At 40.1% G+C, this 144179-nt stretch overlaps 5 protein-coding genes across 6 annotated transcripts in view; 1 reads left to right on the top strand and 4 right to left on the bottom strand.

Annotated features, from left to right (window-relative positions):
- The window catches only part of eIF3b (eukaryotic translation initiation factor 3 subunit b), a 19230-nt gene extending 17531 nt beyond the window's left edge, over positions 1-1699 (bottom strand). The window contains exon 1 of the mRNA XM_045744227.2: positions 1526-1699. Within this exon, the coding sequence (XP_045600183.1) occupies positions 1526-1640 (115 nt within the window). The 5' untranslated portion in view covers positions 1641-1699. The remainder of the gene's footprint in view (positions 1-1525) is intronic.
- A 2828-nt stretch (positions 1700-4527) lies between these two features.
- LOC123759327 (tetraspanin-33) lies at positions 4528-27215 on the bottom strand. 2 transcript variants are annotated; one of them, XM_045744225.2, is made up of 8 exons: positions 26989-27168; positions 24860-25066; positions 23137-23310; positions 21899-22033; positions 21099-21143; positions 19863-19979; positions 18606-18667; positions 4528-4791 (listed from the first exon to the last, which is right to left on the bottom strand). In XM_045744225.2, the coding sequence occupies exons 1-8, from the start codon at positions 27064-27066 to the stop codon at positions 4719-4721; spliced, it is 891 nt and encodes a 296-aa protein (XP_045600181.1). In that variant the 5' UTR covers positions 27067-27168; the 3' UTR covers positions 4528-4718. The 2 variants fall into 2 exon arrangements, with proteins under 2 accessions (XP_045600181.1, XP_045600182.1); XM_045744226.2 differs by lacking the exon at positions 4528-4791 and having other exon boundaries at positions 17632-18667; positions 26989-27215.
- A 2522-nt stretch (positions 27216-29737) lies between these two features.
- Positions 29738-30118, bottom strand: LOC138370499 (glutamate-rich protein 6B-like). The gene has a single exon (XM_069334874.1). The coding sequence runs from the start codon at positions 30116-30118 to the stop codon at positions 29738-29740; it is 381 nt and encodes a 126-aa protein (XP_069190975.1).
- Positions 30119-35817: 5699 nt separating this feature from the next.
- On the top strand, positions 35818-93895 carry l(2)k09022 (HEAT repeat containing 1 homolog l(2)k09022). Its single transcript, XM_045744223.2, has 35 exons — positions 35818-36076; positions 37525-37686; positions 39779-39995; positions 41235-41478; positions 41870-41953; positions 42866-43027; positions 43767-43969; positions 47015-47134; positions 49397-49571; positions 52187-52309; positions 52610-53278; positions 53926-54114; positions 54641-54763; positions 55039-55140; positions 56638-56894; positions 59165-59318; positions 61285-61554; positions 62119-62354; positions 63920-64155; positions 64926-65047; positions 65724-65852; positions 66213-66375; positions 67460-67642; positions 67985-68145; positions 70815-70941; positions 73239-73422; positions 77392-77588; positions 79762-79937; positions 81417-81605; positions 82945-83103; positions 84967-85130; positions 87675-87798; positions 89171-89320; positions 91213-91374; positions 93572-93895. Exons 2-35 carry the CDS (start codon positions 37545-37547, stop codon positions 93776-93778), a joined length of 6303 nt encoding a protein of 2100 aa, XP_045600179.2. The 5' UTR covers positions 35818-36076; positions 37525-37544; the 3' UTR covers positions 93779-93895.
- A 44820-nt stretch (positions 93896-138715) lies between these two features.
- On the bottom strand, positions 138716-139252 carry LOC138370498 (uncharacterized). The gene has a single exon (XM_069334873.1). The coding sequence runs from the start codon at positions 139250-139252 to the stop codon at positions 138716-138718; it is 537 nt and encodes a 178-aa protein (XP_069190974.1).
- Between the last annotated feature and the right edge of the window lie 4927 nt (positions 139253-144179).

Genomic DNA, 144179 nt, shown 5'->3' with positions numbered 1-144179 from the left:
ATCTTATTCACTTTAATACTTTTAGCCAACACACCTAAAATACACTTGGTTGATAAATGTTCAGTTACCAGGGTGGCCAGTGGTCTACCATAAGGTTAATGATGGAAGCAGGACATTCACTATGTGGCACAGTGGTAGAGCACTCGCCCAGTGTTTCACGAGCACTTCGGCCTGGGTTTGTATCCTGGCCGGGGAAAATTGACTGGGCGCCAATCCTTAACTGTAGCCTCTGTTCACCCAGCAGTGAATGCGTACCTGGTTGTTAAACTATTTGGCATATCATATTCTGGAAAAAATTAGGACTATAGAAATGTCTTGTATATATAAATAAATAAACAAATTTAAAAAGATGGCCATGCATAATCTGTGATATGGTCTATAATGTTGGGTTGGGTAAAGTTAGGTACATTTTAAAATTCATTAGGAAACCATACCATCTTGGCTACGACGACTTTTCTGCCTATTCTGTACCCATAGTTCCAATTAAATATATTTTTGAGGCTGAATACTTGGTTTTCACCCAAGGGCTACCCACCTTTTTAGAGACAATGGGGGACAGGAAGCTAGCAGCTAGTCATAGGTCCTCCCTCATATTTCTTCAACACAGTTTTACCATTATGTACTGTATGATTCCAATTTTAGGCATATCTGATTGCAGTAGGCATAGGATACTATAGCTGAGAACTAATGAAGTGCTTTAAAATAAATAAAGATTTTTTAAATAACTTTTTCAAGAATATCGTTCTGATAAATGTAAACAATATATTTTGAAAAAAAAAAATTTCAAGTGATTTTGTTAAAAAATATAGTACCATATGGAGAAGCCTGTTCTTTTGTCAACTAAGGTAAGGTAATTACGAGGAAAAAACACTAAGCCAGTATGACTACATACTGTACGTATATAGAAGTAATATACACAAAATACTTGATGCCAAAAAGAGAGGCAAGGAATGCACTAAGCAAGTATGACTATAGAGCCAAAAATGATTACGATTACATGCTGACTTTTTCAAGTCTTTGAAATGGATCTCCAGTTTCAACAGATTGTGTCTTGCATGATTCAATCTGTTAATGTGTATTTATATTGAATCATTTCATCGAGACTTGACCTACATATAGCACACAACAATGCCATGTGGCACTGCATTACTTGGACATGCAAGTTCTGGGTAAGTAAGGTTATCCATCATCGTGAAACCACCACAAAAGCGTGATTTGCGACAACTGTGGCGTAACCCCATGATATTTGGGACAAATCTGATCTCTTATTGATTAGGATGTGTGTACTGCCTGAAGGAATTGTGACCGATATACTCTGCGCTTATCGTGGAGCAATAACACGGTCCCGTATATAGGCCAGTCTTTTATTAGTTACCTTTAAGCCTGAATACATTCCCTTACAGCCCAACGAGGAGACTACGTCATAAAACCCCGTGTCCAGCTGTCATGGGCAGTGTACCGGTAGGCGGCCCTATGCCTCTTCCCTCCTGCTTGCACTCCTCCCTAGTTACCCCACAACACCAACCTTCCTCCGTAATGTCTTCCACGAAGTCTTCAGGATCGCTGAAGTCCGGCTCCTCCTCTTCAGCACCTCCATCGTCTTCGTTGTCGAGCATCTTGGATTTGTTTTTCTTGGCCATCTCGGCGGTGACCTCGCGTGGTGGCGGACAGGGACGAGTCGCTCTCCAGTTCCAACACTCTCTCGCCTCCCCCGTCCATACATCTTTACATTTATCTATACACTCAATATTAGCCCTATAAGTCGTAGTTGTATGTTCATTCAGTTTTATATTCGTTATAATATTTACGATTATTATTTGTGGCTATAAACTTGGCTCCTATTTGAAATATTTGAGTTTTATTGACATATTTTGTTATAAAAGATGTTTGATTGAAAACTGAAAGCATGAGAGCAATATGTGGAGCCGCCAAAACACAGCAGATAGTTATAATAATTTAATTTATGCCATATTTTCGTGACAGCCAAGTAATATTGCACGCAGGTTTATGGATTAAAATACACGTGAATAAGTTACCTTATATATTGTTTAATAAATACTGTATATGGAAGAAGTGCAATCGTATATTTGCTGTAGCAGATATTTAATGCGAAGTATCTGAAGTTAAGGTATTTAAAATATTTGAACGTAATAATTAAAATCTTTTCAAGACGTATCTATCCATGTATGTATTTAAAGGTAATATAGCTAATTTTTGTGTTCACAAACCTTTCACCTGTGGAGGTGGTGAGGCTGCAAGAAGCTTGAGGTATGATCTGGTGTTACTTCAGACAGCGTAACGTATCTTGTATCTCCACATTTTTTTTTTATTAACAAGCTTAGGTGTGCACAGCAATGTGCTGCTACCCTATTCTATATGAAAGATTACACAGTGTAGATAAAAAAAATATTTATAAGTTCATCTAATATTCCCACCTCATAGGATGGTTGCACTGAATCATGGAAACATTATATTATAATTACTCTTACCAGTTTCTACAAGACTCCTCTCAAACAATATATATTTTTTTAACAAGCTCAAGTACACAGAAATGTGATGCTATCCCCATTCTGTTTGAAGGACCACACTGTAGATAGAAAACCAGCTATAAGCTCATCCAACATCTCCACCTCACAAGACGGCCAGTCATACATGGAATTAGGAGAGAACATGAAATGTAAAGCTGATCTATTAGCTTCCACTAACAAAATCTAGGTACAGCGCAAGAATATCTTCCAATATTCCTGAGTGTATGAAGTAATTACAGAGCTCAAAGTACCTCATACTATTTCGTCCACCACTTCGCACAATACCCATTTTCCAACTCGTATACATCTCCCGAGATGATATAATTCATTTTCCAAACGTAAAAAGTGTGTGTGAAAAATGAAATCAGAATGGACTTGAGCGCTTTCGAATCTCCCACTGGTAAACACTCCAATTGTAAACTATGTGAACAAGAGCTATGCCATACTCTCCATCACTATATCTGTGACTGCCCTGTTATCAATGATTTCAGATGAAATGGTACGAGGTACTTTGAACTACTTTATACACTCACGAATATTGGAAGATATTCTTGTGTTTTACCCAGATTTTGCTACTCAGGAAAGGTCAGATGTAACACGAACAAGGACCAATAGTTTACCTGAATTTACCTTAGGGTCATTAACACTAGTGGCCTCGAAGAGGCTCGGAAGCTGACGGCTTTTCAAAGGCACGAAAGCAATCATTCCTCTATAGTACGAAAGTTGACAGTTCTGGAATTATTTTTGTCGCCCGGTGTTGTACTTTCTCCAGAGCAGCTATATTTTCTTCAGAAGATGAGGTCTCCAAGCTTGGATAAAATAATCTAAGTGGGGAGCACCAGAGAATTATACAGTTAAATCACCACAACAGTCATCGTGGAACAATAACACGGTCCCGCATATAGCCCATTAACCTTAAAGCCTACCTACCTTGGCTACCTTGAGGTGCTTCCGGGGCTTAGTGTCCCCGCGGCCCGGTCGTCGACCAGGCCTCCTGGTTGCTGGACTGATCAACCAGGCTGTTAGACGCGGCTGCTCGCAGCCTGACGTATGAGTCACAGCCTGGTTGATCAGGTAAGTCACAGCCTGGTTGATCAGGTAAGTCACAGCCTGGTTGATCAGCCTGAAGACATTCCCATATTCTTTATGTGAATAAACAGAAGAGACACCCCTGAAGTCTGTTAATGGCTGTCTGTGGTGAACAGAGGCCTTCACACTCGAGAATTTAAGAGAAATTGTTCAAAACCATTTTCAAACTCCTAACTAATTATTTATTATTAATGATTAATATTATTTATTATTATTTGAATAACACTGAAAATACATAAATTTAAAGGATGGGCTATAATCAAATTAACCAATTTCATCGCCTCATCCTGCATGGGCTTCTATTGTCCATACTGCCATTCTGTATTTATGCAGTAATAAGAGACTCATGGTTGCTTGAATATTTGCAGTCCTCTAAAGGCTACATTCATCATGCAGGCGCTCCATTAGTATGCTACTGACTCCTACATACTTTTGAGTGCATCTTTGGCCACTCAATCTCATTTGAATTGTGAAACTAGTCAAAGCATAAACAACCTCACGTTAATATATAGTACAGTGTACAACGAGAGCAGCAGGTGCCGCCTTCAACGTCCCGGAACACCAGTGTCCGGGAGGGACGTCCCGGAACACCAGTGTCCGGGAGGGACGTCCCGGAACACCAGTGTCTGGGAGAGACGTCCCGGAACACCAGTGTCTGGGAGAGACGTCCCGGAACACCAGTGTCTGGGAGGGACGTCTGGGAACACCAGTGTCCGGGAAGGACGTCCCGGAACACCAGTGTCCGGGAGAGACGTCCCGGAACACCTGTGTCCGGGAGGGACGTCCCAGAACGTGTCCGGGAGGGGGAGCAAAAAACATTACAGTGGCTTCAAATGATTTCTGAAATTCTGACAGCAAGATATAGTATATCAATAATATTTATATGTAGTAGGTAAGGTATAAAACACTATTGGCTTATTAGAAAAAATATAATAAGTATACATATGAATTGCAAAGATTTTATATATGCTTACTATATGGTGATTACAGTATACAATAGTGGAAAATTACATGTCTTAAAATGTTCAGTAATCATCTTGTTAATTGGATTAGGAGGAAATCCAGGGAGGACTTGGTTTTGTAAAGGCAAAATATGACTCTTCACTGGTAATAGATAGACGCTTTATTCATGAGGCACTGATGAGTCCCAAGTTGTTCTCCAGAAGTTCTATACCTGAAATGAAGAAATGGGATAAATTTCTCCTGAATTTCCATTGTCACACAAGTGTCAACCTTACCCTTACCTTGCGATGATTTCGGGGCTCAACGTTCCTGCGGCCCGGTCCTTGACCAGGTCTGGAGTAGAAGTACTCCAGTACTTTCATCGACCTGGCCTCCTGCTCTAAGCTAAATAACAGAAAAATTACAGCAGATTATTCGTATTTTTACCTACACAGTACTGCATTTAGAAGAACATCATAACAGTATTAAGTGTAAGCAGTTTACACGAAAAATTAACCAGTTTTGCTGTTAACACAAGAAATAATAAAATACTTATGTCTGGCCCAGTTTTCTAACCCACACATCTCAAAATAAAAGAACAATTGGGGGCAGCATTTTAATTTATGTTATTCCTGTTCTAAAAGATGCTGACACACAGGCAGCGTTTGATATTTGCAATCCACCGACCCAGGTTCGATTCTTGGCCCAGGTGGAAGCAAATAAACAATTTCTGTAACCTGATGCCACTATTCACTCAACAGTAAAACGGTACATGGCAGATAATCAGCTGTTGTGGGCTGTATTCTGGGGACGTCAGTGTACGTGTGTAGGTAGGTGGATGGAGGGTGGTATGAGCGTGTAATTACCTAAGTATAGTTACAGGTTGAGCTCTATTTGTAGCCGCCATCTTTCAAGTACTCTCTCAGGAGTGCGCAGGGAGGGGGGGAGAGAGGAGTGAAGGTGGGGGGGAGGGGAGAGGAAGTGTGAGGGTGGGGGAATGAGGAGCGGGAGAGAGAGAGAAGGGAGGAAATTTAAATTTATCATTTAGTATTTTTAATAAATTTACCATTTTAACTTATCATTTATAATAATTTATTTAACAGTCCCCGTGGTGCAGTGGTAAAGCACTCGCCCAGCGCTTCACAAGTGCTTTGGCCTGAGTTCGTATTCTGGCCGGGGAGGATTGACTGGGTACCAATCCTTAACTGTAGCCTCTGTTCACCCAGCAGTGAATGCGTACCTGGTTGTTAAGCGATATGGCAGGTCATATTCCGGGAAAAAAATAGGATTAAGGACCTGCTCGAAACACTACATTTTACAAGAATGTAAGAACTCTTGAATATAAAACAAAAACAAAAAACAAAAATGATGGTGGGGGGGAGGGGAGAGGTAGTGAGGGAGGGAGAGAGAGGGGAGGAGTGATGAGATGGAGGGTGTAAAATATATATAGTATACTGTATATGACTGAGAAAAATAGGTTAGAAATCAATATATAAGACATCCGATGGTTGAAATGCGAGCATATGGAAAAAATATTAGAAAGGTCACTTTTTGCAAACAGAGGAAGACGGTTGAAATATGATGAGAGGGCGATGAATGTCAAAACCGTCAGTAGTTTCAATGCGTTATGTGACAGTAATGAGAAGACTGGGCACCACATCCTATAACTACACTTGGGTAATTTCACTCCTAGTGAGTAAATGGAATGACCTAAGGGAGCAGGTTGTAGAGGCAAACTTCATTCATAACTTTAAAAGCAGGTATGATGGGGAAATAGGCCAGAAGTCATTGCATTTCATTAGACAACCAACGGCTAGAAAAGTGGGGTTCAAGAGCTAGAGCTCGATCTTGCAGGCATAAATAGATGAGTACAAATAGGTAAGTACACACACATATAATGCTAAGAGATCTCTCACATCAATCAAGGTGATTTCTAGATAGAATCTGGCAGGAAAAATATAGTTTATTCATTTAAATGTTCTTTTTATTTGTATATTTTCTATGACTTGGACAAAATAAGTGTATGGAGCAACATTTGACAAATGGAATTTAATGTGAATAAATGCCACATTATAGAATGTTAAATAGGAGAAAACAGACCACATAACCTACAAATTATGTGGAAAAGACTTAAAAGAACCCTTAACAAAGAATCTAGGGGTAGTTCAGGATAATAAGACTGCCATCAGAAGAAAAACATAAAGGACATTGTGCAAGGAGCACATGCTGCACTTTCCAACTTCAGAATCATTTTAATTACATGAATGGTGAAATACTAAGGAAACTGTTCATGACTTGTGAAACCAAAATTGAAATATGCAGCAGTTGTATGGTTGTATGGTATGGACCTGACAGCTGAGTGGACAGCGCTTGGGATTCGTAGTCCTGAGGTTCCAGGTTCAATCCCCGGTGGAGGCGGAAACAAATGGGCAGAGTTTCTTTCACCCTGATGCTCCTGTTCACTTAGCAGTCAATAGGTACCTGGGAGTTAGCTGCTACGGGCTGCTTCCTGGGGGGTGGGTAACAAAAATGAGGCCTGGTCGAGGACCAGGCTACAGGGACGCCAAGCCTCAAAATCATCTCATCTCAAGATACCCATATCTCAAGAAGCACATATATAAATTGGAAAAAGTGCAAAGGCACGCTACAAAGTGGCTTTCAGAACTGAAAAACAAGAGTTATGAAGAGAAACTAGAGGTGTTAAATATGCTAATGCTACAAAATAGAAGAGAGGAGACATGATCACCACTTACAAAATAATTATGGGAATTGACCAAATTGACAAAGAGGAATTCCTGAAACTAGTAACCTCAAGAACAAGAGGTCATAGGCTAAAGAAACAAATGTGCCAACAAATATTAAAAAGTTTTCTTTTGCAAGCATAGTAGACGGTTGGAACATGTTAGGTGAGAAAGTTGTGGAGACCAAAACTATCATAAGTTTCAAATCATCATATGACAAAGAGTGCTGAAATGACGGTACACCATGAGCAGAGATCTCATCCTGTAACTACACTTAGGTAATTACACATGTGTGTAATTATATACAGGTATATATATTTATGAAGAGGAAACAAATATCAATAGTATGCTTTCATTAACCAAAGCAAGCAGATAAGACAAAATTAACAAATCTATGCCCCATCATATCATTAACAAGACACAGGCAAGAGTACAATGGCAACTCTCAAAAACAGTAATGCCATTAAACTTTAACATCTCTTTAATCTTATTCTGAAACCCTTCTGCAATATTTTTCAACAAATATATAAATAATATTATCATCATATTTAATGTACTGTAAAATCAAGTAGCAGCCATTTTTTGTACAATTACCAGTTCCAGTAAATCCCTCAGCAGTCAATGATTGTGTGTAATCCACCTCATACTGCATCAGTCATGCAATCTTATAATAATCATTATTATTAATGATAATCATAATAATAATAATAAATGATAATATTAATAAAATCTGCATTTTTAAGGCAACAGTAATCAAATAAGTGGTCATACATGCAAAATACTGCAGAACACTGGATCTAGAATCTACTGTGTGGTCTGGTATGGAGAATGGTATTAGAAATGCAGAGTATAACACTGAATCACTTGGGTTTAAAACAATACAGTACTGTAAAGATGAATTTATGAATAGTTTATTTTTGTGATACGTGATTCTATTTGCTACTGTAGCAAATGGTTGAAAAAAAATTAATAAAAAATACACAAAATTAATTACCAATTAATTATGAATCCTCCATGCTTAAATCCAGGAACTGAACTATTTTGTAATTTTTAGGCACCCACAAAAGCTACTTCCAGCAAACTATCAATGGTGGGTTTTATGGAATGCTTAAACGAGCATCAACTTTTCTTAATCAAAATTTTTGCTGTCATAAAGATGTTTCTTAGGCTGGTGTTTCCACATTCATGTTAATTATATATACTGTACTCTGAATAGAAATTATACTACTGACTGAATACTATCTTGGGATAATTCCAGCTGATTTGATTTAAAATACTGTACAGTACAAGATTCATAAAAATACTGAACTCAGTATAAATTACAGTACAGGATTTGCACAGAAAAATTACATACAGCCAACTGATCTAGTTATAATTAGATTTATCCAGCTATGTTAAATGGATGTTGCAGTTCTGCCTTTCTTCCTCCATGGGTTAGTGGGACTTACTATTACCATACTAGTACTCCTGCTGTGTCTTTGAAATCGTGCAATTTAAATAGATCCGTGCTCATCTCAGTTCAGGTCTGCTTCCTGGTTTTGGTACAAGATATCAATATCCTCCTAAATAGCAGACAATCTCCTAAATAATATGAATACAATGCTAGTCTTTTTTATTCTATCATATAAATTAACCAGTTGCAGGTACAAGTAGAGTGGTATACTGATAAAACAGCAATTACAATATATTTATTAATTCATATAATGTGACAATTAAGTGCACTAAATATTTGTTTTCAACATTTTGTTCAAACTATATCATGGAATTACAAAAATGTGCAACAAGCACACAAACTGAATGTACTGTATACAGTACAGTATTTCCTTCATGGTAACTTTAAAAAATATATATTGCCCACTACTGCAGTGGCTTTATAGTTATGCCATCTAAGTAGCAGCAAAGTCTTACCTATTTACGTACTTACCCACTAACATTTCCCTTCTAATTATATAGTGTGGGGGTAATAAATTGTATTAAATGTGGTTATAATACTGTAGAGTACTAGTCATAATGTATAAAACTAATTACAGTACTGCTACAATAACCCCAAATCTTGCAAATTATAATTCTACAAAAATACATTTCCATTTACTTTCAGAAAATAAAAACTTTCTGGCATAAGTTGAGGCATCATAGCAACTGAATTTCCTTTAATTTACACACCTGTATTGAAATTACAGAACATGAAATACAGAAATTTATAATTTGTATTACAGCTGTTGTAGTTAAGAGTTCCGACTTCAAAGACGATATCTTTATATTTCTTTTTCAGGTCTGAAAAGATTACAATGGAAGGGGAATAGGGCTATATCCATTAAATGATGATGCACCAAAAAATTGATTCTTGTGAGAACTTTCGAGTGGATAGCCAAGAGAGAGAAAATCCCCCCCTCTAATTATGTAAATATTACTTTCTAGCACATTCCAAACTTTCATTATTCTCCGTGCATCTGAAACATTATCATCACGTGATCTATATCATGATCTATTTCACTACTAAATAAATTTTCATGTCTTATATAGCAGCACTTAAATACTTACAGGTAATATTAAAATAACCTAATAAATTGGGATAAAATAGCAAACAAATTTTTAGATATAATATTCAAAATTTTCAGTGGCAATTATTTTTTTTTTAATCCAAGAATTGTCAGGCCATCTTTTTGGAGACCCATGGCAGCATTAATACCACACAAAATAGTATCCAACATATTGGTCAAGGTAATACATTTATGCTTTTTATAATTAAAAAGGCAAATCAATCTTAAAAAAAAAATATATATACTGTATATTTTTGTCATAGACCAGGAAAACATTCAAATGATTTAAATTTTACTTATTAGCATGCCTTCTCATTTTACTAGAAGCCTTTGCTGCCAGTGCAGATCACATTATAATGGGACCTATAATACTGCACCATGATTCAGTTTCATGACTAAACCTCTGATGCTGTATCTTAAGTTTAAAACAAAAATGTGCACAAAGATACGAGAGCTGAAAGATACACAAAGATGACTCCCGAAGGATTAGAACTTCCTCCCTTAATGTTTGACATTTTAGCATCTTCTGGCATCTAAATAGTTAAGTTCAATGCATTCTCAAGCATGGAAATAATAAAAAGGCAAATTATAAACTCATAAACCAGAATTCCCTAAGAACAATAATTTCTACCCATCTTCTGGAAATGATAATACAGTACTTATAGTAACTAATTGGTTCAAAGTACCAGTATGGAATATTGGACTATGAATAATTTCACTTTTTGTACTTTTGATTTAATACAGAAAATATAGCTAAAAAATCAAACTTAAAACATTTCTAGGCCTAGAATAGCACATATATGAACTACATTAGGCCTAAGATAGCATTCTAAGCATAGGATTATTAGAGGTTAGGTCCTATATTTATGTTAGTTAAAAAAAAAAAAAAAAAATCCCCATTTGACCAAATTCAATAATACAAAAGTCAACTTTTTGGTGGTCCATCACTACACATTGTACTGTCAACCAAAGAGTCATTTACTAGAAGCACTATCATTTTAGGAGGATGGACTGAATAATTTTAATACATCAAGTAAATTTAGGTACAGGTATAACCTAAATAACAGACAAGTTAGATACAATTACAATAATCATGTTTCTAGGTAAAGTATAATGAAAATAAAATGATATCACATATAATGTCTACCCAATTACGACTTCTAGGCATACAATCATGTAACAACACTAACTCGAGTTACTACAAAAGCACCTCATGTTTAACAAATAAATGGCTGAATTTATTTAGTATTTTTACAGACCAACCACAATCATATTAATGAATTGAATTTGATGCTGCATTATAATCAAACATGCTCCTCTAGATAAAAGATAAATAAAACTAGAAAAATAATGTATTCTTTTAGTACACTTGAGCCCAATGCAATACTGTACCTTGTAAAGCTTACATATACTGTACCTCATAGACAGCCTTGACGACATGAAAATACAGACAAATAAATACTGTATCAAAATACAGAACTGCACTGCATTTAAAGACACTGCAGGTATAAAAGTACTGTATGCATAAAATAAATAATTACAGCACTACATATTGTCTCCTAATTTTTTACTACACATTTTAATAGTGTACTATAACTTCTAATTAAACATAGATGGAGAAGGGGCTTGCACTTTTGTATTTAAATACTTCTAAGTATTTACTCGGAACATGTAAATCTTTTTCATATGAAACAAATTTTTTCCGAGCATTAGCCTTCACACTTTGCAAGCTAAGAATTTTTATTTTAATAACATACGTACTCTCACTTTTCTGGGGTGGCCCACTCAGTGGCTCCCCAGAGCTTTATGTACTAGTACCCCCTGGGTCATTTTCAACACCCTGTATCTGGGACCATCTCATATCCTACAAGGAACTGGTATTAGAATCCTGCCCCCCCCCCCTCAAAGAAGCAGTAGAGCAGAGTCATTAGACTACACACTGAGGAAACCCAGCCTAAATGACTACAAAGGACTCTCAAACTCAATATGGACTGAGAAATGTTTGGGCCAAACAAAGTACCTGTAAGACCAAATATCACCTTAATGTTTCAACTTCTCTCCAATAGATGGTCTGTGCTAGTGGTCCTCTGTGGCCACAACTGTCACTCTTACTTGGTGTCCTTTCCAACATACATTGGCTCATAAGACCTGCATTTTGCAGCTAAGTGACTGGATTTTCTACATGTTTTTGGTTTATTGTAGGGCTTCATGTCTGTTAATGCAGTTTATGAGCATACTGTATATGCTAGTCTTGTGTATCATGTTTTTAAAGCCTGCTTCAGCTGTGGTTTCAGGATTACCTTCCCTGGTATGCTTTTTAGCAAAAATCATTTGACACAGTTCCTCCCCAAGATGGACTATTCACGAGTTTTTCCATATCTCAGATGGCACTATGGGATTTGGTTTCCACCCTTTTGGAATAGAAGGGTGACAGAAATAGTGTAGTATTGTGCTAGAGGCTCTACTCAACAGGTGCGAGCTTCTGGTTACGTTGTGCTTAGTGAGTGGCATCTAATGTCATGCATATTTGCTGATGTGGGTTTGCAGCCTGTAATGTTTGCACAAGCATTTGGTTATGAACTCAGTGGGGAGGGTCAGGGAGATTTCCAGTCCTGTGCATTGTTCTGGGTTAACTTACTCCACTAGTTTAAAAGCTAATTTGTGTGTCATGCAACATTACCTGGGATGATCATGGTGGGAAGGGGGCTTGTTCTAATATTGTTGTTATGGTGGTGACCCACGGCAGTAGTCATTGATTAGGAACTGGGTGTTTGCTGGCTAATTTGTCTGCTCCTCTGCTTGACTACTGCACATGACAACAGGGTTAGTGTGTAATTATAATTCTGTGCTTTGAGGAATGTCATTATCAAAGAAGGTACAATGCCAGGAAGACTGTGAAGCACTATCTCTGCTGAAAGATACAGTATTCAAAAGGTACTAAGTATCACTCAAGATGACAATACAAGAACAAAAGAATGCATGGCAAATGATATCAAAGCTAGTGGATTCAGTAAGGATTTTAATGAGAAATGACTCCTTGGGGACATTAGGAGCAACAGTCAAACATCCTCAAAATTGGGACAATCGACAAAAGAGGCTCCATGCCCGAATTTTCAACACCTATTGCAGAGGCGTGGAGAACGGATGTATTCCTGAATGGAGCACCTGGCACCAGCAAAAACAACTGAGGACAGAAGGGTTCAATTATCAAAGGGTTAACTTTGATGACCTTAAGGGAATAATGATGATGACTGTGAGGGTGCCGAGTGAATGTATCAACCTTGAGTATAGGACAACCCTGAGACTCGAGGATATTCTTGATATCATCATGGCAATCCTTGAGTTTTCAGTCCCGTCCCAACATGAGGTGGAAGAAAGACTGTGCCAACATTGGTATTCGATAAGATATTCTTCGAGACCCTAACTGAGGCCTCACCAATGCAAGATCAGCCAGCTACTCAGAGGCGGCCTCGACAATGTGGGTACTAGTCTGAGTGGGAGTATTTTGAACACAAACTTGTGTGTGCACAAGTCAACAGAGCAGATATGGTCATCATGAGATATCAAAGTATTTGGGCCATGTAGCAGGGGTCAAACAAGTCCTGAAATGTAGTTGCTGCAGGAAACATGCATAGCTAGCGGAATGTATGTTGCCTCAGACCTGGAAGGAGAGAGCAAAATGTGCCATTGTAACCATCAAGGTTTGAGTCACTTGGGAGATGTGGCAGACACCACCAGGGACTTTTAACCTTGGGATTGACCTTGCCAATGGAAAAGTCTGCAGAAGGGAGATGATCTGAAGGAGTGATAAAAAAAGCCTGGGTCCACCGTAGCCAGAGCTATGGAGCCTGATCTTTCAAGACATTCTAACTTGGGGGGACTGGTCACCCATCTTGAGTCTGAGAAGGGGAAATATGGTCAAAATAAAACATACAAATAGCAGAGAAAGGCTTCACTGCCCAGAATCCCTACCCACTATGGTGTTCAACATAGGTAAGCAACCTCTGAGGTAACTAACAGTATACAGTATGAGGATCACTCTTTAAGGACCGAATGGTATCCTCGGGGACCAATAGAAACACCAACCTCACAATGCCCACTTGACCCGATGTCTAACTAGATGGGCTAACTAAACAAGCCAATTAGTTCGGGTAGGCCTCACCGAACCTCCCATTTCACCCCCGTCCCCATACCATTTTAGAGAATTGCCCAACCCCCAGAGGTGGCAGCTGTTGGGTAGGCCCAATTGCCAGATGAATGCATAGGTCTCTATGCACAGCTAACATACGGGGGTGTATTTCACTCGTGCACTGCTACTGCAGGCAGGAGAGAGGAGCAGGAGCCACCTCCTCCTACCAAAGGGTGGCACTCAACAACCCACCCTAATCACATCAAGGCACCATCCACTAAGAGGGGGTGTGCTTTGAGGAGTATTTTTTTTATTTTGTTTTTTTGCTGACTTTTGCTTTGTATATCTTGGCACTGTGTTTAGTGGCCAACAATGCTGTTCCTCAAGTGGCTTAAGTTCATTTTTGGAAGCTGCCATCTTTTGTTTTTTCTATGAATGGCTCTGCTCGTTTTCAATGAAGATCTTTGGTCTTTGTGACTTGTTTGGTGGCTGCTGATCATGGCTTCTGAATGTGACTCAAGCTTCTTGTAAAATAGCTCCTCCATTTCACCCTTGGTTTCTGCTTCCCTGTTCCTTCACTCATTTTCTATGATTTTTTCAATGGCTTTCTTTTATCAGCTTCTTGACCTCCATGTGTTTGCTGTACTGGTGGAATCATTTAACTACTTCACCAGCCACCATTTTTTTAATGTCAGCCAGAAACATCTTCTTGCTACACCTCGTCCTCTGTGCAACTACTGTATTTGGCTTTGGGGAGGATAATGCATCCAAGTCTTCCTCTACATCTCAGTTGGTCCACCACCCAGGGTGTTGACATTCACAGGCAAATTCCCCTTTTGTTTTAATTATACAGAACATGTTTCTAATTTCACTTTTCTCTGTCATTTGATGTGCAGTGGATTTCTCATTAGAGGCACCACAGAGCACAAGATCCATGTATAATGACTATACGACAAAGTTTCTTTTCTGGGGCCCCCTCAGTGACTCATTTTCCTGCCATTTTCTCTGCTTTGCTGTGGTTTCTCGGGGCTATTTCAGGCCCCAGTATAAAGTGACAAGATGATACTTTATTTTTGAGGGGGACAGTCAAGTTTTTGCTAGGTATTTTTGTGACCTCTTTTCAGCCATTAGTGTGTGGAGTGTTATGACTTCCTTAGCTTTCCTGCCTCTTTGAGGATGGGGAGGGGAGAGAGGAATTTAGTATCCGTTCCTGGTAGGCTGAAGGCATGACAAAACGTATGAGAGGGACTGGTGTAGCCTACAAGAACCCCTTTTATAAACCTTACAAAACTTAAAGGTGCATAAAGTATTAATACTTACCATTTTCTATTCAGCAATGTGTTTCAGTCATATAGGTATGTAATACTAAATATAGTATTTGAATGTTCAGAGAGATTCAGATACAACTCTTGGATAATTACTGCCTTAATAAATTAAATGTTCCATTATATAAGGATATACTGTACAGCCAAACATCAATTACTTACAGGAAACCTTAAAGTCAAATAACCCGACATTTTGAAGGAGAATCGGTTACTTTACTTGAAGTCAACCTGAGATAAATCCTGTAATGATCACACCTGGAGATATATATATAATAAATCCTCTCCAACTCTCACTGTACTTGTACATCACTTAAAGACGCGCGCACGCACACACGCACACACACACACACACACACACACACACACACACACACACACACACACACACACACACACACACACACACGCGAGTGAATTTTATAACATCCTGAGACACGACAGAAAAAAGGATGAGTAGAATACAGCCAACATTGCCCACAAAAAATCCTTTGGCACTATGCCACATAAAAGCCCGATTCCCAAACTTGAAAAGAAGGCTGGAGTAAATTGGAAAAATTGGACTGGGTTAGATATATCATCCAAAAACAAGAAACAGGGCTTTAATGAAACTGTCAGGCAGGAAGAAAATGGCCAACAAAGTACTACAGTTTGATACTCCCACCATTACTATTCTTAATGAATGTAAATGACCTCCAGGAGGAGGTAGAATCTTACATGATAATGTTTGCTGATGATGCAAAACTAATAAATAGTATGCAAAACTGATTAAAAGGGTAAACATTCTGAAGACTGTATGATACTGCTAGACAGGCTGCATGTATGGATGGACAAATAGTTTTTGATCCCAACAAATGTAGTGAAGCATGGGAGAAGAGGCAAGGATGACCATACAGTATATAGGTGTGGCAGTTGCAAGAAATTAAAAATGGAGCACCACCTGGGATTGGACAGAAAACCAACCTTAACACTAGACACACACACACACAGAATAACATAAGCAGCAAATACAAAACTGAGAAATATAAGGGTTCGATCTAAGGATATTAAAGAAGGAAATTACAAAAACGGTAATAAGATCACAATGGATGAGATACCAAGGGTAATAAACACAGCAGAAAGTTTTACCTCCAAGTGAAAGACAACAGAGTGAGGGGGGGGCACAGGTGGAATTTTGAAACAATTTTGAAACAAATGAGCCAGAGACATAAGAAATACTCATCTTCATCAAGGCCAATAATCAAGTGGAATGAACTTTAAGCAGAAATGATGGAGGCAAGTCATTCACAGCTTCAAGAACAAATATGAGAGAGTAGCCAAACATCAGGAGGTATGAATGCACCAGGTACATTAACCGAGGCTAGGCTATAGCTTGATCTCCCTCCACCCCGACACAACTACACTTGGTAAGAACACACAACACACAGCTGACATAGATTTCATTAAAGTATGTGATACTTTATAAATCACATTATCTGAAAATGTACAAGTTAAAAGATGAATACTTATGTATAAAAATATAAATTTTCATACAAATCTGTATAAATTCTTTAGAGCTAAATATAGTATGTGCCATTAACCATCTATGTACTTCTAAACGCTATGATTTTATTACTTGGTTCCTTCAAATTCATTTATTTTTTCATTTACCATCAACATTAGAGTAAAGAGCTGAACAACTTATTTTAATACAGTATCCAAATATTTAATAAGTATTTGTGTATTTTAGTACTAATTGTATTTATACAATATATTCAATCATATCTTTGGAAAATATAAACTACTTTTATTACAAAAATAAATGATTTGAAAGTATCTAATGACTTATGCTCCTTATCACCATATAGCACATTATATTATACAAATATCTGGACTCTACATTTAAATAACATTTTTTAAAATATAAAATTCACTAATGCCTGAAATAGGAAAACAGATCTGCAGCACAAACTGAGAGATGTGATTACATATGCACACCACTTCAGAACAAATATTAATGCATATCACATCTAATTGATAATTTACACCAAGACAAAATAAATTTTATTATATATATATATATATATATATATATATATATATATATATATATATATATTATGCATAATCAAGGCATGTTATGTTATGCATGGCCACATCATTTGATCAAAGAACCAAAAAAGCTTCAAACTACATAATTAAAAATAGTTTTGGCTGTGTGTGTGTACAGTGGCATAAATCATGATTCCAACCAAACATAGCAATTTTGGTACTTCCTTTGACCAGTTATTATATGAAAATGTAGCTTACTACATTTAATGAATCTGTTAAAGCTATAAGGGAAAAAGGTACTTCACGACAAAATGTGCATTTATGTATTTCATCTCTCTGAATCTTCATTAATACAAAAAAATTAAAATTTATCAGATCTACTACAAACTTGAAGTCAGAGGAAGTAAGTCTTCTACAAATACCACACTGGACAACAATATAAACAGGTTTTGCACCCATGATCAGATACAAAACTTTTACTAAACAGTACAATTATTACAAAGATGCATAGTAAGGAGCCATATTAGACATATCTTACATATAGACATGCCCCAAATAACTATTCATGTAAAAAAAAAATTACTCAAGTCTCAAGGGGTATTTGTGTGCCTATGAAAAAAATAAAATCAATAGAAAAATACCCAACTTGAAATCTGTATGTCCTGAAGTACAGTGGTCTATATTCTTGAATCACAATCAGGGATCCAGGGTTTGACCCACAACTGGGACAGAAATGGTTGGGCACATTTCCTTTCACCTGATGCCTTTGTTCATCTAGTAGTAAATAGATACCTGGGAGTTAGGCAACTATTGTGGGTTGTGTCCTGGGAAAAATCAGTGGATCAACCTAGTGGGGAAATTGATACAAGCCTGAATGCATGCTTCCTGTCCTTAACAATGGGATTTATGAAGTATTGTGTTGCTAAACTATCAAGTGGAGATAAGTTATATATACTCTATAGTGACTGGAAGGTTAACCAAAGTTATCTTCCATATAATGGTTTAGTTATACTGTACATACATTCCCAGCAGTATTTACTATGTAATAAATTATTTTCCATTCAGTTATATTTGGTATACAAAAAAGCTATTTATTATTTTGTGCTATGACAAGCTTCCACAATGTTTATCACCGATACGTAAGAATATTTGGGCCACATCAACTGCAAGACAAACGTGTCAACTGTAAGAGCAGGCAGTGATACTACAGCTATTATGGGACAGTTTGTACTCTAAAAGCTAGCAGAATTAAAGCAAATTCCTTAGCTTAACACTGTTAATACCATCTAGAGCGCTGCAAGGAGATTTGGTCCATCAAGGATCGAGCTTGGTGAGTCACGTACATCTGAAATATAAAAATGACACGTAATCATACTATAAAACAATGTCAACATTTTTTAATTGTACATGTACATTACAGGATTTTATATTTTACCATGCATCACATTATTAAACAAATGCAAGAACCAAAAATTACCTTGCTGTTTAAATTAATTTTAATTCTTATCTACATCCATCTACAATACTGTGCATGACTTATATCATTACAGTACTTTTGTTAGAGCACATCTTAAAACAAAATAGCCATTTGCCTCAAGTGCTGCACACAATATGAACTTTACAAAAGTAACAACTGTTTATTATAAATTTTCAAACCTCACACACATCTGCTGAATCTGTTTTGCAAAAAATTAAATAAATTACTAATTTTTATGTCCAAGCTTTATGACAGATTTTTATGACAAGAGTGAATACAGTATATATTTTTTGTACATTTTGTATCTACTGGCTATACCTCAATGCTTTTAACTCAAATAACTTCAACCAGCACCTGCGCTAGGCTAGCTGTGTCTTAAATTCGATAATATATTCTTAAAAATCTGTCAAGTACAGTGCATTTGTTCAGACAATGAAGAAATTTTTGCACAAGTTCAGAGGAGACTAAATCAGGAAACGAAAGCAGCTGATGCAATGAAAACTCTGGTCTGGAAATACAAGATTAGAAGAGATGTGGCAAGAGGGATGCATGAAAGAGTGAGTGTGCCTACCCTAATGTATGGTTGCTAAATGCTGGTACAGTGTGAATAGGAGAAATAAGAGTTATGTCGGTAGAAATGAACCATCTAATATTCATTGTGTGTTAGGAAGATGGTTCATTATGTTATGAAATGTCATTGAAAGACATAAAGTGCACAAGTTAATAAATTGTAAAATTGAGGAAAGTGTACAGGTAATTAGATCATAATTAATGTATGATAAGAGTGGTAAGAAGTATTTCATTGAATTAAAAAGAAGGGACAGACAAAAAAAGGAAAAATTTGAAAATACAGCGTGTGTGTGTGTGTGTACCGAGTTTTAACAGTGCACAAGTAAAGAATATGGTTAGATAGAATCAGTTTCTGAAAGGAAATGAATGTTTAACAAATTTAATGACAAATCAGAGGAAGCCCTTTACATCTGAGCTGCTGAGCCCTGAGCCATAATACAGTAATGTTAAAACTATTGATAAACTACAACAAAATCTATTGCTGACACCATACCTGAAACAATGTAATACCAAATATGACTCCTGCTGCCCAGTAGAGGTTAGACTCCAGGAACTGAATTATGGATGTCACACAACTTCCCGTGTGGATTATTTCAGACGCTTCATGAGGCTGAAACACATTAATATTCACATTAAAAAAAATAAAAACACAAAAAGATAATACAAAAGACTACAGATACTTAACACTAGCTTAACTCAAATGTACTACAGAGTAGTCCTGCTTGAATAAAACCCAGTCCACCAGAATTCAGATGTAAAGGAAAGATTCTAATTAGGTTGTAAACTGATTGTGATTAGTTGCACCAACAAATAATAATAGCCTTCCAGTGCAGCAAGATCATGTATTTGTTGGACCCGAATGCCGTGCCAAAAACAAATGCAGTAATATTTATTGTCTTAAGTTTTATTTGCAAATACAGTACATAATTCTAGCATCAAAATACAGTATATGCTAAAGCATGTTCAATCATTTGCACTAAAAGAAAAAAAATCCTGGGCTTAAAATAGAAATACACCATACCTAGCCAAGTACAGATGAAACAAAAGTATTTCTTTTTTTGGGGGGGAGTGGAACAGGCTAAGAATAAGTTATTACGTTACAGTGAGTCTGCAATGCACACGCACCTTATCATTATGTAGCCATAAAGGGAAACGCTAAGGTTCTTGGCTGTAAATCACAATAATATACTGTACTGCCATGACTAACGTAGACACTGGTGGGAACCTGAGAGGTGTTAGAAATTGCACTGTGACCAGAGGTACACATTCAAGACTAGAAGTGTGTGGAAAATGGCATAACTAATATAGTACATCTATGTACTGTAGTCGTATTCTTCATGCTGAATGGCAATGAGGAACCAAAAATACAACAATTACTTAATGCCTCTGTGAATGTTTTATCTCCCAGATCACAGGGATGCACTATTTAAAAGAAAAAAACCAACTTGATAAGGTTAAAAGGAAAAGTTCAAGCAGAAAATTTATCACAATGGCTAATTATACAAGAATATTCATATTTTTAGTAAGTCTCAGGTAAATCTACTTTTCCCAAGATTTTATTCTTTTAAAGCTTCCAATTTACATATTATGAGCAGAACATTTGATAATCATTCCAAAGCATCAAAAGGCACATGTGAATTTCTCTCTCAAATCAGTACAGTATATACAATAGAAATAAATAAACAATAAACTAAACACCAAAAAAAATAACTAAAATCATTTGACTAACCTTTTTGGACTGCATGCCATACCCACACATGATGTCCATATGAGTCTGCAAAGAAAAATACACTGTACACTCAACAGACGAGTCATGGACAAAACAAGCCAGTTATAATATACTGTACAAAACTAATTACAGTACTGTACATATTGGAATAATTTGCAATTTCAGTCAAGTAATACATACACGAAACTAAGACTTCTAGCTAACAAACTCACACCACCACTTCATCACAGTATATGTTATTTATTGTATATCAAAAACTACAAAAAATTAACAATAAATTTCATGTTCAGAACAACAGTATAAAATACTGTTCACAAGTGATATAATTCAGCAAATAAATGCAACAGGCAACAAAATATATCACATTTGTAATAGTGTTCTTTACTTTGATTTCTTTATGTATCTAGGACATCCCTGCTTTCCAATGGAGCTGTTTTGCACATTTTACCATGCCTCCAGGTAGAGCAATCTCAACATATAAATTTGTAAAGTCTTTCCAGTATTTTCTAGTTGCAAATTATCATGTAACTTACTCACCTGTACTTCAGGGAATACAATTTTATGGATCTGAAGTGTGTTCAGTAATTATACTTTATGATTTGGGCACTTAATGATCTTTGCAAATATTCCAGGGCAGCTAATTTGCCAACAATTAATGGAGCAGCTAATATAGAGCTGTATCATTCAAATTATTAACTTTGGTTTCAGAAGTTAACTTTTCCCATTCATTTTAATTTAGGTCAATAATTAACAAATACTGTTAAAGCCCTTTAAAAAGAATAATGTTCCATTACAATTACCATGTTCTTATTTTTGATGCAGCAGGAGGGAGGAACACCACACTTCTCAGCACTTGGGCTGCTCTCTGAACAGTTAAAATATTCATTGGAATTCCAATCTAGGTAGCCATCTGCTGTGATGCCACAGCACTGAAACTGAAATAATATCTCAAATTAGAATTATTTCAAATGTTAGTAAATTCTCTCTATATACAGTATGCTTATTTTATCTGATCCCCTTGTACAGCACTGTAAGCATAATTTCAGATTGGCTCTCTTTAAGATAGGCCTGCACACTATAAACAAAATTAGAATTCCATAAATGCAAAAGAGGGTCATGCACAAGATTCAGTATACAGTTACAGTAATGATATCACCTTCATCGATGTTTGTTTCATTCATTTACCCCTCATAATCAGGCAATAGTTTGCTTAGTCATTTACTCGGAAATGAAGAATACACTACCTTGGTTGGCTGCCAAGGGGGTGTATTCTGTCATTTAGTTTGATGCAAACCATTAAGCAAACTATGCTATGTATCAGTAGCCAACTAGCACTAAATTACACTCTGCCAACTTCCAGAACACGACAGAACATACAACATACTGTCCCAGACATCATGCAAAAAGGAATATGACAAGATACAATGGACCTATAAGCGAGGTGCTTCACCTTCACCTCATCATTGGGAATATATCATGCAGCAAAGAACTTTGTAATCATTTAAACTCTGCCTCTGATAATGTTAACAAGAGTTAACGAAATGTATCTCTTACTATCAGGCCAAATAAAACTAAAAATAAACTTTGGAGTTAATTTTTCAACTTTCTTCTTAAGTAAAGAAAAAGCACAGAAAAAAGAGAAGAGTCATGCTAGAATCATTGATCTAATCCTTTCGGTCACATTCTATAATACTGTACTTGTAATAATTAATATCTCTCAAGTCTCCATTCCAGAGAATACATTTTTAATATTTTCAGACAGTCCCAGTAATTGAGTTGGACTAAATTGAAAATTACTGAACCTCAAAGGTGACATATCTGTGGCTGTTGGCCCTTACAATTAGTGCTTACAATCATTTGAAAAGTTTTGTTTCTCGATAGAGCTCTTAAGTCAATAAGGGCCTGGTGTAATAAGACCAGGGTGGAAGGCTCAGGGGAAGAACTAGGAAGGCCTTACTTAAAAATACCATTTATAAAAGAAAATCAATATGCCTTAGAATCAAGATTAACACTTTTTAGTAAATGTTCTGTACTGTACCTCTTTTTGAAGAAAATCCACAAAGTTCTGTGTGTTTTGACTTTCTCTGTAGTCTTTTATTAGGCGCTTGGACAAGACACTTTCAATAATTTCCCGAGACTTCCATGGGAAAATAATGCAGGCAATGGCAAACAACAGTTCAGCAATGAGGAAGATGGTCAGGCACCAGAAGTACTTAAAAAGAAAAAAAAAGTTTAATATAGTATGCAAAAATGGTAAGAAAATAAATTACTATACAGTAACATTAACAAAATAAATTCAATACATATGCACACACACACATTTAAAATTGAGGATGACAGGGAAATGCTTTAAATTACAGATACCTTTATTTCATTAAAAAATGTTCCTGCCTAAACACAGAAAAACCCATCAGAAGAATATGGATATACAGTGGAACATTGGTTTACTAATGACCTGGATTACGAGTTATTTAGTACTACGAAGTCAATTTCCTCTTAAAATTTGACTTGGTGTACGAAGTTTGCCTTGGAATACAAGTCGTCTGTTGATACTTGTGTGGGTCGAGCACGTGGTTATGCTGGGTGCAGGGTGAGGCACGCTCAGTTTACCAGTAGCCCGCATAATGATGACTGCGCTTGAATTCTTTGTGAAGAACGGATTGTTTTCGGCTTTTTTTGGTTTCTGAACATAAATATTCTTATTATGTATCATGCCATGGGTCCCAAGATTGTCAGTGGTAAAGTTCATCCTAAGAAAATAGTTGAGAGTAGAAGTAGCAGAGGATGTCTCTTCATCATTAAGAAAATGTGTGCAGTATGGGAAGAACTACAAAGTTTTGCTGAGAAAACTCACTCAGATAAAGCTCTAGCAGGCCGTTGCTAACCTTTTTAATGACAATGTGATGTCTCACTACAGACAAGTCTTAAAAGATAAGGGAAAAACAAGTGTCTACAGTATAGACAGATTCTTAATAAGACAAGCAAACAGTGAGCCACAACCAGGTCCTAGTGGTATGCCTGCTAAACGTAGGAGAGAGTGTACCCCAAAAATGGCATCACTGCCTAATGTTATAATGGAAGGGGATTTCCCTTCCTAACACTAACACCTCTCCTCATCCTCCCCTCCTCACCGTCTTCTATATGCCAAAAAAAAAGTTCTCAATAAAGGTAAGGTAAAGTAAAAAATATGATTAGTATTCTATATAAAATGTATTTTTAAGTTAATATTTTTGGATGTGTGGAATGGATTAATTAAATTTACATTATTTCTTAAGGAAAATTTTTTTGGTTTTCGAATTCTTGGTGTATGAACCGTCTCTTGAAATGGATTAAATTCGTAAACCTAGGTGCCACTGTATAAACATCTAGAGAGAAACAACCCATTAATAAATAAACTAATTAGTTGCAAACATTAAGAAAAAATCTTACAAAATCTGGGTAGGCAAAATGGATTAATTAAAAGTAATTTTTTTTTTTACAAAAATTCCCACAAAAATCCTAATTTGAAAATAACAAAAGAAAAATAAATGGTTGTTTAAAAGCAAATGTTCTTTAAAAAAAAATAAAGAAAAAATACCTGCACTGTACCTTTATAATGCTTTAAAAAAGAAAAATCATTGCCATTCTGTCGGAACTAAATTCCGTAGGCATGTTCAAGGGTAAATTAAACTGATTACAGTACAATAAAAAAGGATTCCTCTTTGCTATATTATTAAAACATTATATATACTGTACAATGCTTCAACTTTCTCCATACTCACAAGTTTCAATAAACAGAGATTTTCTCGGAGAGCTCCAACACAGCCAGCAAACGACACTATGAAGATAATACTGCCAAGTGCCACCATAACTCCAGAGAGATCAGTTATGACAATGTATGCAACTTGCACTGACTTAAGTCCATGCAAATCTTGAGCAGTGAACACTACGCCATAGAGACCAATAGCTATGATAAGCATTCCAAATAACTGCAAAAAATAAAAAAAATATAAACAGTAGAGTGATAGTTTAATAAATCAAATCATTAATGCATCAATTAATTTTTCCTATTTCGAACATTTTTAAATATTCTTATGCCTCTCAAAAGAAGGTTTCTGTATTGAATCATACTGTATACTGTACACTATAGTACATATTTGTCAATTTAATCATTTATGGAAAGGTAGAGTGGGCGTAAAGAAAAAAAAACCAGGCAGTACATTCTTGCAAAACCAATAATGCAAACAGCATATCAGGGGACGTTTTAAAGCTAACAAATTAGTTGAGGTATACATTGGAAATTTGCAGTGATACGTAAGTTACGATGATAGTTACAAGGTGAACATTCCTGAAGTATAAAAGCTAGTGACCAATTTTACTCTACATAAAGAAATAGCAGTACAGTACTGTAATTTGAAAGTTAAAAATTGTGAGTTTTAAAACAAAACATTTAAAACTACAGTAGACTTATGGCTCTACACTTGAATTATATACTCTCCACTCATGCAGTAACAACTCTCACCCTGTTTCATTTAACTCGATAACTCTGTTTTACACTTCGTGGGTTGTCAGTACAAAGACTAACTTTTAAATTATAAATTCTTTTAGATATATACACTTTAACAGGTTTAGGAAACAAAAAATACACTGCATAAAGTCAGTTGTGTTTACAACAGAACTGATGAGAATTGAGTCTTTTTCTGGTCAATTGAACTCTGATGCTCCCTAAGGGTAAGATCACTAAAGGCTTCCATAAATATTTTTGAGTCAATATTAAATTGTGCTTGCACAAGAGAGATTTTTTAAATACTGAATCCCTATCAGACCACACTGGTAATAGGTAGTAACAGGAGAAAAGGTAAATCCAGCCCCAAGGGACTATTGCAAGTTTAAGTAAACAATCAAAAGTCTTCTAAAGCTTACAATACCTGTACTTGAAATCAAAAAAGATTCCCAAGTTCAGAAGCACTTTTGCAAATCACCAGTTACCCAGTTGCCTGCTGTTCCCCACTACCACCAGATGGCAGCACACTCAATATTTGGTTATTAAATTCCTGGTTCTCATCAATAGAAACTTTGGTTTCACTGTGCAGTAGACTCGTACTGTGCAGCAGAGGTGTACTAATGTATTGATATCAATAATATCAGCCGATTTTTATTAATGACTAAATCTGTAACTTTTTAGCCTGATATTATTTTAATACAGGTGGGTACAGAAGATGATTTGTGACTCGTGTTAGAAGGCTTACAACTGCCTCTCACAGCGCTTCCAGTTCTCACTGGGATGGATGCACATGGAGGCAACACCTTCAAGCTCAACAAGCCACAATGTAGACACAAGAGCAGCAGATTACCCACAAGGTAATAAACCCACGGAACTGCCTACCAGTCGATTGTCAGTTAAGAGGCGGGACCAAAGAGCCAAAGCTCAAGTTATGCTTGTGGAGGCAAGCATAACTAGGTGAGTACCACTAGAAGTCAAGACAATAATCGACCTCCAAATTCAGCTGGAAAAAATCCTCAGGTACAGTAGATATCTGTTACTACTAGGCATTAGGTGAAAGGAATTCAGGTTTGCACTCCTCTGCTTTCTTCAAATTCATCCAGGTTGTCATCTAATAACACTTTTCTTATTTCTATTTGATAGCCCATGTTTATGTTGACCAGTGTTGTTGTTTACTGTAAGCTTGTCAAGGGCATCAACTTCACCAAGGTGTACCGTAGTTGTGTATGGGGGAACCTTTATTAGATATACATGCACATCTGTCAGTATTCAGAGATAAGAGCGTTACAGCTTGAATGCACGCTATTTAGCAGTGGTAATGACGAAAGAAATTTAAGAGATAATTAAGGAGCAATGTCACTTTCCTGGAATTCACACACACCCATAGTGTATTAAACAACCACTCACCCAGAATATGAAGTTAAAGAAGAACAAAGTCCATTTAATACACGGACTTATATACGAGTAGTCCCTCCTCCTGGCCATAATTTCCAGTTACAACCCTCAGACAGCACAGACTATACAAAACACAGAGAACAGGAAGCGTCACTTTCCCTCTGTGTCATACAACAAGACTTCCCAGCCCCTGACCGCCCCCAGCGATCACCACACCACCTCAAACGCTCCCGGCGAACTCTTTAACTAGCGAACTCTCCCAGCTAATTTGTAGCAAACACCTGTGTTTGCTACACTTAGTCTGAGGTAAAAATAATTATGGACCTGCATTCTCGGTTTGTTTGAATACTAATTAAGGTCCCTCTATATTATACACGATAGGTGTCATATTAATTCATGCTATGTAATATTCTTGTGTCATATAGAATGTGTGAAGAATTTGATTTAATATTTTCGGATTTTTTTGTACCGTTAAAGCCACTTTTTTACTAATTTTAGCCTTTTATTAGCGTTTTTGATATCGTGCTAATTTTAGGCACATCTATTAGTCTTCCCTAAGAAAAACCCTTACTCACTAGTCTTATACCAACTAGGAAAATGGGGAAAAAAATACATAGTGCTATCATAGTCGTCAGCAAATGTTTACTGCTGTATCACAACTCATAGATGAATTGGTACAATTCTGCTGAACCTTTACCTTTACCTGAATAAACATCTTATCTTATCTTAATAATAATAATAATAATAATAATATAAATAATAATAATAATAATAATAATAATTTTATTCAAGTCAAACTACATACATACAAAATGAGTTACAAACAGTTGTATTTCTAATAATAATAATAATATTACTCAAATTAAAAGTATTCGATAAAAGTACACACGAAGTCGATAAAGTAACAACTATATTTGGAGACCTTCCAAGTAATTTTGACGAATCAAAGGATACATTCGCTCTGAATGATACAGAAAAGACAAACTTTCTGACGTAGGGGAAAGCGTTGGTGTTTGCTGTCATAACACACAGTAGGTGCTGCAGGATGTGAGAGTAACTCAAACCATGCAGTCACTTAGAATTGAACTTTTTGATAATGAATGAAGCCCCGTGAATCCATCAGTTCTATTTTGCGTATAATTTCGCCAATAATAGTGGTAAGACAGTGATTTAACCTGATATATGAATGGGTGTATATACAATGAAATGCTACAGTATGTATACAATGAAATGCTACAGTATGCCAATATCTGTCAGCACTTATAATCATGGTCGGGCATGGGTGTCATGAACCACCAACTGGTAGCTCGAGTATTGATTCATTCTTAGGCAACATAGACATCAAGAATCCTGTCAACTTCTCTGCCCATCACTGTCAGGAGCGTCACTGAGCCCTGTGATGACAGAATAGATTTGTTACGTGTAGCGAGTATAAGGATTACTCGCTACAGATTTAATGTTGCCAACAGCAGCGTCTATGATCACCCCCATGCTCATCCTGTGAGCGGTATCCACCACTATCACTGTCCCGGTGGGCAACCCGCATGGCACCGGAAGGTAGGCTGAGCTTTGCCGGTGAACACACAACCCATTGTCAAACACTTTAACTTACAATGTTTATACTTAATAATAAGACTACGCAAAAAAATATGCATGACGCCGGTACTGTTATCACGTACTCTAGGTGTTTTGGTTTTATAACGCCAATAATGTCTTCAGGGTGGGAAAGTGATAGCTATTATGCAGGCGATGAGTCACAATAACGTGGCTAAAGTAAGTTAACCAGACCACACACTAGAAGGTGAAGGGACGACGACGTTTCGGTCCATCCTGAACCATTCTCAAGTCGATAGCTATTAATTATTGTGTATTTCATTCGCATCTTGAGAGCTGTAGTTTACTTGAATTTACCTGAGGGCCACTATCTTTCTAGTGGCCTCGATGAGGACAGGAAGCCGGCGGCTTGTCAAAGGTTCCTCATTTGTCCTGATGATTTTATCAAGCTGGATCTTAAAATTCAGCAATATTTTGTCATATAAGGATTTGGCGTAGGTAGGCGGTTCCATAAGCTCTAGGGTGAAAAAGCAACTCCTGTTTTCTGTCCTATTGTGCATCCCATACTCATCTTGTGAACGGTGGTTTGTTGTGCATCTCTTATCATCCTGTTAACATTAATTTATTTTGTACCACATACTCATCCTGTGACTGGTGGTTTTCTGTGCCCCTTAAACTCATCCTCGCGGTAGTTTACTGTGGACCCCCACACCTATCCTGCGAGGTATACTTTATTGTGCCCTCCATACTCATTCTGTGAGCGGTAGTGACGTTATTGTGCCCTCCATACTCATCCTGTGAGCGGTAGTGACGTTATTGTGCCCTCCATACTCATCCTGTGAGCGGTAGTGTAGTTATTGTGCCCTCCATACTCATCCTGTGAGCGGTAGTGTAGTTATTGTGCCCTCCATACTCATCCTGTGAGCGGTAGTGTAGTTATTGTGCCCTCCATACTCATCCTGTGAGCGGTAGTGTAGTTATTGTGCCCTCCATACTCATCCTGTGAGCGGTAGTGTAGTTATTGTGCCCTCCATACTCATCCTGTGAGCGGTAGTGACGTTATTGTGCCCTCCATACTCATCCTGTGAGCGGTAGTGTAGTTATTGTGCCCTCCATACTCATCCTGTGAGCGGTAGCTATTGTGCCACCCCATACTCATCATGTGAGCGGGTAACTGTTGTGCACCCCATGCTCATCATGTGAGCTGTTAGCTATTGTTTATCCCATACTCATCCTGTGAGCGGTAGCTATTGTGCATCATATACTCATCCTGTGAGCGGTAGCTATTGTGTATCATATACTCATCCTGTGAGCGGTAGCTATTGTGCATCATATACTCATCCTGTGAGCGGTAGCTATTGTGTATCATATACTCATCCTGTGAGCGGTAGCTATTGTGCATCATATACTCATCCTGTGAGCGGTAGCTATTGTGCATCATATACTCATCCTGTGAGCGGTAGCTATTGTGCATCATATACTCATCCTGTGAGCGGTAGCTATTGTGCATCATATACTCATCCTGTGAGCGGTAGCTATTGTGCATCATATACTCATCCTGTGAGCAGTAGCTATTGTGCCACCCCATACTCATCATATGAACGGTTAGCTATTGTTTATCCCATACTCATCCTTTGAGGCGTAGCTATTGTGCACACCATACTAATTGTATGGCCGATCGACATACAGTATCTGCTTTGGAGAAACTTCAACACCAGGAAACAAAAATCATTCCTGAACTAAGTCGACTTAGTTCACTTTTAGGGTTAACAAGTTTGTGCGTATGACCCACAAGCACTCAGATGGAAGGGCAGAGTGGTCCTACACCTTACACCCCAATTTCAGATACACAGTAAATATTATTATAACTAGCATTATGATGTGCAACGATACGCGTGGGGCAGGTAGAGAAAGTCTGAACCGTTATTTACAAGTCACGACGTGGTCTTGTGGTCCACGGCGGTTCAGGGACACATTTCCTCACCGCTATTGTTCAGTGAAGATGCAACATATGGGAACATGTGATACTTAAATATTATACCGATATTTGTATTATAAAGTATGTGTAAAATGCATAGAGGACGAAATTATTGATTAAAGGAATTGGTGGTGCCGTTGCTATTGGTTAAGTTAGTAATTTATTATGCATCCTATCCCCATTCCGAGGGCGGTGGTGAAAAGGGTTACCGGGGCATAAACTCCACAGTTCAATTAGCTAAGCAAATAATAATAATAATAATTTATTGTGGGGGGAGGAGGACAGGCAGCCACAGTGTAAGAGTAACAATCTTGTGAAGCTAGGTTCAAATTCAAGTATGTTTATTGAGACAAGGAAAATCTCAAAGGGATAGAGTAACTTACGCTATTTTACTATTAATATTTCATTCAAAATGATATGCTACTAGAAATTTTAGCCAAATATCCCCAGTTTGCTAACTGTAGGTAGTAACTTAGTAATTGTAACCTATCCACCGCTGCCCACTGGATGGGGGGCGGTGTGCAGGACAAACATATCAATTGTAACACTAGCTCTCCACATATGCCTACTTGTGTAAAGGAGGAAATAGACACTGCTTCTCAAGCGGTGAAGTTTCTGTGGGAAGAAAACGTATTACGGTGAGTTGTGTCTAACCGCCCAAGTTGTGCGCGCATCAAGCGGGGTACTTAAGAGCGCGCCCCCGGACTCGGCGACCTCTTGTCCGCCTCCTCGGCTGATATACTACAAAACGCCCACCCTCCTCTCAGGATCCCCTGCATCCCCTGTTTTACTTTCCAAGGGAAGACGCTAAAGCAGTTTGCTGGGGACATTTGTTCCATCTTGCAACGAATTTGTGTTACCTTTGGCAGTGCTCCGACGGAACCCCCAAAGTGATAAGCCAAGAATACCAAGAATTGTAATTAGTGTAAATTCAAATAATGCAACTTTCAATTACTAATTAGAGATGTAACTATTAACTGTAATTGAATTAATACATTATCATTATAACAGCTATCCATTAATATTATTTCTGTATAATAATTTATGGTTATTCACTAATCATTATTAGTCACCATAATTAATTATCCACTTTAATTATCTATTTTATTCGTTATAATTAGCTATTATGCTTCTTCATTTAAGGATTATCAATTAAAATTAATAATTTATTTTTATAATTATTATTACTAATTAATTATTTGTATTAATAATTGATTATTATTATTATTATTATAAAAATAAAATAAGTCCCCCACTCTGTGCGCGTTTTCTTCCAACCGCAGAAAATGTATATGTTTATCTCTCAGAATATTTGGTAATATGTTTATTGTTTGTGATGTGTGTCTATGTATGTATTAACACGATGTACTGAACGGGGTGAGAATAGCTTGAGCTACCTCATCCCTTTGTGTGTATTTTACATCAATAAACTTATTTCAGTTTCAATTGTTGATGTGACGACTTATACTGAATTTTGTAACTAGCTCATCAAGATTGTAACTTGCTTAGCTAAATGAATTGTGGGGTTCAGTACCTGAGCCCATTATGTGCCTCTGTAATTTACGGGCTCACCATAGCCCGTGCTACATGGACACTTCGTTCAAGTAGCTAAATCTGAAACAACAACAACAACAACAGCCTCTGTAACCGTTTCCACTACCGCCCACAAGATGGGTATGGGGTGCATAATAAATGAACTAAACTAACTTCCCCTCTACTTCAAGTCCCTCAAGGGGCGCACAAATTCAGTGAGTACAAATCCTAGATATGTTAATCCTGCACCTCACCTCCCCCCCCCTCCACATACACACATCTAGTGGGCAGCGGTGGAAAGGTTACAATCACCCAGTTACTACCTGTAGTTGGCAAACTGGGGCTATTTGGCTAAAATTGCTGGTAGCAGATAAGTTTGAATGGAATATTTACACATTTATTTCATTTCTTCAACATACATTGAAGAATTGTCTCTGAATTCACGTTTCTTTTCCTTCACATAATGACGGAGGGTGTGCGAATAATTTAGTTGACACAGTTTACATTTGGTCAGGTCTACATCAGCAGGTAATGAACATTCTCAGAGATACTTACAGCCAAGTTTAAGCCGAGCAGTAGAACCAAGAACTTGAACATCTGGGAGACTGCTGATTTTATTGGATGAGCCATTGATGTGCTGCTCTTCTTGTATGATAGTATGATGATAGATGGAATTACTGGTGTCGACTTCACTTTGTCTCAGGTCTATAAGGTTTTGTTGAAGCTCTTGGTGTATTATTGCTCTCAGACTGCTTATAGGCAATCCAAGATTATAATCAACTCCATTCCTTTGAAGATAGATTCTTGGCAAACCTCATCAGCTTTATCATGTATTCGGAGGCCAACATGAGATGGAAACAGCATGAAATGGACTCTGTTACCAGCATTAATAATTTTGTTGTATTTGTGTCTAGCTTCAGATACGAACATGATACAGTTATGTATGAAAGAGTTGAGCGCAATTATGGATGGTAAAGAGTAACTTACAATTAATATATCAAGTTTGGAAACACATTTCAGTGCATGAAGTAACATAATAGTTTAGTCTGAAGGGTAGAGGCCCAGATGTTTATTTGAACTCCCCACTCAAAATATAGTGCTTTTTTACTATTATTAAAAACTCATGGAACGGCTTACCCGCCGACGCGGTAAACGCCAAAACTGACGAATTTTAAAATCCATCTTGAAGAAATCACCAGGACAAATGTTGAGCAAGCCGTCGGCTTCCTGTCCTCGTCGAGGCCACTAACACTCGAGTGTTAGTGGCCTTCATGTAAATTCAGGTAAATATAGGCATAGAACTTCTTTTGAGCCCTGCTGCAACGTAGTAGTGATTCGCTCAAATTTTAGCAAATTTAATAAAAAGATCCACATAGAATGTTTTTGTCTTACATTTATCCTTATAAGATTGGTTAATTTTTATCAATGTAAATAAAGCACTAGTGTAGACGGGTTTTAGCTTTTTAAGTTTAGTTCATTTATTATGCGCCCCATACCCATTTTGTGGGCGGTAGTGGAAAGGGTTACAGAGGCACATTAATGGGCTCAGGGTACCTAACCAAAAAGTACCTAACTTTATCTTCTTAGTTTCCTACACTGAGCTTTAAATTTGCTCTGTACCTAGTGTTACCCAATCTCCTAATTTTTATGTAATATCAAACAACCTTATCATTGTGTTCATTGCTGTCTTCTTCTATGTGCTAGCCATATGCTGTATTGTGACTACCAATTTTTGTCAACTACCATTCAAGCTGTCATTGCAACCAATCTTATATTGTTTCTGCTGTATTGTGCCTACCAATTTTTTGTCAACTACCATTCAAGCTGTCATTGCAATCAATCTCAGCTACCTATGTGCTTTAATATACTGTACCTACAATTTTCTCTCATCTTTTTTTAATTTCATGTAATCTGTTATCATTTTTTTGTCTATAATTTTTGCAAGTATTTACCTCCTTAAAATTTTCTTAGATTAAGGACCTGCCCGAAACGCTGCGCGTGCTAGTGGCTTTACAAGATTGTAATTACCATATTTGTATCCTCACATTCCTTATGTACATTCTTGTATATGCATAAATAAATAAATAAATAAATGTAAACAAACCCCCCCCCCCCGGCCGCCACAGTGCAGTGTTGCCAGATTGGGCTACAAGTAGCGAATTGGGCTAATTTTGAGAGCCCCTGCACTCCCAAATATTTAATTTCGCTTTTTGGGCTAATTGAAAGGCAAGTTGTGCTAATTTGGGCTATTAATGTTAAGAAACTCAATGATAATTATTTATGCTTCTATAATGTAATGTGCACAAATCCCATTCACATCGCTTCTTACTCTTGTGATAAATATGTTGCAAGGCAACTATTTTCAATGTACTCTGATCCCGCCAATAAGATATAATTTCACATTTCTCAAACCAATTCTAAATGATTTTGAAAGGATGAATTTACTTTATCAAAAAAATGAAGCAGATCAGTGTAGCGTTCACACTGACTTAGAAAACTTCACTCTTGGAATGCTCAGAAGAATCGTTCATCCTCATCATGCAAAGCTTGATATTAATTTGGACTACAATTCCATATATCTGCGCCTGGAGAAAGTGGACTTTGGTGGCCACTAACAGACAAAACAATTTTATAACCCATGAAAAGTTTCAAAATATTCAAGAAAGATGCTATAATTATTTTAGTGAAAGCTTGCAAAAGAGCTTCTTTCTCGTATTCCTAGTAATGCTGAAACTTTCAAAAAAGTGAAAAATCTGTCACCAATCATATGCCTTAGCCACACACGGCCACCATTTTCAGAACTTCCATTGATACCAGCTGACCAATCTAAGCTTAATGAAATTGAAAGTCAGTGGCGCCCAGCTACTGTTAACCATTGACTGGTCCAACATTTGTGAGGGACATCTTCCAACATCTGGATCGTCATTTTGGACCAAGGCAATAACTGCCAAGAACATTGCTGGCGATCCCATACTGATTGACCTCGCTGAGTTTGCACTGAAAATATGCAGCCTACCAATCAGTAATGCCCTGGGTGAACGGACATTTTTAAGAGTAACATCTGTGAAAATTAAACCGAGAAATCGAATGGGACGAGCTTTCGACATCAATCTTGAGAAACAAAACATATTTTGAAGAAAAGGGAACTTGGTGCTCATCATTTAAACCCCCTCATGTCAATGCTTAAATATGAGTCTGCAATATACTAGAACGAGGTTGTGGATGCAGACGAAGATCTTGATAATCTTCAACTTTGAAGACGTGGAAGGCCTCCACACCCATTATGCATCATACAGCAAATATTTATTTATTTATATTGATTTTATTTATATATATATACAAGAAGGTACATTGGGTTTATGAGAGTACATAGAATTGATATTTTTACATTCTTGTAAAGCCACTAACACGCATAGCGTTTCGGGCAGGTCCTTAATCTAACAGATAATTTTAAGTAGGTAATTTCTGGCAAAATTGAGAAATGTTAACAGGTAAAATGTTAATATTGGTAAGCTATCCTATTATCACATTTTTGCAGAGATAATATTAATATAATCATTAAAATCGTGTAGTATACTCTATGTATTAAAATATATTAGTTTGAAAATCGTATCAATCACTAATAAAAAAATTGGGCTACTCTTATAACAAATTTGCTACTTTTAGACAGTCAGCTCGCTACTTTAAGCACTTAGGATCTGGCAACTCTGATATTGTGTAGTGTTTACGCCGTTCTCACTAAACCCGGATTATGTTCATCACATCACTGAACCTCATTTAATAACTATATCCGGTTAAGTAGAGGATTTTATCTGTTAATAGCTTTATATTGTGGTTTTAAGTTATATATTTTGAGCAATTATATATATACGGAACATATATTTTGTGTCCGAAATAGTAAAAGTATGTGTGTGTGATCCGTGGTGTGTGACAAGTGTGTAGTGTCCGCCGCACGTGTCGCCTGTGTGAGCCTGATGGTCTCTACTCTGGTGAAGTAGAGTAGTCTGGGACCATTGGGACTTACTGATGAGCAAGGTGGGTTATCACTGAAATATTATTACATTCAATTCTTTTTAGATATTTCGCCCGAAAGGCGTTAAACTTATTACGGTGAGGTGTTGAGTACCTCAGCCCTTAGTGTGTGGCTGCACCGCACACATAAATAAATGTTTATTCAGGTAAAAATACACACATACAAGATGAGTTACAAACAGATTGTTAGATTTCTAGATAGAGACCATTTGGTCCGGGAGACATCTCCCGTCACGCAGGGTGCAGTCGCGCCTCCACAGATCTCCAGTATCAGCTCTTGATACTAGTAATGGCTCAAAAGGGCCACCACTTACGGGCTATTTATGCCCGTGCCACCTTTTGGGTGGCTTAATCTTTATCAATCAATCAATCTAGATAGAGCTAGTATATACTATACCTACAGCCACTAATACGCACAGCATTCTGGGCAAGATTGTGATGTGTCTTATCAGTATTTGCTTAATTTATTTTTGTATTATATTATTGAATTGGAAATCCTAGGGCTAAACGTTTCTTTTATCACCTTGTTATTTAGGTACTGTATCTGAAGCCTCTGTACACCTAACATTCTGAGTAGATAGGCAGCCAGGAGTTAGGCAGGTGTTGGTGGGGGTTGCATCCTGGGGTGGGTTGCTACTTATACCTAGGGTGGGGGGAGGAAGTCCTCGATCCAAGCCTAATTACAGACGTCCTGTCCGCAGTGACAAATTGTGGGGCTACCGTCTTGGTACATTCTTATTTAGCAAACGAAAGTTAATTACTTGTAACATTTATATACTCTACTTATGTGGCACAACTTGAGTGATATTGTATTGTTCTGTACTTGGTCACCAAAATGTTCGGTAGTAGCTCCTAATGCTGAGTGTTCATGTTTTCATGAGTGAGATACAGTACACCTATACAGTACTCAAGTTTTTGTGTGTTTGCACTGCAGCTATATTTTAATGCCTTATCACATGTCCTTCATTTTTTGGATGTGGTTTGCATATACTGTACAGTACTGTACTGTGCTCTCTCCATAATTCAGACGTCAGTGAGATGGAGTCTTCTAAAACATGAACTGATTTTGTTACTGAATCACTTTTAAAAATAAAATTTTGGGAGTTCATATCCTGGTTTTGAAGTGGCCACAGTGAAATCCATATACTGTAGTAATGTAGTAATCCATATAGAAATTCATAGCAGATTTGTTTTGTTTTCTATTAACTAAAACCGCCTGCTAGCACTGATTTTTTTGTGTAAAGAACTTGGCTTAATAAATGTCAGAAAATGCATGTATGCTTGGTGTTGGATGTACTCGTGTTTATTGTTTGGAATCCTAACTATAATCAATAAAAATTGTACCTGTTTAAATTTTCATTAATTGCAATGAGCCTTGTAATGTAAATACTGTACTGTATTTTGAAGCTTCCCATTGACAATGATATAATTACTGTTCTATATTTCTTTAGGGAAAGCATCATACACAACAATGACAACCTCACTAGAAGCACAATTAAAGAAGTTAGCAGCTCCACAAACAACTCTCTTGGATGAAAAAAGGTTACGAAGATCTATTCTCTTTGATCCATCGGAAGCTGCTAAATATGGCCGGGATATTTATTATGATATTGGTAAGTTGAGTGAAGTTCCGTGCAGGTACTACAGTATTTATTAGGTATCCCAGTAAGGATACCTTATAGTTTCCAAAGGATAATTTATCACTGCAAGGTATTATTTTAAATAATTCCTGTAGTGATATATTACAATTTTGTAAAGTTAAGTTTTGTTTTAAAATTTGAGGTCTGCATGATATCTGGAGAACTGCTTATTGTATCAACTTAAAACTTTCAAGACATGTATGGTGGTGCATAGAAAATTCTTATTGTTATTGGGCTATGTATCCCACTGATTGTAGAAACATTTTAATAATTGGTGGGGGGATGACTGGGAAAGGAGGAAGAAAGGATTGTAGAAAGTGTAATAGTGGACAAATACAGGATTGAACCTAGGCAGTTGTATAAATTTATTAGGAGTAAATTGCATGTGAAAAATCAAAATCCAAACATTAGGAGTGGGGTAACAGTCATGATGATATTGGAGGAATTGCGAAATATGAACTAAACAGTTTCAAAGTTTGTTTTGTACAAGGCTATGAGTTCATGGCATTAGACACACCAGAGACTGTAAATACTGTAATACCATGAAATAATTTTCTTTCCTTTTTTTTTCTCAGGGTCAGAACTTACCTAACCTTAATCTACCTAACATTAACCTATCCTTAACCCAACATTAACCTATCCTTAGCCTGTCCTTAGCCTCATCTGAGCCTAACCTTTACCTAACCATAATCTAACCATAACCTATCCATAACCTTAACATTACCTCAATGTAACTCATATCTGGCTTCAAAATATTACTTCCCCCAAAATACCGTCTAATAGCATTATGTAGCACAGTGGTGGATATCAATACATTTAGTATATAAAGAATGAAGGTGTATTAACTAATTTTTTATTCTAGTTAAAATTTTTGACATACTTTGCTAGTCTCATGCCTTGTATGTATTATGTGCTTATGGCAGCAGGATTTAAATTTGATAATTTCCATATTATATGTTTCCTAACTTTATTTAACAATATCTTCCCCAAAAATAATGAATAATCAGCAGTCTATTTCAAAATGTGATTAATGCAATTTAATGATAATACATGGGCCCTTTAATTATTTATTTATGTATACAAGTGTTCTTACATTCTTGTAAAGCCACTAGCACTCATAGCGTTTCAGGCACGTCCTTATCCTAATTTTCCCCAGAATACGACCCGCCAAATCGTTTAATAACTAGGGTTATGTTATTGATATGCATGCCCAACTAGCTGGCACAAGTCTGCCTTGGTGTTCATTCATGCTTCAACTGTTTATATTAATAAACAAATGGAAAGATTTTAAAATCTTTCCATTTGGGAATTACTATACAAGAAGGGGTGTCTGTTTATCTGTGTGGTTGTGGTTGGTGGCTATACACTCGGGACTAACCTCACCAATCTTTGCATGGGTACCTGTGGTTGAAGAGGGGGGGGGGGGTCAGAGTGGAGGGGTCAGCCTCATGCCCCCCCCTTTAATGCCATCTTACAATCTTGCTAAATACCATCCTCAGATTAATTCAGCTTATTACTTTCTGCATGATCAAGTATTGGGAACTTCTAGAATCTATACAGTAGATTAATGGGGTACTCGGTGGTGTCTGGGTAGTGAAGGTTGTGTGTAGTGAAAATGGTTACAATGATGAGGGAAGACAAGGGAGGATGTGTGTGTGTGTGGATATGGGGAGGGTGTACAATGTACATGTGGGGGTGAGAAACATTAAGGGTGTGTTTGAGGTGGAGATGGGGAGAGTGTACAGAGTACATAGGGGGAGAGAGGGGGTGGGATGTTTTTAGGGATATGAGGGGAGGGTATGTGTGGGGAGAGATGGGTTGGGTGTGAAGATATTTGCAGTGAGAAAGATATAGTAAAGTGTCATTGATGATGGTTGTGTGTAATAAAGATGGTTGTGGAGGTAGCATATAGTGCAGATGAGGCTTAAGTCACTTGAACAGTGACATATACCTCGAGCTAGTACTGTATGTATTATTGATTTGTAATTGGTTTAAATTTGTACATGCATTTGTATGTGTGGTGTTGATATAATTCACACAAATCATGTTTTAATATAATTTACAGGTAGGAGTGGCTTTGAAGATCTGGTTGAGATTAACAGTGACTTCCGGGAGTTTCAAAACTCTTTGTTTGGTAAGACAAGCAAGGATATGCAACGTGCAGTGGAGGACAAGTCTGCCAACAAATTGCTCGACAGATCAATTGAAAAGTTTCTTCTTCTGTTGTCTCCATACTTGGAGAAACAGTCTGCTCTGAAGGCACTTGAATGGCTGGTTTACAGGCAAGTTCACTGGATTAAGTTTTTTACAGTAAATTTATAAATTTTCTAAATTTATTGTTCACCCTTCTGGAGAATTTAAAAAGCCAGTAATTTTGATCTTCCTGATCTATTGCTCTTCAGCATTAGTTTTTCTGGTACCACCCATGTTAATCCATCCTTGTCTAACCTGTCAATTTCCCTGAGAATTTTGTATGTGCTGATCTTGTCTGCCCGATATCTTCTGTCTTCCAGCGATGTGAGGTGCAGTTCACTCAACCTTTCCTCATAACTCATGACTCGTAGTTCTGTGACTAGCCTGGTGTAATACCTCTGAACTTTGTCCAGCTTCGTCTTGTGCTTGACAAGATAATCCTGTGATTATCTCTATTTTCTGGAGGCAACCACCATTCCAAAATCCAACTTGCCCTCCTTTAAAGGGGGTAGGGAGCACAGGAATAGTTAGATCAACCCATTACTGCGATAGAATTACCCACAATAGTGAATCATAGAACTCGATTTCTCTAAGAAAGGTTTGGAAAATTATAATTTACTGAACAATGCTTGGAAAGCAAACAGTTAATTATTGAATGACTTAACAGGAGGTCATTTACATAAGCCATGAAATGTATTGGATTAAGATCTAAACCAAGTTACCACTAGCCTTTTTTTTTTTTTATTTTTTTATAACAAGTCACAGAAGTTGGTCAGGTTCATCAAGCATGCCTTTTTCTGCTTAGCATCCACACTGTCTCTCAGCTACAAAGTTAGTCCTCACTGAATGGTTCACTTTCCTTTTTATTATCTTTTCCAGTACAGGTATTTTACACGTGATTACGACCTGTGTTAGTAACACAAGTCGAAAGTTTAAGGCCCTCATATCTGTCCCCTTTCTTGTACATGGGCACCACGTTTGTTGTCTTCCAGGTTGCCTAAAGCTCTCATATGGAACTTGTACTATATTATAACTTGATTATAAATGTATGTGGTGTATCACTGATTGATAGATAAAGAGTAATTTAGCTATTATCTATATATAAGAGTAGCTATTATCTACCAAACAGTAGATAATATGAAAAAGTGATTACATTACTGTACGTACTTGAATTTGAAGCCAATTTTTGTTAATACTTTTTCTGTTTGGTACAGTACTAATATATTTTGGTCATTTATTTATTTAAAGTGAATTATTTTTTAATATAAACACAAGGCTTCTCTTTATTGAAAATTATTTAATCTTATTTTGTACTGTTCTTTCAACAGATTTATGATAAATGATATGAATAAAAAGACTCTCTTAATGTGCATATTTCCCTACTATGAGTCTGCATTGTTTATACGAATTCTTCAAATCATCGATGTTCACGATAAAACAAGTGAATGGCATTGGCTAAGAGGAGCCCAGAAGAAAGGCCGACCAATACCTAAGCAGACTGTGTTTACTCGTTGGAACCACAATCAAGGCTTCAGGGGATTCCTGGCAGAATATTTAATTAACATGCTCAAGGTAATATGTCATTTCACAAACCAGGTAACTCTTACGAAACACCTAATACAATTTTTGATGGGCTAAAAATAGGTTGTTTATACAAAACATGTCTTATCTTGATTTCTCAAATACTGTACTATATGCAATCATTATTATTTATCAATTTAGACTTTTTTCCTTCATTATAGGCTGGTTAGAAAGACTGTTGACCAGTCTTTATATTGGCTTATCATACCATCACTTTAATTATTTAATAATAATGCTTACAAATTATAAACATCTTAATGATATACTAGACTTAGTAAGAAGTGCTCTTCAATATTTTGAAATTGCTTCAGTAAATTTAAGAAAGCATTAATATAATGAGTCATTAAGTGTGATCCTGAGCTTGTATTTCTCTTCTCCCCAGGTGCACAAGAGTGAAGGAAACCTAAAAATTGCCATTTCTTTTTACGTTACAACCGTGGTTGGGGGACTGTGTCTGCTTGATGAGGTATGTGTAAAAGGAGTTCATATTATTTTTATGAACTTTATTATGAACTCTTAAAAAAAAAAAAATTCATGGAGCAAACCTATTGCAATTTGTAACTGGTATTTATTTTATAATGTATCTACTCAGGCAAGACTGGATTTTAAAGTTTGGAAAACTGTGTTATTTGAATGTATACAAGCTGTATGTTCTATGCATAACATACAGGAAATTTATAGAAAATTCATCTGAATCTTAGGCTTTCTCCAAAGTTTTGAAAACTTTCCTCAGAATTTTTTTGTGTTTAATATTTAAATTTCTTCCTTGATGTGTTTTTATTTATATTTATTCTATCCTCATTTATCATGCCTTGTCATCCCCACCATGACATGTGCCTGCAAGCAACACTGTCTTAGCTGGGTTGGTTGTTTACACATCACTCGACTAACTCTCGAGGCTTGCTTATTTAATATTTAACATTCGTTTGTAACTAGAGTTTGTTAAGGATCTAATCAAGTTTAATCTTGCATCTGGAAGTTGTACAACTTCTTTGAGCCACTTTTCCCTTAAATCATGTTCTTTATACTGAATAGTTACAAATGTTAAGCAGCCTATCATGCAACACCAGTATGAGTTTTTTGAACATTTATTTGAACTCCATTATTTATTGTGTAAACTTAGGACTAGTGTCACTAATGTGATCCCTGCAAAATTTTAGAAAAGATAATCAGAAAAAAGAATGGTGAAGCCCTCGGGGAGAATTGATTTTATAGTTATGCTAATTGCAAAATGGTATTACTGTAATATTGATTCTTATTAGAGTTTCCCTCAAATGTAAATGTGATAAATATAAGCCATACTTGGGCCAATATCATGTAGCAGAATATAGAAGGTGATGACTATTGGTCAATGTTTAATGTGCTATATTTTTTTCAGGTGAAGGAAGAACACTTATCATATATTGCAACATTGTTGCCAAAATGCTTGGCCTCACAAGGTGAAATGGTGGCTGGAATGTACTTTATAACTGCTCAGTTATCTGTCAAGGCAAAACTCTCTCAAGATTTCCTTGACAATATTTTCAAGAAAATGATTCAGGTGAGTTAATATAGCAATTATTATTCATGAATAATAATCGCCATGGGATAAAATATCATGATCTCTTGGTAAGTGTGAGAAGGGTGTTTGAAGCTATGAGGCAAGCAAAGAAATAAATGATGTGGTACCATTCTTAGGTAACCTAAAATTACTTATCAAGTAATTCTTTGCTTTTCTTTTGCTGCCATTTTGTAAAGAAATGATTCTCATTAGTGACCAAAATGATGTGATGCCAATTAATTTCCAATCAATAATTTTATTTAAAAAAAAAAATTGTAAGATATTTTAAAACAATGGACACTTAGTTTCTCTTGAAGGCCAGACTCCACTATGTCACATACAGAATTCATGAAGTCATAAAAGATGACATTGGGGACTGGCACCATTGGGATCTTTTCCAATGTCTCCTTTTATGTGGTACTAGGAACATAGTACATCCATGAAGATTCCAGGCCCTACTGTATTCTCTTGACATCACAAGCGAACCCCAAGTGAGGCTTCACAATGGTTTGTTTGCTAGCCTGACCAAACCAGCCACCACAGGGTGGCAGGACTGATTTACACTCAAGAAAGGCAAAATTTTAGGGGTGATATGAGTGAAGTATAAATGTTAATTACTTGACTAATGTGATTGTGTAGCATTTACATGAACATATTCATATGAATCGGATTTATCAGCAAAAATGTAATTCTTAAATTGTCTGTAGATACTAAGCAACATAACTCTTTTTCTCTGCAGCAAAATGATCCACCAGAATCATTAAGGGAGCAGTGCATTCTCTGCTTGTTAGCTTTGACACACCACCAGAAGATTGACACCCTAAGTGATGATGTAATAATGGCCCTGGAAGATAAATTGTTCATTATTAAACGAATTGAAGAACTTGCCACGACAAAGAGTGTTGCACCTTTCCTGTCTGCTTATGTTACAGGTTATATAAGGTTTGTATATCGTTATTATGTTTATAAGGCAGATTATTATGTTTGTATATCATTATTATAAGGTAAATTTGTATATATAGAGTTGTCACTGTTTTTTACCATTATTTTTCCTTGTATAATTCAAGTATTTTTTCCTTACTGCTACATCTTTCTGCTGTTGCTCATAGCAACTCTTGCTTTTACATCACATTTGGGAAATTGAAATAAAAAAACTCCATCAGTATTGGACCTATACTGTACATACTTAAAAGGGAAGGTTCATGTACAGAGGATGACAAAGAAATCAGTGAAATTCTGAAAAAGCAGTATGAGGACATGTTTAGCACCCCAATAAACAGCATGAAAGTGAAAGATCTAGATAGCTTCTTTATGCGTGATATCCAAGCCCCTGAAAATACAACTGATATCAACATGAACTCTAGATTTTGAAAGAGAAATTGACAACGTGCTCGGCATTCATTCAGCCCTGGGTCCAGAATTGTGGAATTCAATGTACCAGTAGCATAAGCACTGTGTACTGTGGAAGAAGAGTTTGGACACTGGGAAGATACCAGAAGTGCTTAAATCAACTGATAAAGCTTCCCTACATAAGGGAGGGAGCAAAGCATTGGCTAAGAATTATACACCAGTCACACTAATGTCCCACACAATAAAAGGTTTTGAGTGTGATGAAGGATCAGATCTGTTTTGTGGGGACAAATAATTTCCACAACCCAGGTCAACATGGTTTTAGAGCAGGAAGATCATGACTTTCGTAGCTTATTGACCACTGTGACAAAATTACTGATGCTTTAAAAGAAAAACAGTATGCAGATGTGGTATACACAGACTTTGCAAAGCCATTTGATAAATGTGACCAAGGGGAGCCGGTCGGCCGAGAGGACAGCACGCTGGACTTGTGATCCTGTGGTCCTGGGTTCGATCCCAGGCGCCGTCGAGAAACATTGGGCAAAGTTTCTTTCACCCTATGCCCCTGTTACCTAGCAGGAAAATAGGTACCTGGGTGTTAGTCAGCTGTCACGGGCTGCTTCCTGGGGGTGGAGGCCTGGTCGAGGACCGGGCCGCGGGGACACTAAAAAGCCCCGAAATCATCTCAAGATAACCTCAAGATAAGATGGAGTGACAGCCCTTAATGAGGTCAATAAGAATAACAGGTACAGTAGGGTGATGGATATTAAATTTTCTGCCAAACAGAATGCAAAGAGTAACAGTCAATCAAATAAAATTTGAGTCCAAGCACAGTGTAAAGCTCTGTTCCACAGGGCACAGTCCTAGCACTGCTCCTTTTCCTTATCCTCACATCAGATATAGACAAAAATACAAATCACAGCTTCATGTCATCCTTTGCAGATGACATAACAATCAGTATGAAAATTACTTAGGTAGAAGACATTGAAAAACTACAAGCTGATAATAACAAGGTTTTTGAATGGGCAACAGAAAAAATATGATGATTAACAGTGATAAAGACCAGGTACTTGGTACCTAGTCCTAAGGAGGACCTTAAATGAGGACAAATGAGGACCTTAAAAATACAAAGGTACAAAACAATCAAATTTGCCCCTAGTAGCAAAGCAACATGCAAAGGATCTGGGAATAGTGAAGTCTGATGACCTAATATTTAGGGAGCATAACCAAGTAAATATAGTGTCAGCTAGAGAAAGGATAGGATGAATTAGGAGAACCTTCAAATCCAAGGATCCCCATCACAGTGCTTGTACTGTTCAAATCAATTGTGCTGACCTTCCTCGAGTACTGCTCAATACTCATTCCAAACTTCAGAGTATGAGAGATTGCTGAAATAGAAGGAATATAGAAAACATACATGGCACAAATAACCACCATAAAGCACCTAAACTATTGGGATAAACTATCTCCAAATGTACTCCCTAGAAAAGAGACAAAAGATGTACCTTGACCAGGTTGTAGCATCAGGAGCTATTGAATTGGGCAGCAGAAAGAGGTATTTTATTATATTCAATGTTTGATTTCTGTGAATGCTACTAAAGTTACATTTCCATCTACTAGGTAGATGTGAAATAAATTTGTGTTTTATCATTTTTTTAGGTCATGTATATTGGCAAAGATAAATAATCATTCATAGTCACTCCACCACCTGTATCCTATTCTGGTGCCATAAGAGCTCTTCCCTGTCCTGTATTCTTTCATCATTATTTTCCATGTCGTGTGATATCCTTATTTCTGCACTGTTTTTGTTCTCTCACTTATGGAATAACTACCGGTGTCTTAAAAAAATATATACACACTTTTGATTACTGCTAATTCTTCATTTCTTTTCTTTTTCATGGAAAAATGTAATTCAGTTATGAAATTGAAAACAATTACTTGTACATAATTCAGATGTTATACGTAGTTCATTGCTAACTAATGCTGATTAAATTTAACCTGGGTTAATTTGCATGACATTTATTTGCAGTCATCCAGCCCAGCAAGCAAATGCTGGAGTAACATTAGCTGGAGCTAATGTTGATCCATTGGTATTGAATGAACATGACTCCAACATTTCAGTGTGTATGCATTTTATTGAGACACCCTGTATTGAATGTGAAGTAAAGTCAACTTTCAAACTGGTAGTTCATTTTGTAGGTTTTACTTACAGTTCAATCTCACTTGATCCTTTTATTTGATCTGTTTTTTATTAAATTTGCTTTGTCAGTTTTTGTCCTTATTTAATACACTGACCTTTTTAGGTTTTCCCTCTTGAATTTTTCATTTATCATTTGCTAGCTGAGGGAAATTCTTGTTCCTTCCAAGATTTACTCTAGTCTCTGCTTGTAAGTTGGTAAGGTTCTTTTTTGTAGATCACAAGAGAGACTGATTTATGTAGAATTGTCAAATAATTGTTTGGACTTTCATTATCCTTTTGTATTTTCTGAACATTTCTAATGAATTTTATGTTCTGATAATCATTTATATGTTGTTAACTAAAAGTAGTGTTGCCTATCGTCAAATGAGAAGTAAAGATGCATTCTTCATCAGAATAAGAGTAAGGTGGAAGAAAAGCTAATCATTGGTGTTTTTCAGGTGGCTCTTTAGTGACTCTTGCAAGTTACGTGATCTAGAAAAAGCCAAGAAATTTGCAGCACTTGTCCATCGGGTGGAATCGACACCGTTGTCATCTTCAGATGCCCTAAAAGTCATTTGGTGGGTGTTCAGTGTTTGATGTCAATCTATCTGCATATAACTTAACAAGGATAACCACAAACTGTTAAAACTACAGTACCTGTCTAGCCAGACATAGATACATTTCTCTCTCTAACATTGAGGCCATTGATTCTAATGTCATCACCTGTGATGGCAATGCCCATAATTACAAATAAAGCTAACTAATTGTCTAAAAGTTTGAAAAGTATCTTTATTCTTGTAACTACTGACTTGTAAGTCAGAAATTTTTGAAAAAATAATGTATCCTGGAAAGAGAATCTGACTTACAGGCTTGCCTACAGGCAAGACTTATTGCTGGCACAATCTGAATTGTAGAACCTGAAAAGGGTATGAAGTATTCTCTACACAGAACTCCAGGAAATACCATAACTCTGGATGCTTCTGAATTTGCCAATAAGCATCATGTGAATTGCTTAATAATATGTACACTCTTGGCAGCCTGATAGTCTCCTGAAGTGTGCTTTGTTTGGTTAGTCAAGTTTAGGTAAGATGCTCAAAATTGAGCGTCTTACTTTGGTTAGTAAGACGCTCAAAATTGTACCACTCCAGCCAGCTTGTGCTCATTATACCAACCTGTACGTACTGAAGTACCGTAGCCTGTATTCATTACATTACCCTTTACTCACTACACCACGGCAATTACTACAGTCCCTATACTCCTTACACCTTCTGTACTAATTAAACCATTGTGTTAATATTATGAGGTATGCTTGCTCTGTTGCTTGTCATCTTGTGACTGAAGTCCTACTTTAGGTTTCATAATGACACTTTTCTCTTGTCCATAACTGTAACATTATAAGAAAAATGGAGTTGATCTTACATTGAAATAGTTAAGAGACTTGTTGCAGTGGCATTTTCATTGGACATATTGTTTCATTATCCAGGAAGATTCTTTATTGTCAAAATTAGCTAGAGTGCTTTATCTACAATAGAACTTTTAAAATAAATTTTTAAATCCAAAATTCCAAAAATGCTGCCTATTCCGATATTAATATTGCATTAAAATATTATCTCGTACTGTCCGTTACTATTTCTTAATGTGAGTATAGTTACAGTAAGTTGATACTGATATTTCATTCATTATGGGCTAAAGACATTTGTTAAATCTAACATTTATATCTAATGAATTTGAGCACACTCAGGGAGCCGGTCGGCCGAGCGGACAGCATGCTGGACTTGTGGTCCTGGGTTCGATCCCAGGCGCCGGCGAGAAACAATGGGCAGAGATTCTTTCACCCTATGCCCCTGTTACCTAGCAGTAAAATAGGTACCTGGGTGTTAGTCAGCTTCCTGGGGGTGGAGGCCTGGTCGAGGACCGGGCCGCGGGGACACTAAAAAGCCCCGAAATCATCTCAAGATAACCTCAAGATAACACTTGTTCTTAATTAATTGTATGACAATGTCAAAAATGAATTAGCATTTGTAAAGATGAGGAAACCTGTGCTTTAAGCCCTCTTTAATAGTTACATGTTATTATAGAACTGTTATGTACTTTGTAATGTAGTACATCACCGCACCTCCCGAGGGTCGTGCAGCCCAGGCTCTCCTTCATGAGGCTGGGGTCGTTTATAACCCTTGATGGGGTGGTTCTTCTCCGGCCCCGACCATGGCGGTCTCCGGAGTTGGAGATCCCTGTGCCCTTCTTCACCAACTACGAGGTCATCCCCGGAACTCACAGTTCCTGCGACGGCGCTGGAACCAATTGTATTGGTGTATGCCTTTCCATTGGAGACTTGCAGCGCCATGGAGGGGGGGGGGGGACCTGCTGCCTGTGTAACAGCTTCTCCCCCGCATCAACCTACCCTGGCTTTGCGCCCTGGTGAGGCCACTCCAGACCAGGCCGACATCAGAGCGCAACTCCATAGTCTCCTGAAACTAATGGATGCCTACTACTACATCATATATACAGTAGAATGTGTGTGCAGCTTGAATGCAAAATGCTTAATTAATAAAAGTATATTGCAGTACAGTACATTATATTATCTTCTAAATTGTTAAATCAGATTATTTGGTGGGGAGCACACTGAATTTACGTATACACTTTCTTGATATGTGCCGTTTTCTCTCTTCCCTGTCTTGCATTGTCATCATCTAGCTTGGTGGCCATTCTTTGCCTCTGTCTGTCTTTTTGTCTTTCATTTTCTGCATCCCAAGGCTTGTTCTCAATATTTACATACATACATTAGAGCAATGTTTTAACTGTTCTCTTTCTTTATCATAACCTGATCTTTTTATCTTTAGGGCTTTGTTTGAGGCTGTAAAAAACAATTACAAAGCATTAGAGTCCTTGAAAACACTGAAACTTGCAACGACATTAGGTGGGCTGGAGGCAAGCCACCCACAAGGTCACAGTCAGGCTTTGGCTCGTATGGTCAACTTGGAGGACAACTCGCCAACTGGAAAGCAGTATAAGGAGGTAAAAAGATAATTCTTAATGTTATCAGGGCTTTCAGTCTATCCATTTATATATGATCTTTGTTCCTGTAGTAAGTTCATTTCCATTAAGGGTGACTTCATGAATAATTTAGACATTCGGAATTTGAGGCTATCTAGAAGTACTACCTGTTGTGTTCCTATTGTTGGATCTGGGAATCAGTCTGACCAAGGTCCAGATTCATGAAGCAGTTACGCAAGTACTTATGAATGTGTACATCTTTCCTCAATCTTTGATGACTTTGGTTACATTTATTAAACAGTTTACAAGCATGAAAACTTCCCAATCAACTGTTGTTATTGTTATAAACAGCCTCCTGGTGCTTTGGAACTCATTAACGGTTTAATAATTAATAATAATAAATAATAATTTTTTTTATTCAGGTAAGGTTCATACATACAAGGTAAGATACAAAAGTTGATGGATTTATAGATAGAGCTAGTACATACCTAAAGCCACTATTACGCAAAGCGTTTCGGGCAGTAAACAAAATTGTAAACGAAGCTGCCAAAGATTGAGAAAAGATGTACAGGTAACAGTACATAAAGTGATAGTGATACAGTGATAAAAGTACTAGGGGCCTCGTAGCCTGGTGGATAGTGCACAGGACTCGTAATTCTGTGGCGCGGGTTCGATTCCCGCACGAGGCAGAAACAAATGGGCAAAGTTTCTTTCACCCTGAATGCCCCTGTTACCTAGCAGTAAATAGGTACCTGGGTGTTAGTCAGCTGTCACGGGCTGCTTCCTGGGGGTGGAGGCCTGGTCAAGGACCGGGCCGCGGGGACACTAAAGCCCCGAAATCATCTCAAGATAACCTCAAGATAACAGCTGCCTAACTGCTTTATGAATCCAGGGTCTGGCTTCCTGGTTGGTGGTTTTGTCAACCTTGCTGATGTTGCTGCTCGCAGTGTGACGTGTGAATCTCAGCCTGGTTGATCAGGTATCCTCTGGAGATGTTTATCTTTGGAATATTAACAAAATATTTCACATGCTAGTTTATTTAGCGCACAATTATAGTAGCTGCAGCCAGCTTGCAGTATCTTTAAAGAGAGAATTATAGACGAAAAAAGATAATTACTGATGTAAACAAATAAGTGCAAATAATTTGACAGGAAAGCAAACCTTCACAAAGAAATCACAGATATAGAGCCAAAAACTAAAACACTCATATCAGAATAAAGAAAACAAATAAAAAATAAAAATAATTCAAGAAATAAGAAAAAATCAGATACAGATACAATAGATACATTTGCAAGTACAGTGGAGCCTCGATTAACGAACTTAGTCCGTTCCAGCACCGAGCATGTCATATGAAACGCTCGTCTTTCGAAACTAATTTCCCCATTTAAAATAATGGAAATAAAATTAATCTGTTCCACCACCAGAAAACATCAGTATGATATTCGATTTTTTAAATAATGGAACAGCCTACCTAACATACACTGAACAAATCTTTTTCTTCTTTCAAATTTGTTCAGTTTTTTTATTTTTCATTTTCTTATAGAAAAATGGAGCAGCCAACCTGACATACACTGAACGAACTTTTTTAACATTTGTACTTTTTAAATTTTTTTAATTTTTTAAAAAATATTCTTAAAAAAAAAATCAATGCTTTGCAACATTACAGCAGTCCCCTCTTTACATCCCAGCATCATTAGCATCTTTAATTTTTTTTTTTTTTCATCGTCAGAGGCATCCGAGTATTTTCGAGAACTAACGGGAACGCTAGGAAGCACCACATGGTGTTCTTGTTAAAGGAGCAGAAGCTCGTCAATCGAGACAAATTTTCGGCGAGTGGCTCGCTTGTTACTCGAAATACTTGTAGATGGAGCCACTCGTCACTCGAGGTTCCACTGTATTTGTATTTCACAAGAGGTATATTCACTAAGGATGATAGTCATTATTAAAATCCTGAAAGAACAGTTTGAATTTATGGTAGTAATGTGGTGGACACAATGGAAGTATTAGATCATGAGTGCTATTTTATGAAAGTAGCTATGGTCACATATTGTTAGTCACATATTGGATATTAAAACAATGCAACATGCTTCAAAATAGAAATAACCAGTACAGTACAGTATGCTCAAGCATTCAGCTATGGTCACATTCCGGGAATTCAGTGTTTATAAAAAAGTGCAAAATACTATTAGCCTGAGCATATGATATAACATAGAGGAAAAGCCAGGAGGCACATGCCATCCTGTTGACACATACATTGTATATACAGGTACTTTATATTTCACTTAAACAAGGAAGGTAGGAAGTAAAGCAATGCAAAAAATAATTAATAATTCCTGACCAGTCACACTTATATCACATATTAGAATTTTTGACAAGGTGTTTAGAAGTCAACACATCTGTTTCATGGAAAAAATATTATTTGTCTGTGTATGGAGTGTAAATTTTATTTCTCATAAATTGTCTTGGCCCTTGTGGATTTGTTCTTTATTTGTCTGTCTATGCTTTGTGATTTAATTTTTCTGTGAAGATCTGTTGTTTCACGTAGGAGTGTGTAAGTTGTAAAACAAAGTTCTTAAAAGATGTTGAATGAGTGAGATCTCGTACAGAGAAGATAGCTATACTGTTTGCTTTTTCAGATAATACAAAAAATAATGACAAACGCCAGTGGAAGTACAAGTTTGATTCATTTAGTTCATCCTGATGATGCCATTCGGCTGGCTGCAGTGAAAAATTTAGTGGAGAGAGTCTCTGAGGGTCAGGTAAGTTCTTGAAAGTTTGACTTGTACAGTTAAAATATTACTTGTTCACTTGTATTTTTTGAATACATACACCCCCAGTGTACATGATTAACATACTTTAGTTCTGGGGAGGGGGGGGGGTGTTTATATATAGAATGTATACATTTTTGTTTAGTCCATTTTTCTTGGACAACAATTGAATGCAATTTGTAATTAAAATTGGAATTTGGAGTCAGCTTTTGTTGACAACCATAATTGCCAAATGATTTTTATTTGAGTATATATTTATAAATCTTTCTTATGTACGTTTTGTTTTTTCAGGAGAAGGATGCTAGAATGATCAAGATGCATTTAAAAAACATGCTGAGTGATGAGCTCCCAGATATTGTTTTAGAAGCACTGACTCTCATAAAGGGGTTGAGAATGTTAGATGCTTCATATTTAGTAACTGAGTGCCAGAAACTTTTAGCTAAATCGAGGGACCAAGAAAGCCAATGGGCCAAGGTCAAATTGGCATGCTTAAGAGTACTTTCAGAGACCCTGGTTGAAAAATATGATGCATACTTGAAAATGAGTGTGCTTTACATATGCCTACCCTATGTTCTTTTTCCCAAAAGTAAAAAGGATATTAAAGCGGCCAAAATTGTCTTGAAATCCAGCCTGGCAGAGAAGAGTTCTCTTTTGTCTTCTTTATCTTGTGAACTAAGGCTGCTCTTGCTGGATACCAGTTCTTGTAAGACTAAGGATTACTACATGAAAATGTGGAATGTCTTGCCCAAAGCCCTAGGAACATTGTCCAAAGATGAGCATGTAGCCTTGTGGAATCATGTTGAGAGCCAGACTGGGCTTCAAGACTGCTTGGTATCTCATTTTATGTCCATGATATTATTATATTGTGGCTTGTCTGAGTTAAAAGTTGACAAGGCCCTGCGTTTGAAAATGGCGCATAGACTTCTGGATGCTTGTCTAATTAGTTTTGATATGTTCAAGGTATGTGTTTAAATTAATTTGTTTGCTTGTCATTTTGTATTTCTGTAGCTATAGCTACATTAGTACAGTAAAAGCTAAGTTGCAGGTTAGCTTTGTTTTTCTTTAATTTATATTAATTTGAAATATTTAAATTTTTTAGAGCTTATTACTTTAATTAGTAAGTTAACCATTACAAGAACACATAATTAACCTCTATTGATGCAGTGTTTGAGAATAATTGAAAATGTGATTGGTATTGTTTCCCATATCTCTGAATCTTGGTTTGTTTAGAAACTCATTCCTTTGTGAGGGCAGCTTAATTTAGAATCAGATTCAGAATTTTCAGCAACCTAGTTACTTGGTGTGGTAAATACATCTCTTTCATGTTGAAATTCTTGTCAAATTTTTCTTAAAGTTGTGAATGATAATAGCTTTGACATTTTTTTCTTCATTTCATTCCACTTGCTGATTTCCTTTACAGGGTATGAGAAGTTCCTTATATCCTAATGACTCATTTATATATCCAGCTTTACTAGTGTCCTTTTCCTACCGCTTTTCAGTTTAAAATAGGATTTCCTTGTCCACCATCTTTATTCCTCCCTCAGTATCTTGTATGTATTGATCATATTCTTGTTTACATGTTGGGTAATTAAGAAATATACTTACAGTGTTCTGAGGATAAAGAAAGTGAGACGTTGGAACAGCCCACTCCAAATGATCTTGGAGAATATTTAGTGTACGTAATGGAAGGGTTGCTGCCGATTCCCTTTCTCACCCAGTGTATGAAGCAGGCTACTCAAGTCTTCAAGTTCCCTGACTGCTGCAATTCTTCGCCTTACTGGAACCCGGGCATGGAGGTACTGAGATGGCCACACCACCACTACTTGCTCTTGATATCTCTCAATCTTTTCACATTACTTACTTTCGACCGTGTTGCTGTGACTGGCAAAGTTATTCTGAAAAGATTTTTATTGATAAAATACTGTATTGAGAGAGATTTTAACAGTAAATCATTAGAAGTAATCTTAGTTAAAATTGCCACATTATTTTAATGAGGAATATCACCTAAAAACTAGATTGATTAATATATTAAATAATGTTTTTACAATTTTTGGTACTGTATTTAAAATCAAATAAAATGTGAGTTTTACCTGCTCATCAACTCTCAACTTTGTTTACTTATTTTCTAGCTCCCAAATTCTTTCTCTTCTTCCCTTCTTCAGATTTCTTTTAGGTTGCCATATATTTAATTTACCAATACATTTCTCTATCCCTTGCATACTTAAGCTGGGATACAGACTTGTGATACGTGTGACTTTTGTTTGCTATCCTCCTGTTGCTTATATCTACACTCAAACTCCCACGTATGTGATTTTTCCACAGGAGTCGGATGGTGAAGGAAATTTGCTGATTTTGATAAAGGCAATGAAGGGAGCAGTTCAGTTGGAGAGATATGAAGAAACTGGACATGTTCACAGGAATAGTATTGTTGCCACAGTTCTTAAGGTATAGTGTCTGAAATTTGAGTTGTTATACTATTGCAGTGCATTTTCATATGATGCTATTCATTTATTATTGTTGTTAAACAACAAATAAATATACATTAATGAAAAGTGAAAATGTGTAATTTCCTGTATATACATGAGGGTGCAACATAAAAAGTTAATAGTAAGTACAGCAGCATGAGCATGCATTTTTGACCATCTATCCATACATTTATTCTCCCTCATGTTCTGTTGCAAAATATTGTGTATAATTTATATAATTGATCTCTTCTCCAGGACTGCTTGGGAACGTCAGAAAGAATGTATTATTTCCTAGCCATCATTTGGGGGTGGAATTCTTCACTGAGTTTCTCTAATGTAATAGATGAAGCTTTACAGGTAATTTTTACACCAGTTGTGAGGGTCCTATACGTAGACCTTTGAACATCTTACCCCTGAACATTAATCTCCTATCTTGCACTTCATTCCTGTCTGCAGTTTCATTTAGTCAGGTTTAACACTTTGACTGCACACCTGTTTATTCCCTAACAACCCCCATGGTGCATAGGAAAAAATAAAAAAAAAATTTAAGTTTTAATATTGTTAAAATGCATTCTCTGTTCATGGGAATAAAAATTATATGTGACATATTTTGGCAGTGATGTAATGTCCAGGAAGTCTGGCAATTTATGGGCATTGACAGTGCAGTCGCCCGCAGTGCTCTGCCACAGCCCCACTATGGGGTGGGAGTTGTAATGCTGTTACTTATCAATAACTATGGGGAATGAGGTCTAGCTTCTTACGCCTTTCCTCTTATTTTTTTTTAATGTGGTTTGTTTTTAAATCTCATTATGTTGAGTTCTATCACATTTGTTTTTTAAATTGTGGATTGTCGTGGCAGTCATGACACCCTCGTTTAGTGCATGCCACTTACTGACCACCATGGACTTGGGTGGTCAGTAAGTGCTTCTTTATATTTCTATGATTCACTCACATTTCAAACGTTTATTGATGCTCTTGTATCATATTTTTTTTCGGTTAAGAAGGCTGTTCATATCCACTTTGTTCTGTTCTGTTTAATATCTTGTGTGTTGTGGTCATATCCCCTCTGCTCTTTTTTTTGTGTATTCTAGAGTTGTTAGGCTTAGTTCTCTTAACCTTGGTCCAAGCCTTGTTGCAAACCTCTATACTTCATGAGGTTTGGATTCCATGCTTATGCTGTATATTCTAGTGCATTTAAACTGTCTGATTTTCCAGTACTCTGCCATACTTGATTTTGAAGTTGTTAATGTTGTTTCGTTTCACCCTGTTTTTTTTTTCAACCTCATTCCAGAAGATTTACACTTACACGACACATGCATTTTTAAATTGTTATGGCTTGTTGGCTTTTCAAACTTCCACCTGTGATCCTTCATGTTATTGCCCCTCGCCTGGAAAAGATTGTTTCTATCCACTTTGCCTATTCCTCTTGGTATCATTTATATATATTGTATATTGTAATCATTTTGTGATTCTGTTCTTCTCTCTTGCAGTGTCATTAATTATAGGCGATCTATCATATCTTCATAGTTCATTTTACTTTTATATCTGGTACCTTCTGGCATATCTTTGGATCTTCTCAGTTTTCTTTTTATTCTTTACTGTGCTGGAGCTGCATAATTTTGAACTGGTAATAACACGCAAAAATACATTTGTTTGCACATATAGTATTCCAAATTGTATACATTTCAAAATTTAAGGCTTGGAGGGTTGAGTTTCAGGTTTTTGAGGCTGTACTGTTTGTGTTGATGATGTTCTAGATATTGTTACACTTTCTCCAAACAAATTTTAAAATCAAGTTTCTCTTGAGAATAATAATTTGTGTAAAAACTAAAAACTTTATTTTTTTTTTCTCAGGCTTGGACCTTGAGTCTGGGATCAACCCTATTAGGCTCTCAGTCTTCTGGACTTGCATGGTCTCTCGGCACAAATCAGCCAATAGTTCCAGCCCTTATTTCTGCGCTCACACATGGTAGTGAGGTAGTGCGCCATGGAGCCATTCAGTGTATTAAGAAGCTTGGAGGAGTGATTGGTGGTAGGCTATCTCAAGACAATCATAGCCTGCTGCTAGAAGCAATTGCTGCCCATGCTGAAGAAATTATTGCAGATGGAAGGTACTGTAATCAAATTTTTCTTAGTTTTGGTTTTGTGTTAAAGTTGGTAAAAATGTACATATGGTAAAATTTGCTTAATGTGTAAAAAATATAACTTTTATAAAAGGAATGTGTATAAGAAATAGAATAGAAATGCAGTAAACGTTTGGTTCTGAATAACAAAAATTGTACATACTCCATTACAAGACAGGGTAAAATTGAGACCCATGTATTGGTTCAGTGTGGTTACCTCTTGCTGAACTCTGCACCTTGTTGTATATTTATTAGGTAAGAAAATAAAGCGATGAATATATGAAATGTTCCCTATATGAACGGCCCTTTGGTCACTTCCTGAGCCAAAGTCCACGTCTACCCAGAACACAGCACACTCCCATCATGCCCTTGTTGACCTGTGCCCCATGGTGACAAAGAACTAAAGAACTTTTCAAATGGTCTTATCACCTAGCTGGGTGCATGCATTACCTACAGTAAGTAAATTTTGGATACTTCGCTAGGATTCCTGGTAGTACATCATCATTAATAAAGTACTGTACTTGTACATTTCTTGGACACCAATAGTGTTATCAATGGTGGAGGATCAGGTTGATTCTGTTGGTTGTGTGTATTTGCTAGTGGTTAGCACAAATAGCCTCATAGATCTATTGAAATTGACCACAGGTAAATCATAAGGAAACCATAGGTAAACCTCAAACAACAACAGAAGGTCCAGGCTTAGAAAGGCTGGATTCAAGTAGAAAACATGGTCCCTCGCCCTTTACAGAAACAACAAACGCTGCCGATCTGCATCCCCCAAAGGGACAACTAAAAGCTCTCATAGAGGACTCAAAAATGCATCTATAGGGAGGGGGAGATGGGGAACTTACTGGGAAAAAAACAGGATGTTCATGTATATAAATGTGGATATGAAGGTTTTGAATGTCAGAACATTCCTGGGTCACTTAATGGGGTACAGTTCCCCAAAGCATCAGCTTTCAGCATCAACCTTGGTGGGGAATGTATAGGAGAAGGTACTACTGTGCCACAAGCAGGAATGTAGCTAGGAGCTAGGAGCCGGACTTACCTATCAGACCAACATCAATGACTAAAATAGGATGGGAAGCTGACCCTCGAGAGACTGAGAGAGATTCACAAATAGCAAGGACAAGCTAGTCAATGCTTTCCTTGTACAGGTATAACTTGGGACAGCAGGCCAAATACCAAGGCCTAGGTCAGAGATTTTCAAAGGTACCACCTAGAAAGGTGCTTGGTTCAAGAGAAGCTAGACTAAGAACCATTTCAGACAACCAGAGAGAAGATAACTGTGATGCTAGTCTGTTACAAATGGTCATCATCTGGGAATATAGTATTGAAACAATACTGAATCTAATATTGTATTACTCGCCAGATCCACACAAACAACTGGTTACATGCCCTGAAGTAAATACTAAGTATTGAATCAGCCTCTACAGAGCTGGGAAGAAAGTACGTGCAATACCAGGATGCATTTAGGAGCAGTTGGCTTCTTCATCCTTGTGTTGATGTGATCAGATTAGTGAGTAGTTAGCCAACTGGTAGTTTAACAGAGGAATAACGGGTTGTGCTTGTGTTCAAGTTATTTGGAGGTGTTGTTTATGATTCTGATTGTTGGTATCATTGCAAGTGATCTTTTTTTTTTGACAAAAAAATGGTGACAAGACCATTTAAAAATTTTCTTGCAATTATGGGGCACAATTGCAATTTTTGCAATTATAATGGCCAAACGAGCATGACGTGGCGATGTCATGCTCGTTTGCTCGTTTTTGTATGGGGAGTTCTATCTACTAGTTCAGCTTTCAGTAGCAATTTCTTAAGCAGATTAGGGGTTTGTTTTGGAGCGCTTATCTTTCTGGGTGCCTGACCCTGTTGATGGCAGACATAGAATGCTTCCAACCACATGGAGGTTTCTATAGGCCATTGCTCCTTGTGCCTCTCTGAGGGGGCCAGCTTCTGGCTCAGGGTCCCCAGTAGGCCTAAGAACTCCATTCACATGACTTATGCCAAAGTCTAATATAGCAATATCAGCCTGGATAAGCACCGGGGAGCCTCCGGGTCTTACCCAGAAAATGGAGTTTCATTACATTCAGTGCTGGTTTTTTCCCTTGCAAATATCTTTAAGTTTCTTTCCCAATATTTTCTCCCACACACATATTCCCACTCAAATGATTTTCATTTCATACGTAAACATTTTTTAGTATGTTTATTTAAAAAATATATATATTTAGTATAGTGATTGTTATAATTATCTCTTTCAGCCATGTTTCATCAGTACTCTCTGAATTTGGAGATAAACGAAAGTCCAGAGGTTTGCAAGTAACTAAGGCCCTTCTTGACATTGTAGTGTGTGAGAGAGTACCGATGCACCTTAAGACGCCTCTCCTCTTTGTCCTCAGTTATGTCACAGATGCTGTAAGTTGTCTTTCCTTCATTGTCTGTTTAGAATTTTAGTTTTTCAAGTTATGATTGAGAAAGAAGGTACTCGTACCTAGTAATCATTAGTTGAATAATATATTTTGGCTGTTTAATGGAAGTTTCCATAGATATTTTTTCCATTTATGCAGCCTGAAGTAGTTATTGGCTTATGTAAATAATGTCAGTTATCATTTGTATGGCTTATCAAATGTTTTATGCAGCTCAGAATTATTAAATTATATGTGTATACTTTTTTATAAGTGGAGCTTTGAATGGGGCTGTTAGTGTGCCACAATATTCCACCCAAGAGAGCACTAGTGTCTTAAAAATTCTTATCATTGGTCTGACATCTCGTTTGAATGTCTGTGTTGTTATCTAGCTTGTAATTTTTCTTGTGGTTGTGATAACTACTTTATTGTGTTATGAAGATATGAAGACTAAACCAGAAGATGAGGAGACGACGACGTATTGGTCCGTCCTGGACCATTATCAAGTCGAAACGTCGTCGTCTCCTCATCTTCTAGTGTGTGGTTTAGTCTTCATTACATTCTGGGTTTTGTTCACTAGGAAATTAAAAAAGAGGACTTTGCCAGTAATTGCCTTTGTACACATTTTGTGTGCAATAACACCATTTGTCAAAAACTTTTGCTAAATCTGTGTATGTTCCATAGGCATTTTGCTTGTCTTCCATGGCATTTAGGGCAATATCATAGTGGTCTAGATTGCAATTGTGAGAGGCAGAAGTACCATGTTTTCAACCCATGCTGTCCAGGGTTATGTAGACGTTGTGATTTCTTGTGTTTTGTGATCATACTTCTTAGGACTCAAACATTTTGTATGATGTGTGATGTTAGTTCTATTAGTCTATAAATTTTTGCATTTGCTTGACTACATACTTTATGGAGTGGTGGGATGTCAAGGATAACAGTAGTGTTATCCTTGATGTTATGTTATGTATCCTATGTGTTATGTAACAGTGAAGGTTTTGTCTCTAAATATTGTTTAGGGCCTAGGATTGTGGATTTATGCAATTCTTGCTGAATATAGAATTCCTGGAATCTGTGCATGGGTATACTGTCTATGGCTTCCAGGGTTCAGTGGGGTTATCTTATCTTGAGGTTATCTCGAAATGATTTCAGGGCTTAGCGTCGCCGTGGCCTTTAAAGTCCCCGAGGACTTTAAAAATTGTTTTTTGTTAAATACCCCCAGGAAGCAGCCCATAGCAGTTGTTTAACTACCAGGTACATATTTACTGCTAGGTAACAGGGGCATCAGAGTGAAAGAAACTTCCCATTTGTTTCCGCCTCCACCGGGGATCGAACCTGGAACCTCAGGACTACGAATCCGAAGTGCTGTCCACTCAGCTATCAGGCCCCTTGGTTAGGGTGACATCTGACATGATTTGATATTGGTATCACATTCACAAGAACACATTTGTATTATAGATCTAAATGTGTTCAGGGGTTCACTGAAAACAGAATTGCACTGTATCCTCAGTATTTTGCTAATGTCTTTGTTGTCATCTGTGGAAGTTGTCTTTTCCCTGCACAAGAATCCAATGCTAGATGTAGATTTTGTTCTAGCCTTTGAATGGGAGAACTCGTCCTTACACAATCTGAACTCATTATACTCTCTCTACTCATTACAATGCCTTGTACTTTATGAACTCTTGTATTCATTACATTTCTTATTCTCATTCTTGAGAATGAGACTAAGGAATGGACCAAAATACCTTTGTTGATTGTCTTCATTCAATTAAACATACTGTATATATATTTTTAAAATCCAAAATAAATTTTCTTGTTCATTCCATCTTATATTCATTTATTAGATGAGCCATTACCCCTATAATACCTTTCAAGGAGACTGTTTTTGCCCTTTATTTTTAAGTAACATTTACAATGACGACTTAAAATGTAAAGACGTGTAAAGCTTAAAACATGTAAAATTTTCTTAATTTCAGGAAATACTTACTAATCTACTGCCTGTGGCAGACAGCATTCTCAATCAGGCTCTTATTTTGAAAGAAGATTCGAAGCTTGATATTGTCTCTTCATTTTCACTCTACTACATTTTACTTCGCTTCACACCTGATACGTCAGAAGTCTTAGAAAGTAAAGATGGATGGGAGCTCTTCCTTAAGGCTATTTCATGTTCAAGACAAGTCTTGGATCTATCTCAAGATGCTATTCATGAAGGTGCTGTTTCACCACAGTGTGTCTTGATGAAGCAGGTAAGTCGATTTTTATTTAGTTGTAACAAACTAAATATAATGGGGTTGTGATTACCTGAAGAAACAGGGGTACTGATTTCCCTTCAGTTTCTTTGGACTTCATTTTATCTTCTGTCCCAGAGCTGTTTGGTTGCTTCCCAACCATGGGTTACTCAGCAGAAATGCTACACGTCTCAATTTGTTTAGTAAAATTATTAACACGAGATACAAAATGTAATTTTTCACATTTATATACCAAAATCTCCTGTAAAGAATCTTTAAAATTTCTATTGTTTAATTTTTTGTATAAAGTTTGGCTACTAATTTTTTCTTTATTACAATAGTGTTCAGTTCTGAATATGTTGGATATAACTTACAAAATATCCTGAAACCACTTTGGATAATATAGACAACAAATTAAAAAAATTCTAGTACAGTATCTTGAAAATTTTCTGATGTCCTTCACTTCACGAATACCTGTTTCCAAAGAATTTGGTAATTATTTTTCTTATGTTTAAATGCTTAGGATTGAAGGCATTGGCATTTGTTACATCACGGAATTGATCATGTAGCGTCTGTTTCCAGGTTATGACTCGCAAGTTCTTCACCAGTATCAAGAGTGAAGAGGTACAGTCTCGACTCTGGAGTGTCCTCATCAGCCGTGTTGTTGAATCTGATGATCCCAGTGAGGCTGCCCGGCTCCGCAAGGGTCTCCGGAAAGTCAGCTTGGATGCTGTTGTTATTATCAAGCAGATTGAGGGGTTAAATTTAGCTGATAAAGTATCATCTATAAAAGCAGCTCAAGTTAAGAAAAAGAGGCTGTAAGTTATATTCTTTTTGTTTTTAAATTATTTATTATCTGGCATAGTTTGAAACAAAATGAAACGTCATTATTTTCAGTCGTGGCCTAATTAATTTTTTACTTGTTAATTTTAAGTTGAACAAATATATATGTATCATGTACTGTGTACTGTATATCTTAGTGAACAATGTGATCTAGTACTATTGCAGAATTGAGAGTAAAACCCTTAGCAATAAATAATTTATGTACATCTTTGTACTGTGTAACAATTGTTACTAGAAGTGAGATGTAGACTTGGGCTCCTCCACTGATCAGTATATTCTCTAGTGGGAAGATCTTCACCCATTTGCATGTAATGTCTCATTTGGTGAGCGAGTTGTATTCTGATAATGCAATAACTTGACTGTAAACATTTGAAAATAAATTCAGATTAATTTTAAATTAATTGATAAATTGTATATATATTAAAAATATCCAACAAAAAGGTGATTGGTATGCAAGAGATAGTTGATTGAATATTAGTTAAACAGTGGTGTGAGGACATTATCAGAAAGTAACTAAATGTGAACTCTAGAATATTAAGGATGCAGTTTAGTTATATAATAAGAAATTTTTCAAACGAGATGTCATATTAATGAAGATACTACTTAAGACACTAGTTCTCTACAGTGGAATATTGTTACCCACTAACAGCCCTATTCAAGGCTGGAGAAATTAGTAACATGGAGGGCATGTAAAGATCTTTTACTACTAAAATTCACTCAATAAAGCACCCAAATTATTGGGGCTGCTGAAAATTTTTAAATTGTATTCCCTAGAGTGCAGGTGGGAGAGAGAATAATTTACGGGAAAAAATTTACATGCAATAACTTACACTTGGAAAATGCTAGAAGGACTGGTCTCAAATCTGCAAACAGAAATAACACCACATGAGACCAGAAGGTACTGAAGGATGTGCAAAATAGCCCCATTGAAAAGCAGAGGTGTAATAGACACACTGAGAGGGAACTCGATCAACATCAAATCCCTAAGACTTTTCAACACTCCTCTACAACACTCCTCTACACATATAGGGTATAACTGGTTGACCTCTTCCATTGTTCAAAATAGAACTTGATAAATATGTTGACCAGACCACACACTAGAAGGTGAAGGGACGACGACGTTTCGGTTCATCCTGGACCATTCTCAAATCGATTGTGAGATTGTTCACAATCGACTTGAGAATGGTCCAGGACGGACCGAAACGTCGTCGTCCCTTCACCTTCTAGTGTGTGGTCTGGTCAACATACTTTAGCCACGTTATTGTGACTCATCACCTGAACTTGATAAATACTTTCAAAGGCTGCCTGATCAAACAGGCTGTGACTCATATGTCAAGCTGTGAGCAGCTATGTTGAACAGCCTGGTTGGTTGACCAGACCACCAACTAGGAGGCTTAGTTAGTGACCGGTCTACGGAGACGTTGATCCTCGGAATCATCGACAGTTATAGACTAAAACAATGAACTAGTAATGTGTACAATATAATGATGATAGGGGATTTCTTTTAGATACCATATCTGCATTAATTTTTCTTTGACAGAAAGAAGAACGTAAATGATAGTAACCAACTTTTGGCTTGGAAGAAACTTGGCCTAATGTTGGAAACTATCGGTGTGATGGCGTCACTAGGCCGACCATGGTTATTGGTCGGCCCCTTGTGCCATTGCCTCCAACACACACTAACTCTAGACACAGTCATTACGGAATTGGTGCAACAACAGATACTTTCTGCAATATTGCATCTGCTGCAGAAGTCAGAAGAAGAATTGGGAGAAGGTAAGAGTTATCTTGGTAAAGAATTTTTGTTAAACACAATACTGTACTGTACAATAACTTAAATCTCTAATTAATAGGTATTTAAATGGGGGAAATTTTAAAGTTAGTGCACCAACAATAAAAAAATATTTAAAGGATGAAAAATATAAGTCTGTGAGGTATAATTGTTTTTGTTTATTGATATTTTGATTTTTAGGTATCATTAATTATGATAGCTAAATATTCCCAAGTAAACAGCCTGTGTATTCATGCTTGCTTACTCCCAAATGACAAACACAGTTCACTCACTTTTATTCACCCATTTAGTAATTTTATGATGAGTGCATATAATTATAAGACCCATAATTATAGAGGCCATAAAATGTTACGAACCCCACATCAATAGACTGGCCAGGTACATGTGGGTTCGATCCCATCGATATGCCTTAATATTTTCTCGTAGATAAATCGTGTTCTTGTGATAACTTTGTGCATGTTGTTATAATAAGTTGCTAAGCTTTAGCATTCAAAAAGTTATTAAAATTTTATTTTTAATTGGAACTCCCTCTATCCCTCTGTACTATTAAAAGCAAATTTTGAAGTAGCTTAATTAAAATGGAATGGATGACTATTCTATATGTTTAGTTACATGTAGGTTTAGATCATAAATACTATACTTTAAACTTTCCTTTGTATTAATAATGAGGATAATTATGTGTAGTCATATAGGAGTAGTGACAGGTTTGAATGATGTTAAATAATAATAATAATAATAATAATTTTTTCATCAGGTGTGAATAAAGAAGTGCAGCTGAACGTTGAACTGATTGTTCAGTGTATTCGGTCATCAGTGAACTCAGATACACACCGGCGTGCAATGCTTATTCTTGCCTTGGCAGCAAAAATTTCATCAGTAAATATAATGCTTCTGTTGCTAGAGTATATATTTTTCTATCTCTTCTTACCAATTTGTTTGGGTAGAGAGGATCAGCTCTTAGGACCTTCCTCATTGCTTATAGATCTCTGGGACAACACTAATCTCTCTTTAAAGCTATGATTTGAATTATTCTTTGTTATGTTTTCCTTCAGTTCACTCCAACTGTTCACAGCTCTTAAGGGTTGGTGTATATATGTATTCTATGTCATATGTTTCATGTATTTCATAGGGAAGTCAGGTTTGTACTCATTGTCTGCAGGTCAGTCAGTCTATACATTAGGCCACAACTCATCCAAAGAGTTGTAACTTGAATGCCCTACCTAGGGTCCAGGTATTGTGATGATAGCCCTTGACCCATTTTACAGCTAGGTAATGAAGTAACCAGTTCATATTCAAAATGGCCTTGCTTACATTTGGTTAAAGCCTCTTTTAAATGATCTCAACAAATTCTCACATAATGATCACAATTAAAATTCGAACCCCTTACTGGATGTCAATGCTGAATGATGGACAGTATAAACATATTGCTTTTGAACCCAATTTGTTACCATTCCTTCATGCCTCTTGATAGAATTTCTGTCCATAAATTGAGAACTGTATACAATATATGAATATTATGTATTTATTGCATTTTTGTTGCATTTCTTTCCAGGAAGCAGTGATGCATAATATGATGTCCATCTTCACTTTCATGGGCACTTCACTTCTGAGACGTGATGACTCGTACTCCTTCCAGGTTATACACCAGACCATACAAAGCATCGTACCAGCACTCATTAAGGTATTTAAGTTATTGGAATGAAGGCTGTTATGTTTAAAAAACAGATTATGCTAAATTTTGTTTTGTTCTGATGTATTTTCCATGATGTGATAAAACTACTTTAGTTTTATATTTTCCATGATGTGATTAAACTACTTTGGTATTTAATTTCAATACCTGTTATGGAATAGGGGTTGTATGAGTATATGTTTAGGAAATTTATAACATGCTTATGAGTTTCACAGTGAATGAGTTGTATGAAGCTTCTGCTTTAAATCTATTTTGTCATTTTTTTCAAGCTTTTCTTCTGACTCAGTTTTGCAAACTTCTTGCAAAACTCTTTGTTAGCGCCATTTTAATAAGCAAATTTACTGTCCACAGTCTGAAACTGAAGAAAATCTCTTGGTGAAACTTGCACAAGTTTGCCAAGTATTTGTGGATGCTCTTCCAGATCTACCAGAGCACCGCCGCTTGGCACTCTTCACACAACTTGCCTCCACAATTGATGCCAACAAAAACTTGTGGATTATCTTAGCTCTCATGGGTATGTATGTGAGATACTTTGATAAACTTTAGATACACATTTTTATTGTTTTGTCTTTTTATGTTGGTGATAGAGAATTTTTAAGAATTATACAGGCTTATAATATGCTTAGGGATGTCTAAATCCATTGCCTCAAAATCTCCTCCCTGGAGCTCTCCATATAAAGGTGGTCAGAGCAAAAAGTTTTCCAGACAGTTTTTTTCTCACAAGCCTTTCACTCTATTAAACTCTTAACGTTTTTCCTGTTCATTCGTATATTGTTATACTCTCCCCTTTCAGGATACTGGTTGTCTGCCTCTAACTTATGATCCCCCCCCCCCCCTCATATCACCCTTGTAACATGTTCTCGTTAAATGATCTTCAAGCATCATACTAACATCCCAGCATCACCCACTCTACTACTCTTACATTTCATTCCTTCACCCCTCTCACTCATAACACACTTGTCAAATACTTTCTTATAATTACTGTATATACATTCCACATATACAAGCTACTATTCTCAAAACAGTAATTTTCCCGTACTTGTTCTCTTGAACACACAGCCCAATTTTCAGTTCCATGTATTGGGCCTGGGAGTATTATAATGTCTTTTTAGTCCCTCTATAACTCTCATGCTGGAATAAATTCTAGCATGAGAGCATTAAATTCCTTCCTTTCATTATACTGCTCTCTTATTTCAGTTTCCATACTCTCATTTTTACCTAACACTAGATAATAGTGTTAGGTAAAAATGAGAGTATGGAAACTGAAACTGTACTTTAAATGAATTATCTCTTTCCATATCTCATGCCACTAGGTTTAACAGAATCCATGACATCTCGTTACCTTCTCCCAGACACTATAATTTTGCTTTTTCTGAACTCGCCTACCTTTTTGTTTTTAACTTATCGTCAAAATTGTTTACAATCTTCTGCTTGTTCTCCTTACACTTAGCAAAGAACACTGCATAATCTGCATACAAACATGTTAATATCAACAATTTATCTCCTTCATAGTTCACTTCTTCTCCCATTCTTGCCTTTAAAAAATAAATAAAGCATTGTACAGTATCTGCATTTAAGAATTTTATAATTTCTTTCAGCTGATGCCCATGTCATGAGAGGAAGTATAATTGATGCAGCTGGTATTAAAGTGGAGGACAAACGAGGCCTTCCTTATGATATTCAGTTTGCCCTTAAACTATGTAGCCAGTTTTCTATGATGGCCCAAGTGTATGCGTGTTGCCAGCTGATGGATCATATCAGTAGCATGCCTGAGGAAAAAGGTAACTCATTATGGAGCATGTTTGCTCCACCTGCTCTCTTGATGCTGGAATAATCAATATTAACCTAAGTTTTAAAATTAATATTATGTGATTTGATAATGGTTTAAAAAAAAATTGTCAAAAATTGACGTTGCTAAAATAATTACAAAACTACAGTATTGCAGAATACCTGTATATAACTATCTAGGAAATTTGAAATTTGAAATGCTCATGTATAATAATAGCTTGATATCATATTTTTCAATTTCTTGCCATTGCAATACAAATGTATTCCATTATCTATGTAAATCATAAGTGATGTAATAATTACCTTATGGTGTGTGTGTGTGTGGCACTTTGCAGAGGATATGACCGTTCAAAAAAGATCGGCTGACAAGGCTGCTCAGCAAGGTCGGGACATCATGTGCTTTGATTCATACTCTGCTAAGCAGATGTGTCACTTGAAGTATACCATTGCTGGCCTTGTAGCACATCTTCTCTCATCGGAAAAATTTGTCGGACAGGTGAGTAGTCCAAATTATGAACTATTCTACGAATTTCTGAGTCGGAGCAACTGAATATTATAAACGTTACCTTGCAACCAAAAATATGGATTTGATTTAACAGAAACCTTAAAAATCAGAGAGGCCTTTGTTACTAGAGAAATTTTGCAAAATCCTGTAAAGGTATCTGAATTTTCATGAAATTATAGTGCATTACTTACCTAAGAGAAAATTATAATAATAACGTAACATTATAATTAAATTTTGTATAATCTAGACCTAGATTTAGAAGCTATATTTATCAGTGAGTAATAAACATCATCAACCCATCCTCCTAAAATGATAGCACTAATAGCAACTATTTGATCAAATGTACAAATATGGTCGGTTAGATCTGAGTGTTTGTTTTTATTATTGAGTTAGCTCAAATGATATACTAAAAAAATTGAAATGTCATTAAAAAACCTAACCTAACCTGTCTAAGGAATCCTAGATAATATACACTCTCTTAGGCCTATTATAGTACATATATGTGCTTCACTAGGCCTTGTTCACATTTGTTTTTGTTTGTGCCCCACTACAAAATTAATAGTACAAAAATGTGATCATTGTTGGCTGTAAGTCTATATTTGTATTTTTGAGCAAATAATTGCCACAGGGTTGAAATCATTTCATTTGTGACTGGAGTGAAGAGGTGTTATAGCCATAGAAAAGCTTAAATGTGCAGACTGTATTAAAAGAAATTATTTTCTTTTTGCGTAGTTAGATGTCTTAAGTGTGCAAAGTGCTCTTGAACATTAGAATTAAGGGAAGCTATAAAGAAGAGCTCTGTCATCAGCTGGTAGTTATATAAGGTTCTTTTCATAAGCAGGGAAAATGACTGCTCACTGGAATCTAAAATATAAAACCTTATTTAACTACACACAGAAATCACAATAGCGTGGTATATCAAATGAATAAATCCATAAGGGCCGTGATGAGGGTTCAAACTTACGTCCAGGATGATCCCAGATGCGCCTTAATCGACTGCACCACGACATGGTATTTGAATTGTCTCTCAATCTTAAGAATGTCATAATTATAAGGTATTGTGTCTCGGAGAGACTGCGGGATCCGTGTGAGAGCAGTAGCAATCCTGGTTGCAATTCTTTATCTATGTCGTGGCGCAGTTGATTAAGGCACGTCTGAGATCATCCTGGATGTAAATTCGAACCCTCATCACGGCCTTTGTGGATTTATTCACCTTATTAAACTAGTTGCTAATTGTGACCTATTACCATTCACACCCAGGGTTGACTCTGCTCAAGACACACACTTCAATTCTCAGGGATGTAACCTGATGCATCAAACAGTAAAGCTAAAGAGTTAAACTTTAAAAAGTATATAATATAGTTAGCAGAATGCTGCTCTTCTTTTCTTTATGTGGTTATCTTGAGATGATTTCGGGGCTATTTAGTGTCCCCGCGGCCCGGTCCTCGACTAGGCCTCCACCCCCAGGAAGCAGCCCGTGACAGCTGACTAACACCCAGGTACCTATTTTACTGCTAGGTAACAGGGGCATAAGGTGAAAGAAACTCTGCCCATTGTTTCTCGCCGGCACCTGGGATTGAACCCAGGACCACAGGATCACAAGTCCAGCGTGCTGTCCGCTCGGCCGACCGGCTCCTGGTAGGCGCAGTCCTGTCACATAGTGGACCTAGCTAGCCTGGCCAAATGCATTTTCCTCTTTGCTGGTACTGCAGACCTCTTGGTGTACAAAGGACTTGCATTCATTTTTCTTTGGATACTGCTTCACTTTTGCAAAAAGTGAAGCAGTATCCTATTTTTGCTTCACTTTTGAGTACAAACGATGCTTTATAGAAAGATCAGTCTTGCAAGAATGTACAGTATAGGAATAGGTGGTGTTTTAACATTTTAAAAAATTCTGAGTTGATGTAGAAACTTGATCATAGCCAAGGTGTGAGGAGGCTGCCTGAGGAGTGTCATGGATGAATTAGCACACTCTGGGGAAGAACAAAAATTAGATTTGATTGCCAAGTGAGAATTTTTATGATATAGAAAATTACAGAAAATTTTAAATGACTCAAATTTTGATGAGTTACAGTATCTTTATTTCATAGTTAATATTTAAAAAAAATCCTTGTTTATGTATTTTGTGCAAACAGTCAAAAATAAGTAATCTGAAATTTCCAGTAAGACAAAACTTCAAAATTTACAAAAAATAATACAAATTAAAAAAAATGTTGTTACATCCATTCAAGAGGTTTGTGGTCGCCTTGAAACGTTTTAAGTGTTCAGGTTGCTACCATTTCAGGGTATACATAGCCATTAGTCGGTCTAGTGATTTATGAGAGCCATCTGTAGGTGGTTGTTTATGATGCCAAGAGGGTTTAGACAGGCTTATTTAATGCACTTGTTTGCCTGTCTTTTTGGGTTGGATTGAATATCATCCTACCTGGCTATACTGTATATACTTAGAGTCATACCTGAGGGGCAACCAAATAAATGCATAGAAAAGTGATTTTCATATTTACTCAAAGCCATATTTTTATTTTATTTTACACTAACGATCCAAATGCACGAGTCCTTAATGGTAAAGACTTATTCATGGTGTGCCTTTCTGTCTTTAAAGCTCTTTTGAGTGTGTATAAATTTATATTCTTGTCATGCAACTGAGCAAACTTCTTCAGGTATACGAAGCTACTGAAGAACAAGCTGGAGAATTACAGGAGCTTTATAGGCAGCTTCTGGAGAAGACTTTGTGCTACCTGCGCACTGTAAGTCTGTCATGTGATCACCACAAAGATAAACCTGGAGGTATGTATGACAGAATTACTGGTCTTTAATCTGTATGCAAAAAAAATAGCTTTAGGTGTTTTGATGTGTATTTCTAATTGTTTTAATTTTTGGTAATCTAAGCATAAAGTTAACTATTGTATATTTATGAGCATGAGCCACTTGGTTGCTTCTTAGGCAACTTCTCACTGCTCTCCAGAGACAATTAAATCTGGATCAGTGTGACCTCATATCTGATGCAGCTAGGATCATTTATAATTTGCACTTCACCATTCCATACTTAGAGGGAATGGCTGACAGGAAAATTCTCTAAACCATATTTGGAATTAAAGTGACCCCCCCCCCAAGTATTGTTCTGCTATTCATAACTACTAATTACCAGTTGCCACTCCCACCTTGTGATCTCACTTCAGTTACCTCTTCAGTTTAGTAAGGAACATCTTCAGTCATGTGCAAGTTTATTCATTCTGAGATAGGCTTTGAGCCTGTGCTTTTGGGAATGCTTTATGTAAGTGTGTATCAGCTAGCTGTGTGTGTGTGTGTGTGTGTGTCGAGCTTTACCAAACTGATGTGGGCAGAGTCTGCTTGTGTGTTGGGTTGGTATTGTACTCGCCTAATTGTTCTTGCGGTGGTTGAGCTCTGGCTCTTTGGTCCCACACAAACTAGGGACCAAACTAGGTTCAACTAGGTTGAATACAAGTGTGTTCAACTAGGTGTGAGTTAACTTTCCTCGTGCAGGTATCTAGAGATGTGGTTAGAGCATGCTAAGGAAATAATTCTTGTGACCAGATCACTGCTTCAGTCTTTGTTCTGGGACAGTGTTTCTGGAACCCTCCTAGGTTCTCATCTTGTTTGTTACCTAGAGCACTGTGGGCATGTGTGTGTCTTCATGTGAGTTTTTTTTTTTTTATATATATATACTCCAGCATTCACTGCTGCTAGGATCTTTAATGTCCTGATTTCTTCTTCAGATTGCTTTGGGGTAATCTTCTTGGGACCTGCCTAGTTATTTTGCTTATTTTACTCAACTGAGTGTTGCAGGTATGGGGTCTTGACTCAGGACAGTATGATTGCTTTCTGTAGCTGTGTATGGTTTCGTACCACAGTTTTCATGCTGCCTGGGTGTTTCTCACAGTTCTTTGCTGTCTTTGAATTTCCTGCTGGATAACTAGGGCTTTTTTCATAATCCTGTGTGTCAGCTCTGGCCAGTTGTCTTGCTTGCAATATATAGACTTTGTGTTATCTCCTGTTACCTCTTCTGTGTTGGTATCCTTACAAAATTGTATCAAACAAAATCCACCCCCATTCCACTTGGGAAAACTTAGATACATACCAGAAAAACCACCCCAGAACTATGTCTTAAGACGTTTCCTGATTGCAAGATTTGTGTTCTCAGTGTGCCCTAACTTAACCCTGTCAGTCACTGACAAGCTAAGTTTAGGTCATGCCTGTGACTGAGTAAAAAAGCAGCGATTAAAAGAAAAAAGTCATATGACTCATACTAGGCCCTGGGGGTCAAACTGGGATGGGTCAACTAGTCACCCACATAGAGAAAATCATTGCTCGTGCCTACAGTCCGCCAGTAAACACAAGGCCAAAAGAAGAGCTAGATAAATGATCGTGAGATTGTAATGAGGCCAGATGAAGATCAATCATGATTGTTGGTGAAAAGTGTGTGCAAAAGGCACACTGACTCTGGACTTTACAATGTTCCTGGGTATCGGGATATTATTTAAAGGGAAAGACCGAGGGGGTTTAAGCTCTGAATAATACATTTTTATTCCACTTATTTCACTTCAACTATCTTCTTTATTTCAAAAATGTTATAATATATTTTAAAGAGAGTTCCTAACATTTCTTGGGGTTAGTTTTATCCAGCACTGTAGATGCTAAGAGAGAGTTTTGCATCTGGTGACCTACTACTAAAATTAAATAGAATAATTATTAATGTAAGGAGGTATATGATGAAGCATGGATTGAGTGTGAACAATGCACAAGAAGTTGTAATAACAAGGGTAATTAGTTTGATAGGATAATGGATGATTGACCATTTGTCTGATTACCATATGGAGAACTTTGCGCTTAGTCACTGGTGCATCTCGAGTACTTTTGTAGAATAAGTAATTTGCTGGGGTAAGGTAGTAGTACTTTTCCATCGTGTTTCTGAGGGTGTGGTAGGTAGTGAATAGCCACCAATTTGAATATCTAATATCATTAATCTATTTTTCCTGCATTGCTCTTCTTTCTGCCTCAAAATGTAATTGTATATTTAAGAGAAATATAGTACTTGATGGTCTAATTTTACATTTTTGTTTCAGGTCGTTTGTATATGTCTCTGCAACGTAAGGTTGTAGATGTCGTAGATGGAATAAATGCAGTACTACCACCAAACATGTTGATAGAAGTCACCAAGAATCTTCTGACTTCTTCACTATCACTCGTTCGCTGTAAAGCCATGGAAATTCTCTGTGCAAAGCTTCAGCCAAATGCCAATTTCTTCAGGTAATTTTGTACTTCATAGTAAATCCAGCCACAATAGCTTACTTATAAATTTTACAGTCCTGCAGAACCCTCATTCTTCATTCCCCCAACTTTTTCCCCTCTCTATAACCGCCAAGGGAATGTTTTACATGACTAGCCAATTGACTTAATATCTACACTGACTGCTGCCACTCTTGGTCCTTCATACATTCATACAGTCTTAAACCAGTCTGCAGGTGGTAAATGGATTTTCAGAAAAGTCTGACAGGTTTTTCAATATTTAGGATCTGTGAATCTTGTTTTTTGTTTTTTTCATTCTCCAAGTTTAGTATCATTGGTGAACAATTGTGATTTTACTTAGTGAGCTATTTGTTTACCAGTGCTGCAGGGATGAGGATCAATTTGTGTTCCCAAAGTTGTTTCACTGAGGTTGTTAGTCTTTCCTTGTGCATAGGATGAGAGGGTTAAGCTAAAGTGCATTGGGAACATGGTTCTAAGCACCAGGCTTATTTAATGTTTCACAGTCAAGCTTCAGTGGAATTCTTGAAACTCCTTATTTTGCATCCCAGTGCCTGGTAAACATGGCAAAGCATAGAACTTGTATATCAAGATGATCACAGGGAAGGCCAGTTGTTAAGCTCAGAGAGAGCATTTTGCTTGGTTGTGTCATGCAAGGCAAGAACCTCTGTTCAGTATCTGCTGACTAGAAGCAGTAATATAGTAATAGCTAACAGAAAAATGAGAGGTGACATTGGAGGAATAACATAAGAAAAATACTCCAGGCTAGTATGGGAGTTCATGAACATATTAGCAGTAAAATGTAGGAATATGTGAAGGAACACAAGAAATACAAAGTAGAGAAGAGAAGCTATGGATGCATATAATAGCTCTAGTAAAGGAGTAGCCATGCAGTAGGATGGAATAAACAAACTGAAGAACACTGCTGCCTCCTGGTGGGGAGTCAATGTACAGGTGAAACTTATTTAATGTTGAGGTTAGTTTCATGAAAACCATGACTTTAACTGAAATAACATGGAAGTGAAACCAAGAACATCATAGGCCTAGTGTTATAGTAAGGGTTACATTTGTAGTATACTGGGAAAAATTGTGATGTAATTTACTCTTGTCATACCTACCTAGTACTTTTAGCTTAGTTTCTAATAATATTATCTTCCTTTGTTTCTTTGGCCTGTAATTAGGACTACTGCCTGTTATAGATCATTTACCCATCATGCCTTCTTGTCCAAGGAAATTTATTATTACCGTTAATAATATCGAGCTCGGAACTCTCACACCTTGTTTGTTCATGTCTGTAATCAGATGGCAAGATGCATTTCTATCAGCAGCATCTTAATTCACTTTATGATTTTTTTTTAAAGTCGTATGGTTGTATTAAATTTTACATTACAGTATTATATATTTTTGATGTACAGTACTGTAATTTGTGCTATTATTTTCGGTAAACAAAAGTGAAATTTCAAGTACAGTATAAATAGTGTTTGTTGGTAATATTTAAGCTAGCCCTCATGTACTGTACAGTATTTCATTTTCTATAAGTACCATAGGGTTCCATGTCATTTTGTCTCTTTTGTGTTGGAAACTTAAAAAAAAAGACTGTTTACCTGTCTAATGTTAAATTTATTTATTTTTTCTAACTTCATAAAACAAAATGACGTTAACTGGGACAATGTTTAATGAGGTTCACCTGCAGTCATTAGTTTCTAATCCGTAGCTAGCAGAGCTATGAAGGGTTTTCCAAGCAATCCCAGTGATTTCTTAGAAAGGATGCCAAGTGTACTGTTTCTGTTCCTTCATCTTATAGCAAATAGCTGCTTGGCTGTAGAGTCAGATACACTCTCTACCTTAAACCTACATTAGTACCCAGGGATGTTTGAACTTGTTAGTCATTTATGTAATTTAACATAGGTTTATATTGCTATGCTATCTAGTGAATCTTTTCAATAACTTTTTCTAATGTAAAATAGATGCATCATTCTAAGTATAATGTGTTCCCATGCTTGTGTCTAAAGTATTCACATGTAATGGTTAGGGAAGCAATAGAGGAAACATAGATCAGGAGTATTACACAGCCTAAGATTATAACATAGCTTAGGATTATAACATAGTTCAGAAATATGATATAGTTTACTCTTGGTGAACCTATTACCCTTGGTAATAGGAGACTTGGTTGAGGACCGGGCTGCGGGGCACTAAGCCCTGAAATCATCACAAGGTAAGGTAGTTCAGGAATGTAGCATAGTTCGGGAATGCAGCATAGTTCTGGAATGTAGCATAGTTCAAGAATGTAGCATAGTTAAGGAATGTAGCATAGTTTGGGAATGCAGCATAGTTCGGGAATGTAGCATAGTTCAAGAATGTGGATAAGTTCAGAATGCAGCATAGTTCACGAATGCAGCATAGTTCGGGAATGTAGCATAGTTCAAGAATGTAGTATAGTTCAAGAATGTAACATAGTTCGGGAATGTAGCATAGTTCAGGAATGCAGCATAGTTCAGGAATGTAGCATAGTTTAGGAATGTAGCTTAGTTCAAGAATGCAGCATAGTTCAGGAATGCAGCATAGTTCGGGAATGTAGCATAGTTTGGGAATGCAGCATAGTTCGGGAATGCAGCATAGTTAGGGAATGCAGCATAGTTCGGGAATGTAGCATAGTTCGGGAATGTAGCATAGTTCGGGAATGTAGCATAGTTCAGGAATGTAGCATAGTTCTGGAATGCAGCATAGTTTGGGAATGCAGCATAGTTCGGGAATGCAGCATAGTTCGGGAATGTAGCATAGTTCAGGAATGTAGCATAGTTCCTGAATGCAGCATAGTTCAGGAATGCAGCATAGTTCAGGAATGTAGCATAGTTTGGGAATGTAGCATAGTTCGGGAATGAAGCATAGTTCAGGAATGCAGCATAGTTCAGGAATGCAGCATAGTTCAGGAATGCAGCATAGTTCAGGAATGCAGCATAGTTCAGGAATGCAGCATAGTTTGGGAATGCAGCGTAGTTCAGGAATGTAGCATAGTTCAGGAATGCAGCATAGTTCAGGAATGTAGCATAGTTCGGGAATGTAGCATAGTTCGGGAATGTAGCATAGTTCAGGAATGCAGCATAGTTCAGGAATGCAGCATAGTTCGGGAATGTAGTATAGTTCAAGAATGTACCATTGTTCAAGAATGTACCATTGATTGGGAATGTAGCATAGCTCAAGAATGTAGCATAGTACAAGAATGTTCCATTGTTCGTTAATGTAGCATAGTTCAATAATGTACCATTGTTCGGGAATGTAGCATAGTTCAAGAATGTAGCATAGTTCGGGAATGTAGCATAGTTCTGGAATGTAGCTTAGTTCAAGAATACATCATAGTTCAAGAACACATCATAGTTCAAGAACACACCATAGGTCAAGAACACACCATAGTTCAAGAACACAGCATAGTTCAAGAACACACCATAGTTCAAGAACACATCATAGTTCAAGAACACATCATAGTTCAAGAACACACCATAGTTCAAGAACACACCATAGTTCAAGAACACACCATAGTTCAAGAACACACCATAGTTCAAGAACACACCATAGTTCAAGAACACACCATAGGTCAAGAACACACCATAGGTCAAGAACACATCATAGTTCAGGAATGTAACATAGCTCAGAAGTATTCAGTTTACCATAATAACATTGCTTGTAGATCTTTACTTGTTAATAACCATTCACATGGAGTCCTGTAATTTTGTGTGATCAGTTAGTCATAAAATTAATTATTTTAGTTTTCTTATGCTTTACCATGATGACTGCTAACATTACAAACTAAATTTACAGAAATACAGAACAGAAATATTGGCAGCACTGCCGCATTCATTCTTTCTTTGCGTAACCAGATTTTCCTGCTTATTTCCATCGTTAATTTTATTCATTATAATGAATAGTTACTGAATTAGAATGTCCTCTTTCATTAATATTTCTTTAATTTTTCAGGAAAGAAAACATAACGCATTTAAAACCATTCATCAAAATTTTGCTCAAGTTGGCACTGAAAATCAATGAACCATCAGACAATAGACAAACTGCCCTCTTTACTTTACACCTACTTACAAAATATGTGGCGCCTCAAGTTCCTGTTGAAGCAGTTCAGCCAGTTTTATCTGCTGGAGTGGACCTCATCTGCAGAGAAGGTTGGTTTACTTAAGTTATTTTTTAGGTGTCCAAGAAATTCAAGATGTTAGAATTTATCAATCTTGATACCTGCTTAATGGGGTCCTGGGAGTTCTTCTACTCCCCCAAGCCTGGCCCGAGGCCAGGCTTGACTTGTGAGAGTCTTATCTATGGTTGTGGAGGGGTGAGTTCAGGGTGGCTATGGAAGTAATGAGGTGAGGTCAGTGAGGTGACCTCATCACACCTTTGCCTCTCTAACTTTAACCATCTCCCCTTTATCTTTGCTAGATTTGACTAAGCCTTTACAGGTAAAATATTATCTGCAAATAAAGTCTATGCTCATCTCAGTGTTTGTGTAAAAGGTCTGATTCCTATATAGAGGGCGTGTTCTGTCGCTGATATATTATTTCAGCATTAATTTAGGTACTTTGCAGTTTTAAATATAAAATTTATCAATGATTTGCTAGTTCTCTTTGAAAAGGCTATTTAGAATATCTTTTCTTCAAATTAACATAAATTTTCATTGAAGTACTGTTTGATGCTTCACAATTGTGTTTTGTGCCACCTACCTTGCATGTTTCCTGTCTTTTCATTTTTCTTCAGCTGTGTGTCAGAGTTATCTCTAGGTAGCTGGATTGCATCTCCCTTACCCAACCAAAGTTATGTTCTCTGATGGGTTCATGTTTCCTCCTCTTGAGTCCTCTTACTTTCAGGTATGAGGCAGGGCTCTAAAGCTAGATCTCTGTTGTCACTACTAGGTAAGTACAACACACACTCCACCTTCACAGAACAGGGAAAAACAGTCTGGAATAATTTGTAAAGTTGATAAATTGGGTAAGAGAATACCTGACACATAAAGCATGGAAGAGGATATGCCAAAGTTAAGGAAAGTGGTAAGCATCCTTATTATGTGAATGACCTAGCTGAGGAGGCAAGATCTTAGATCAAGATCTTAATGTTTATAGATGATACAAAACTGATGAGAAAAGTAAATCCTGAAGTTTATTGTAAAATTCTGCAGGAGTACCTTAATGAGCTACAAGCAGTGCCAGAGGTATGGTTATTGGAGTTTAGTTCCAACAATTGTGAAGTAATGGGAAGTGTGAATAAGAAATCAGAAGGATGGTAAATAAATTTTAGACTGCTGAATAGTCAGAAAAGAAGAGAATGGAAGAGGAGTCAGAAAAGAAGAGAATGGAAGAGGAGTCAGAAGAGAAGAGAATCAGGGAGTAAACATAATGCCAATACAGTACTAAAATCAAGATGCACATATACTGTGTTTATATAAAACACTGATTGGATAGACAATTGTAAAAATTGCATTTGGAAATCTAAGTAAGGAATCATTCACAACATTATCTAAAGCATACGCTAAGCCAGTCCTAGAATGTAAAATTTCAGCATGAAATCTCATTCGTATGAAGCATAAGAAGAAAATAGAGGAGGCCCGAATATTTGCCATGAGACTGATACAAGAGATAGAGTTGAGTCATGAGGATGGATTAAGAGATCTCAACCTAGTCATGCTAGAGGAATGAAGAACTAGAGTTGATATGATCGCAAAGTATTAAGATACCAAGAGGAGTAAATGAAGAGAATGAAGAATTGATTAAATTATACTCGTTAGTGGATAAGGGGTTTACAGGCTGAAAGGCTACAGAGACTGAAAACACAAGTGACTCAAAAGAAAATTAAGGAGAAATACTTGCATTGAGTGTGGATGGTAAACAAATGGAATGTGGTTGAAGCAGAAGTCATGAAAGATACTCAATTTCAAGAGAAGGCATGACCGAGTATTAGAATATCTGGAAGTATTCAAACACTAGGTAGCTGAAAGGCAAGGCCCTATCTTGCTCCAAAACACCACAAACCCAAAACCATTAGCATAACCATTCCACAACAAACTCTTCCCACCTCCCTGTTATAGGAACCTTTGCTAATTAGTGCAGCCTCAACTCGTTATTGCTATAACATTATAATTATAGTACAATATTTTGTACTCATTACACCATCTTTTCATATCCTGAGTTATGATAGCCAATCAAAAGGGACCTTCAGACTATGTCCAAAATGTATAAAACTGTTGATTATTTTGTTATTGTTATAATGCTTATTGTTATAAAGTTGTAAATGAGGTCAGGGCCTGTGAAGCAGATGGTTATTCAAATTTTTTAAGCTGTTTTATGTTTACAGACACAGAGATGAAGCTTGTGACACAGGCACTGTTGGTGGTGGCAGAATCTGTGGTTGCTCTTAAGGCCCATGCCGTTACTTTCTTAGGACAGCTGTTGCCTGTCCTTATTAAATTTTTAAATGAAGATCAAGACTCTGATCATCTACTTTTGGCAACTGTCACTGCAACTCAGAAGGTTTGTAAATAATGTTTTCATTGCTGATTATCTAGTATTTCTGGGCTGGCCTTCACTTGCTCACCACTTCATTGGCTTTAGTACCACTGATGCCTTGTTTCCAGAGGCATAACATTTCCAGGCCTCTGGACTTTCAGAGGGCCACCGAACACCAGGAACAGAATCTGGTGTGTTTATTGAAGCAAGGGGGAGCATGGGGAGCCGAGATTGAACCCAAACCGACAATCGTGATAAATTTCTACGAGAAATTCAATTTGGTAGTCGAAGTTTGCCTCGATGGTCGTAATTTGCTTATATACTTATGGGTCCACCACAATAGTGAGACAATGTAATGTCTCACTACAAACAAGTGTTAAAATGTCTAACAAGTGTTAAATCGTGCCTGCAAAATGGAGAGAAAGCACCCCAGAAAAGTTATCACTGCCTGATGTTATAATGGAAGGGGACATCCTTTCCAAACACTAACACCTCTCCTCCTCCTCCTCCTCACCGTCTTCGTACACCAACAAGAGTCCTTATTCAAGGTAAGATAAGCAGGCGATAAGTGACAAGCAGCCCAATCTATGAGCTCTCTGATGTCTGCAAATCATTGAACTTTCTTTTTAAAAGATGCGAATGATGCTGGGTTGTAAAGGGGTGACTGCTGTAATGTTGCAAAGTATTGAATTTTTTTTAGAAAAAATTAAAAAATTGAAAATTTTTGAAAAAATAAAATATGTCAAAAGGTTCATTCAGTGTATGTCAGGTAGCCTGCTCCATTTTCTATGAAAAATACAAAAAACGAAAAAATATAAAATAAATTTACAAAATTTGAAAAAAAATGTCATAAGGTTTGTTCAGTGGGTGTCATGTAGGCTGCTCCATTTTCTATGAAAAAAATTGAATTTCATATTGATGTTTTTCGGGGGTATTGTACTGTATTTTAGCTAGTACAAAATGAGTATTATTCAGTATAAAATGTATTTTTAAGTTAATATTTTTGAGTATGGAATGGATTAATTCAATTTACATTATTTCTTATGGGAAAATTTGTTTCGGTTTTCGTACCGTCTCTGGGAACGGATTAACTACGAAAACGTATACACTGCATACAGAAATAAAGTAATGGTGGGTAAAGCATGAAACTGTGTGTTTGTAAAATATGGGCAAATGGCTAAATCCTACAAATGGGCAGTCAGTTTAAATATGTGAGTCCTGTTCTTTCCATGCACAAAAACATCTTTTATAAAGTTGAGAGTGCTGTAGTTATTCAGGGAAGAACTTGCTGGTATTATGAAAGTTTGTTTACTCTTATTTAGTTACCAAAATTAATTTATTATTTTGAGATTTTGTTTAAAGGATTAGTATACATAGTCTATTTGTTTGGGTGGGAATGTTAAAAACATTAACCAGTAGACAAGAATATTTGTCTTTTTATTAATGTCATTTGCAAATTTCGTGTTCACTAATCTTACTCTTAACATTCTTTACCCAACACAGCTACTTGAAAATGTGCCTCAGTTCTTGTCACCATATCTAGTGTCTCTGGTGTGTTCCGTGTGTCGCCTCTCTGCCCGCAAGGAAAAAGCTGCCATTAAGGAGTCTCGGCTGATTATGAGACTGGGCATTGTCAGAGATGCATTAGTCAAGCAGATTGAGCCACGAGTCCTCATTCCTAAATTGACAGAGGTAAGGCATATCAAATACTTTATTCTTAGTGTAGTCTGAAGCAAATAGCACCAGCCTCTAGTGCACAGTATGTAGTTGGCTGAATGCCATGAAATTTATTTCCAGATATCTATAGTATGTTTCTACAATAAAAGTCTACTAAATCTGCATGAAAAATACAAAATTATTCAAATATAGTATACAAATAATAATTCTTACAATATTTGTAAGGAACATATTCATTCAAACCTCAAAAAAATATATATATACTGTACCTATTTTTTTTTTATAGTATCCACCATTTTCACACATGTAAGGCTAATGTACGTAATTTCCTGTTGTTGGGAACAGGAAGTCTGTACTTAGGCTTATCGGCTTATCGAGGTTACCCCTAGGCCAGCTACTTACCTTTCCCAGGATGCTATTCACAACAATTACCTAATTACTCCTGGGGTACTTATTTTCTACTAGGTGAAAAAGAAGCATCAGTTGACCATTCACTTCTGTCCCGCCTGAGGATTGAAACCAAGTCCCTCGAGGATGAGCTGAGGACGTTAACCACTGAAGAGTTTTCAGATTTAGTTTTTCTCCCCCTGCCTGCCCCATTTTAGGTGATAGTTTATTGTTCTAGGAGTGGCAAATGACAGGTGACCTTACCTTATGTACATCATATGCAAACCCTTGTGAAATTCTTCACCACATATTTCAAGGGTTTTTGAATTTTAGTACTTTAGTATTTTAGAGTTATAGTGAATTTTGTGGGTTTGGGAAAAGGTATAACAGTCCCCTGTGGTGAAAGGTAACACATTTGCCCCACCCTTCATAAGCGATTTGACCTAGGTTCGTATCTTGGCCAGGGAGGATTGACTAGGAGCCAGTTCTTAACTGCACCTGTTCACTCAGCAGTGATTCGGTACCTGTTTGTTAAATGATTGGCAGGTCATATTCCAGGGAAACTAGTGGGTAAGGCCTACCATGACCTATGGGATGGGAAAGCTTTCGAGCTCTTGAAACCTGCTGACAGTAGTCGGCAGTCGCCTGTTCCTGTAACCATGTGTAAAAACGAGAGCATCCAGTAAGAATGAGGTACTAAAATGTATAGAAGTATGTACAGTAGTTTGCAGAGAACAAGTCACAATAATGTGGTTGAAAACAAATTCTTCCCCTCCCCTCCCATGGAATGAAGGAATGTGATGACATTTCATTTGTAAGTAGGGTTATAAGTTAGGGATTATCAAAATTTCATTAATTGTTTTACTGTTTAACTTCCAGGATACAGTATATATATAACATATTTCACTAATAATATATTGTGTGTGTATGTATGTATGTATGTATATATATATTAATTTTTTGACAGGCATATGAAACATTGTCGAAGACAGAGGTTGCAGCTCTGCAGAGTTTCACTGTGACACTGGAGATGCTCATTACTCACGTTGATGTGAAAACACTGACAAGACACAAACCTGCACTGCTGAACCTTTTCACCGGAGCACTGGATCTTAGGACAGTAAAGGTGATATCACAATAACAGGTTTTGTAAACAAGAATTAATAAAGTAAACACAAGAAGGCTAGCTACATATTTGGTCAAATTGTTGAAGTAGTATAGTATTGGAAGTTGTTCGACAGGTACACCTCGTTAGTTTAAGATATGGAGTGATGTATAGATTGTTATGGTTTATGAAATTTAGCTCTTCCAGTAGGGGACTACCTTATGGCTCTTATGTGTTTTGTAATTTTTCTAAATTTGCAATGTTCATGTGATATCTGGAGAATGATTTTGCATATCTGCCTAAAATTTTAATGACTCGTGTATGCAAGGTTTAGGAAGGTTTTGTGCCACATTTAAAAGCCATTTTAACTTTTCATTGGGTGGTGCCGATGCCTTGACCAATAGCTACACATTATTCTTGATGCTATGGTATACTCCCAATTGTCTCAATTAGGAATTTGTCCTTGAGAAAGTGATATTGATCATTGCCAATGATTGACAATGACATTGAAAGTGATCATTGCCTATAGTTCTTTCACATATCTAGTAAAGGTAAACAGTGGTGAGACCACCACCGAGTGTATCAGCAAAACCTATGATTGGGTAAATGAAGTCAGCATCAACTAGTGGATGGGAAATGGAATAGAAATGGAAAATGCTCCTTTCTCTCTTGAAACGAGATGAGAGAGGTATCAAGACTATATACAGTGTACGTATATAGAAGTTACGGGAGGGTTAAGTCCCAAATTTGCACAGTAACATAACATACTGGAGTGGTGCCATAGGCACAATCAGGGAACACTGAGGTTCACAGCTGTTCAGAAGAAATATTGCAAGGAAGCAATATTTAGCTGCTTCAAGCAAACATCCTGTCGGACCGAGTTACCACAAGTCATACTGGCCCCAGGCCGAGCTTGGGTGGTAGAACAACTCCCAGAATCCTCTCCCGGTAAACTCCAGGTAATCAGCTGACTATAATGCAAAAAACTAATCATAATACAACATTGGAGCTTTGAGAAAATAGAGATACTCAAGGTAGCCTACCAATAAGATCATATACTAGGTATGGTGCCAGTGTTAACCATGAACATAATGGTAGGGATTACCAAAAACTCTATAACAAATATTGTATGGGAAGTCAAAGCACATCCCTTCCACCAAATATAGGAAAGACAAGGACTTCTTGTGGCAACACATCAAGGTAACAAAAAGAGACAGAGAATGGGATCCATCTACCCTAGACTTGGTATTTACCAAAAATGAGGAAGGTAGAAAAACTAAAAACATGAGGTGCCACTAGGTAGGCAGTATGTATAAATTATTGTTTGAGTACACTGTCGAACTATACACAGAGTCGGACCAAGATACAGTTTGAATAGTATAACAGTGTACAGAAAAGGGCACTACAGGAAGGAATTCCACTCCACGATGATGCAATCCTAATCATTCTGAACCATTTTACTGTATAGTGTTGAGGTTCTCCACTGGAAAGCACATATTCACTGGATGTGAAGTTTCTGGAAATCAGTGTCCATATAGCAGAGTTGAAGTGTATTTTATATATTATTGCTAGTTTATAACTTAACATTTCAAATTACTAACTTATCTGTATATGTGATATCTGAATTACAAACTTACTTGGATATGTGCTGTTGAAATGACATGCACATTACTAGAAAAAAAGCATATGTTTGGTTTGCAACAACTTTTAACCATATATTACAGAGCATGTTATAGATCTCTGACAAGGTACAGTAAGATTCTTCATGCCTATTTTATACAGATCAGATACCTAGAACTTTGAATGAGTTGTTTAAACCTCCATAAACTGTATGTATATACTTTGATTTTGGTGATTTTCATTACTGTGTTATTTCTTGTGCAGGGTGATTCTGAGGTCGTGTGTGCGGTCGAGACAGATGTATCTGGTGCCTTGGGCAAATTACTTCTTCGCCTCAATGAGTATGACAACGTTGCCATTTTCCGCTCATTACAAACCTGGGCTGCTGAGGCTGAAGACAAGCCTTCCAGACTAATAACATTCTATAGGTAAACCTCCCTTGTTGAATGTCTTGTAAATGTTTAACTTTTGTCTCATAAAGGGGTTGAAAAATGTCAATATGAAGTCAATTATTGTGTAGTTAAATTGTACATCAAAGATTCTGGAATTGTGTTCATACATGAGAAGTAACTTTACTTCAGTCCAGTTACCTCCACCATCTTCTGAAGGGCATCAATGGAATAAGGAGGGTATGTGTGTGTGTGTGTGTGTTTATTAAGTGTATATTTACTGCACATTTATTTATTTAGTTGTATATTATTCATTTAGTTGTTTATTGAAGAACTTTTCCCTCAATAAACAACTGGAATAGTGTATTATAAGCACTATTGTGGAAGTCATTGGTGGACTTCAGAATTGGTTTGTATAGTAGAACATCAGGCTAAATTGGGAGATTTTAAAGCTACAGTATTCGTAATTTGGGGACCCACTGTACACATTTATTAATAGAATTGTATCCCCTTTATTGAATATGCAAGTTTTGTATACCTTGTCACAAGCAAAATCATGATTTGTGAACAAGGCCCCTGTGGTTGTTTTCCCTTTGTCACTGGCAGGAGTCCACCCAGATTATTGCTAGTATGTCAGGTCCTGAGCATATTTTAACACTTTCGCGCTCCAGCAAATGAAAAAAAACTTAACCCAAGTGGGCCTGGCGTTTCGGGCGATCGAGCGGCAACATTTGAAAGTGTATACTCTTGTCACTGTCCTGACGTTAATTTTCGATGTACGTATTTCATTTTTGCACCAATGTGTTCGCAATAGAATGTTCTAGAAGAACATAAGTATAAAATGTCACCAAAACATAAGTTAGATCAGCACCAAATAAAAAACTACGTCGATCACTAGCCGTGAGTGCCTGACAGCAACGAAATGTTTCTCTTATCTTCAGGGTTGTCAACTCCATACTTGTCCTACAGGGATAATTTTGGTATCACTGAAATCGCAATAAAATTCTCTACATGGACATATGCATATAAATATAGGACCAATGTCGCAGGCCACCTACAAGAGTGTAGAAAGTGGCCGAAGTGTTACCCGCGGCATATCTGCGAAACCCGCATTGAAAAGTGTATACAGGTATTCAATTCACTGTCCTGACATTATTTTTCGATGTATATATTTCATTTTTGTACCAATGTGTTCGCAATATAATGTTCTAGAAGAAGATAAGTATAAAACGTCACATAAGGATGCGTTCGACCGGCAACAAATATAAAAACTACGTCGATTATACTCGTCGTGTCAATAATACAATTGTTTTACCACGATGATTCACTGCCATGCTGTTCTCCCAAATAAGCTCTTCGGCTATTAGAGAAAACGTAAATTTCATGGCGAACATTTGTAAACTATCCCCAAGTAGATCGGATAGAAATTGGAATTTATACAAATACTTTTTCTCAAGACTCCAGGCGGTGTCACCCATGCGGAAACAAGACAAAACTTTGTGACGATGTCCGGCGCCACCACTGGGTGAAAGTGTTAACACCACCCACACAAGTAACTTTTCAAGCAGTCTTGTGGGGAGCATTGTAAAGAACATACCTCAGTCTACTTTCTGTGAAAACTAGTTATTACATCCAAGAACACGCAAAACCAACTGGCTCTCCCTCTTAGCAATCACTGGGTCATCTAATATATCCAATAAATGTTCTGAAATTACATAACTAGTACTACCCCTTTCTGTGACTGCCATCAAGTGACAGCACTAGCCAGTGCAACCAGTTTGAGAGAGGGTTGGGAACAGGAGCATCAAAGATGCTGCTAAGAAAGAGGCATTTCATTCCACTCAATGCTCTATTCGTGACAGAACTTTCTTGGTTACTCACTTTAATCATCTACAAATTGAAACAAATCTAGATTGTGTGATAGTAAACCTTCAGGAACTTAAATGAGTAAGTAGAAGTAGACAGTGAAGACCTGGGGCAAGAAAGACATTTCACAGACGACATCCAACTCAAGGTGATACACATTTGAAGGGATGAGGCAGATTCAGAGATTGCATAAGGTGAAGGTTTGATTTGAGGACCAGGAATCCTAGGCCCTAATCTTGAAGGAAGACATAGCCGAGGTGGAGAGCACTGTGATACCATCTTTCCTCAGATCATGCGAGTGGAGTAAATGTAGTTGATTCAACTCGACCACCTAGCAAACGAACTGGGAAAGGAAAGCATTGGATTAGGGTGACAGAATACACGAATGCAGAAAGAAAGTGTATTTGGATCTAGCCTACACGATGGCAGGCTAGATCCAAATACACTTTGTAAAACAGCTAAAGGACACACAATAAATATAGATGGACAAAATTGGGTCATGACAGAGCAGGGGACTCGATCTTAGCTTAGACTCATCCTTATGGCAACTGCTTTATTATGGAAAGTTACTTAATATTGAAGTAAAAAAAAGTTCACTTATTTTATTGCTGTTATGTCTTATCACAATAAGTTGAATGTCTTACCAGTTGATTAATTTTAATTACCACTTATCTTTGCAAGATATGTTAGAAGTTATGAGTTTCCATCTATTTTCAGGTTTGCTGATCACTTGGCTGGAACATTCAAAGTGCTGTTCATCAAAGCCAAACTGGCAGACAGTTTGTTTAGTCATGCTGCAAGCCTTCTTGAATGTAACAACTCGCTTAAGAAACCTAACACAGTAAGGAAATGTTGTGCAGTTTCATAATAGCAAACTTTTTTTTTTTCACTGTTCCTCTTGGAAGAAATCTCATCATTTTATATATGAAAATAATTGTACAAAATCCTGTTCTCAGGAATGTGGGAGTTGTGTTCCCATTCAAGTATGGTCATGTATAGCTTGCATTGCATGATCCTAGTAGCTGTGTGTGTATATCTACTTGAAGGATTGAATGCGGCTTTGTCTCTCTTTCCATTCTAGAGCTGTATTGTTTGATGAACTAATGTGCTTCTGCTGTTTGTGCTCGTTTAAGTGGCATGAGGTTTAAAAAAAAAAACACAGTGACTGCCTGTTTGCTCCCACTTTCTTAGGGTTGATGCAGCTTCACACTCGGTTGCTTTTGCTTTCTGGAGCCCTCATGGTGGATGACTTGCAGGCTTGCTTGCACTTGGCTATAGTTATGTGTTTTCATGGAGCTTTTCTCTGGCTCAGGGAGGATGTTGATTCACTCGGTTTGGGGTCAGGTGTGGGTGCCTTGTTACCTGTCGTGGTGGCTTCAGCGGGTTTACCCAAGTTGTATGCACCCATCCTCAGGAGGTTGTAGCATTCCACTCTACCCACCTCAAGTGTTGGCAGGCTGTATTGGTCCAGTTGCTAGATTTGGCTTGGTCTTTAGCCTTCCTTCCTCTTTTCACTTTTCCTCTTTCCAGAGGATATTGTTGCCCAGTTCTTGTCCTCTGCCAGCTTCATGTCATCCCATTTACCAGTTGTTGTACACTTTGGGTTTTCTTCCTCGTTTTCAGAGGTGGGTGCGCAGAGCTTGGGCTTTGCCAGTTGTTGGTTGGGGTAGGCCCTTGATAGAGCCAGATTTTGGGATGTTTGTGTCTCGTCCTGCTTGTTCCTCTTCTGCTCGTCAGCAATGCTCTCACTCTTCTCAGAAAGATACCGCTACTTGTGTTCACTAGCTCTTTCACAGTTTGCCCCTCTGACGGGGTGGTGATGGAGGGGGTAGCTTGGAGGTAAATGGAGGTAGTTTGCTGACTTCTGGTTCACTTTTGCTGACTTTTGTGGAATTTTTGGGTTATTTCTTGTGGCCTTTAGTGGAGTTAGGTGTTTTGGGAAACTCTTTTCCCCTCTTCTCTGTTGGGTCACTGTGAATTGGGTGGCTTCTAGCATGATTGAAATGGCCGCATCTCTTCGTTGGATTTCTCGTCTCTTCCCAGTCTTGAAACAGGATTTGATGGATTTTGGCTTCATCTTCAATATTTTGGGATTGAACTTGTTCATGCCCTATCCCACTTTCTGCATGACCTTTAAAGTAGTAGTTTATTCTCTTGCCTATTGATTTGTGCACTCTGAATACCTATTTTGTAAACAAAATTATGCATTTCAGGTATTTGGGTGTGGAGATGAAGCAGAAAACAAAACATCTGTCCTTCTTAATGCAGTTTTGGATTCGCTCACCAAAATCTTTCTCTATGACTCTGTTAATTTTACCAACCAAGAAAGATTCCAACTCATGGTCAGACCTTTAACTGATCAGGTAAGATGCTTAATGGTTAATTAATATTTCTTAATTGTTTGTGCTTTCATTGCAGGCTGTAGATGTTGTTGATGCATCGTAAGCCCCTGCTTGAGCATTTAGGAAAAGGAAAATGTATCAAGTGCTAGAATTTTAGGGGTATTAGTTTACTAAGTGTAATGGATAGAATAGTGATTAAAAGAGCACAGGAAATTGCTGAGGAATTAATCATTGATGGACCAGCCCGTCCTCCTAAGGTTTCCCAACGTCAAGAAAACAGTCAATTTAAAGTGTCCTTCTTATCCTACCAGAGGACCCAAAACAGAAAACGAGACAGTACGTTACTTTCGCGAGCCACTTCCATTTTCTAGTACAGTACGACAGTTTTTGACCTTTTGTAACACATTCAAACGAAAAGTGACGTTCTCTGTAGGACAGGTTGGATGAACACAGTAAGAATTTTAAAGACGGTCATGTTCTTTTGTTCTCGAATTAGTATCCTGAGTGATATCTGGGGTATTTCTGAGTATTCTGCAAAAGACTGTGCTAAATAGTTTTCCAGGCTTGGTACCTTCTTTTGATAATTATTTAGAGATGGATATACACTTTGTGTATACCATAGGTCAAATACGGGTTATTGGGTGATGTCAGATTTGATGCATGTACATTAAAGGTTCTTTTAGGAGAAAGTGACAGATTTAAAATGACTAGTTGATGATTAATTGATGCTTGCAAGAGAAGACTGTTAAAAGGTATTGAGGGCAAAAGTAAAGTTACTGTACTAGAAAAAGAAGGAACTTATGTGAAATAAATGTTTATGGTGAAGTACTAAAAGAGGTTGATCAGTTCAAATACCTGGGAAGTGTTACTGATAAAATCTGAATTTGTACAATCAAAGTTGAGAGTGAGACAGGCAGTGAATGTGGCTGGTGCAGTAAAAATCCTGGTTATAAGAGCCCTGATAGGTATTGAGGCATATACAGTATATAGAGCACTAAATGAAGTAATAGTAGTGTTGATCCTTAATTATAGTTGTGACACAATGGTATGCTATGGACCTAAAATCTACTGAATTATAGGAGTAGAAGTTGATAACTTGAGAAGCATATATGGTATAAGGAGGATAGTACTAGTATGGACTGAAAATGTTTTGGAAAGTTGTAGAGTGCAACAATCAATAACATTCAAGATAATGGAGTATGCTGAGATGTGAAAATGATGAATGAATGGATGATGGTAGACTGGCGAAGAGAGTATATTCGAGTGAATTTTAGGAAAGAGAGAGGAGAGTAAGGCAAGGAAGGTGGTGGATGGATATGGTGAATGTTTGAGGAATTAATGAGTGTAAACATAGCATGGTTGGAAGCAGTATGTAAAGAGGGAAAGAATGTTTATACTGTAAATTAAATTCACAAGGCCTCATGAAGCAGTGAGGTGGTGCTGCTGATGACTGATGGTATGTGATAATAATAACTAAATCGTGATGCTTTGTGGTGTGAAGAATAATTTTGTTTTTTTTTCTACATATTTTTTTCTACATATTTTTACTACAGTATATATTTCACCTATTTTCTCTGAACTGAGGCCTCTCCACCTCATAAAACTAGGAAACTGGGTATTCATTTGCATGTAACGGAAAATAAAATTTTAATCCATGTTTATGATTTTTAATTATTGAATAGCATGGAGTTAAAATAAATTTAAACATAAAATGGAAGCTAAAATTAAGTAAATATTAAGTTGAATAAATATACTTTGTATGCTGGAAAAAATACATCAATTCTAAATGTTAAAGTGTTGTTTTAACAATGTATATTGTATTCCTAGCATAATTTGATTGAAAATGCACATAAACTTTCATTCTATGCAGTCATAATGACCTTATTATTGCTAAACATTAAATTTTCTTTCAGCTGGAGAACACCATTGGTGGTACAGAAACCTACAAAAATCGTGTCAACAATCACCTGATTCCGTGCATTACTAAGTTTGCCATCGCTGTTGGAGACGACTCTCTTTGGAAGAATCTTAACCGACAGATCCTCCTTAGAGTCAGAAATGATGACCAGCCTATGGTGTGTATTTCCCATTTGTATTTATGCCTGCAGAACCGAGTTGTTTACTCTTGGACCCCTGCCTTTCTAGCTATTGTCTAATGTACTGACTCCCAATCTATTTTCCTCTTATCATATCTACTACATATATTTCTAAATCACACACATACATGGACATAGGAGGAACTAGATGACAAATGAGAGGGCCTCATGAAGGTCCTGGGAGATTACAATAGGTGCCGATAAAAAATCACTATTGTTGGTATCGGGGGATTTCAATTTCAAAGCAATAGACTGGAAGGCCTATGAAGCAAAAACCTGAAGACATATGGACAGACAAATTTGTAGACCTCATCCTGGAGATGTTCATGTATCAACACATTAAGCAGGTCATGAGGGAAGGGAATGTACAGTCAATACTTGATTTGATAGTCACCAGGAAATAAGAGGTGATATTTGATATTCAGTACCTTCCTCCCTTGGGAATGAGTGACCATGTCCTGTTGGAAATTATATATGTAATACTATATAATCTAGAGGAGAATGGAAAAATTTAAATAGTTGAGAATCTTAATTTTAAGAGGACACTATGGCATTTGGCAGTCCAGAAATACACAATCTGCTCATCCTTCATGGTCCTGCCCTACTCTTGTTTCTTTAGCATAGAACTCCAGTAGGTTTGATAGCCATGCTTTTCTTTTCCTGAATCCAGGTTAGTGTTGGTTTACATATCTAATTCTCTCGTGTGTAACTAGTCTTAACCTGATTATTCTTTCAAGCACTGTGTATGTGTATTTGCTGTTTGTTCCTGCAGAATCTAGCTATTAGCTCCTAGATCCCGCCTTTCTAACTAACCTATTTTTCCTCAATTATGATGACTACATATATTTCTCTCTTAACACACGCACACACTCATCCTCAGAAAGCAGCCTGTAGCAGCTTCTAACTCCCAGATTCTTATTTACTGCTAGATGAACAGGGGCACCAGGGTGAAAGAAATTGCCCATTAGTTTCTGCCTCAGCCAGAAATCGAACCCGGGCCCTTAGGAGTTCGATTACTTGGGACAGTGCTTGAGGGGACTACGACCCCCAAGTGCTGTCCACTCGGCCGCGATGCTGTGTATATATGTAATTACTTAAGTGTAGTTACAGGATGAGAGCTACACTCGTGGTGTCCCGTCTTCCCAGTACTCTGTCAAATAATGCTTTGGAAAACCACTGATGGTTTTGGCCTTCACCACTTTTTCACTTAGCTTGTTCCAACTGTCTACTACTGTTTGAAAAAGAAAAATTTCTTAATGTTTTTCGGCCCCTTTGGTTCCTTAACTTGAATCCGTGTCCTCTTGCTCGTGATGTTGCTGGTTTCAGGAATATCTTTTGTCAATTTGGTTGATTCGTGTTAGTATTTTGTAGGTGGTGATTATATCTCTTCTTATTCTTCTATCTTCTAGTTTTGGCATGTTTAACCCCCTCTAGTCTCTCCTTGTAACTCTGTCTTTCAGTTCCGGAAACCATTTTGTAGCATGTCGTTGCACCCTTTCCAGTTTATTTATGTGCTTTTTGAGATTTGGGCACCATACAACTGCTGCATATTCCACTTTTGGTCTCACAAAAGTCATGAAGTTTCTTTGGTATTTCACCATCCCTATAATTAAAAGCAACGCATACGCTCCTCAAAATGTTCTTTGTGTGTTCCTCTGGCGACAGCTTGCTATCCAAAATTACCCCTAGGTCTCGTTCTTTATTAAAAGCTCTAATTCCTTTCCACATAATTTGTAAGCTTTGTATGGTCTATTTTCTCAGATTCCACATTCCATAACATGGCATTTATTCTCATTAAATCCCATTTGTCACTTGGTGCTACAAGCACTTATTTTAACTAGATAAATTTGAAGGGCATTAGTATCGTCTGCATCTCCTATTTTTTTTTTATCTGCAAGAATTGTGACTACCTTCGTCAGTAAGTGTTTTGTCTCAAAATTATATCACCCTAAGCAAGTTTCTTTGTTTATTCAACTAGTCTGTCTACTCTTTCACTGCAATCTTAAAAGAAGTTTGTTTTTAATTTTAGATGTCTCCTATGTTTTTCTAATATAAGAATAATTCACATTACAATTAGGTTGATTTAAACTCCAGTATATTTTAATATCTCCCTTCATATTTATATGACCAATTTTATATTTATTACCTGTAATAAAATATTTATGTATACTTTCAGGTAATTTTGGCAGCATTGCAAACCTTCCAGGCACTAATGGAAACACTGGGAGAAGACTTCTTACAACCTGTATTGGCAGACACAATGCCCTACATCACTGAGGTTCTAGAAAGTCTTAATACTGATGTTGAAGCTTTTACTAGAGAAATATTTACCAAGATGGAAGGGATACTTGGGGATAATCTACGAGCTTACTTGGATTATTGATAACATTGACTTTATTCGGGTTTATTTAAATTAAATATATACAGTATAGATGAAATGAAGTTATTTGTTAGTTAAATTAAGTGTATCTATTTCAAAAAATACAAAAATTATCAATTACTTAAGTGTTTTTGTTCACCCCATGCTGTATTGCTGCTCTAGTTTTAAACTCATTTTCATCCAGGAACATCCTACCTTTTGATAGTAGCCTCATATAAAATCTAACCCAGATAGTCAACTGTTAAAAACACCTGGAAAAGGATATGAAACTTTATTAAAACATTTTTACATCTTGGTTTGGTCATCACAGATATAGTAATCATTTCTTAATTGTATTAAGAATCCAGAATGTGGGAAGCTGAAGATTGCCTTAAAATTTCAAGATGACAAATTAAACAGGAAACAGCAGTGGGAGAGCACTGTTCACTGAAATGATGTATCAGGCTAATTGGTGGTGGCAAAATGTGAAGAGTCAACTTTAGATATGTTGAAACATAGTGATCTAACATGTTTGAAAATGAATTACTGTCAATGAAAACAATATTGTATGAGAACTATAGGTATTATTTTCCAACTCGGTAACTGCTTTTTGATTTTGAAAGGAAGAATTGAGATCCTGTAGTCATTCAATTGTATCATACAGCAATTTATGACAAGTTTCCTGTTTCCATTGGTCAAAAGAATAAAGAAGGGGGATTCTGTTGGCACAAAAATTGACAAAATGGCAGGTCAATGTTAGACCATTAATAGTGAAACAGAAAACAACAGAATATAAATTGTCCCACAACACATTAAAGCATGCAACAAGAAAATTAGTACCTTGAGAAAGGGTGCAGGTTACATCTGAAAATTAGTTTTTTAATACATTTATACATACTGTATAATGTGTCTTTCCTTTGCCTTCATTTAAGCACTAAGGCATTGTAGTTTCTCCAAGAAAATTAGTCAGGTACTATACAGTGAATGAAAGTCTGTTGATAATTATTACTGCATAAATTGTACAGGATATTCCACTAAGTCTCCCATGTCAAACACTACTGGAGAGAGCAGACAAGAAGTCAGTGTGGCCGTGTCTGGCAGTCTCGTTTCAAGTTATGTAAGACGCACAGACACAGCTGTGAGGTAATTAAGAAAGCAAATGCACAACATAACACTAAGATGAGTGGACCAAGTAAGTAATCAAAAGAAGGCACCAAGCCGTTGAGTGGACCAAGAAAAATTAGGTTCAACAGTTGGAAAATTTGCTACATAACAGAAGACTGAATAACAATTTTGTACGTTTACTAGCACAATAACAACATTTGTATCACTAATGTACAGGAGCTCTACACTACTATGATACACTAAACACCCTTACATATCCTCTGATTGTATTCTTTTAAAATGATAGAATTCTACAGAATACATATCCTCTATGTAGTAATATGAATAATAGTACTGTATTTTTCTCTCATTAACTGAAGTGATTTGCTGCATATTATCTAGAGTAAACAACAAAATCGCACAGTATCACGACTTTAATATAATAACTGTAGCAGGCAACTTTTCATACAGTACATATGGCATGTCAAGAGACAATGTGACATGGCTCTCAAATCTAGGTAATAATGGAAAAAGGATATTACATTTGAGACTTAAATACTAGACTTTATATACATTGTACTGTACTAGAGGGGTACCCAGTTGTCCCTGGGTCTGTGTCTGTCTCTTCTTCCCTCTCCCCTCTCTCTTTCCTCCCCAATCCCCTTCCCTCCTGTCCCCTCCCTCTTTCCTCCTTTCCCCCCCCCCCCCACCTTTTCTTTCCCCTCCCTCCCCAATCTCCCCAATCACTCCTTTTCCCCTACCTCTTCCCTCCAATCCTTCTCTCCTCTTTCCTCCATTTCAGCCCACTCCTCTTCCTCTTCCAACAATTTCACCATCACCTCTCTCCTTCCCCTTTTCCCACCCCTCTACCCCAACTCCCCTCCCCCATCCATTTTACCCCTTTTTCCCCTCATTTTACCTAATTTCACCCCTCTTCCCCCATTTTACCCTCTTTTCACCATTTTACCCCCTTTTCCACCCATTTCACCCCTCTTCCCCCCATTTTACCCCTTTCCTTCCCATTTTATCCCCTTTTCTCAAACTCCCCCCCCCCCATTTCACCGCTCTTCCCTCTCCACTCATCATGCCCTTGTCCCTGTATCTTTCCCTTATCTTACATCTTCACTACATTACTATCATCTCTGTATATATTACATCACCATAACCATCTTTGGAGAAACTTACTATGCCATAGTGCTTCAAGGAAAATAAAGGACAAACCCAATTTATGTGCAAGTATATTAAAAACCAAATTTTTGGATGTAACCTACATTCCTTCTCAAGGTGCTGTTGTACAGCACCTTGAGAAAGGCTGTGGGTTTTTTTTAATACACTTACAAATATACTGGGTCTGTCCTTTACCTTCATAACCATCTTTACTACTCATAAATTCATCACTACAACTCAAATTAATTCAATTCATAGTTTTGGCATAAATCATGAAAATGGGAGTAAATTCTACAGAAAACACATCTGTGATTTAATTTTAGACCATGAAAATCGAATGGGAAGTAGAGGTGTTATAAGCTGATAGTTCTTGAAATATTTAACTTAAGCTGACCCCCCCAACAAGCCTATGTCTGTTTCGTACTTCAGATCATTTCCCCTGCAAAGTTGGGTGAGGCTAGCCCCAAGCATCTGGCCTCCAAGCTTCAACAGAAAGACATCATATATATAGATTGGGTCGTACAATTAATAACAAAAATGGGTGTAAGTTTTTAAAATGTGTTAATGGTAACAGACTAAGTGTATTACAGTACAGTGTATGGTTATTTGAACCCATCTGTTAAGAGACAGGCTTAAATTATGTTACTGGGATGAGTCTTATACAATACAATATGGAGTGCTTACTAGTAAATCACTTGGTTATATATCACTTTAATTTATGCGTTCTACTGCTACATAACCTTCCCAGCTTGATGCCCTCTTTTGATAATAAATTATGCTTTCTATGAGGTAAAGGTTGATGCAACTAACAGGTATTCAGAAAAAAGTATACTACAGGTCTGCATAACCATTTCATTAAGAATTTATCTAAATGGTATCAGAGATACACAAAGGCAATTGTCCATGCTATTTCCAAGCATTTAATTAATAATTACAATATTACCTGTTTAAGCACATGGGTCTGTTATGGATTAAGCAGGAGGTCCAGAAGAGTTGAAGGACTCCCACAACCACCCAAGTAACTCCTTGATCCTGTTCTCATCAAAGAGCTTAAACAAATAAAAAAATTTGGAGAGATATTTTTGCACCTAAGTGCAAGAAGGATTTACTTATATTCAAAAATGCCAATAAATTCCAGTGATATAAGTAATGTAATACAGGGCAGACACAAGGGGAAGTTCCTATAAAGTATAAATGCACAAACATCACTCTTTTAAATCTAGGAAATTATTATTAACTTAATAATATCTTAAAAAAAAAAAAAAAGTCCAACCCAGAAATTATATTATAGCTCTCTAAAACAAGTAAGTGCTCTCCTTACTGTATGGGCTTTGAAAGTAAACTTTCATTTGGTTTTAATTAACATACAGAACAGATTTTTTTAACAAGAATTGTAACATATAACATATCAATCTTGCATGTACTGTACTGTATATGGTAGCTAAATAAATCATTCCTTAAAACGAAACTGCTCCTGGTAAGGACAGATTTACAACTTTCCTAGACTAGTGTAGAGTTGAAATCTGCCGATGGAATTTGCTGCTTTGTAATTTTTCCAGATACAGTACAATACATTTATATGGCACCTTTATCCAGAGATAAGTAATTTTACTATAGAACTTCATGCAGTTTTGTGTGTTCTGACATGGTTTCATTTCATGAGTCAATATTCACTTGTTATTATCGTTGACTCTTGGTGCTCTCATGGCTTTTTTAACCCCTCTCATCCTGTGGTCATAGAAATTCTACATTACTAGTACAGTATTTTATCATTAGCAGGTATAAGACTGTCAGATATTCATGGGTTCCATGCCATATTGGTGTTCCATTTCCCAGAAAAAATACCTTAATTGGAATTAGTTATTATTAACTTACTATGTACCATCTTATGAGATGTATTTATATGGCCTTCATATAGGAGAGTTAATGTAATAAGAGACTGGCACCTTACTGCATTGTTTCATTTGACCACTCATCTCTTAGTTAAATGTTGTGATTATCAGGATGAACAAAAATTTGTTTTTTGCTGTACAGTATATTGTTCCTATATGCCACATGTTTCTGATTATATCTTCGGTGACTTTGACTCCTTTGGCATCGATCATCCAATGTCTTTCTGCCTCTATACTGGCATCCTGAAGGGTATCTAGTGATTAGAATATCCTACAATAAAAGCACGTTTATTATCCCAGAAAATGATAAGTGCCCATTGTGTCAAGATACTAAGTAACTAGAAAAAAAAGTGTATACATAAATAATTGTTGTAGTTGTAACTACTGTATATTAATAGACTTATTGCTTAATTTAGTTGTCTGCTTTGTAAAGCAAGACAACTGATTTAGATTCTGAAGCTTTATTTTATCTGAACCAAACTGATGCAGTTATATAATTGTTGAGTGGTGATATATTCTGTATACAGTATTGGGAACAAATGAAAATCACGAAGATTAAAGCTTGTCTACCGTATCCACCTATGTAAAAAAAAAAAATGGTGTCTAACTTCTTAAAGATGTTGAAACCAGAGTGATGTTTGGTAGTCTATAGTCTTTAGCATAACCAGTCATGTGGACACAGTAACAATCAACAAAATTAATATACAGTATACTGTATATTGATTTGATTTTATATAAAATAAAATATTAAAAAAAAATAAAGAATTGTAACATGTAACTTGTGCAAAGTCAGGACATATGGGGACCACATTTAGCTGTGCAAAATGAAGTTCAAGAAAGTATGCCACCAGATTAGTCCCAGAACTATAAGAGAGATGAGTTACCAGAGAAGGTTACTGGAATTAACCTTTACATCACTGGAAGACAAAGGTCAGGGTAGGAATGATTACCACATACACAATTCTCAGGAATTAATAGGGCAGACAAGAACAGACAAGGTAACACATGGTACTCAAACAAGGGCACGTAGGTAGAAACAGAGTATCCAGATGAGACATTAGAAAGAACAGATGGAATTTGCCTCCATCTCACTTCTTAGCAAACTATAGAATACTCAGATTTAAATCTAAATATGGCAGGTAACCCAAAGAATGGAAGGTCAACCCCTACAAGCATAATTACATAGTTAAATACACACAAACACTCAAACATTACAGAGGAATGCATCAAAGAAAGGAAAATCTGTGAGTAAACATAATACCTAATCAAATAATAACTCACCCATATTAGCAGAATAATGTAAGTGGAATTTGCCAAACTGTCCAACGCAATGTGTTCTTCAGGAATCTGAACAAAGGTTCTTTCCGGGTCCTATATATAATATAAGCAACCCATGGGCAGGTCCATTCCATCCAGTGATCGACCCCAAAGACTCATTCATAAATTTTAACATGCTGTTGAATCAAAACGAATTTTCTCAAATATAAAGTAATATTATTATATATTAGCATACTGTGGATATTTAGGCATTGGTTAGGTTAGGTTAGGTGTTTAGGTTCTGTTTGCGATTATTTGTATTTGAAGTACGAGGATGAAGCAGGCTGCATTTATAGAATTGTGGTTCTTCGCTCGTGAACAGAGGACACGAGGGAGGCACTTGTTCCGGAAGTATTCAGACGTCAACAGTTGTGAGTCGTGTGTAAACCACTTTTTCATTCATAAACAGGGGGTTTGGCGGGTGCATGGAATGGACTTTGGCCTTTGTTTATGAGAAGGGGCTGAATATAAGTGAGACCCATTCTTGAATTCGCAGGCCCGGTATGAAACCCATAAAACAAAACTAGAAATGGTTCAAAGGTATGCAGTATTAAGGTTCGATCGTTTGGTACGAGATAGAGGTCTGGAACTCTCCATACTAGAGGTCTGGAACTCTCCATACTAGATAACAGTAATAGGGAGGACATGATAGCGACATGTAAGATTCTATGGGGAATGTATAACGTTAGCACATAGACAATGTTGAAATTAAGCTAAGAAGAGCAGAACTAATGTCTACAAGGCGGAGAGTTATGTTGAGCTGATGCTCGACGTATGCAAACACATCTAGGTATGTATATACACTAAGTTTCCTCAAGGACAGTTTGCTTACCTCTTAAAGCATTCTGCTAAACTTCAGATCTAACAGACAATATCCTATGCAGATAAACTATTTTTTTTATTAATAAACAATATGGCTATAATTCCTGCCTGCCTGACAGTGAGAATGAGAGATTGGCTCTGCCTGGAAACTGCTCCCAGAGCGTAAACACGAAATAGCTCCACATGGTTTTGTAATATTTCAGGTGCATGTTCACCATTTGTGGCCTGTCAGGAGCCCGATTTGGCGTGGGTTTGTCCAGTTTAAAAGTGGGTGGGTGTGGGAGCTGCGCGCTGCTGAATGGCGGTTGGATCTTGAGTCATATTGATCTTCGGCGGGTGGAACATGTAGGAGACGGGGGGAGGGGGGAGCAAAATAGAGAGGAGGGAGGTGGGGGGTAAAAGAGAGAGAGAGAGAGGAGTGTCAGAGGGGTTTGTTGTGAGGGGGAAGAGGGAGGGCCGGCGTGAGGCAGGGTGGCGGACCCCTCGGCAGCGCCTCACTACTCGGGTGGCGCGCGGCTCCAGACACACACACACACACGCCGCCGCCACACTCACACACACGCCGCGCTTCTTGGCTTCTGGCCAGCGTGACGTCACCTGTCCTCTGTGACGCAACTCACGGAGGTCAAGGCGACGGTGTCACGTTACCGAAACAGGGTAAGGCTCCACTCCAGACACAACATATCAAATCTGTAGAGGAGCTGCGCTTGGCGACGCACCGCTGTTCCAGCACGCGCGGCAAACGTGAACGTGAAGCTCGGCGCGCGGGGGGCGTGTGTCGCGGTCCGCACTCCTCTATGTCGCTGCCTTACTCCACAGGGTTTATAAACTAGTGTGTTAATTGGAACATCCACGGTTATGTGCATCGGAGGTCTTGAACGTCTGTGATATTTTTACCTTGTTTAGAAGGCCGTGTATCGCTTTGTAGTCCTCACCAGCCTAAGGTTGTTACCTGCTGCTGCTGCTGCTGGGGAAGTTAGCCGCGTGGTGGGCGAATGATCCCGTAGTGGCCGCCACCAGTAGATCCCTCGTGTCCGTAGTGTCGCATCGGCCACACCCACAACCATGAAGTCTTTCGGCAAGATGTTCAAGAGGAAGAAGGGCGAGGATGAGGAGGAGGAAGAGCAGCAGCTGCAGCAGCAGCAGTCTGCTGACAGCGACGTGGGCGGGGACGCCACGCCCAGGGACCTGGGTGCTCTGGGACCCGCCGTGGGCGAAGGTGTTGACCTGCCTCACGTTGACCAGAATGGAGATGACTGTGACAGCCCGCCGCCCCATCCTCCGCCCCCGCCCCCGCCGCCCATGCCTGGGGACCAGCCGGCCAATGGTGAGTATCTTGGCCCCCCACAGTACACGCCCCCGCCCCCGCCGACCATGCACGAAGACTCCTCACCAACTGGTGAGTACACGCCCACCACATTACTTACCCCACACCCCCCTCCCACGCACGCCCACATTACTTAACTCACACTTCCCCCACGTAAACTCGTGTTGACCAGGGTTACCCTCACCCCTATGTTCGCCACCCCACCCACTGGTAATATGCTGCTTAACGTGTGTGTGTGTGTACGTTTGGAATGCATCACATTACTGAGGACACGTTCCAGATGTTAGTGTATATGTCATCAGATGTTCAAATTGTTTGGCCAAAATCCTAAAAGAAACTTGGCAAAATTTGTTTAACATAAATGTGTGTAATTTCCCAAGTCCTGTGTTCTAAAACCCTTATTATAAACGTGTTTTTTGTTTTTAAGTATAAGTTTATCACTCGATGAGACAATAAGGAAAGTAGATGTGTATTGACACATGAATCGTGAAGGCCTGGCAGGGGTTCATCCCTCCTGCTTGATCTTACAGGTGTGCTCAATTCCTTACTTGATAACTCCTCTTCCTGTACATGTTCCAGTATGTGTATCATGCATTTTATTAATTGTTGATATTTCAACTTTATATGTATTTAGGTTAGTTTTGTAACAAATTTAATTTTGTGTTTTTATTAACACAAAATTTTGACAAATTATTTTATTGACGCAAATTAAATTTTGTGTTTATATTAACGTCCACAAGACATCCTAATCTCAAGCCAGGCCCCAGGTAAGCTTGGAAAGCAGAACTGTATTAACCGACTCCGGGTATACAATGGAAGGTTCACGAGGGGGTTGGGTTGGAGTTGTAGATGTTAGTACCTAGTGTGCTCTTACGTAACACTTACCTACTTAGGTTTATGGTATGTAAGCTTCGGCTCATCTGTATGTGTCTTTGTGTATTTATATTTACTATTTGTGCCTGTAGGATCGAGCTGTTAGCTCTTGCTAACATCTAATGTATTAGCTATCGACCTATTTTTCTGTATCATATCTACTATATATTTCTCTAACTCTCACACACACTCACATTCCCCAGGATGCAGCTCGTAGCAGCTGTCCAATTACAAAGTACCTATTTACTGCTAGGTGAACACAGGCATTAGGTGAAAAATTGCTCATTTGTTTCTGCTTCGGCCGGGAATCGAACCCGGGCTCTTTGGACTATTTGCGCCTGTCGGTACCTGCAGGGCGCCAGATCTGTCAGCTATGTTGAGGCTTGACCTAAAATCAGGTGCTGGAACCGGTTAGGTTATTCAGCTTCATGTTTTGATTTAAATGTGAGATGTGCCTTTGTTAGCGTGACCCCAGGGGGAACACTGGGTAACGCTAGTTCGTTTTCTGTTTGTTAAAACCGTATGTATTGTTATGCTAGGCTAGGCTTAGGTTAGGCTGTATTGGGCTCGGCTGGGTTAGGTTACCCACAGGTAGGCAAATCCTACCTGTAGGCAACGGTAGGACTTGCTCCTCACGCCGAAAATAATAAGAGAATATAGCAATATTGGGTTTGTAGCCATGTACAATAGGCTTAGTTCCGTGTATTGAGTTGGCCTCCACCGCTTGTCCTAATGTGTTCATGAGTCGCCTTATTTAACAGAGTTTTTAATGACCACGCCTCATTTAAATCAGATCAAAGACTATATTCATAAATGATTGCGCACTTATTATTGAGAAAGTTTACATAAAAAGTACAGTTGGTGAATTACATAAGAGAGTTAAAATAACAACACAGCATAGGAATATGTTTTCCTAGGCTGTTGAAAACACAAACTTGGAAAGCCTAGTAGTAGTCTAGTAGACTACTACTAGGCTACTATAGACTACTACTAGGCAACTGTAGACTACTACTAGTCTACTGTAGACTACTGCTAGGCTACTGTAGACTACTGCTAGGCTACTGTAGACTAGTAGACTGTTGTAGTCTACTAGTAGCCTAGTAGACTGTTGTAGTCTACTAGTAGCCTAGTAGACTACAACAGCCTAGCAGATATCATTATTAGAATGAAAAACTTAATCGGTATCAACTTAGAGAAATTATTACAGTATTGTTGATTATTGTACAGTATTATTACGGTTCAATAACAGGTGAATAATAATCTACAAGCTTACATTTAAGGAATAAAACGAGTGACATTTAGCTAACAATTTGAAAGATGGTATATTGTAAAGCCTAAAGTCAGGTTTAACATTAGAGCGGTAAGGCATAGTTTGGCACAATTTATATCACAACTTTAGGATGATGAGACAGATGTAGAACTAATATAATCATACTCGTCATATTTGCTCTGATTCCTAATTCATTCCACTTAATGCTCTTACACACGAAGAAGGCCTTGGATGATTACTAACCTGACGGGGATTGTGTGTGTAGAAGCCACAGCAGGTCAGACCTGGTGATAATATACTCACCTCTCATCACTTGATGATCAGGTCACGTTACTGTGACTGATCATCCAGAGTGATGATCAGTCACATTACTGTGACTGTCTGTGCCTCAGGGAGCCCACAGGTGAGGTGCTTCTCTCCACCTCACCTCAGGCACATCTCAAAGGTCAAGCCCCGACAGGAACATAATATATTTATATCTGATATTTCATCCTTTCCTCTCGTACCTCCCTCAGTCCTCTGTTCCCTCCCTTCCTCACATATCAAATGATAAAAAATAAAGCTAAAAACAGACATTAATATTCCTAGGCTTAGTATAACACTTATATAATAATTAATAATTCATTGTGCCAATGGACAGGCAGCCAGAGTGTATTCATACACGTTAGGCTGTATAAATCATATGTATGAATACATGATTCAATGTACCCCCCCTCCCAAGGTCGAATTACTGACCCCGCTCAGTATGCAACCCCACAACAAGCTGACTAACTCCTGAGTACCTACTTACTGCTAGGTGAACAGACCATTAGGTGATAGAAAATGCGCCCAACCATTTCTGTCCCGCCCCGGATTCGAACCCGAAATTCCCGATTGTGAGTCGAAGAACGAACCCGACTGTAAAATCGGGACCCCTCAATATGTATATATTACGGTCATACATATGACCGTAATATAATACAGCTGACACTAATATGTATTATATTAGGCCTAAGATAGCGTGCATTAGGCCTAGGATAGCTAGACGAGGTTAGGTTATGTTAGGTTCGGTGAGGTTAGTTGTTGTTTTAGATTCAGCTACTCGGAAGAAAAAGTTCCAGGTAGCACGGGTTATGGTGAGCCCGTAGTGGATTTACCTGGCTCAGGAGCGGGGCTGTAACTGGTGAGGTTAGGTTGGGTCTTATATTTATGTTGCCGTTAAGTTTACCATTTGTGCAAGTTCAGTAATACAAAACGGCCTCATTTTCGCGGTCCATCACTACATGTTCGTACTTTCGATTAAATAGCTCGTTTTCTGTGTTAAAACCATATATATTGTTATGCTAGGCTGTATTGGGCTCGGCTGGGTTAGGTTAGGTTAAATGAACAAATCCACAAGGGCCGTGATGAGAGTTCGAACTTACGTCCAGGATGATCCCAGACGCGCCTTAGTCGATTGCGCCACGACATGGTTAAAAGAACTGCAACCGGTAGTGCAACTGCTCCCACACGATATATCGCACTATTGTGATTCCTTGTGTGTACGCAATCGACTAAGGCGCGTCTGGGATCATCCTGGACGTAAGTTTGAACCCTCATCATGGCCCATGTGGATTTGTTAATTTGATATATCACGAAATTGTGATTTCTTGTGTGAATAGGTTAGATTGGTTGGGGGTTAAGTTGGGTTAGGTTGGGTTGAACTAGGTTAGGTTATGTAGGTTTCAAAATCCGTTGGCGAATCATTTTGTGAACGACGTGAATTGTATCCAACTAGTTATCTGTCGTACTACAGTGCCCTATCCTAACCTACCGGAGGACCCAAAACAGAAAACTGGAGAGTATGTCAATTTCGCGAGCCGCTGCCATTTTCTAAAACGATTTTGGCCTTAGGTAGAAATTGAAATTGAAATTGAAATAAGTTTATTGAGGTAAAATACACACAAAGGGATGAGGTAGCTCAAGCTATTCTCACCCCGTTCAGTACATCGTGTTAATACATACATAGATACTCATCATAAGCAATAAACGTATTACCGAACATTCTTAGAGATAAACATATACATTTCCTGCCTTAGGTAGAGTGTACGTCAAAATGTTGTCTTCTTATGTTCTTGTTTGTTCTTATGTTCTTATGGTTATAGATAGGAGCTGCCTCGTATGGGCCAATAGGCCTTCTGCAGTTACCTTTGGTCTTGGTCTTATGTTCTTATGTGACGCTCTATTAGGAGGAGGGGCTGGGGTTGAGGTGCCAGAGGGTGACGGCGGTCGCATTACTGCGCTTCCGGGATGTTTAGACCGTGTTGATGATGTTATGAGATCGCGACTGGAACCAGAGCCGCAGACTCACTTTATTATTCTCGTTGTCTCGGCCGGGGGGGGGGGGGGGGGGGGAGGGCGGGGGAGTTGTCTCGGTCGGGGGGGGGGGGGGGAGGAGGAGGTGTGGTCTCGGCCGGGGTGGGGGGGAGGGGGTGTGGTCTCGGCCGGGGGGAGGGAAGGAGGGGGTGTGGTCTCGGCCGGGGGGGGGAAGGAGGGGGTGTTGTCTCGGTCGGGGGGGGAGGAGGTGTGGTCTCGGCCGGGGGGAGGAGGGGGTGTTGTCTCGGTCGGGGGGGGGAGGAGGAGGTGTGGTCTCGGCCGGGGGGGAGGGGGTGTGGTCTCGGCCGGGGGGAGGGAAGGAGGGGGTGTGGTCTCGGCCGGGGGGGGAAGGAGGGGGTGTTGTCTCGGTCGGGGGGGGAGGAGGAGGTGTGGTCTCGGCCGGGGGGGGGGAGGGGGTGTGGTCTCGGCCGGGGGAGGGAGGAGGGGGGTGTGGTCTCGGCCGGGGGGAGGGAAGGAGGGGGTGTGGTCTCGGCCGGGGGGAGGGAAGGAGGGGTGTGGTCTCGGCCGGGGGGAGGGAAGGAGGGGATGTGGTCTCGGCCGGGGGGGGGGGAGGAGGACCGGGAAGGCTTATTATTATTATTATATCTTTAATGGCAACATTTTATTACAATTTTACCTAATCTGAGGATTTCAATTAAGTCTTATTAAGGTGAGGATGATGCTGGTATTCACTGTCACAGCTCGTATAAGACTTGGCTACAAGTATCTCTGGCAGTTCGGCTTGTATAGGGATCTAGATGAAGTAAAGTGTAAGGTGTGTGGACAAAGACAGGGACACACACACTCGAATACTATATCTTGGATTGTAGTAAAATTGAGCCATTTAGAGATAAATCTAAGCTCACTCTGTATGATATGGCAACCTATCTTATTACCAAGGATAAAATACCTGAAATCCTTGCACTGTATCCATATTTCGCTTCCAGTAGATAAACGACATATGAGAAAGAAGTAGTATATTGTGAAGACTAATAATAAACAAAAGCTCCCCAATGACTCTGTAATATCTCCATTGTTCAAACTATTATGTATTAGCGATAAGACCTACCATTAATGTATAATGACTTACTGTAAATGTATAGCTCTTGAAATAGCACTTTCTCTGTAACTAGTTGACATTGTAACTATAAGGTGTGAAGGATAGATGAAATTGTTCATGTATTAATTTAAGATGAGGTCTGATAAAGACCTTTTGTACCCTCTGTAATGTTTTTGCGCTACCGCTCACAGGATGAGTATGGGGTGCACAATAAACTAGCCGCCTCCTGCGGCAACAACCAATCACAGGACAGAGGGCCATACACAACACAGTAGGTCTAAACTGTAGGCAAAGCCAGTCTTCCCTTCCATTTATACATGGTAAATGGTCGCATGTGTATACACTCAGAGAATATATTTTCAATTTGCACTTAAGATTTTCCCTCCAGTGCACACCAGTCTGGGAAAGCTGGCCTGACTCCATGGCTGACTGGCTCCATGTCTGACTGGCTCCATGTCTGACTGACTGCCTGACTGACTGACTGACTGACTGACTGACTATGACCTCTCTCCCCACCACAAAGGTCTCCCCATCTGCTTCACTCTTTTCGTAAAGGAGGAGTGGAAACACAAGAGTCAGAAAGAGTTTCATTCCCCTCACGAGCTCCATCGGACAATTGGATTTACTGCGGCAGCTCAGGTACATGGTGTGGGGGAGGGCAGGTGTGTGGGGACGGCAGGTGTGTGTGGAGGGCAGGTGTGTGGGAAGGTTGTTGTGGGAAGGGACAGCTGTGGATAGGGCAGATGTAGAGATGGCAAATATGTTCAGAAGGCAGGTGTGGGAAAGGCAGATGTTGGGAGGACATGTGTATGGGAGGGCAGGTGTGGGGAAGTCAAGTGAAGGGAGAGAAGGTGTGGACAAGACAGGTGTGGGGAGGATAAGATTGGGCTAGGAAGGATACGTGTGAGAAGGGAAAGTATGGGAGGTGTGGGCAGGGCAGGTGTGTGTATATGTGCAAGGAGAAGTGTGAGTGGAAAGGCTTGTGTTAAGGAATGACGCCAGTGTGTCGGGTACCTTACCTCATAGAGTTTGCAGAACTGAGCTCGGGCTCGTGGGCTCACAGGATCAGTATGGGGCGCACGATGAACTAGCTGCCTCAGGCACCAACACACACTCTCCTGGGCCATGATAATCACCGATCCATATGCTTATTATCGTATCTAATTCCGTTACTATGGATAGAAGCAGCCCCCTAGTGTTTCTCCGTCGTGGTCCATCCACTTGGTTCTTGGGGCGAGATTCACGAAGCAGTTACGCAAGCACTTACGAACGTGTACATCTTTCCTCAATCTTTGACGGCTTTGGTTACATTTATTAAACAGTTTACAAGCATGAAAACTTCCCAATCAACTGTTGTTATTGTTATTAACAGCCTCCTGGTGCTTCGGAGCTCATTAACTGTTTAATAATTGTAAACAAACCCGCCAAAGATTGAGAAAAGATGTACAAGTTCGTAAGTACTTGCGTATCTGCTTCGTGAATCTGGCCCCCTGGCCTTACACTGGAGAAGTGTTTCCTCGCACCTCTGAGGCTCGTCCCAGTGTCTAACGTCCTCTCGTTACGCTCCTGCTCAACCTAAACATTATGTATGTCTATTTCGTCGATACCTTAGAGTTTTTGATGTCTGGATCATGTCTTCTCTATTTCTGCTTTTTTGAACTGTCGTTAATTTTAGTTCCCTTAGTGTATCCTTACAGCTTAGTCTTCCAATTTAGAGGCAAGTCTCTTTAGAAACCTTCGTTCTTGCTTAATCTTTGCTTCAGCTTTGGCCTCTGCCTTTACCAGGTGTTGGTGGTCGTCTGATGCAATAATTTCGGACCATCGTGGCTCCTATCACTTAGTTGCTCTGCCACGTGTTCGTCCTGTTCTCTTCACTGCCCTTATACTCTTAAGCTACATGAGTTTTGTCTCAACGCACGAAGGTTAGGTGATTTCAACACTTTCCATATCTTTAGTTTTGATTTCCAGGAAGATTTCCTCTATCTTTCGGTCCCTTGGGATCCGTCACACCCACTTTCAGTCCCTTGTATCCGTCACACCCACTTTCGGTCCCTTGTATCCGTCACACCCACCATCATTGCTATGCACTTGTTCCTTGTTACACAATTCGGGTTTTCCTTTCTGTAGTTGTTTCCACCGTATTTATTTCCCATCTAATTTTTTGCGTCATCAGCTGGTATTGAGAGGAGGGAGCCTGTCACTTTTAGATTTATTCACGTTCGATCAGGAACAATATATGCACTGACCTCTGTGGGGGACACTTGTGGTAACACCTTGCACCTCTCAATTATCTCCTTTCACCGTAAATCTCCGTCGTCGGTTATTTAGGTACTCCTTTATCCACTGCTGCCCCTTCCTGTCACCCAGGTCTGATTCTGCAGCTTGTGCACTAGTCTGATGTAGGGTACTTTGTCGAAGACTTTCTGACAGTTCAACAAACATGCAGTCTAGACTCTTACGTGTTTTTCTAATATGTGTTCCCGGCTCAAAGAATTCTATCAAGTTTGCTTAGCAAGATTTGTCTCTTGCGGTCTTTTGCGTGACCTTGAATGCAAGTGTGACACTAACCTGAAGTTTAATGTCTTCAATCTGTTTCCATCTTTGTATATTGGTGCTACATTGGCTGTCTTCCAACTTTTTGGGGGTTCTCTTGATTTTCACTGGCTCGTCAAATACTTTTTTAAATATTAATCCGTTTTAAAATTTTCATGCACTCATTCTTGGTTCAGCAGTACACTTCTCTGCTTCCTCTTCTCATTCTTTTCTTTCCATATTTTTTATGCCATATTACTTTTGCGCATTCGAGTCTTACAGCCGCGCTTATTCCATGGGGTAAATCCTTTTTTTTGACAGGGACAAAGTTGCCAAATGCTTCCCGACATTTCTGGGTAAGACAGTCCTCCGTACATTGTTGCCGTTTGAAGTCTGTGACCCGTGGTATTCCTGTCCCTTCTTTGAATAGATCAATTTGACCTTCAACATATTCTCAAATGTAATCCTTCATTTCCAAGGGAACCCCAAAGTTGAGTTCCCTTATGTAACTCATTCAGTGAGAATATTAGATCAAGTCTGGCTGAGTCATCATTAATCCTCATACTTGTGAATCAATTGGCAAGTTGGCTTTGAAAGTTTGAGATGATTTCGGGGCTTTAGTGTCCCCGCGGCCCGGTCCTCGACCAGGCCTCCACCCCCAGGAAGCAGCCCGTGACAGCTGACTAACACCCAGGTACCTATTTACTGCTAGGTAACAGGGGCATAGGGTGGAAGAAACTCTGCCCATTGTTTCTCGCCGGCGCCTGGGATCGAACCCAGGACCACAGGATCACAAGTCCAGCGTGCTGTCCGCTCGGCCGACCGGCTCCCCTTACATGAGTGTGTGATACCCGCTTGTGGGTATTGCCGTATGATCCCAGCCACTGAAGGAGAGATAAAAGAATTTATATTTCTTAAGATCTAATTCATTATCAGATGGTCGAGTGCGATAGATGAGGGGAAAATGAGGAAAAGATGGGAAAAAGATGAGAAAATGAGCGGAAGATTAGGGGGAGGTGTTAAGATGAAGGGAAGGTAATAAGATGAGGGAGGGAACGCTAAGCCCCGAAATCACTTCAAGATAACCTCAAGATAAGGTTATAAGCTGAGGGGTGATGATACGATAAGATGTAGATGCGGGGAAGAGGAAGGGAGAACGGAATCTGAAATGCCAACAAAGAGAGATTCCGCATGGATCTATCAGATTAAGGCAAGCCATTTCCTCCCCCTTACCCACGTACAGCCCCCTTCCCCCTTCACGACACCCCACTCCCCTCAACCTCCTTAGCAGATTACACGCATCCTTCAGGGACAAATATACAGGTGCTTGTGCACCTTCCGCTTAGTGTTCAAGATATTGGCGGTGGCTTTATCTGTTGTGTCACTTGAAACTTCATTTTACGATCCCTTCTAGTTGCTCTCACTATAATGGTTCACTTTGAACGGTGAACCTTTGCCCACAGGTGAACCTTTGCCAACAGGTGTACCATTACCTGTGTACAGGTGAACTCTTTCATCTTCACACAGTCACGGCTTTCACTTAAATGAGTTGCGGTAGCGACCCTTGAACTGTCAATCTGTCATCGCAGTGTGCTCACCTAGTTGTGCTTGCGGGGTTTGAGCTCTGGCTCTTTGGTCCCGCCTCTCAACTGTCAATCAACGGATGTACAAGTTCCTGAGCCTATTGGGCTCTATTATATCTTGTAGTGTGTGTGTGTGTGTGTGTGCGCGCGCGTGCGTGCGTGCGTGCATGCTCAAGCACTATCACACGAGATCTCAAGTTGCTCTTTCATTCAGCATTAATGCATAAATAATTAAATTAAAAATATATAATAAGAGACTGAGAACTGAGAACGTGACCAAAGAAACTCTGCACACCCACACAGCCTCTGCGCGCACCCTACACCCAAATACTGTATATCCATTCACCCCTGGAAACCCTTAGACTCCCCACCACCTGCCACACCCCCTGCACACACCGTGAACACCTACAAACACTCACAATACACCCCTGATACACCCCCACAAACACAACCCCCTGAACAGCACACCTCGGACCTTCCTTCACAAGACATTGTTTTCTTTCCCTCTGGTCTGAAAAATCCACCATCGTGCCTTCCAAGGAAACGAAATCGAGCGCCTCAAGATCTAAACGTTAATTAAGACTTGGGTGTAGTTCTTGATGAAGGAAGTCAGTCTTGAGAGCTAAACGTGTCCAGCTGTCGAGTTAAGTCACGCTGCTTTCTCGACAGGGGAAATGCGGCGACTTGGGGCTAATTTAATCATGTTGAGAGTTCCGAGGGATACAAGGGTGGGGGATGTCCTTGTTTGTGAGGTAGGGGGGGGGGGAAGAGGTGGCACTCCGGCTCCCTCTCACTGTGGTGGCATCTCTCCCTCCGTCTCATTCTCTCTCGCATCCTTCTTCCTCTCTCCCTTTCTCTCAAACACTCTTCACCGCTCCTCCCTCATGTCTCTCCCTGACTACTCTCCCTCTCATTTCCTCTCGGTAACAAGCACTCAGGTACCGGACAAGAAATGGAACTTTACTAATGGCTTTAAAGGAGAGCGTGTGAACCCAGGTCGTGAGCTCCTCGTTTTGTGAGTGATGAAATTCTCAACTTCTTGAGTTAGCCGCCTAATATAATTATGGTGTTGTATGGCACAAATACTTGATGTATGTTCCCTGTTATTACCTGTATACTGTGCAGGAGCTTCTACGAGAAGGGGTCCTACACAGTTCATCCACACTTACCAGGATGAACAACGCTTTTCCTACTGTTTACTAGTGTGATATCGCGCATGCGCAGTGACCTCTCTTAACTTAGACACCATGGGACAGATTCACGAGGCTTGTTCGCATTTGTGTTCCTCACGTGTGCCCCAAAGAATGAGGCGATTTGATAAAATACCATGCCCAAGATTACCATCAGAGTGCCGGCGGGAGGATGGGGAATTAGCCTCGGGTACCATCCTCTTTTGTCTGGTCGTGTTGGTCGAATGGTTAAGGTGTCCTGTACGCCAGATGCAGAGTACTCCTGGCAGTATGGGTTCGAGTCACTTCTGGGGTGTGAGTTTTCACACCCCAGAAGTGTATGTGTTTTCACACACACACACACACACACACATATATATATATATATATATATATATATATATATATATATATATATATATATATATATATATATATATATATGTATATATATGTATATATATATATATATATATATAAATATATATATATATATATATATATATATATATATATATATATATATATATATATATATATATATATATATGCCACTCCACTAGGCTATTCAGTAAAATACAGGTAGAAATGCGTATTTATAGGATGAAAAAGTTTGTCATAAACTTACCCATTTCCGCTAAATTAAGTTCTGCGTAAAATATTGTGACTCCTTAGGTTTGGTTACAGGTGTAGATATCTTACCCACTCCAGGGGCGGCCAGGGGTGGCCCAGCCCCTGGCCGCCCAACCTGTGGCCCACCTAAAGACGCATTCATACATTTTAATGTACCATGTATATTGTATTCCTGGAAAATGTGTTAATTCGCGAAAACGCTCATATTATTTTCGTTTACTTTCTTATGTGCATATGCATATTGTATATATACATCCATACATACACAAATACATAGTAGGGGGTACGCGGCGTTGCCCGGGATAGTCTGTCTCTCTCATCACCCCTTCCCCCCATTCCACCCCTCTTCCTTTTCTCTATGTCCCCGATCTTTGTTCCCCCTCCCCCTTTCCGCTCTTATCTCCCCCATTTTTCCCCTTCTCACCCCCCCCCCCCACCTCCGACCACAAACAATCATGTCTCTACTCCTCCCCTCTGGAACCTCGAACAGATATATATATATATATAATATATATATATAATATATATATATATATATATATATATATATATATATATATATATATATATATATATATATATATATATATATATATATATATATTATGAAGAAAATGCAGTGGTAAAGGGCGGGAGTAACTTCAACACACTATGGACGACACATTCCTGGTTTCATCCCGTTTCCATTTCAGATTTCATTAAAATCGTGCGTAGGGGTAGAGTTACACCCAGATATTTCTTAAAGCATTTCACTTAGTCTTACCCTAACCAGCCTGTGTCCTTCCCGGACCAAAGACCCTTCCTCCTGCAAATTTGGGTAAGGCCAGCCCCAAGCGTCTGGCCAAAATTGTGGACAGACAGACAGACAGATCCTATGAAACTTCACCAGACATGCTTCTGGTGAAGTTTCCTGCGGAGGTGTGATCTATGGGAGTGTTGTATGTGTGTTACATTTAATGAAATTACCTGTGGTAATTTTTTTTGGGGGGTTGGGGGGAGGTGTACCTGTTGGAGTGTTACTTGAGGTGTTTTGACCTTCGGCAGGCTCTCTCGCTCTCTTCAGTTCTCCAGGGGGGGGGGGGGGGGTTACTGGGCTCGAGACAGGTGGGGCTAATTGACCTAGGGACAAAACGAGGAGGAGGGGGGGGGGTGCGCTAGTTGACATGACTTCCCCAATGAACTATAATATCAGTGGCAAGTTGCATGGCTTAGTATTTCCCCTGAACATTTCGCATAACAGTCCGTGAATGTAATGGCGTTGATGGCAGCTTTCCCCGTGAGGAGGTTATGTAAGGTGACGACCAAGACCCTGGCCTCCTTGCTCCCTCGCCGGGCTCCCCACCAGGAAGGTGACAACTACATCATCTCCATCTGGACGACCAGGTGAAGTGGGGGACTTGTCAGCCAGACGCCACCACCACTGGAGTCTCCCCAGCTGCTGTGCTCATCCTGGTGTTGTGTTGCATCAATCGGTAAGATATGGTAAGCACAGAGATTTAAATCACGTTCGTTGTTTACCTTGAGGCTCGCTACTGCCAGGAGATACTCCGTATTGATATGACAATGAATTAGAAGAAATGTGATGTCTACGTCTACTTTAGCAGTTGATGTGGCCTGTGCTCCGACACGCGAGACGGCCGTAGAGGCTCAAGACAACTTATCCGTCAGTGTGTGGCAGGCAAACCGCGCGTCATCCTAGACGACCACACGTCCTCCCCTCCCCCCCTCATCACGTTGTCAGACCAGTCCCTCCGTCAGCAGCGTCCGCAGTGATCCCCGGGATAGTATGGAAGATGTGGCCTGCAGCTCCTGGGTCACACACCCGCTACCCCTCCCTCCAGCTCCACAACACTGACTTCCCTCGACCCTGGCGTCCCTCTGCCCTCTGTCGACGCTCACGGTCTGGTGTATACGAAGACGAGCTGGAGCAGAGTCTCCACCCTTGGGATCGACGGCCGCGGGCTTATTCTGCTGGGCAAGACTACTCAGACATAAACTTTACCTTGAAGGGGCGTGAGAACAGCCTTCTTGGTTCCCTGGCCTATGAGAGAGCACTGAACCAGGTTGCCCACGAGGAGACGCTCAACTCTCTGGCGGCGCTGAAGACCTTAGAATCTCATTTTCGTGCTGTTTGTGCTCCTGACAATTCGGATTTCCTCGCGCGCAGACAATCTTTCGGCTCCAAAGAGGACAAGAAACGACAGTACCGCCTGAGCGGGGTGTCCACGGCGTCATCAGGAGCGGCCACTAACGTGTCTGAAGTAGGCGTATCAAACGGGTCAACATCTAACCTTCTGACGCAGACCGCTCTTCCTGAACTATCTTCAAACGTCACACCGAGGACCACCTTCAGCCGGGGACTTCGCAGCAAACAGCGACGCCAGAAGTCAGAAATGGTTTTGGTAGCGCCTATGCCTACCCAAGGAGGGGGTCAAGCCGGCCCCGGGGACAAGGACGCACTGTTGACCGTGCACGAGACCAGCAAGCCGTGCACAGCCGACATCTTCATCCACCGCTCCCAGAGCGACGAGCACGGTACTGTGGCTTAATTTGTGTATCATCTATAAGTTAGTATTCCAATCTCTCTAGAGGTTTGGTGACTTAATTACTTGACCAGAACCTTCTGACGTTGAGGCGGGACCTCGATCAACCTAGTGGTGTGATTTATTAACGATTCACCACCCCAGGGCAATGGTACGGACACACCTGGAACTTACTGGCGGGCTCGCCATGTGCATGTCGCCCTTCGAACTGCTCTGTAAACGATAAATCAACGCAACCACAACACCTCACCTAACCTCTTCCCAGCTCATGTACAAACTTTCAATATACAATAAAAAAAATTACAGTTAAGGAAAACCCGTTTGCTCTTGACCGGTATAAATGTACTGGTATTTCCTGCCAGTAGGTTGCCAGGAGTGGTCTATGTGTTCAGCTCTCAGTCAAGGGACCCGGGTTCAACCCCCGGCCAGGACAGAAATTGTTGGGCTCGTTTCCTTTCACCTCATGCTTCTTGTTCACCTACCAGTAAAATATGTACCTGAGAGTTGGGCAACGGTTGTAACCTGAGGTAGGTCAGTATCGCCCTACGGGGAGGACTCACGTACATGTTTCATGTCCCCGACAACGTAGACGAATGACGGTATATGTGGTATTATTCAAGTTTAAGTACGTTATCTTGAGGTTATCTTGAGTTGATTTCGGGGCTTTTTAGGTGTCCCCGCGGCCCGGTCCTTGACCAGGCCTCCACCCCCAGGAAGCAGCCCGTGATAGCTAACTAACTCCCAGGTACCTGTTTACTGCTAGGTAACAGAGGGCATAGAGTGAAAGAAACTCTGCCCATCGTTTCTCGCTGGCACCCGGGATCGAACCCGGGACCACAAGTCCAGCGTGCTGTCCGCTCGGCCGATCAGCTCCCCGTTTATTGAGACAGAAAGATACATCTCACAAGGATAGAGTAGCTTAAGCCATTTTTACCCTCCTATGTGGTACAGTCTCGGGGTGGAAGATGGGTCGCCGTGTCCGCCTGCTGGCGGCGTTACTGACGCCTTCACCACCACGGGTGTTACCTGGGCCGCACCTCCTGGCTCAACCCCGTTCTCGCACTTGCTTATAGTCAATATTGGCTTATTTAATAAGTGCATATGTGACATACTAATTGATTCTGAATATTTAAAGTTTACCTTGAAAAGCTTCAAGAAAACACCGACCTCACCTAACCTTCTTAGTATGTTAAGATAAGCATCTTATTGCTTCTTAATTACAATTATTACTTAACCTATACCGTTGATAGGTCAAGTAATAATTGTAAATAAGAAGGAATAATATGCTTATCTTAACATAGTAAGAAGGTTAGGTGAGGTCGGTGTTTTCTATGAAGCTTTTCAAGGTAAACTTTAAATATTCACAATCAATTAGTATGTCACATATGCACTTATTAAATAAGCCAATATTGACTATAAGCAAGTGCGAGAACGGGTTGCCTGGCTAGGCCCGCCACCTGACCACAGGTCACGAGCCCACTAGAGAGGTCGTCTGCCACATTTCGACTCAGATATTGCCCCCGACAACTGTCGTACTGTGTTGATATGGATTTATTATTTATTTTTGTATATCTTGTTTTCTTTTGTATTTAAAAGAATTTTCACTGGGTTGCGTCAGTACAGATTTGGAGGGAATACTGTGTACATTCTGATACACACGTAGTGTTTGCTTTGGTGTTTGGCTTTAAGGCCTATCAACCTCTAAAAGGCTATTTAGGCCGATCAACCTCTGGAGGGCTATTAAGGCCTCCACAATTGGCCTTAACAGCCCTCCTTGCTTGTTGGCCATACTTTATTTAGTCAACCAGCAAGTATAATTTAGTCCTGACCATTGTCCAGGACTAAAGTAAACTGTGAGAGTATACACAGCAAGAAGCTGGGTACACCTCTCTGTGTACTCCGTAGTGTACTTCTCTCCACACCATAATTATCCTGAGCCGCTGGAGCAAGAAGGTACCTTTGTTAATAAGGTAGTTTAGCGAAAATGACACTAATTATCGCGTCTTATAAGCAAGACTTTAGTATGACTTATTATATATAGTTTGTTATCGGCATTCTTAATATAGGTGAAAGTTATCCACTTCTGTGAGATAGATCAAATGTAAAACAAAATCATTATTTAATATAATTTCTTCACGTAATTGCCTTGTATATCTCTCTCTCTCTCTCTCTCTCTCTCTCTCTCTCTCTCTCTCTCTCTCTCTCTCTCTCTCTCTCTCTCTCTCTCTCTCTCTCTCTCTCTCTCTCTCTCTCTCTCTCTCTCTCTCTCTCTCTCTCTCTCTCTCTCTCTCTCTCTCTCTCTCTCTCTCTCTCTCTCTCTCTCTCTCTCTCTCTCTCTCTCTCTCTCTCTCTCTCTCTCTCTCTCTCTCTCTCTCTCTCTCTCTCTCTCTCTCTCAGCTAATGGAGGGAACTGCCATTCCTTCATTGCATCTTTTGATCTCTCCCAATATTGACACACTGCTCACAGCGCGCCAGTAAACAGTCTCTTACCCCCGGAATGTGTGGTCGTCCTCTTACTCTCGACCTCCGAGGAACATATTTCATGTTTGTGTTCTGTAGTCTGAAGGAATATGAGCGTTAACTAGGAAGACAGCGTCGAATAGCAGATATAAGTACACTATAGCCTCGTATGTCAAGTGTATAACTGGAATATACAATACCTAGAGGTGTACTTCTCAAGATTATAGACACAAACTGATAGTTGGTTTGAATCAGTAACCGAGGCTAGGTCAGGTTAGACTAGGCTAGGCTAGGCTAGGTTAGGTTAGGCTAGGCTAGGTTAGGTTATGCTAGGCTAGGTTAGGTTAGGTTAGGTTAGGTTAGGTTAGGTTATGCTTAGCATTGAAGCATGAGAAGAAAGAATGCTGCCATATTAATATCTGATGGTCAATAGGCCTTAAGTACATTTACATCTGTTCAAGACATCTCCAGACATTTGTCTAGGTTTACTCACGGGAGCTTTACATCTGTACACCTGACCTTCTCCAGGATGCAGCAACAACAGATCCCCACCTTGGGATCGACCCAGGATCCCCAATTATGTGTCGAGAATGTAGATCACTACATTACAGGGAACAGCTACTGCAAAAATCATGCACATTTCATGTCATATGTAAATCTGTTCATATTTCTTCGATAACTACCGTTAAATGTTAGATTTAATAGTGATGTTAAATTTAATCTTCGGTAAATACCGAGCTGTTCTCGCCAAGTTATTACTTTTACCATTCAAAATAAAATAATTCCTGACGTTTCCTTTCGGCAAAATCATAGAGAAGCTGCGGTCCAAGCCGGCTCACAGTCATGGCCTTAATCTCGTCTTGTTATTTTCAATCCTCTTCCTCCCTTCCAAGGAGGATTAACTCCCCGAAGCGCTCCTGGGGAGGTGGGGGTTGGGTTCAAGAACCGCAACTGGAACGTCGGAAGACGTAGGGGGGGGAGAGGGGGGGGGGGTTCTTGAACCACTCCTAGAACGTCGTATTTATATATTTATGTACAAGGAGGTACATTGGGTTTATGAGAGTACTCAGCATTGATGTTTTTACATTCTTGCAAAGCCACTAATACTTCTTGCGTTTCGGGCAGTTTCGTATGGTTCCAGATCGTTTGGAAAATTTCATTAAGCCGTGGTATGTTTGAAGGTTATACATAATATGATGGAGGTTTTATCGTGAAATCGAGGGAATTAAAGTGGACCGAGTTCTTATTACTTGGTGGCTATAGAGAGTGACACGGCGCGCGCGCGCGCGCACACACACTCACACTCACACACACACACACACACACACACACACACACACACACACACACACACACACACACACACACACACACACACACACACACACACACACACAAACACACACACACACACACACACACACACATACACACACACACACACACATACACACACACACACACACACACACATACACACACACACACACACACACACACACACACACACACACACACACACACACACACACACACACACACACACACACACACACATATACACTCACACACACACACACACACACACACACACACACACACACACACACACACACACACACACACACACACACACACACACACACACACACACACTGTAATCTTACAGAACACGGCTGTCGGCACCCGTCGCTATCTGGAAGTTGTATCTTGTTATCCTGCTGGTGTCCGAATACCAGGATACTCATCCGTCTGACGCCCGCAGTGCAACTTCCTATCAGTCTGCGGCACTCCATACCTTATACAGTGATAGCGAAGGTTTTATTGCCTTTCCACAAGGGATTTAAAGATCCCGTTTAAAGACTGGGGAATTGTTTGGGCAGGATATCGACTGACAAATAGGTAATCAATATCTGAGAGGCCAGGACAGATGGTTGTCCAGTGCTGGGAGGGACTTGTACCCTCGAACACATTCCACCCTTGTCACCCTCGCTCTCCCCTCTAGAGGAGCTGTCCACATTCACAGAGGAAATTGGGAAATTACAGGAGCGCTAGTCGTTTTCTTTAATGGCAGAAATGTTTAGGAGAGTCGGGATATATGGTGTTAATGGCATGTGTGTAGTGAGGTAACCAGTGGGAGAACAGGTCTCAGGAGAGGAGACAGTATACGCCATAAGAGGGGTGGACAACAGGCATCGTAAGAGAGGACAATATAGACTATGAGAGGAGACAAGAGGCATCAGTAGAGTGTAGTAGGAGCACTTGACGGCTGTCGCCAGCGGGCATCAGTATTGACGGAGGCCAGGCTGGCTGGCTCGCCCACTACCAGGCTCTCCTGCCCTTTACCATCCCATCTCCCGCCACCCCTATTCTCCCAGGTAACACACACACACACACACACACACACACACACACACACACACACACACACACACACACACACACACACACACACATACACACACACACACACACACGATGCAAAAATTATGAGGAGGATTGTATGATGCAAAAATTATGAGGAGGATTGAAACAGAGGATGATAGTAGGAGGATACAAGATGACCTAGACAGACTGAGTGAATGGTCCAACAAATGGCTGTTGAAGTTCAACCCGAGTAAATGCAAAGTAATGAAACTAGGCAGTGGAAACAGGAGGCCAGACACAGGATACAGAATAGGAGATGAAGTACTTAATGAAACGGACAGAGAGAAAGATCTAGGAGTTGATATCATACCAAACCTGTCTCCTGAAGCCTACATAAAAAGAATAACGTCTGCGGCATATGCGAGGCTGGCTAACTTCAGAACAGCGTTCAGGAACCAGTGTAAGGAATCATTCAGAATCTTGTACACCACATATGTAAGACCAATCCTAGTGTATGCGGCCCCAGCATGGAGCCCGTACGTTGTTAAGCACAAGACGAAGCTGGAAAAAGTCCAAAGGTATGCCACTAGACTAGTTCCAGAACTAAGAGGCATGAGTTACGAGGGAAGGCTGCGGGAAATGCACCTTACGACACTGGAAGACAGAGGAGTAAGGGGAGACATGATCACAATCTACAAAATCCTCAGGGGAATCGACCGGGTAAACAAGGATAAACCATTCAACACTGGTGGTACGCGAACAAGGGGACACAGGTGGAAACTGAGTACCCACATGAGCCACAGGGACGTTAGAAGGAACTTTTTCAGTGTCAGAGTAGTTAACGGATGGAATGCATTAGGCAGTGATGTGGTGGAGGCTGACTCCATACACAGTTTCAAATGTAGATATGATAGAGCCCAGTAGGCTCAGGAACCTGTACACCTGTTGATTGACGGTTGAGAGGCGGGACCAAAGAGCCAAAGCTCAACCCCCGCTAGCACAACTAGGTGAGTACACAGAGGGGCCTCGTGGCTGAATGGACAGCACTCGAGGGTCGTAGTCCTAAGTTCTGCTTCGACTCCCGGCCAATGCAAAAACAAATGGGGTGAGTTTCTTTCACCCTGATGCCCGTGATGATGAGAAAAAGAGAGAGAGCGCGAGCTAGAGTTAATTCATACAGCATCATACTCATCATCTCAAGCTCAGTGAGTAATCTGCAATGTTCGCGCCAAGCTCTCCCCCTTCCGGGAGTAGCTGGATTGTTTACTATTCAAACAGCTTAAGAATAATGGAGAGAGCTTACCAGATTTCAAAGCCAAAATTAGCAATCAATGTAGCATTTATACAATGACTGTTTAAACGAGCTGAACTATAAATTCAGTTAATTTTACGAGAATGTCAGCAGTTGCCATGACTGGGTGACGGTGGCAACTGCTGAGTGCGTGTGCTTGGTAGTCCGGCGTTGGCCTTACTGACCAACTAAGCCAGTACACCGTAGTCCTCAACATGGTCCGGGACAAAATTAAACTCAGAAATATGTAGAAATGCCGTGCACCTTTCTGTGTACGTGTCCCTGTACACTACGTACCCCCATTACGTGTATTTCAACCCGTCCTCTTAAAAATAACGTCACTTTTCGCTCGTATGCGCACTATGGCCAAAAGTGGACGTAATTTAAAATGAAATCGACTCATAAAAGTGACGTACTGTCCCGTTTTCTTTTTGAGTCGTCCGGCTTACTCGGAAAGATTAGGAGAGGAAACTTTCAATTAACATTTTTCATAAAAATTTGAAACTTTATGAGAATTTCCTGCCCACCTAACCTACCAGAGGACCCTTAACTTACTGTTGTTGAAAAAAAAATCCCAAATTTATTTTCATTTTTTTTTCATTTTCAAATTACGTCCACTTTCGGCCATACGGGCAAACAGCCAAAAGCGACGTTATATTTAAGAGGACAGAATGCTATTTATGCTACACTGTTAAACGTGACTAACATTAATTGCTAAAGCGAGGAACGGGAGGAGCCGAGCCCTTACGGAATCCATATATCTTGGTGATGCCTGTAATTAACGTCTCAGTGTAGATATTAATGAGCGCGTTTTAAATCTGGCGAACACATTCCCCTGGTTCTTCAAATATTTTAATATGTCGGCACTCGCGTTCTAGCTGAGAAATCTTCTCAATTTTAGGATTTCCTGCTGACTGTCCCTAATTCTTTCATGAACACTTACCTTGATCTTTGGCTGCTGCGCGTAGTGGGATGTGACCTTGCCGCTCGTGTCCTCACCGGACATATGAATCTAGTTTCACCTGCTGTGTTTCGAGGAGGAAAGATACGAAACATGTTTAAGTCATCAATATCTCAGAGATATTCATTGCTACAGCCATAGCTACTAGCATGACAGGAACCATCACACCTGCTGGCCTTCAGAAGCGAATAGATTAGGGTCAGCATGAATAGATAGGGTCAGCATGAACAGATAGGGCCTGGAGGACGCCCTGGATGTATAACAAGTACACATTCTGTGCTTCCACTCTAACACATGCTCCAGGCACTCTGTGTCAGAGATAAATTATTTTATTTTCGTCTCGATTTAGGCCTGTAACTGTAACCGGTTAGGTTCTTCACGCAAGAGCGCTTGTCGTCAATAGTTTGACATTCAGGTCTCCAGTTCCTTGTTGGTACACAGAGGAGCGGAGAGTGAAGGTGCACAGCTCTCGTCCCGCCCTACACAGCCTCGACCTGAAGAAGCTAAGTTGCTAGGATGAGGGAGTCTGAGGAGGCCGTCCAACACAGGGACCTGGCGCCCACAGTCCCAGCCTCCTCCTAACAGGTTCAGAAGCCCTTCACGTCGCCCGAGGCAACATGAGACAGAGAGAATATAATGGAATTTTCAGAACATGACAGAAGAGATGTTGGTAATAAGGCATGGTGAGGAAGGTATGGCGGTAAATTAGGACACCAGTGAGGGTGGCAGACGCGGGCAGAGTGGTCCCCAGTGTGAGGCAGCAGCAGGTGGAACACGCTGAGGTTGGTGGGCAGGATTGGCCAGCTGTCAGCCAGTGACAGGCGCTGCTGTAACAGTTGATCACGGACACCGTAGCGAGCGGACGTAGCTGCTCCCGGCTACCGACCGACACAGCTGTAACATCTAACACATCACTACAATATAATCTGCAATAATCATTATACTAATTACTGTTTACACACAAGCCATTATGTAATATATATAGATAACAGGCGCCCTTAATCTTCGTTCTTATTCGTATCGCAAAAATACCGTGAACAAAGCCTAGTTGATTCATATACCGTTACTTTGCTTAAAGTAATAATTGTTCTCATAATATCTGTTAGGATCAAATTTAATTAAAGGCTCTCGTGTCCAAAATAATAAACATTGGATTATTGAATTTGGTTTATGAGATGTGAGAGGGTCGGAGGGCGAGGCCATTTGAGGCTATTGATGAGGCAGGCCAGACCTGGCACTGATGAGGGCCTTGTGTGTGTGCCATACTCGCTCATACTTCAGTGGTGGCACTTTGTTCTTCGTGTTCACTATGGTGGTGGTACAGAGGGATACTGGTGTTCAGTGGTGGCACTTTGTTCTTCGTGTTCACTATGATGGTGGTGGTACAGGCCGGGATACCAGTGTTCAATGTTGGCACTTAATCCATATTTCTTGTAATTAAATCATTATATTCTGCTTTATCTTTCATCAGCATTTGTATCTATAGTCTAATCATCGTCCCCTCTGATATTTTTCTTTCCTTATAAAATTATATTTACATTATCTCAAATTGTGCAGTTTTAAATTGATCATTACATAAACCAATGAACCAGGCGTGTTGTTTACACTGAGAGCACAGCAAGACTAGTAGGCAGGGCCACTAGCAGGCAGGGCCACTAGCAGGCAGGGGCACTAGCAGGCAGGGCCACTAGCAGGCAGGGCCACTAGCAGGCAGGGGCACTAGCAGGCAGGGCCACTAGCAGGCAGGGCCACTAGCAGGCAGGGGCACTAGCAGTCAGGGCCACTAGCAGGCAGGGCCACTAGCAGGCAGGGCCACTAGCAGGCAGGGGCACTAGCAGGCAGGGGCACTAGCAGGCAGGGCCACTAGCAGGCAGGGCCACTAGCAGGCAGGGCCACTAGCAGGCAGGGCCACTAGCAGGCAGGGCCACTAGCAGGCAGGGCCACTAGCAGGCAGGGCCACTAGCAGGCAGGGGCACTAGCAGGCAGGGCCACTAGCAGGCAGGGCCACTAGCAGGCAGGGCCACTAGCAGGCAGGGCCACTAGTAGACAGGGCCACTAGCAGGCAGGGCCACTAGTCTGACCCTCGCGTCCCCGTTGTCACTGATAGCGAAGCACTGGTAGGCAAGTACCACAGTTATGGCGTTTTCTATAAGCCTGAGTTACGAAACGTGGGCCATAAACTCCGTAGATTTACTTACAACTAAATATTAGATTTAGATTTACTATATGACTAACCATCCTGTGTGATGGGGATTTTTAGCATCACGTAGCTAGCTTTTTTGACACGCTGTACTTCCCTTCATATAGTCTAGGGCAGCTGCACTAATGCAGATGTACCTACATGTGTTAATAATTAGTTAAAACAATTAGATTTAGAGTTTTCAATCACAACAATGTATGCAAATCGTTGCAATTGTAGTTGGACTGAGCAGGTGTAGAATAGTGTATAACAAACATAAATTTTGTTGACTTTATTGAATAATGTGTAGTGTGAGAGTATTTAAAAGGATCACCGTTACCAGGCTGTGGCAGGTGTCATGGCTGCAGTGACCAATCCTGAGCACTTAACGTATAAATCCTGCTTGCAGGGGCTATGTCACACTCTCCAAGTATAGTGTTGCAGGTCTAGTCATTAGACCCCTTAGACCTACCGCTGTGAGGTTCCTGGAGCTTTGCAATTACTTTATCCAGTGTCGTGTGTGTGTGCGTACTTATCTAGTTACTTACCTAGTTGTGCTTGCACGGGTTGACCTCTGGCTCTTTGGTCCCGCCTCTCAACTGGCAATCAACTGATGTACAGGTTCCTGAGCCTACTGGGCTCTATCATATCTACACTTGAAACTTTGTATGGAGTCAGCCTCCACCACATCACTTCCTAGTGCATTCCATTTGTCTACTACTCTGACACTTAAAAAATTCTTTCTTACGTTTCTATGGCTTATTTGGGCACTAAATTTCCACCTGTGTCCCCTAGTACGTGTGCCCCTTGAGGTAAATAGTCTGTCTTTATCTACCCTATAAATTCCTCTGCAAATCTTGTATGTGGTGATCATGTCCCCTCTAACTCTTCTGTGTGTGTGTGTGTGGTTTTATATATTATCACATAGCTATTATTATGTGTTTTTATAATATTATCACGTAACTTGGTAGTCCTTCATGTAGTCTAGGACAGCCACACGCCCTGGAACCTGTGTTTGTACTAAGGAGAAAAGTTCAACCCTCGACGTGTAAGATTTATTCAGTTCTCCCCAAAACGAAGAACTTCTGCAATATTTTCTATGAATGGGTCCACTGACTGGAGAAAGGTTCAGTGTTGATAAGATGTTGAAGAGTGTACTTCAAGACGCTGGTAAGGGGGAAGAGGAAGACTCGCAGACAAAGTGCACACAGACATAGTGATTGTTGCACAAGTGACGATGATAGAGTTGAGGAATGTTTAGGCTGACATGAGGACACTAACCCATAATAACGGGCGTTAAAAAACATGTACAACATGACTGCGTACCTCACAACATTACTGCATTTCCTCACGAGAAGATCTCATAACTCACAACATGGCCGCATGCCTCGCCACATGCCCGCAGCTCTCATTTCAGCTGTGTATATATCAAGGAGGTTTTCCTTGTGCTCAGGCACCTGTGTGGTTGGCACGGCGAGCAGTGACACTCCGGGGTTCAGGGGCACTATTTGTGCAGCAACACGGACAAACAATATTGGTAAAAATACCCCACGAGAGAGGAGCCACGCCTGTCTCAACTGTCTAGACGCGAGCCAGCCTCCCGCCCCCCCACACCCCACCCACACCCCACCCACACCCCACCCACACCCCACCCAAGGACCACTAACCTGCCATACATCCCTCGGAGAGCCACACATTCATTCAGTCCGAGATCATCACACAGGCATGCAGCCAGATGCCTCTGGCTCCGTCTTCCCACCCGTGCCCTGGGGAAGCTGGGAAGCCACCACTACCACCACCACTAACATCGCCGCCACCACCACCACTAACATCGCCGCCACCACCACCACTAACATCGCCGCCACCACCACCACTAACATCGCCGCCACCACCACCACTAACATCGTCGCCACCACCACCACTAACATCGCCGCCACCACCACCACTAACATCGCCGCCACCACCACCACTAACATCGCCGCCACCACCACCACTAACATCGTCGCCACCACCACCACTAACATCGCCGCCACCACCACCACTAACATTGCCGCCACCACCACCACTAACATCGTCGCCACCACCACCACTAACATCGCCGCCACCACCACCACTAACATCGCCGCCACCACCACCACTAACATCGTCGCCACCACCACCACTAACATTGCCGCCACCACCACCACTAACATCGTCGCCACCACCACCACTAACATCGCCGCCACCACCACCACTAACATCGCCGCCACCACCACCACTAACATCGTCGCCACCACCACCACTAACATCGCTGCCACCACCACCACTAACATCGTCGCCACCACCACCACTAACATCGCCGCCACCACCACCACTAACATCGCCGCCACCACCACCACTAACATCGCCGCCACCACCACCACTAACATCGTCGCCACCACCACCACTAACATCGCCGTCACCACCACCACTAACATCGTCGCCACCACCACCACTAACATCGCCGCCACCACCACCACTAACATCGCTGCCACCACCACCACTAACATCGTCGCCACCACCACCACTAACATCGCCGCCACCACCACCACTAACATCGCTGCCACCACCACCACTAACATCGCCGCCACCACCACCACTAACATCGCCGCCACCACCACCACTAACATCGCCGCCACCACCACCACTAACATCGTCGCCACCACCACTAACGTTCATAAACAGTATCCCATGATGTAGTGTGTCCTAACCACAGAATGACCTCCCCTCACCCCACTGCCATCACCACCTACTTCTCTTAAGACCGGCCACCTACGCCTCTCAGGGGCGGCCACCTACACATCCCCGACGTCGCCAGACAGCCATGGGCTTTCAGCCATTAATCTCCGTGGCGACCATGTCTACACCCATGGCCGTCTAGACATTGTGTCCGGAGTGTGCTGACCACTGGCACTACCACAGCATGGTCTTATTGCATGGCCAACTCTTGCATGTTGAAAGAGAGAGGGAGAGAGAAGACCCGGGCACCGCCGGGTGGCCCATCTGGTACAGTACTTTGACGTAGGCTCCTGTGGTATTATCCCCGTCGTGCGTAGTAGAGTTGCCAGATTTGGTGAGATTGTATGGTAATGTTGATGGATTTGACACGATGGTATGGAGATGTTGCAGGTGTGGCTTGGTGGTTCTGGGCGTGGCGTGGTGGTTCTGGGTGTGGCTTAGGGGTTCTGGGCGTGGCTTGGGGGTTCTGGGCGTGGCTTGGGGGTTCTGGGCGTGGCTTGGTCGTTATGGGCGTGGCTTGGGGGTTCTGGGCGTGGCTTGGTCGTTATGGGCGTGGCTTGGTGAATTTGCCCGTGGCTATTTGGTTCTGGGCGTCGGCTAGTAGGTTCAATCGTGGTTTTGGGTTCTGGGCATGGCGGGGTGGTTCCAGGCCAAGTTTGATGGTGGTGGGCGTGGTGGTGATGGTGGGGCGTGGTGGTGATGGTGGGCGTGGTGGTGGTGGTGGGCGTGGTGATGATGGTGGGGTGTGGTGGTGATGGTGGTGGGCGTGGTGATGATGGTGGGGCGTGGTGGTGGTGATGGTGGGCGTAGTGGTGGTGGTGGGCGTGGTGATGATGGTGGGGCGTGGTGGTGATGGTGGGCGTGGTGGTGGTGGTGATGGTGGGGCGTGGTAGTGATGGTGGGCGTGGTGGGTGTGGTGGTGGTACTTATCAGTACTTTTATCAGTGACTGCTGGAAGTAAGGTCCGTCTACCAGCCTTGCCGTAAGTGCTGTGTAATAACTGGACTATTCTGACGTTCGAATTCTTTGTGTAATCTGGCCTTAAAGTTGTGTACGGAGGCGACGTCCACAACTTCACCTCACAGAGCACTCCCCGTGTTGACTAGCCGTGCCCGGTATGAATATTTTCTTACGTTTCTTCGACTCATTTGTGTTTCCAGCTTCCACATGTCCTCTCATCCTACTGTATCTCACTTTAAAGAGGCTGTACTAGTCCACCTTGTCATTTCTCCTCGTTATCGTGTATGTTGCGACCATGTCCCCTCTGTTTCTTCTCCTCTCCAGGTTTGTGAAGTCTAGTTCCCTAACCTATCCTACACACCTTAGCTCTGGCACAAATCATGTTGCAAACCTTTGTATTTGTTCAATTTTGGGTTTATGCTTCACAAGATGCAGAGTCCAGACCAGAACGGCATATTCCACATTGGTTTAACAAAGGCTGTGTAGATTACATTGAAATTGTCCTGCTTTAGGTTTCTAAACGACGTTTTAGTGTTTGCCAGCGTCGCATGTGCTACTGATGTTACCTTGTTCATGTGTGGCTCTGGAGATATGTGGGAATTATATCCACTCCCAGATCCTTTTGTCTCTCTGACTCCGACTTTAGTTGCCTTCCCCTTATGGTGTAGATGCCTTCTGGTCCCCTTTCTTACTTTCCCATCATTATCTTACACTTGCTGGCATTGATTTCTAGCAACCATTTATTTGCCTACTCGTGTTGGTGGGTGCTCACCTAGTTGTGCTTTGGCTCTTTGGTCCCGCGTCTCACCTGTCAATCAACTGGTAACTGGTGTGGTAGTGGGTGAGGTGATGGTGTGTGTATGTTGTGATGGTGTGGTGGGTGCGTATGGTGAGGAGTGTGGTGGTGATGGTGGGTGTGTATGGTGGGGGGTGTGGTGGTGATGGTGGGTGTGTATGGTGGGGGTGTGGTGGTGATGGTGGGTGTTATAGTGATGGATTGGTTGGAGGTTGTGGTGTGCGTAGTGGTGGGGGGCATGGTGATGATAGTGAGTGTGGTTGTGGTGATGGGTGTTGTGGTGGGTGTGGTAGTGGTGTAGTCTAGTGGATTACTCGGCTTATTACTACTTGACACGCCTCTCCTTCCCTCGCTAGACAACCACAGCCCCACCACAAGAATTTAACCAACTACGAACCACTTATTCTGATGAAGAACAGAAGTGCACTCACATCGCATCAGGCTTGCATACCCTTGTGCATGGGAAATAGGCTTACAGGATCCACAAGATGAGAGGAAATGTCAGCACTGTGAAATGTCACCCGGACAGGGCACTGGAATATTATCTAACACAGTGCACAGTTTCCACCCAAATAAGATTTCAACTGAGATTCAACAGAGGAGAAGATGTTAACCAGACCACACACTAGAAGGTAAAGAAAGGGACGACGACGTTTCGGTCCGTCCTGGACCATTCTCAAGTCATTTTCAATCACACTCGACTTAAGAATGGTCCAGGACGGACCGAAACGTCGTCGTCCCTTCACCTTCTAGTGTGTGGTCTGGTCAACATACTTCAGCCACGTTATTGTGACTCATCCCCTGCAGAGGAGAAGTTGTTAAACACACTGGACATAATCTTACTGAAGGGAACATACGAGTCATAAATATTCATACCCTGTAAGTAAGACAGAAACGAGAAACTAGTAACTTGGAAGGCCAACCAGAGGCTTAGGACCCACGCAGGAATATCCTCCCCCCCCCAAATCACTGTAACCACCACCACCGTAAAACTGGAGAACGGCTGGTCTTAAATAGACTGCTGTGGAAGATTGCAGATCAACATAAGCACATATTTGGCGTCACTTGAGTAGATACTGCCAACGACATAGCAATAATTAATTCGGATTCGTCTATGGCGATCTTCCTTGATCTAGAAAAAACCATACGAACTTGCAATCCCGAAAGCAATTTTAAACACGCTTTATAAAACAAGGTGTCAGGGGGAGACTTGGAGCCTGGAGCTTCTCTAGATGACCACTGGGATATTTACCCGGGAATGTTCTGTGTTGAGCCAACCCGCGGGGTGTGACCCGGTAACTCCAGGTTATACACAACACTGAGAAGATTGCCACAGTAAAGCTGCAGAGCCGAGTGTTACACTAACAGTTGTATGAGACCTGAGCACTCAGAGTGTTAAGAATGTTTAACATTACACGCCGTACCTTCTCGTGTTGATTATATAGGACCTGCCTTACTTACCTTTCTCCGGGTCAGTGGGCTAAGGTTCAGGTCGTTCAAAACGATCCAACGCGAGTCATAACAGGGTCTCACAAATGGACTAAAATTCCAAGCATAAAACTAGAAACCAAACTAACATCAATTGTAATAAGGATAAAAGGTCTTACTGCTGCCTGTATGTTGACTAAGATACTGCCTAGACCAAGCAACACTACACTTAAAGATATGATCAATGGAGCAGTAACTCGGGACAGAAGAGCTTCCAATAGTAACAAGTGGACCCACCGGTCCACTTGGTCCGGTCCGACAACGGTCGGCCGGTCGGCCGAGCGGACAGCACGCTAGACTTGTGATCCTGTGGTCCTGGGTTCGATCCCAGGCGCCGGCGAGAAACAATGAGCAGACTTTCTTTCACCATATGCCCCTATTACCTAGCAGTAAAATAGGTACCTGGGTGTTAGTCAGCTGTCACGGACTGCTTCCTGGGGGTGGAGGCCTGGTCGAGGACCGGGCCGCGGGGGACACTAAAAAGCCCCAAAATCATCTCAAGATAACCGGGCAATAACATTATCAATACCTTCGATATCACAAACACAATCTCTGAGAAAGGTGTCGTTGCCAACATTTTGGGAATCGATGACAGCTGACTGTCATCGCGGTAGAAAATAAAAATTACACCAATCAAATAAAACACCTCTGGAACAGTATCTTAACACCGAAGAGTTGCAAAACCAAATTAAGATTTCAACTGAGATTTAACAGAGAAGAAGTTGTTAAAGAGAGCGGACATAACCTTACTGAAGAAGCCCACACGTGAGTCATAAATACTCATCCACCGTCTGAGTGAGACAGATATGAGTAACAGGGTGGGGCCTGCCAGCCACACGCCCACGGTGCGTGCACGAATACCCACGCTAAAGTCAAACGGAGGTAGAGGAGTGTCTCACAGCAACGGCCGTTACTTGGCAACAGGAGGTAGAGGAGTGTCTCACAGCAACGGCCGTTACCTGGCAACAGGAGGTAGAGGAGTGTCTCACAGCAACGGCCGTTACCTGGCAACAGGAGGTAGAGAAGTGTCTCACAGCAACGGCCGGTACCAGGCAACAGGAGGTAGAGGAATGTCTCACAGCAACGGCCGTTACCTGGCAACAGGACGTAGATGAACGCTTCACAGCAACGGCCGTTACCTAGACAACAGGACGTAGATGAATGCTTCACAGCAACGACCGTTACCTGGATAACAGGAGGTAGATGAATGCTTCACAGCAACTGCCGTTACCTGGCAACAGGACGTAGAGGAATGTCTCACAGCAACGGCCGTTACCTGGCAACAGGACGTAGATGAATGCTTCACATCAACGGCCGTTACCTGGCAACAGGACGTAGATGAATGCTTCACAGCAACGGCCGTTACCTGAACAACAGGACGTAGATGAATGCTTCACATCAACGGCCGTTACCTGGACAACAGGAGATAGAGAAGTGTCTCACAGCATTACAAAAATATACACAACATACTTCGTACCCCACACTGCTAAGAATACCCTCAAGACGTAAGACTGCGCAAGAATACCCTCAAGACGTAAGATTATGTAAGAATACTCCAAGGCGTTAAGACTTTGTGATGCAATGTAGTATTTAACGAAGGCAGCTGGCCGGCTGCTTCTCACTTATGACAGTTTAACGAAGATTCTGAAAGGCGCCTTTGAGCTCTCACGGGCCACCACGACACATATTTTTAGGGTAGTTCGCTGCGCTCTCTCTCTCTCTCTCTCTCTCTCTCTCTCTCTCTCTCTCTCTCTCTCTCTCTCTCTCTCTCTCTCTCTCTCTCTCTCTCTCTCTCTCTCTCTCTCTCTCTCTCACTATCTTGGTTTGTTGTTCATGTTCTCTGTGTGTTATATTTCTCGCTGTCATCTCCGTCGTGTGTCGGGGAAGAACAGATTGATGTAACCGCATCGCTGATGCCGCTGATGGTATCACTGTAGGGTTGAGTCGCCTGGTCGATGGCCTGCCTCTTTGGTTGACCTAGTTTTGGTCGACGACCTGCCTCTTTGTGTGGTCCCTGGTCGACGACCTGCCTCTTAGTGTGGCCCTGGTCGACGATCTGCCTCTTAGTGTGACTCTGGTCGAGGTCCTGCCTCCCTTCTCGGCCTCTCACTCAACACTCTTAATTCCAACACCCTCCTCGACCTGACGCTGACAGCTGGCGATAAAAGCAGGAGCCAGCTGTCAACGTAAGTGGGGAGATCTTCCAAGAGCTCGTAAGTACACCATCAAGTGGCGACGTATATTGTGATTTACATACCCTAGTGCTCTCCTGACAGCTCTCCGCAAGGCGATCAGTCAACAACATATGTTTATATATATATATATATATATATATATATATATATATATATATATATATATATATATATATATATATATATATATATATATATATAAAATAAACACCTGAATTATAGACAATAAACCAGGCAGTAAAAGTAGACACAGTGGGCTGCTGCTCTCTGATGATATAGATGGTGTCAGAAAATCAACCCGTCCTCGACTCAAGTCCATTACATCCAGCGGTGAACCCCACAGACGCATTCATAAATTTTAACTTGCTGTTCATTCAAAACGGGAATTTTCTTAAGTATAAATTAATATTATAATATACTAGCATATTGTGTATATATAGGTATAGGATAGGTTAGGTCAGGTGTTTAGGTTCTGTTGGCGATTATTTGTATTTGTAGTACGTGGGTGAAGCATTTATAGCATTGTGATTCGAACAAAATTCGTCTGTGAAGCACTTGTTCCGGATATGTTCGAACGTCAGCAGTTGTGAGTCGTGTGTAAACCGCTTTTCATTCATAAACAGGGGGTTTGGCGGGTGCATGGAATCACTTTTGGATCTTTGTTTGGAGGACGGGCTGCAGAAAATGTAGCCAATGCTTCGATTGTGTTGAGCTCCAGAACAGTGGCAGGGCTGTAACACATCGTAGGATTGGTCAAATGCTCGTTCATTTTGGGGGTTCGAATTTGTATTGTTCTCTTCCAAGGTTCGAAGCTCCCACAACCAAACTCTGCTCAGGCTAGGCTCGTTCAGTCGGCGGCTGAACCCGAAGACTGTTTGGAGGAGCGCGTCCTCCAAACAAAGAACCCAAAGTCCATTCCATCCACCCGCCAAACCCCCTGTTTATGAATGAAAAACGGTTTACACACGACTCACAACTTATGAGGTTCGAACACTTCCGGAACAAATGTTTCACTGACGAATTTTGTTCGAACTACAACGCTGTAAATGCTTCACCTACGTACTAAATACAAATAATCGCCAACAGAACCTAACACGAAACCTAAGCTAACCTAACACCTAAGCTAACCTAACACCTAAGCTAACCTAACCTAACCTAACCTAACCTAACCTATGCCTGTATATGGACAATATGCTAATATATTACAATATTAAAGTATATTTGAGAACGTACCTGTTTTGAATGAACAGCATGTTAAAATTTATGAATGGGTCTGTAGGGTCGACCGCTGGATGGAATGGACTTGATTCGAGGACGGGTTGATGGTTCACCCATGTAGCACAAATAATAATAATTACCAAGAGAACATTGACACCTACTATAACCTAACCTACATCCAACTATGTACAGAATTATAATTTATAATAATATTAATATATTTTTGAGAAAAAGATTTTGAATGCACAACATTTTATAATTACTGAACGCGTGTTCGGAGTCGGCCGTCGCCTCGACGATCATAATTTCCAAGATAACCAAAACACCTAACCTATCCTAGGCCTAATTATTTGCAAAATTATAGTATACTTAAATGCTAATTTATATTAAAAAAATATAGTTTTTGCTTGCACAGTCCGCTAGATGTTACTGTTCATCCTTCGCAGCTTTATTGGCGAAGTGAAATATTAAGCTTATTCTTGATGTCAACCTTTGTGATGGAAGACTCCATTGTTCTACACACTACTAGGATTACTTACCACTTAGAATTACTTACCACTTAGGATTACCACCACCACTTAGGATTACCACCACCACTTAGACTGGTGGGTAGCTGTCGTAGCTTTACCCTGACGTAGCTCAGTCGATTAAGGCAGTGTCTGGGATGCTCCCGGACGCAGGTTCGAATCCTCGTCACGGCCCTTGTGGATTTGTTCACTGGTGAATACAGCGGCAGCCTTGCTTTCAGCAGGGTCTGCGTTCCTTCCCAAGAGTCTTAAATGGTTGGGTACCGTTCATTCCCTCCGTCCTTGTATCCTAGCTCCTTATCCTGTTGCAACCCGTTCTCGCAAATTCGTAAAGTCATTATTGACTTATTAAAGAAGTGCATAGGTGACAGACTAAACATAATAGATACCCTTAAAAACCTTCATAGAAAACACCGACCTTACCTAACCTTGTTAGTATGTTAAGATAAGCATCTTATTGCTTCGTAATTACAATTATTACTTAACCTATACCTATAATAGGTTAAGTAACAATTGTAATTACGAAGCTATAAGATGCTTATCTTAACATACTAACAATGTTAGGTAAGGTCGGTGTTTTCTATGAAGCTTTTTAAGGGTATCTATTATGTTTAGTCTGTCACCTATGCACTTCTTTAATAAGTCAATATTGACTTTACGAATTTGCGAGAACGGGTTGCCTCATATCCCTTCCAAGGGCTGTATAGTCATATTGGCTTACCACTTTCTCATCATGATTGCATTAATTACCTTTCCAATGTTAATTCGAAAACACGTGTAAATTGTAAATTTACATTTACCAATGTAAATTCGAAAAAAGACGAGACGTGAGATCGATGGAATGTTTCAGGCATTGTGAGTTACTTTAGTTACTTATTATGCACCCTTACTTTAATTACTTATTATGCACCCCATACTCATCCCGTGGGCTGTGGTGGAAACAGCTACATAAAGAACTTTTTCAGTGTCAGAGTAGTTAACAGGTGGAATGCATTAGGCAGTGATGTGGTGGAGGCTGACTCCATACACAGTTTCAAATGTAGATATGATAGAGCGCAGTAGGCTCAGGAACCTGTACACCAGTTAATTGACGGTTGAGAGGCGAGACCAAAGAGCTGAAGCTCAACCTCCGCAGGCACAACTAGGTGAGCATATATCAAATAGTCTTTTTACATCACAAGTGATTCATTAAGTGAGCCAGAAGAGTCTCTATATAAGGCACTTTACATCAGCGGTGAGTCAGTTACACAGTTACCAATATTGCTCCACACCCAGCCAACTGCATGGGCGGCGGCAGCTTTACCGTCGTGTGCACCATGTACCCACTGTAGAGAAAACTCTGGATGCTTGGCTAAGGTTTCTGCCAGTACATCATTTCTTGAACACCAATGCTAGAGTTATCTCTTCAATTATTTTCACATTCAAGCGTAGGATAGACCTATATGAATGAGTTTAGGGGACATAAATACGGGCTGTCTATTGACCTCGTGTGGGCCTATTGACTGTGTATCTATTGTGTATCTATAATATCTATCGACTGTGTATGGGCCAATAGGCCTCCTGCAATTTCCTTCATTCTCACATTGCTTTGTGTGTTAAACGCAAACAAACAAACATTAAACGGGCTTGTTAACTAGCATACCACTGCCTCAACTCATCTTCCAAGTTGAGTATCGTGTCTCCACCAGGTTCACTTGAGCAGTTATATTGAGTGGCTTTAATATGAACGTCTCGACGATAAAAAAAAACATGTGTAGTTCTGTAAATTAAGAAAGTTGGAATACAGCTTCGGTGGGCTAGGTTTTAATATCTATTTTAACACGGCGATATAAACTTTTAGAGAAGTTAATTCCAGCCGCAGTTCTCACCCTCGAGTTTCACAACAAGAAATTATGGTTCAAGGGGCACTTCTTTAGCTTTTGAGGAGTTGTCTTAAAATAATTTTTGTCTTGAAAGATGTTGAAGACTGAACTATGTATGTGATGCTTGGTATGTTTACGGTTGTGGTGGGGCTAATAACCCTCCCTCGGGTTCAGAGGTAGTTATAACCCTCCCGAAGATGATAGGTCTTAATAACCCTTCTGATGATCATAGGTCTTAATAACCCTTCTGATGATCATAGGTCTTAATAACTCTTCCTCGATGGATAGGCCTTTATAACCCTCAAGAGGTCGATAGGTTTTAATAACCTTCCTGAGGTTGATAGGTCTTAATAACCCTCCCGAGATTGGTCTTAATTATCCTCGTGAGGTTGATAGGCCTTGATAGGCGTTGCCACGCCCACCTGCCTGACCCAGGCAGAGGGCGCCATGTTGCCACGCCCACCTGCCTGACCCAGGCAGAGGGCGCCATGTTGCCACGCCCACCTGCCTGACCCAGGCAGAGGGCGCCATGTTGCCACGCCCACCTGCCTGACCCAGGCAGAAGGCGCCATGTTGCCACGCCCCCTCCACTGACCCAGGCAGAGGGCGTCATGTTGCCACGCCCCCTCCACTGACCCAGGCAGAGGGCGCCATGTTGCCACGCCCCCTCCACTGACCCAGGCAGAGGGCGCCATGTTGCCACGCCCCCTCCACTGACCCAGGCAGAGGGCGCCATGTTGCCACGCCCCCTCCACTGACCCAGGCAGAGGGCGCCATGTTGCCACGCCCCCTCCACTGACCCAGGCAGAGGGCGCCATGTTGCCACGCCCACCTGCCTGACCCAGGCAGAGGGCGCCATGTTGCCACGCCCACCTGCCTGACCCAGGCAGAGGGCGCCATGTTGCCACGCCCACCTGCCTGACCCAGGCAGAGGGCGCCATGTTGCCACGCCCACCTGCCTGACCCAGGCAGAGGGCGCCATGTTGCCACGCCCACCTGCCTGACCCAGGCAGAGGGCGCCATGTTGTCACGCCCACCTGCCTGACCCAGGCAGAGGGCGCCATGTTGCCACGCCCACCTGCCTGACCCAGGTGGAGGGCGCCATGTTGCCACGCCCACCTGCCTGACCCAGGCAGAGGGCGCCATGTTTCACTACAACATACCAATCTTCCTCCTTCATAATACTGTACTATAATATTGTTATTATTATTATTTATTAGTTTTATTTCTTCAATATTCTTCTTAGTAATATATAATTAGATTTTATTATTATTAATACATAAAGAGACCATATTAATGTGATGTGTCAATGTGAAAATCAACGCAATAATTATTATTATTATTATTGAGAAAATCCGTAGAAGTCGTGGCAAGGGATCGAACCTATGTTGTTGTTGTAGATTCAGTTACTAGGAACAAGAGTTCCAAGCAGCACGGGCTATGGTGAGCCCCTAGTGGAATTATAGGATACCTCTAGTCGAGCCCCCATCACCGCTACTATGGATTTCCTCGTTGATGTAGTCACATGCTGATGACTCGGCATGCGAGTCACCATAGATGGCTTGTTCAATATTGATATGGAATCTTTAAAAACGTATACGAGCTGACTATGTACATGGAACAATGGCTGGGTGGACACACACATGTACAGACAGACAGACACCAGACCTAAACCTCTGCAACGGAATGTAATGGAATTATCATGGGAAAGCGCCAAGCCGATTGATTGATTGATGAAGATTAAGCCACCCAAAAGGTGGCACGGGCATGAATAGCCCGTAAGTGGTGGCCCTTTTGAGCCATTACCAGTATCAATAGATGATACTGGAGATCTGTGGAGGTGCGACTGCACCCTACGTGACGGGAGATGTCTCCCGTGAGCACCAAGCCATTACGACTATATTACACTGGGAAGGGATCACGATAAGGATTTGGGATGGGAAGGGGGAAAGGAATGGTGCCCAACCATTTGGACGGTCGGGGATTGAACGCCGACCTGCATGAAGCAAGACCGTCGCTCTACCGTCCAGCACAAGTGGTTCCGTCTGCAACGGACGTGACAAGGTTTCTCTCTGTCTTGGATTATTATATCAAGTCCAATACGGACCGAAACGTCGTATATAGTCCCTTTTATTTCGGATGTTTGGATTGGGTGTCTAATGTTCAGCCACGTTGTTGTGATTTACCGCCTGCATACAGATATTTGACTGATTTATGACAGCTCTTGTAAACTGAACGTCAGTGGCGGTGTGAACCTTGTCAGTGTTGGAGTAGTTAGGGAGAGTAATGGGGGTTAGCTTTGGAGTCACCCTCCACTACTGACTCTCCATGTATGGAGCCACCCTCCACTACTGACTCTCCATGTATGGAGCCAGCCTCCACTACTGACTCTCCATGTATGGAGCCACCCTCCACTACTGACTCTCCATGTATGGAGCCACCCTCCACTACTGACTCTCCATGTATGGAGCCACCCTCCACTACTGACTCTCCATGTATGGAGCCACCCTCCACTACTGACTCTCCATGTATGGAGCCAGCCTCCACTACTGACTCTCCATGTATGGAGCCAGCCTCCACTACCAACTCTCCATATATGGAGCCACCCTCCACTACTGACTCTCCATGCATGGAGTCACCCTCCACTACCGACTCTCCATGCATGGAGTCACCCTCCACTACCGACTCTCCATGTACGTCCTTGTCATATATCAACATTGACCTCATCCCATCTCCCATTCTCTTAATGAGATGCTCAGTCCCGCCCTCTGGTAGTGGTTCCTGTAGTCCTGTCAGGCTTCTGGCGGTCATTTCCCGGGATATTGCAAAATATCGCGCGCGCTCCCGTGTCTGTGTTCTTTATTTTGAGAGAAAGAGAGAGAGACACATAGACACAGAGAACAGAGAACGAGAGAGAGACATAGACAGAGAAAAGAGAGAGAAAGAGAGACATAGACACAGAGAACAGAGAACGAGAGAGAGAGAGAGACATAGACAGAGAAAAGAGAGAGAAAGAGAGACATAGACACAGAGAACAGAGAGCGAGAGAGAGACATAGACAGAGAAAAGAGAGAGAAAGAGAGGCATAGACACAGAAAAGAGAGCGAGAGAGAGACATAGACAGAGAAAAGAGAGAGAAAGAGAGACATAGACACAGAGAACAGAGAACGAGAGAGAGAGAGACATAGACAGAGAAAAGAGAGAGAAAGAGAGACATAGACACAGAGAACAGAGAGCGAGAGAGAGACATAGACAGAGAAAAGAGAGAGAAAGAGAGGCATAGACACAGAAAAGAGAGCGAGAGAGAGACATAGACAGAGAAAAGAGAGAGAAAGAGAGACATAGACACAGAGAACAGAGAGCGAGAGAGAGACATAGACAGAGAAAAGAGAGAGAAAGAGAGGCATAGACACAGAAAAGAGAGCGAGAGAGAGACATAGACAGAGAAAAGAGAGAGAAAGAGAGACATAGACACAGAGAACAGAGAGCGAGAGAGAGACATAGACAGAGAAAAGAGAAAGAGAGACATAGACACAGAGAACAGAGAACGAGAGAGACATAGACAGAGAAAAGAGAGAGAAAGAGAGACATAGACACAGAGAAAAGAGAGAGAGAGGTCCTGTGTATAACTTAGAACAGGCTTCTTGGTATGTGTAAAGCATTCTGCTTGAGAAACATTGATGTGTGTGGCGAGAATGACGAAATAAACACACACACCCGAGCGCTCTGCCTCGCGCTCGCTCCAACATCATGCAATACGATCACTTGATCGTGGTGCAACACAGAAAGTGCCGAGAAGATTATAATGCGGTCAGAGGCACCAGTAGTCTGGGATGCTGTCTTCTAAGTGTACTGAGAATACGCTCTCAGCTCCTGTCTGTACCAGCAGCCTGTGCTCAACTCCTGTCTGTACCAGCAGCCTGTGCTCAACTCCTGTCTGTACCAGCAGCCTGTGCTCAACTCCTGTCTGTACCAGCAGCCTGTGCTCAACTCCTGTCTGTACCAGCAGCCTGTGCTCAACTCCTGTCTGCACCAGCAGCCTGTGCTCAACTCCTGTCTGTACCAGCAGCCTGTGCTCAATTCCTGTCTACACCAGTAACCTGTCCTTAGCTCCTGTCTGTACCAGCAACCTGTCCTCAGCTCCTGTCTGTACCAGCAGCCTGTGCTCAACTCCTGTCTACACCAGTAACCTGTCCTTAGCTCCTGTCTGTACCAGCAGCCTGTGCTCAACTCCTGTCTGTACCAGCAGCCTGTGCTCAACTCCTGTCTGTACCAGCAGCCTGTGCTCAACTCCTGTCTGTACCAGCAGCCTGTGCTCAACTCCTGTCTACACCAGTAACCTGTCCTTAGCTCCTGTCTGTACCAGCAACCTGTCCTCAGCTCCTGTCTGTACCAGCAACCTGTCTTCAGCTCCTGTCTACACCAGTAACCTGTCCTTAGCTCCTGTCTGTACCAGCAACCTGTCCTCAGCTCCTGTCTGTACCAGCAGCCTGTGCTCAACTCCTGTCTACACCAGTAACCTGTCCTTAGCTCCTGTCTGTACCAGCAACCTGTCCTCAGCTCCTGTCTGTACCAGCAACCTGTCTTCAGCTCCTGTCTACACCAGTAACCTGTCCTTAGCTCCTGTCTGTACCAGCAACCTGTCCTCAGCTCCTGTCTGTACCAGCAACCTGTCTTCAGCTCCTGTCTACACCAGTAACCTGTCCTTAGCTCCTGTCTGTACCAGCAACCTGTCCTCAGCTCCTGTCTGTACCAGCAACCTGTCTTCAGCTCCTGTCTACACCAGTAACCTGTCCTCAGCTCCTGTCTGTACCAGCAACCTGTCCTCAGCTCCTGTCTACACCAGTAACCTGTCCTCAGCTCCTGTCTACACCACAACACAACTACAATCGATCAAAGAACATGTTTAGGGAGTGCTCGTCCCGCGTGGTTGGTGAGTGGTGGTCGAGGCAGCGGGCAAGTGTGTGTGTGTGTGTGTGTGTGTGTGTGTGTGTGTGTGTGTATGTGTGTGTGTGTGTGTGTGTGTGTGTGTGTGTGTGTGTGTGTGTGTGTGTGTGTGTGTGTGTGTGTGTGTGTGTGTGTAAAGGCAGACAGTCATCAAGAGGAAGCACCACGCCAGGATGACTCTATAGCCACGCACGGAAGGGATGACAGGACAGGATAGGAGCTGGGACAGTGGGGACGGAGGGGGTAGGAACGGTGCTATAACTACACTTGAACCATCGCCCAGGATCGAACCCCGTTGGTAGAACGTTCAAATGGCCTACGTGTCTAGCAGTGATTTAATTTTTCTATCATGGCTAAGCTTTGCCCCGTAGTGTCATTATTAAGATTATATATATATTTTTTTAATTTGTATGTGAAATGCAGACGAAAGTTTATTTCTAATTTAAAAAATTATGAAAAGATTCATACATACTTTAAAATAATTAACTTGATGAGATCTATTATATTAAGAGTCGGTCTAAAATGAGGGGTTGGGGAGGTGGTTGGGAGGGGGGGGTGGGGAGGGTTGTGGTGGGGGCATGGGGCAGGCAAGTGGGGGTGTGGTGTGGGCAGAACGGTAAGGTGGTGGGGAAGGGGAGAAGGAAAGTGCAGGGGAAAAAAGGAGTGGGTGGGGGGGGGGAGATATATTGTCAAGGTAAAATAGGAGAATGACAGGTGTTGATCCCATGTATAGCGACCATCATCAACACAATATCTTCTATGTTGGCGTGACCAACTAAGCTTATCGAACCTATGGATAAAGCTTGGGTTCGTCTGGACGCCTGTGCTTGTGGATCACGGGAACACCTCACGCGATGTTACCAAGTGGGTCTGTCCCCTGGCGTCCGTTTCACCAGGCGTCCGTGTCCCCTGGCGTCCGTTTCACCAGGCGTCCGTGTCCCCTGGCGTCCGTTTCACCAGGCGTCCGTTTCACCAGGCGTCCGTGCTCCCTGGCGTCCGTTTCACCAGGCGTCCGTGTCCCCTGGCGTCCGTGTCACCAGGCGTCCACGGCTAAATGTGGCAGAAGTATGGTGTACAACACTCCGCAAGACAGTTGGTCCCCGGGCGGGGCGGGGCTGACGGCACCTGGCGGGCGGGGCGGGGCTGACGGCACCTGGCGGGAGGGACGGGGCCCGGCTTAACACCGGGCCAACTGGCCGGAATGTGGTAATCCCGGAGCCAGTTAACACATTTAATTGCGCTAAGTGGGCGGGTTAGGTGACTGTGAAACAGTTACGCTGTTTGTGTGGCACTAGAGTGAATAGTATATAGGCAGGGGGGATGTGGTGGGGATGGGAGAGGGGGGTAGGGGGGGATGTTTAGGCTTGGTTCAGTAGAGGTGACGAGTTTACTGAGCTCCTCTAATCTTGTGTTGAGGCGGTAGGGGGGGGGGGAATTCAGTGTAGGACCAGGGTTCATCAAGCATTAAGTGTCCACTTACGAAACCTGTGCATCTTTCCTCAATCATGGCGAGTTAATGAACATTTATTAAACAGGTTTACTACGAGGTTGTATATAACATAGTAACCTTGGGTTATGAAGTTTCCGAGCTCGTAAACTGTTTAATAAATACAGACTATGGAGCCATGATCTAAGACAGATGTAAAGGTTTCGCAAGTTGACACGTGGATGCTTGATAAATCCTTGGCCAGGTATGGCAAGATAAAGCAACATACACTGAAAGCAAAAATACTGTTTGACAAATATCATCGAAGCAAACACATATTCAAAGACTGCAGCTCAAGAAACCCGCTTAAGTACCAGACAAACTCTAATGCTTTCCAACCACAAAGTTGAGAATTAAGCAGCAAAAATATTGAGTGATATTTCTCCCGGGCAGACCACAGTGATGAGGGCGACGGCAGTTGAACCAACACTCTTTCTATATATTAAGTGTAAAAACTAGGCATAACTCAAGTAATACCAAGTACAAGTGCAAACGTGGTGAATACAACAGAGGTGAGTTGGAAGGGAGGATGTAGAGTCAATAGAAGGGGAGCGGCAAGTGCCTGTTTGGTCACCCTCGAGTACACAGTGAGAGTGTATATATGTGTATATGTACTGTGAGGACAGTATGTTGCCCACATAGTTAACATCTGGTAGGGATGGGGTCACCACTGTTTGCTTATTTTAACTATTTTACCATCGTTCATGTAAGTTGGCACTACACTTTATGCTAACTTCAGGCCACAACTATATATATTTTGGGTTCATTATATAGGAGGTTTTCTTGTGGCAGCAACTGTCCTTCACTGACTTACCCTACGGCCGGTAAGCCGGTCGGGGGAGCCGGTCGGCCGAGCGGACAGCACGCTGGACTTGTGATCCTGTGGTCCTGGGTTCGATCCCAGGCGCCGGCGAGAAACATTGGGCAGAGTTTCTTTCACCCTATGCCCCTGTTATCTAGCAGTAAAATACGTACCTGGGTGTGAGTCAGCTGTCACGGGCTGCTTCCTGGGGGTGGAGGCCTGGTCGAGGACCGGGCCGCGGGGACACTAAAAAGCCCCGAAATCATCTCAAGATAACCTTACGGCCTTCTTCTATTTAAACATTCCTTTTGTTTTATCGGTCGTACATCTTATTGAATACCCAGGGTAGCATCACGCGACGTCTTTAGGGTCGGCCGCTGGATGGAATGAACATAGCCTGACAAAGAGCACGTATGTAGTTGGAAAAAGTGCTGTTAAAATACCTGGAAGCCTTCTCACATACATATGTAAGCTGTATGTGAAAAGGCGAAACATATGTAAGA

This window comes from Procambarus clarkii, chromosome 32, assembly GCF_040958095.1.
Source record: "Procambarus clarkii isolate CNS0578487 chromosome 32, FALCON_Pclarkii_2.0, whole genome shotgun sequence".
Classification (NCBI taxonomy): domain Eukaryota; kingdom Metazoa; phylum Arthropoda; class Malacostraca; order Decapoda; family Cambaridae; genus Procambarus; species Procambarus clarkii.
The sequence above is the reverse complement of the archived record's forward strand: the minus strand, read 5'-3'. Positions and strand labels throughout refer to the sequence as shown.

Bases quoted from the DNA above. Each gene is read 5' to 3' on its own strand.
- LOC138370498 (XM_069334873.1), bottom strand. From the start codon at position 139,252: ATGACCGCCAGAAGCCTGACAGGACTACAGGAACCACTACCAGAGGGC.
- LOC138370499 (XM_069334874.1), bottom strand. From the start codon at position 30,118: ATGGGGTGGCACAATAGCTACTGCTCACAGGATGAGTATATGATGCAC.
- LOC123759327 (XM_045744225.2), bottom strand. From the start codon at position 27,066: ATGGCCAGGAGGAGGGACTACTCGTATATAAGTCCGTGTATTAAATGG. The intron at 21,144-21,898 runs GTAATTGTAATG...TTTTCTTTGCAG, and splicing joins GCATCAAAAATAAGAACATG to ACTCATATGGACATCATGTG. The intron at 19,980-21,098 runs GTTAGTCAAATG...AATGTGTTTCAG, and splicing joins ATGGCATGCAGTCCAAAAAG to CCTCATGAAGCGTCTGAAAT.